Raw genomic sequence first — 144179 nt, 5'->3', positions numbered from 1 at the left:
CACTTGAGTGGGTTGAGTCCCTGATGTGATCTTCCTGTCTGGGTTGGCACCCCCCCTTGGGTTGTGCCGTGGTGGAGATCTTTGTGGACTATACTCGGCCTTGTCTCAGGATGGTAAGTTGGTGGTTGAAGATATCCCTCTAGTGGTGTGGGGGCTGTGCTTTGGCAAAGTGGGTGGGGTTATATCGTTCCTGTTTGGCCCTGTCCGGGGGTATCATCGGATGGGGCCACAGTGTCTCCCATTCCATCCTATCTCAGCCTCCAGTATTTATGCTGCAGTAGTTTATGTGTTGGCGGGCTAGGATCAGTTTGTTATATCTGGAGTACTTCTCCTGTCTTATCCGGTGTCCTGTCTGAATTTAAAGTATGCTCTCTCTAATTCTCTCTTTCTCTTTTTCTTTCTCTCTCTCGGAGGACCTGAGCCCACGGACATGCCTCAGGACTACCTGGCATGATGTGTCCTTGCTGTCCCCAGTCCACCTGGCCGTGCTGCTGCTCCAGTTTCAACTGTTCTGCCTGCGGCTATGGATTCCTGACCTGTTCACCGGACGTGCTACCTGTCCCAGACCTGCTGTTTTCAACTCTCTAGAGATAACAGGAGTGTGTAGAGATACTCTTAATGATCGGCTATGAAAAGCCAACTGACATTTACTCCTGAGGTGTTGACCTGTTGCACCCTCGACGACTACTGTGATTATTATTATTTGACCATGCTGGTCATTTATGAACATTTGAACATCTTGGCCATGTTCTGTTATAATCACCACCCGGCACAGCCAGAAGAGGACTGGCCACCCCTCATAGCCTGGTTCCTCTCTAGGTTTCTTCCTGGGTTTTGGCCTTTCTAGGGAGTTTGTCCTAGCCACCGTGCTTTTACACCTGCATTGCTTGCTGTTTGGTGTTTTAGGCTGGGTTTCTGTGCAGCACTTTGAGATATCAGCTGATGATAGAAGGGCTATATAAATACATTTGATTTGAAATCAAATAAATAAATATGTCTATTCCATGTCAGGTCATCTCTACAGTGTTGTATCCATTAGATGTCAGGGAATCTCTACAGTGGTGTCTATTAAATGTCAGGTCATCTCTAGAGTGATGTGTCTATTAGATGTCAGGTCATCTCTAACAGTGCTGTGCCTATTAAATGTCAGGTCATCTCCACAGTGCTGTGTATATTAGATGTCAGGTCATCTCTACAGTGCTGTGTCTATTAAATGTCAGGTCACATCTACTGTGATGTGTCTATTAAACGTCAGTGCTATGTCTACACCAGGTCAGCTCATCTCAACAATGTTGTGTCTGTTCCATGTCAGGTCATTTCCACAGTGATCTGTCTATTAGATGTCAGATCATCTCTACAGTGATAATTCTATTTGATGTCAGGTCATCTCTACTGTGGTGTCTATACCATGTCAAGTCTTCTCTAATGTTGAGTCTATACCATGTCAGGTCATCTCTACATTGATGTGTCTATTCGAAGTCAGGTCATCTCCACAGTGATGTGTCTATTAGATGTTTGTAATCTCTACTGTGATGTCAGCTCATCTCTACTGTGATGTGTCTATTAGATGTCAAGTCATCTCTACTTTGATGTGTCTATTAGATGTCAAGTCATCTCTACTTTGATGTGTCTATTAGATGTCAGCTCATCTCTACTGTGATGTGTCTATTAGATGTCAAGTCATCTCTACTTTGATGTGTCTATTAGATGTCAAGTCATCTCTACTTTGATGTGTCTATTAGATGTCAGCTCATCTCTACTGTGATGTGTCTATTAGATGTCAGCTCATCTCTACTGTGATGTGTCTATTAGATGTCAGCTCATCTCTACTGTGATGTGTCTATTAGATGTCAGCTCATCTCTACTGTGATGTGTCTATTAGATGTCAGGTCATCTCTACAGTGGTGTGTCTATTAGATGTCAGCTCATCTCTACTGTGATGTGTCTATTAGATGTCAGGTCATCTCTACAGTGGTGTGTCTATTAGATGTCAGCTCATCTCTACTGTGATGTGTCTATTAGATGTCAGCTCATCTCTACTGTGATGTGTCTATTAGATGTCAGCTCATCTCTACTGTGATGTGTCTATTAGATGTCAGGTGATCTCTACAGTGCTGTGTCTATTAGATGCCAGGTCATCTCTAAGGTGATGTCTCTTTTCCATGTCAGGTCATCTCTACAGTGGTGTGTCTATGCAATGTCAGGTCTTCTTCATAGTGTATAGTGGTGTGTTTATGCCATAGTGCTCAGCTCCATAGTGTATAGTGCTTTGTCACTGCCATAGCGGTCAGCTCCTTAGTGTATGGTGTGCCATCCATGCCATGTTTGTGGGCCTGCAGTCTGACACAGCAACCAAAGAGGAGACATGTGTCTTTAATTAAAGCTAAGCTCTGTGTCAGTCTAATTGCTTCAAAAGCTGCAGCCTCTCTCTTATTGTTCTCCGGCCACATCAGACTAACACAAACTGGTTTCCTTTTCTTCTAATTTCTTCAAAACCTACGCTGTCACGCTATGGACCTATCAGCAAGGTTGTTGTTTTTTTGTCTCTACCCCTATCCCCCAGACACACACCCTCTACTGTAATGTGGAGTAGGTCTTCTGGTGACCTCATAGTGGGTTTGATGTGGCAGAGGGTGTCACATTAGTAACCTGAGTCAGCAAATGCAGTTTCTGTCCTTTACTGGTTCTTCACCTTGACTTCACTGTGTTGGTACCCAAACTAAACTATTTGTTATTGTTGGTAAAAACATGATGTACCAGCATGAACCAGCAATCACAAAAGAATCATACATTCTAACATTATGCAATGATACTTTTAATTGTGCAAATTACACCCCACTTCCTCTCTCAGTGTGTGTGTGTGTGTGTGTGTGTGTGTGTGTGTGTGTGTGTGTGTGTGTGTGTGTGTGTGTGTGTGTGTGTGTGTGTGTGTGTCTGTGTCTGTGTCTGTGTCTGTGTCTGTGTCTGTGTCTGTGTGTATGTGCATACATGTGTGTACACTACAACTCCAGAAGTCTATTCTCTTTGATGTCCACAAAGTAGTGCCCTCATGTCCAGCCCCTCTCTGCCAGGAAAACTGGGTCCCCCAGGAGCCCCACTGGCTGCTGAGCGAAAAAGGCTCTTTTTGATGTTCTAAAGAGGGACGATCTCCAATGTAATTTAGCCTTTCATCTGCTCCTTCCTTTGTCTGTGATTCATCCAGACTTTGGCAAAGTTAGCGACCTTTTCACAAGTCCAAAGTAATATCATACAGCTTTAAAAATAAACAGCTCCTGAGTGAGAAGGGAAGAGGGTCCAATAACAATACACCAAAGGACTGGGCATTTGCTAGCTCTCACAATCATCATGTTATCCATCATCAGTAGTATACAGTAACTATTTTTTTTTCATTTAAGTAAATGCTGCAATCAGATCAGAGTAATGTGCATGCATGTGGTATTTGTTGGGTTTTGGTTATTATACACTAATACAAGTTTCAAATCACAAACTATCCACAAATCCACAATTGGGTCTCACTGCTGACACTATGGTGTTAATATTTGTGTCATTCTCAAAACTTTTGTCCACGACTGTAGATCTAACATCTTACTCCAGATAAAATATCTTACTCTAGATCTAACATCTTACTCCAGTGCTAGTGGTACAGGTCTGGAGTAAGATGTTAGAGCTGGAGTAAGATGTTCGTTCTGGAATAAGATCTGGAGTAAGATATTAGTACTGGAGTAAGAGAATAGATCTGGATTAAGATGTTAGATCTGGAGTACGATATTAGATCTGGAGTAAGATGTTAGATCTGGAATAAGAACTAGAGTAAGATATTTGTACTGGAGTAAGATAATAGATCTAACATCTAACATCTTACTCCAGATCTAATATCTTACTCCAGATCTAATATCTTACTCCAGATCTATCCTCTTACTCCAGTACTAATATCTTACTCCAGATCTTATTCCAGAACTAACATCTTACTCCAGATCTAGCATCTTACTCCAGTACTAATATCTTATTCCAGATCTAATATCTTTCTCTAGATCTAACATCTTACTCCAGATCAGACATCTTACTCCAGATCTAGTGTCTTACTCCAGATCTAACATCTTACTCCAGATCTAACATCTTATTCCAGATCTAACATATTACTCCAGATCTAACATCTTACTCCAGATCTAACATTTATATTGTGGAAAAAGGCTAGTGGTACAGGTCTGCTCTGGAGAGTAAGCACTTTTCTAAAGCTACTGAATAGAAACCTGTTTTTCAGGATTCATAAGCGATTCCCGAAGTGACCAGGCACTTCGGCAATCGCTTTACCCTGGTGATTTATGGTCCAGTGCAGTAAGAGTCCTAATAGTAGAGACCATAGGGGAGTTTAAAACTGAGTTTGCCAGGCTGTTTTCTTTAGCACGCAATTGGATTAATGTTTAACAGGCTGGCGTTTGGTTAAAGGGCAGACAGCTTTCCAAGTGGGCAACTCCCCCACCCCCCCCCCCCTCTCTCTCTCTCTCTCTCTCTCTCTCTCTCTCTCTCTCTCTCTCTCTCTCTCTCTCTCTCTCTCTCTCTCACACACACACACATCAGATCAGATCAGATAGAACAAGAGCAAGAGAAAGCAATGTCAAGGGTCACTTTTCCATCTATGATGTATGGACATGGTGTGCCTCAGGCTGTGTGTGACTCAGGCTGTGAGTGACCCCATATCTTTCCAAAGCCACAGGGGGGTGGAGCCAGGGAAGTTTATGGGTATGACAGACAGGGGCATGTTGACCCTTGAGAACATTAGGCTGGTCAATTTTGACTCTCCAAGGGCAGAGTTAAATGGGTTAAAAGAGCCGTAACTCTTCCCATAATCTTAACATTGACACAAATGAAATGAAATCAAAGTTTATTTGTCACGTGCACGGGATTCAGCAGGTGTAAAGAGTACAGTGAAATGCTTGCTTGCAAGCTCTTCCTTAACAATGCAGTAAACTAAGTCATATAAAATAAAAACACACAATAATCTACACTATATACAAGGTGACAGTTAAGGTAAGGCCATGTACACTAAGCAGAGCCTTCAGAAAGTATTGACACCCCTTGACTTTGTCCACATATTGCTGTGTTACAAAGTGGGATTAAAATGGATTTCATTGTAATTTTTTGTCAACGATCTACACAAAATAATCCATCCGTAATGTCAAAGTGGAAGAAAAATACCCATAACATGATGCAGCCACCATCATGCTTGAAAATATGATTAAGTGGTACTCAGTGATGTGTTGTGTAGGATTTGCCCCAAACATAACACTTTGTATTCAGGACCTAAAGTCAATTTCTTAGCCATATTTTTTGCAGTATTAATTTAGTGCCTTATTGCAAACACGATGCATGTTTTGGAGCAAAACAATTCTACACAGACATCTTTCTTTTCACTCTGTCATTCATGTTAGTATTGTGGAGTAACTACAATGTTGTTGATCCATCCTCAGTTATCTCCTGTCACAACCATTAAACTCTGTAACTGTTTTAACATCACCACTGGCCTCATTGTGAAATCACTGAGTGGTTTCCTTCCTCCTTGGCAACTGAGTTAGGAAGGGCGCCCGTATCTTTGTAGTGACTGTGTGTATCAGCCTGGTCTCATAGACTAGACTTAACATTAAATCCGGGACATTCAAATTAATATGATATGTTTGATATCGTTACATGTAACAGATGGTCACTTACCCAAATGTTGCAAGTATGAATCCCATCTCAGACAATTTGTGTATTTTAGCTAATTAGCAACTTTTCAACTACTTACTATGTTTTAGCTACTTGCAACTACTTAGCATGTTAGCTAACCCTTCTCCTAACCCTAACATTAACCCTTTTAGATAACCCTTCCCCTAACCCAAAGGTTGCGAGTTCAATCTCATCACGGATAACTTGAGCATTTTTACTCATTAACCCTTTTAGCCAATCCTAACCTTAACCCTTTGAGCTAATCTTTCCCCTAACCTGAACCATAACATTAACCCTTGAACCTAACTCCTAAACTAAGCTCTAACCTTAACCCTAACCTCTAACCTAGCTAACGTCAGCCAGTAAGCTAACGTCAGCCACCTAGCCACCTAACTAGAATTTGTAACATATCATATATTTTGTAATCTGTGACATATTGTATGTTTTGCAAATTCATAACATATTGTACTCTTTGCAAATTTGTAACATAATATGAATTGTAATTTTAAACATATCATACTAAATGGGTGATGGAAGCCCACAAAATGATACATACCATACGAAACATAGCATACTGTATCATACTAAATGGAGTTTTTCAGATTTACAGAGAATAATACAAAATTCTCTTAGACCAGTTTGGGTATTGATACACCATCCAAAGTATAATTAATAACTGCACCATGCTCAAAGGGATATGCAATGTCTGTTTTTTTTTACCCATCTACAGGCACCTTCCTTTGCGAACCAATGGAAAATCTCCCTGGTTTTTGTGGTTGAATCTGAAACTAAATCTAAATTTTAAATGAATGTGGAAAAAGTCATGGGGTATGAATTAGAGGTCGGCCGATTATGATTTTTCAACGCCGATACCGATACCGATTATTGGAGGACAAAACAAAGCAGATACCAATAATGACAATTACAACAATACTGAATGAACAATGAACACTTTTATTTTAACTTAATATAATACATAAAGAAAATCTATTTAGTCTCAAATAAATAATGAAACGTGTTCAATTTGGTTTAAATAATGCAAAACACATTGTTGGAGAAGAAAGTAAAAATGCAATATGTGCCATGTAAAAAAGCTAAGGTTTAAGTTCCTTGCTCAGAACAACGTTTAAGTTCCTTAATAGCCAACCAAAGGGTGGCTAACTTGAAGAATCTCAAATATAAAATATATTTTGATTTGTTTAACACTTTTTTGGTTACTAAATTATTCCATATGTGCTATTTGATCGTTTTTGATGTCTTCACTATTATTCTACAATGTAGAAAAGAGTCAAAATAAAGAAAAACAATTGAATGAGTAGGTGTCCAAACTTTTAACTGGTACTGTATGTTGGAGACCTCTTGGGTAGAGAGTATGGCTGTTGAAAAGGCCACTTGTAGAAAACCTTACTTCATAACTTGGGGGAAGTCTGTCCGACACCACACTCAGTCAACCGGTTTGATGGTGTGCAGTGCAGGTACAGTTGAAGTCGTAAGATAACATACACCTTAGCCAAAAACATTTAAACTCAGTTTTTCACAATTCCGGACATTTAATCAGAGTAAAAATGTCCTGTCTTGGGTCAGTTAGGATCACCACTTTATTTTAAGAATGTGAAATGTCAGAATAATGGTAGAGAGAATTATTTATTTCAGCTTTTATTTCTTTCATCACATTCTCAGTGGGTCAGAAGTTGACATACTCTCAATTAGTGTTTGGTAGCATTGCCTTTAAATTGTTTAACATGGGTCAAACATTTTGGGTAGCCTTCCACAAGCTTCCCACAATAAGTTGGGGGAATTCTGGCCCATTCCTCCTGACAGAGCTGGTGCAACTGAGTCAAGATTGTATGCCTCCTTGCTCGCACACGCTTTTTCAGTTCTGCCCACAAATTTTCTATACGATTGGGGTCAGGGCTTTGTGACGGCCACTCCAATACCTTGACTTTGTTGTCCTTAAGCCATTTTTCCACAACTTTGTTTGGGGTCATTGTCCATTTGGAAGACCCATTTGCGACCAAGCTTTAACTTCCTGACTGATGTCTTGAGTTGTTGCTTCAATAAATCCACATAACTTTCCTCCTCGTGATGCCATCTATTTTGTGAAGTGCACCAGTCCCTCCTGCAACACCCCCACAACACGATGCTGCCACCCCCATGCTTCACGGTTTGGATGGAGTTCTTCAGTTTGCAAGCCTACCCCTTTTTCCTCCAAACATAACGATGGTCATTATGGCCAAACAGTTTTAATTTAGTTTCATCAGACCAGAGGACATTTCTCCAAAAAGTACGATCATTGTTCCCATGTGCAGTTACAAACCGTCGTCTGGCTATTTAATGGCGGTTTAGGAGTAGTGGCTTCTTCCTTGCTGAGCGGCCTTTCAGGTTATGTCGATATAGGACTCGTTTTACTGTGGATATAGATACTTTTGTACCTGTACCTGTTTCCTCCAGCATCTTCAAAAGGTCCTTTGCTGTTGTTCTGGGATTGATTTGTACTTTTCGCACACAAAGTACGTTCATCTCTAGGAGACAGAACGCGTCTCCATCCTGAGCGCTATGACGGCTGCGTGGTCCCATGGTGTTTATACTTGCATTCTCTTGTTTCTACAAATGAAGCTGGTACCTTCAGGCTTTTGGAAATTGCTCCCAATGATGAACCAGACTTGTGGAGGTCTACAAAAAAAAATGTGGGGTCTTGGCTGATTTCTTTTGATTTTCCCATGATGTCAAGCAAAGAGGCACTGAGTTTGAAGGTATGCCTTGAAATACATCCACAGGTACACCTCCAATTGACTCAAATTATGTCAATTGGCCTATCAGAAGCTTCTAAAGCCATGATATTTTCTGGAATTTTCCAAGCTGTTTAAAGGCACAGTCAACTTAGTGTATGTAAACTTCTGACCCACTGGAATTGTGATACAGTGAATTATAAGTGAAATAATCTGTCTGTAAACAATTGTTGGTAAAATTACTCGTGTCATGCACAAAGTAGATGTCCTAACCGATTTGCCAAAATTATAGTTTGTTAACAGAAAATCTGTGGAGTGGTTGAAAAATGAGTCTTAATGACTCCAACCTAAGTGTATGTAAACTCCCTACTTCAACTCCATATCCTGGTTTGTTCTGTTAGAGAGCAGTGTAAGTAAGATCCTGCTCATACATCATTGGGTTACATTATCCTAATTGCATATGAATTGGCAGCCCAGTTAGGGATTTTTTTTTGTTCAATCTGAACCATATGGGGCTGACATTTTTTGTCAGACTCTCATTGAACAGACCTGCCCTCTTCCTCTGGTTCTTTTGTTCTGGTTCTAGAGGGGGTATCAGGGGACTGCTTATCACACTAACACAGGATACCACAGTGGTGTCATGGTGCAAGACAGGAAGTGACAGTGTGGCACAGGGTTGTTTTCATAGGGAATGAGGATATGTCGTGACATACAGTCCGTAAATACCTCAATGAAAACATCAAGTTTCTACCTCAATGAAAACCGGAATAGACAACACACTTTTGAGTTTGAAGGGGTTATTATTATGAACTGTCAATTGGCAAATTGTTAAATATTTGTTTACTACACAATATCATTAAACAATGAGCTAGTGTGCTATGCATTCAAACAACTGAATTATTGTAGAACTGTGTCATGATTACACTCAACCTTATCTATTTCTGTGTGTGACCTTTGGGATTTAATGACAATAACCAGCTAGCCTTTCTCTCCTGTCTGCTCTGCGTCTCACGTCTACACTACAACATCTTTGCCAACCATTGATGAAGAAGAATTTCTGCTGAAAGAGAGGGCTGGGAAGAGACCCAGGCGTAGTGTAGTAGTGTAGGGTTTTGGTGTATGTACTTTGGGGAGGGGGTGAAGTTCTTTGGTCAGGTCTGAGAAGGAGTTGTGTCGTTCCACCAATTCGGTGCCTTTTGAGAAGTTTATCTTGATTTTTTTTTAAGCGTTTGATTTCACCTAATTTTAACATTCTGTCATAAAGAGCACATGTTCAACTTCTTAAAATACATGTTGTCCCATCTCAAGAGGTTACATAAAAAAAACTATAGTAAGTGCCTATTAAGTGCCAAATAAAGTAACAGGGTTGACGGTTTCTTCTTAAATCAGCCATAAATCCCTATGTGACAGTGGAACAGGGAATGGCAATTGATTGGAAGCTTCACAAATAAAATGACAAATTGTTAAAACGATTCTAACCTTTCTATCTATGGGTAATAGGGTTGACGTGTTATGCTCGACCCGCTCAGTTTTCCACCACAGAATACTAGAAAATGCTCAAAAAGAGTACAACCAGCTCACTGGCATCTACCCTATGATTTCACTATTAGATGTTGACTGTTTTTTTTAAAGATTGTTTTATATACTATATATATATATATATATAAAGGAATAGTTTCACCATATTAAAAGGAGTCTTCAGTTCACGTAACAGGGTTGGCCGTAAAATGAGGGACAGACGTAAATGAATCACTAATCAAATTAAATATTCATATTAAAAATAAGGTTTATTGAATTTATCTATGTTAAAGAGCACTTCATTTAACATTTTACTGCAGTGAGCTAACTCAGGGTCACACAGAGTGTTTCGTGGTAGTCTTAAACGAATCTACTATGACACAAAAGTCTACACCTCACACACACGGATAAGAGTCTAAAACAAAGAAGACACCATGTCAGATAGAGTTGAAATGTATTACATTTTGAGTTTGCATCCCAATATTACACTTTATATACATCACAGAAGACTGCCATTTTTAATTATGAAAACTATTAATACCATTCCACCCATTAGGCCACTAGAGTGAGATTTGGTCATTCGACTGCAGGAAAGAGTTTTAATATAACAGGCTTGAATATAATATTGGTGCACAATTTCTACTTAAAATATCAAAGGGATGCAAAAGGCCCTCATTTCGTGGAACAAAATGGTGCAGTTCACAGGTGCAGTTCCCTCGAGCTTCAGTGGTTTACTGTGAGCACACACAGCTGTGTCTCGTCTAACACCGTGAAAAAGACACACCAGACAAGGCAGCTGCCAAAGTGTGACCCTCTTCACATTTCATCCAACATCTATTCAGTGCAAAGTGTGACCACCACTCTCACCACCCTGCACTGGTTCATACACAGCTGTATTTTACTATGACCGATGTACAATGTTACCAAAGCCCAAAGAAACCCATTACACAGTTGTCTAAAAAACACACAGTTCATGTTGACTTAGCGGTATAAGAGCAGTAGCCTACGTGCTTTCTTCCCCACAGTGCAAAGTCATATCTGTAAAAAGTTCATCAGCTCATAAATCATAGTTAAAAATGTTTGTCTTGTGCCCAAAGAGTAGAGATTGGGGTCAGGCATGGTCATACTAACCCTGACCCTGTTTCCCTGAAGACACCAGGCCCCTGAGGTCAGGTGTTTGACCCCAGCAGAGCCCCTTCAAAAAAGCAGGCTAATGGCCTGTCACTGTCACTGTCACAGCCTGCCATGGGTCCCTATCACACTGGGCAGACTGGGACCACTGGTGCAAGGGCAGGGCGGAGACTGGGGCCTGGGGTCTGAGGGACAGAGCTAGGCCTTATTCACTCCCTTCTAACAATTATTCACCCCTGAAACCCTGGCCTTCTAAACTGTGTATATGAGTGCTTCTACCACAGCCTGTTCACTTCAGAATGTTTACTAGTGCGTGACAACAAATCAAATCAAATCAAAGTTTATTTGTAACATACGCTGAATACAACAGGTGTAGACCTTACAGTGAAATGCTTACTTACAGGCTCTAACCAATAGTGCAAAAAAGGTGTTATGTGAACAATAGGTAAGTAAAGAAATAAAAACAACAGTAAAAAGACAGATTAGATACAGTAGTGAGGCTATAAAAGTAGCAAGGCTACATACAGACACCGGTTAGTCAGGCTGATTGAGGTAGTATGTACATGTAGATATGGTTAAAGTGACTATGCATATATGATGAACAGAGAGTAGCAGTAGCGTAAAAGAGGGGTTGGTGGGTTAGCCAATATGTGGGTTAGCCAATGTGCGGGAGCACTGTTTGGTTGGCTCAATTGAGATAGTATGTACATGAATGTATAGTTAAAGTGACCATGCATATATGATAAACAACAGTGAGTTCTGTAGTTAGTTTTCACATACGGATACAAGAGTTATGTTGTTGAACACACCCTGAACACAGAATGATTTGTGTGGCAACTTTCAATGCACATGCGGAAGTGTGCAGTCACAGAATATTAATACAGGGACTTACAGTATGTAGCTGTGGCACATGCATATAGGGAATTGTGTGTGAATGGACCCTGTGAAGCAGAACAATGGCTCTTCTTCAGCTGGTCATGTGATGAGTGTACCTTGTGTGTGTGTGTGTGTGTGTGTGTGTGTGTGTGTGTGTGTGTGTGTGTGTGTGTGTGTGTGTGTGTGTGTGTGTGTGTGTGTGTGTGTGTGTTTGAGTGGCCCAGTCACATGAGGACAGTTCTAATGAGAAGCCATGCTTCACAATAGGGACCAGAGGCCAGCACTGGGCATGCAGCCCTAACCCCATGCAGACCCAGAGTGGACAACACACTGGACAAAGTCTTCAAGAACGCTCAAGGTCTTCCCTTTATGGGAAAGGCCACGTCTTAACATAATGTGATTAAAGTCACAAGCCTAGTGATGCCTCAAGGTATGGGGAGTCCTGGGAGTGGGACTTCTGAATGCTGGGGCACCTGGGCTTGCAGTTTTGAAAAGCCAATTGGATGGATAGAAGAGGAGAGACGTGTCATGTGACATGCAGCAGAGAGAGGATATTATGTATGCACTTAATGTTCTCCAAGATACAGGATATGAATGTTACACCGGCAGGAATAAGATGAACAATCCTTTTATTCCACAGGTGTCCCTGTGTCATGGAGATATGGGGCACTTAAGTACAGTATTATAGTATCCCTGACTAGACAGAAGACTGGTTATTTATCTTGAGATTGCTTCACAGACAGACAGGCAGACAGACAGCTAGGCAGAGAGGCAGTCAGGCAGACAGGCAGACAGGCAGAAAGCGAGCTAGCCAGACAGCCAGCCAGCCAGCCAGCCAGACAGACAGACAGACAGACAGACAGACAGACAGACAGACAGACAGGTGCGCTATAGATACAGTACCTCAGGGAGGGTTGTACAGTTGTATCAGCATGAGTATCATATCAGAGGTAGAGTCAGACTGGAGGGATTCAGTGTTGCTACACCAGAGCACTGATACTATAGAGCAGAGCAGCAGACACATTCCCTTTAGGAGGCTGCTGGGTCTACTGGCCATAGACGGCCTGTTTAAAGACCCATAATCCCTGGTCCCTTCCGGGGGGCTTCACTCTGCTGGCCACGGCCCAGGACCCAGGTGATACGATACGGGGGGGGGGGGGGGGGTAACAGAGGTTATGTGGGGGTTGGGAGGGGGGACACACAAAGGCTCCCTTTGGAACGAGGCCAGCTGACTGCTCTTGGCATTGCCTGTTGAGTCTTTTGTGCAAAAAGACAGCTTTTGTATTGTTTGCTGTTTTCAAACCTGAAAACTTGCTGCAGTACAATGTATTGGGCCACAATTACATTTTAAATAAATGGAATCACTCAATTGAAGGAGGACTCAGACTTTCCTTACAGTTATTTTCAAAAACAACCATGTTGGCATTTTGTCTTAATTTTCTCCCATGGTAGTAATTAGAGAGGCAGATTAAACGTCTCAGCATGACTCAAGACCAGTCATCTCAGCCCCTTTCACTGCAGTAATTACTAGGCTTCCATTCAAGTTTCATTGAAATGGTTCTTTGGTCACATGATTAGGATTATGAAATCTCTTATCCCATGTGACCCCACAGTCAAGACCACAGCTCTAGGATCCCACAGATAAACAGGTAACTGCCCAAATAAAGGAAACACCAACATAAAGCCTGTTAATAAGGCATTGGACCACCACAAGCCAGAGCACCTTTAATGCACCTTGACATAGATTCTACAGTGTCTGGAACTATATTGAAGGGATGCAACACCATTCATTTGCACACACTGTATATAGACTTTTTTCCTATTATATTATTGACTGTATGTTTGTTTATTCCATGTGTAACTCCGTGTTGTTGTTTGTGTCGCACTGCTTTGCTTTATCTTGACCAGGTCGCAGTTGTAAATGAGAACTTGTTCTCAACTAGCCTACCTGGTTAAATAAAGGTGAAAAAAAAAATAAACAAATAAAACAATTCTTCCACAATAATTTCTATAATTTTGTGTTTTGTTGATGGTGGTGGAAAACTCTGTCTCAGGCGTAGATTCAACATCTCCCAAAAGTGTTCAATTAGGTTGAGATCTGGTGACTGAGGCCATGGTATATGATTTACATCGTTGTCATGCTCATCAAATTATTCAGTGACCACTCGTGCCCTGTGGATAGGGGCATTGTCATCCTGAGCCATGGTAGCCAAAATAATGGCCTTCCCAGCATTTTATACATGACCCTAAGCAGGATGGGATGTCAATTGCTTAATTAACTCAGGAACCACACCTGTGTGGAAGTACCTGCTTTCAATGTACTTTGTATTCCTCTTAACTAAACCCTCATATATGGAGTGATGGTTTATTATACAGCATATTGATGAGCCCCAGAACCTTTACTACTTCTACAAAAAAGGAGGAAAAGTAACAATAAAATAAAAATCAACAAGGCTGTGCTTTGGTGTGGTGTGGGCGAGAAGTGGACAGTTGGTCAGTATGATGCTGGTGTAGTGATAACTCTCTAATGTTTCTAGCGCCAGATGAATTCCCCTGAGCTCTCATCTACTATCCTAGAAACGTGCAGTTCCCCAGAGCACCTGAAACTGATCCTGGTCAGTGCATGATGGTAGATCTGACTGGAGAAGGATGGCTCTCTAGCAATCACACAGCTAATGAAAATCATGTAGAATCCCTCTGGCCAGGGAAATATGTTCAATGGAAAAAGAGTATGTGCTTCAGGCCGTGAGTGATACATTGCTTTCTAACCTTGGGGACTGTTGGGACGACAGCTGGATCAAAATACAGCAATCAATACCACATGCAGCCAAGGAGAAAAGGCATGCAATTGGAGACCCCATAATATCTTAATTTCAAGTCTTAATTTCAAGGACATAACATTGGGTTTGTGAGGGAGAGTGTGTGGGTGTGTATGTGTGTGTGTGTTTGAATGCATATGTGTCAGAAAGACATAAGAGGAGGCAAAGAAAGAGAGAGAGAAAGAGTGAAGAAGAAGATCTATTAAAACCATGTGTTTGGGGCAGTGCCATGTGTGTGGGTGCCAGACAGGCCAGGGGAGAGGTGGCAGAGATGTTGCCAGGCTGTGCGTTGGCACTGGGCTGCTCCAGAGCTCAGCCTGGTTTCAATCAGGGAGAGAAATGACAAGGAATAAACCAATGCGAGGAGAAGAGGAAGGCCTGGCAAGCATTAGTCATGGGGATCTGGAAATAAACGTACATCCCCAGCTGTTTCATAGTGCAATATACAATAGAGCAGGTGCAAGCTAATTAAAAATCCCTGCAGTAAAATCACATCAATATAGAGTAGTAAAGCACGGGCATGTAAATAGCAGAGGCAGAGACACACGGTCAGTAGCAGGGGAGGAGAGGATGAAGGCGGGAGAAGGAGGAGAAGAAGCAGGGTGTGGAGGAGTGGATGAGTAACCTCAGGAGTTTATGGGTCAGTATAACTCAGAGCTGAGTCTCTATCACCAAATGTGTTTTCTGTCATAGTGAATCAACCCCATGAAAAGAGGCAGAATTCACCTTAGTCAAACTTCCATAAACTCTAGCATTACACACAGACAATCAAGCCTACACACAAACCAGCCATCTACAGAGGTACACTCTCACGCACAGGGGCGTGAGTCTGTCAACACAGGCTTTTGGCATCCTGCCAAAGAGAGATGGAGAACAAGAGAAAAGGAGGGAGGGAGAGAGAGTCCCACAGCCCAGTGCTTCTGCAGGTGCTCATGCTTCAGCCCCGGGGGAGGAGCGGAAGAGAGAAGTGGGGGAGGGGGGAGCAGGCTTTGAGGGAGGAGGGTTGACAGAAGCACAAGCTCGGACACAGCAGCTCCGCTCTCCTCCAAACCTCACCTGTTATTCTCCTAAGAAGAAGATGGGTAAATTAGGGCCAGGCCAGCACACATATAATGAGTCCCAAACACTGGTTTAAAACAGGACAGAGAGACCCAGCGCATGCCAGAGCTCAGAGGCTTGACAGTATGAGCCTTTGAGGATAGCGTGACATGAGGATATGTCAACAAAAGGAACGGAACCTTTTAAATATACAGTGTGTTTATATATATATACACAGCTGAAGTCTGAAGTTTAGATACACTTAGGTTGGAGTCATTAAAAATGTTTTTTCAACCACTCTACAAATTTCTTGTTAACAACCTATAGTTTGGCAAGTTGGTTAAGACAACAACTTTGTGCATGACTCAAGTAATTCTTCCAACAATTGTTTACAGACAGATTATTTCACTTATAATTCACTGTATCACAACTCCAGGGGTCAGAAGTTTACATACACTAAGTTGACTGGGCCTTTAAACAGCTTGGAAAATTCCAGAAAATATCATGGCTTTAGAAGCTTCTGATAGGCTAATTGACATAATTTTAGTCAATTGGAGGGGTACCTGTGGATGTATTTCAAGGCATACCTTCAAACTCAGTGCCTCTTTGCTTGACATCATGGGAAAATCAAAAGAAATCAGCCAAGACCTCAAGTAAAATTGTAGACCTCCACAAGTCTGGTTCATCCTTGGGAGTAATTACCAAACGGCTGAAGGTACCATGTTCATCTGTACAAACAATAGTATGCAAGTATAAACACCATGGGACCACACAGCCGTCATACCGCTCAGGAAGGAGACGCGTTCTGTCTCCTAGAGACGAACGTACTTTGTATGCAAAAAGTACAAATCAATCCCAGAACAACAGCAAAGGACCTTGTGAAGATGCTGGAGGAAACAGGTACAGGTACAAAAGTATCTATATCCACAGTAAAACGAGTCCTATATCGACATAACCTGAAAGGCCACTCAGCAAGGAAGAAGCCACTGCTCCAAAACCGCAATAAAAAAGCCAGACTACAGTTTTCAACTGATCATGGGGACAAAGATCGTACTTTTTGGAGAAATGTCCTCTGGTCTGATGAAACAAAATTAGAACTGTTTGGCTGTAATGACCATTGTTATGTTTGGAGGAAAAAGGGGGAGGCTTGCAAGCCGAAGAACTCCATCCTAAAAATGAAGCATGGGGGTGGCAGCATCATGTTGTGGGGGTGGCAGCATCATGTTGTGAGGGTGCTTTGCTGCAGGAGGGACTGGTGCACTTCACAAAATAGATGGCATCATGAGGCGGGAAATTATATGGATATGTTGAAACAACATCTCAAGACATCAGTTAAAGCTTGGTCGCAAATGAGTCTTTCAAATGGACAATGACCCCAAGCATACTTCCAAAGTTGTGGCAAAATGGCTTAAGGACAACAAATTCAAGGTATTGGAGTGGCCATTACAAAGCCCTGACCCCAATCGTATAGAAAATTTGTGGGCAGAACTGAAAAAGCGTGTGTGAGCAAGGAGGCCTACAAACCTGACCTGAAGCTTGTGGAAGGCTACCCGAAATGTTTGACCCATGTTAAACAATTTAAAGGCAATGCTACCAAATACTAATTGAGAGAATGTCAACTTCTGACCCACTGAGAATGTGATGAAAGAAATAGAAGCTGAAATAAATTATTCTCTCTAATATTATTCTGACATTTCACATTCTTAAAATAAAGTGGTGATCCTAACTGACCTAAGACAGGGAATTTTTACTCTGATTAAATGTCCGGAATTGTGGAAAACTTTAAATGTATTTGGCTAAGGTGTATGTAAACTTCCGACTTCAACTGTATATATATATTCAGGAGGTTTAGTTTTAATATTTCATACACATTTCATGGTTTACAATTTAAGATTACTTCATACAGTTAGATTTCTTCAGACATCTTAAAGAACATTGTTAGAAGGCTATTCTTCTCAACTACTGGTCCCAGGGACCCAAAGAACTGAACCTTTTTAAAGACATCCGAAGCATCTTCTGCCCCGATTAACGTTTTCCATAATTATTTCCAAGAAGTGAGAGAAATAAATATTTCAAATAAATCAACATGGACACTTTTGTTGTCTTTCACTTTGATGTTTTATTTGCCTCTAACTTTGTCATTGTGATACTGTACCCTTCCCCCACTCTCTCTCTCTCTCTCTCTCTCTCTCTCTCTCTCTCTCTCTCTCTCTCTCTCTCTCTCGCTCTCTCTAAATTAGCCCTTCCACTAAAAAAGAGAGAAAAAACACATTGGCGGATTGTATTTGCTCAGCAGAATTTAATATGAGTGAGTTGGATGTGCTTTTCTCTAGGGCCAATCCCCTGGAGACACATCCATCTCCCAGAGATGTCCAGGACAAAGGGGAGGCTGGCCCTGCACAGCCTGACTGCAGCTCCAGCAGACAGAGGCCGCCTTGTCTGACAACCCCACAGAGCCGAGTGAGTCAACTCTCTGAGGAGAGGGAGAGAGAGGGGAGGGAGTGGTGGAGGAGGAGAAAGTTGAAAGAAAGAGAGAAAGATAAATCAAGAGCTATAGAGTGATCGAAAGTTTCAAAAAAATATTTAAATAGAAGGGGACATGGTCGACAGAAACAGTAAAAAGATAGAGAGGGTGCTTTAAATACCAAGGAGGGAGGGTAGGTGTAATCGCTAACCACCCTAGACAGCCTTGTCAGATAGTAGCCACAGTGTGAAGACATGTTTATCTGCAGCGCAGAGCTGTGGCAGGCTGGGTCCCTGTTGGATGCCTGCTCTATTTCATTTAAATTCAATTTAAATGGCCTTTATTGGCATGGGAACATATGTTTACATTCCCCAAAGCAAGTGAAATAATCAAACAAAAGTGAGACAAAACAAAAAACATAAAACATTTAGAGTAAACATTGCACTCATGAAGGTTTCAAAAGGATAAAGACATTTCAAATGTTATATTATCAGCTACGTAAAGCTTTTTTAAACAATATGCAGATAGTAGTAGTACAAATAGTAGTAGTACAAATAGTAGTAGTACAAATAGTAGTAGTACAAATAGTAGTAGTACAAATAGTAGTAGGGAAAGACAAGTAAACAGATAAAAATATTGGTTGTATTTCAAATAAATACATCTAATATTTGTCACATGCCTCTTAAACAACAGGTGTAGACTAACAGTGAAATGCTTACTACAGGCCCTTCCCAACAATGCAGAGAGAAACAACAGGTGTAGACTAACAGTGAAATGCTTACTACAGGCCCTTCCCAACAATGCAGAGAGAAACAACAGGTGTAGACTAACAGTGAAATGCTTACTACAGGCCCTTCCCAACAATGCAGAGAGAAACAACAGGTGTAGACTAACAGTGAAATGCTTACTACAGGCCCTTCCCAACAATGCAGAGAGAAACAACAGGTGTAGACTAACAGTGAAATGCTTACTACAGGCCCTTCCCAACAATGCAGAGAGAAACAACAGGTGTAGACTAACAGTGAAATGCTTACTACAGGCCCTTCCCAACAATGCAGAGAGAAACAACAGGTGTAGACTAACAGTGAAATGCTTACTACAGGCCCTTCCCAACAATGCAGAGAGAAACAACAGGTGTAGACTAACAGTGAAATGCTTACTACAGGCCCTTCCCAACAATGCAGAAAAAAAATAGAAAAATAATAGAACGATAATAACACAAATGTTGTTTGTGCTCCACTGGTTGCCCAATTTTTATGGCAAGGTGTCACAAATTTACTGCTGGGATTGCACATTGCGATATTTTGCCTAACAGATATGGGAGTTTATCAATGTTTGATTTGTTTTCAATTTTTTTGTGGGTCTGTGTTTTCTGTGGGAAATATGTGTCTCTAATATGGTCATACCTTTGGCAGGAGGTAAAGAAGTGCAGCTTAGTTTCTACTTCATTTTGTGGGCAATGGGCACTTTTCTTCTCTCAAGAGCCAGGTCTGCCTATGGCGACCTCTCACAATAGCAAAGTTATGCTCACTGAGTCTGTACATAGTCAAGGATTTACTTATATAGAGTCAGTCACAGTAGTCACTTATGATGTTACTGTGAATAATCTGTTTAGGGCCAAATAGCATTCCAGTTTGCTCAGTTTTTGGTTGATTCTTTCCAATGTGTCAAATAGCAATGTTTTTGTTTTCTCATAATTTAGTTGGGTCTAATTGTGTTGCTGTCCTGGGGCTCTGTGTTGTCTTTTTGTGTTTGTGAACAGAGCCCCAGAACCAGCTGGCTGAGGTGGGCTCCTCTCTTGGTTAATCTCTCTGTAGGTGAGGGCTTTGTGCTGAAATGTTTGGGCATCGCTTCCTTTTAGGTGGTTGTAGAATTTAGCAGCTCTTTTCTGGATTTTGATAATTGGCAGTTATAGCCGTTATTCTGCTCTGCATGCATTGTTTGGGGTTTTGTGTTGTACATGAAGGCATAATTTTGCTGAATTTTGCATGCAATATCAATTGGGTGTTTGTCCCATTTTGTGAATTATAGGTTGATGAGCGGACCCCAGAACTCACAACCATAGAAAGCAATGGGTTCTATAACTGATTAAAGTATTTTTAGCCAGATCCTAGTTGAGTTATACATTCCTTTTGATGGCAGAGAAAGCCCTTCTTGCCTTGTCTCTTAGATCGTTCACAGCCTTGTGGAAGTTACCTGCGGGGTACAGGTTTGGGTCGAGGTAGGTACAACTCTTTGTGTGCTCCAAGGCAACAGTGTCTAGAAAGAATTTGTATTTGTTTTCCTGGCAACTGGAACTTTTTTGGAACCCCATTATTTGTGTCTTACTGAGATTTACTGTCAGGCCCCAAGTCTGAAAGAATCTGTACAGGTCTTCTAGGTGCAGATCTTCTAGGTGCTGCTGTAGGTCCGCCCAGATTCTGCAAACAGTAACCATTTGACCTCAGAGCTCTATCTCTCTCTCCACTGCTCTCCACCACCTCAGTCATGACAGGCATAATGTGATATGTTGGATAAAGTGCAATGAACTAGCAAACACAGGCAAATGTATTTTACATACAGAACACAGGCATATGCTGTTCAAGGGTTCCTGTGTGGACTCTGGGGGAGGTGGTATCATGGTGGAGCAGCCCCCAGCTGTAGCACTGGTTAGTTCATTTCCTGAGCCCGCTCCTGGTACTGAAGGAAATGAGCAGAACGCTACACTCACTGGCCCTGACCATGAGGTCACACTACCTCTGCTGCCACAGCAACAAAACCAAGCTCAACCAATCACAGCCAGAGAGAGGGATGCCCAGGCTGCCAAATAGTATCTCAGCAGGGATGAAGTTAGGATGTACACCAGTGTTTATTCAACACCAAAGTCAAAGGCCCAGTGTGTTCAAAACCTGTCATTAAGACAACAGAATACAATGCTGAAACGATTGAGAGCTTGATGAGAGTTTAAAGTGAGAATTACACCAACCGTATTTGGTGTGGCATCACAGTTTGGAAACTAGCTCAAATGTAAAAGAGTCTGTCGTAAAATATTACTGCCAGTGCTGGTTGTCCATGGAGACTCGTATGCCACATTTTGTGTGAGATATTATCTATATCTATGTCATGAGGAATAGTTACTTTATTCAATTTAATGGCACTGTTCCTCCTACTTTATACAGTACATTGTACTACACACAGAACCAGTGAACCTCCTGGGCCGTGGTGTGGCCTGGGTCACATTTAAACTGGATTACCTACAGATACCAATGACCAATCTCATTACACACTTACTCAATTATCTAGTGTTGCAAGGCTATGATTGGGGTCTGGGATATATGGAGGGGTGATGGGGGAAACAAACACGTGTGTGAGGTTAGTGTCTGGGTAGTGTGGATAGAGGAGGTGGAGGGGGTGTAGGGAGGGAGGTGCTGGTGGTGGTGATGTGTCCGGGCCTCACCCTAGCTGGGTTGGGGCCATGCTGCAGGTGCCACCAGAGCTCCAGTACTACGTGTGTCAGTCAGTAAGTGAGTGTGAGGCTCCAGAACAGGTGCAGTAGGTGGTAAGGCTGCAGGCTCCGACATGCCAGGAAACACATTGCTTTTGTGGGCCTTCCTTCCATCAACTCCTCTTTTCCTTGTGTCTCCAAACAGCCCAAGGGAGCAATGGAGAGGTCCAACCTGAATGTGTAATCAGAGCCTTGGCTCAGGAAGAGTACTTTCTTCATTGTGCAAGGAGGCTGAAAAGAGAGAGAGATCGAGAGAGAGAGAAAAGAGGAAGATATGTTGCACGGAGCAGGTTAGACGACAGAGGTGCGTGTGTTCTGTAAAAGGCTGGTGTTTTTGGGAGCAGTAAATGTGTAATCAGACCATGTAATAATAGACAGGCTTCCACCCTAAGGCTGGCTGTAGAACAGTCAGACACACTGCTTCCAGGGAAAAGAATCCCTCTGATACAGTCATTAATGACCCTGAGAATAGTAGAAGTGTGAAGTGAAAAAGAGGTATACGGTGCATTTGTGCGTGCACGGCTGCACGCAGGCACATTAATGCAAGCTAGAGAGAACGTTTCTGGTTTAAAGTTTGCATTCAGAGTGAGTCTTTCAAACCTGCAGACAACCCCTCAGCCCACTGCGTCCCATGATACCAAACCCAGATGTGTTGCTCGTAAGCCAGTTTAAAGCTGAGTATATGACACTGTCAGCCTCTCCTTTCCACACCAAGCTCAGACATACTCATCCCCTCAGGACAAGGCTTACTGTGGTCGCTCACTCTTTCTGTCTCTCTCTCCCCCCTCTCTTTCTTCGTCTTTCCCTCCCTCTCCCCCTCTTCCTATCTCTCTCTCTCTCTCTCTCTCCCTCCCTCCCTCCCTCCTGGTCTCTAAAGTGACAGGTAGAGACAGAGGGCATGGGGGAGCTGGCTCCAGAGAGTCTACCCTTGCCTACCTCAGCAGAGTCAGTATGAAACATTGATTCACTGTGATGTGCTGCCCAGGCCCTGGCTGCAACACGCCACCTAAGTGTAAACAACACTCTAATAAAGACAGCTGTGTCTGAAATGGCACCCTAATCCCTTTTAAGTGCACTACTTTTGGCCAAGGCCCATTGGAATCTGGCATACATTACTACTGTATATAGAGCATAGGGCATAATTTTGGAGGCCCCCAGTGTCTTATTATCTAGTGCAGGCTGGCAGGATACAGGACAGCTATGGTCAAGATGTAGTCAAGGAGCCTTGTAGTCTCAAAAGAAGTGTGTTGCTAAGCCTCAAAGGGCCAATCCACTCACATAACTAACTGATTTGTTAAAAATTGTGATATATCTCAGACAAGCAGTAATCATGAACACTTAAAGTAGCTTGCATGTGATGTGATATCTTCCCCACTGCAACTGCAAGCTTTCCAAGGCCAAGACACATTGTCATTCCACAAGAGATACTATGCCCTGCTTTTTGGCTGTAACGCCAGTATTGCACTAGTGTATACACCCTTGTATTAGATAAGGCCTAACGCTATCCATCGACCTGAGCGAAGGCAACATAAAAAGTTGGGTAATTCTGCCCTCAGCTGGCTGATTTAATCTACTGCAGCCTGTAAATTAAAAAATGTCTATTACAAGATGTACCAAAGTGACTTGAACATAGTTATACAGTGGTGTATTTTACTGAAGTATAACTACTTTAAAGTACTACTTAAGTAGTTGTTTTTGGGGTATCTATAATTTACTTTACTATTTATATTTTTGATTGCTTTTACTTTTACTTCACTACATTCCTAAAGAAATAATGTACTTTTTACTCCTTACATTTTCCCTGACACCCAAAAGTACTCCTTACATTTTGAATGCTTAGCAGGACATGAAAATAGTCCAATTCACGCACTTATCAAGAGAACATACCCGCTCATTCCTACTGCCTCTGATTTGGCGAACTCACTCAACACAAATGCTTCATTTGTAAATTGTTAGTGTTGGAGTGTGCTCCTGTACATTGTATCGTGCCGTCTGGTTTGCCTAATATAAGGAACTTGAAATGATTTATACTTTTACTTTTACTTTTGATACTTAAGTATATTTTTGAAATGACATGTATTGTGATACTTAAGTATATTTAAATTAAAATACTTCTAAATTCTTCTCAAGTAGTATTTTACTGGGTGACTTTCACTTTTACTTGAGTCATTTTCTGTATCTTTACTTTTAATCAAGTATGACAATTGTGTACTTTTTCCACCACTGTAGTTATGTAACATATGACATTGTACAGTGAACAAAGAAACAAGCAACATTTCGGGGGTACAGCAGGTGTCATTTAATATCTGTCACAATGGAACCAGTTACAGGTCAAAATATAGTTAGATGACATGTTTCTGATACGTTCTATATCTCATATTTTTAGACTTTCTAAATGGAGAAGCCAGATAAGACGTCAATATGGAGAAGACAGCTGAGGGGTTAATATGGAGAGGTCAGCTGAGAGGTCAGTATGGAGAGGTCAGCTGAGAAGTGGCAGCTTCCCGGTGACAACAACCATCAGGAGGCTTCTGTGAAGTAGTGCCAGTAGCTGATTAGAGAGACAAAGGTGATTTCAACATATCATACCCCTTGACTTATTCCACATTTTGTTGTGTTACATCCTGAATTCACCTTAGGCAGTGATTACAGCTGTGATTGTTTCAAGATAGATACATGATTTGTTTGTAAATTATGTCTGAGTGTTGGAGCGTGCCCCTGGCTATCAGTAAGAGCTTTGCACACCTGCATTGCACAATATTTGCACATGTTTCTTTAAAAAAATGTCAAGCCTTGTCAAGTTGGTTGTTGATCATTGCTAGACAGCCATTTTCAAGTCTTGCCATAGATTTTCAAGCCTATTTAAGTGAAAACTGTAACTAGGCCACTCAGGAACATTCAATGTCGTCTTGGTAAGCAACTCCAGTGTATATCTGACCTCGATATTTAGGTTATTGCCCTGCTGAAAGGTGAATTTGTCTCCCAGTGTCTGTTGGAAAGCAAACTGAACCAGGTTTTCATCTACGAATTTGCTTGTGCTTAGCTCTATTCTGTTACTTTTTATCCAAACATGACGCTTTGTATTTCTTTGACACATTTTTTGCAGTTTTACTTTAGTGCCTTATTTTACAGCATGCATGTTTTAGAATATTTGTATTCTGTACACGCTTCCTTCTTTTCACTCTGTGATTCATGTTAGTATTGTGGAATAACTACAATGTTGCTGATCCATCCTCAGTTTTCTCCTATCACATCCATTAAACTCTTTAACTGTTTTAAAGTCACCATTGGCATCATGGTAAAATCCCTGAGCTGTTTCCTTCCTCTCCAGCAACTGAGTTAGGAAGGACCCATGGACAGTGGGGAGAACAAGTATTTGATACACTGCCTATTTTGCAGGTTTTCCTACTTACAAAGCATGTAGAAGTCTGCAATTTTTATCATAGGTACACTTCAACTGTGAGAGACAGAATCTAAAACAAAAATCCAGAAAATCACATTGTATGATTTTTAAGTAATTCATTTGCATTTTATTGCATGACATAAGTATTTGATCACCTACCAATCAGTAAGAATTCCGGCTCTCACAGACCTGTTAGTTTTTCTTTAAGAAGCCCTCCTGTTCTCCACTCATTACCTGTATTAACTGCACCTGTTTGAACTCGTTACCTGTATAAAAGACACCTGTCCACACACTCAATCAAACAGACTCCAACCTCTCCACAATGGCCAAGACCAGAGAGCTGTGTAAGGACATCAGGGATAAAATGGTAGACCTGCACAAGGCTGGGAGGGGCTACAGGACAATAGGCAAGCAGCTTGTTGAGAAGGCAACAACTGTTGGCGCAATTATTCGAAAATGGAAGAAGTTGAAGATGACGGTCAATCACCCTCTGTCTGGGGCTCCATGCAAGATCTCACCTCGTGGGGCATCAATGATCATGAGGAAGGTGAGGGATCAGCCCAGAACTACACGGCAGGACCTGGTCAATGACCTGAAGAGAGCTGGGACCACAGTCTCAAAGAAAACCATTAGTAACACACTACGCCGTCATGGATTAAAATCCTGCAGAGCACGCAAGGTCCCCCTGCTCAAGCCAGCGCATGTCCAGGCCTGTCTGAAGTTTGCCAATGACCATCTGGATGATCCAGAGGAGGAATGGGAGAAGGTCATGTGGTCTAAACTCCACTCACCGTGTTAGGAGGAAGAAGAAGGATGAGTACAACCCCAAGAACGCCATCCCAACCGTGAAGCATGGAGGTGGACACGTCATTCTTTTGGGATGCTTTTCTGCAAAGGGGACAGGACGACTGCACCGTATTGAGGGGAGGATGGATGGGGCCATGTATCGTGAGATCTTGGCCAACAACCTCCTTCACTCAGTAAGAGCATTGAAGATGGGTCGTGGCTGGGTCTTCCAGCATGACAACGACCCAAAACACACAGCCAGGGCAACTAAGGAGTGGCTCCATAAGAAGCATCTCAAGGTCCTGAAGTGGCCTAGCCAGTCTCCAGACCTGAACCCAATAGAAAATCTTTAGAGGGAGCTGAAAGTCCGTATTGCCCAGCGACAGCCCCGAAACCTGAAGGATCTGGAGAAGGTCTGTATGGAGGAGTGGGCCAAAATCCCTGCTGCAGTGTGTGCAAACCTGGTCAAGAACTACAGGAAACGTATGATCCCTGTAATTGCAAACAAAGGTTTCTGTACCAAATATTAAGTTCTGCTTTTCTGATGTATCAAATACTTATGTCATGCAATGAAATGCAAATGAATTACTTTAAAATCATACAATGTGATTTTCTGGATTTATGTTTTAGATTCCGTCTCTCACAGTTGAAGTGTACCTATGATAAAAAATTACAGACCTCTACATGCTATGTAAGTAGGAAAACCTGCAAAATCGGCAGTGTCTTAAATACTTGTTCTCCCCACTGTATCTTTGTAGTGATTGCGTATATTGATACACCATCCAAAGTGTAATTAATATCTTCACAATGCTCTAAGGGATATTCAATGTCTATTTATTTAGATTTTTTTACCAATAGGTGCCCTTCTTTTCGAGGCATTGGAAAACCTCCCTGGTCTTTGTGGTTGAATCTGTGTTTGAAATTCACTGCTCAACTGAGGGACCTTACAGATAATCATATGCTGTTGTGTAAAGTACTTAAGTAAAAATACTTGAAAGTGCTACTTACTTACTTACTACACTTTACTATTCATATTTTTTACAACTTTTACTTCAGTACATTCCTGAAAAAACTGATGTACTTATTACTGCATACATTTTCCCTGACACCCAAAAGTACTCGTTACATTTTGAGTGCTTAGCCGGACAGGAAAATGGTCTAATTCACACACTTATCAAGAGAGCCTCCCTGCTCATCCCTACTGCCTCTGATCTGGTGGACTCACTAAACACATGCTTTGTTTGTAAATTATGTCTGAGTGTTGGAGCGTGTCCCTGGCTATCAGTAAAAACAATAAGGAATTTGAAATTATTTATGCCTATACTTTTTATACTTAAGTATATTTTAGCAATTAGATTTACTTTTGATACTAAAGTATATTTAACACCAAATACTTTTATACTTTTACTCAAGTAGTATTTTACTGGGTGACTTTAACATTCACTTGTGTCATTTTCTATTAAGGTATCTTTACTTTTACTCAAGTATGACAATTGGGTACTTTTTCCACCACTGATCATATTTATGGAGTACAGAGATAGTCATTCAATAATCATGCTGTTATTTATCACGGAGTGAGTCCATGCAACTTATTATGTGACTAGTTAAGTAATTTTTTAATTTTTTACTCCTGAACTTATTGAGGCTTGCCATAACAAAGGGTTGAGCACTTATTGACTAAAGACATTTCAGCTTTTTATCTTTAATTCATTTGTAAAAATGTCTAAAAACATAATTTTACTTTGACTTTTTGGGCTATTGTGTGCAGGCCAGTGACACAAAATCTAAATTTACTACATTTCAATTTCAGGCTGTAGTACAACCAAATGTGCAAAAATTAAAGGGGTGTGAGTACTTTCTGAAGGCACTGGATGCTGATACGAATCAGCCTTGGGACATGTTGACACGAGCCAGACAAGACAACAGAGAGAGCAGCATCCCCTGGCCTGACAGACTCATGTCTAGACAGAGAGAAAGGCCCTTCCTATCATTGTTTGTTGGCATTTCACAGAAGGAAAAACAGGAAGTGATCTGTAGTCCGGCCAATAAAAACTGTGAGCCAACACAGCTTCCTGCTTTAGATCACTCCTCAGTAGAGTCTGGCTTTTTCTCGTTTGGTGAAAAGTCTGTCCTCCGTCCTCTCTCCTCCATCCTCGCTCCTCCGTGACCCAGAAACCGATAAGTGGTCAAGTGGTCGAGGAGTGTTAATTTGTTAGTAGGCAAATGGAAGACGGTCCTCCTCGATAGCCTCCTTTCGGCTAGAAATCACAAACGTTTACTACCGCAGAAGAGTTGTAATATCGGTCACACCCCCTTTGAATCAGCTGCATTGCTGGAGGAGAAAAGCGTGCACACGTTAAAAAACAGTAGGCTACTTATCATTTTATCTATAAAATGTCTTGCACAACTAACTTAATTTGCCTTTATTACTTTAAATATTTATTTTGAGATCCACCCCTGTAAACGTTCTTTGCCAGAGGAGAAGGAGCTTCTCATCTCATAGAAGTGCATTTTCGTCCACGTTCACTCTCCTCGCCGCCTCTCCTAGATTGCCTTGACCTTTTTCAAAAGGAGGCGAGAGAGGACGGAGGTGAGAGGATGCAGGCCTTAGGGTATAGGCTAGAGACTGGCAGCCATGACACATTGTCCCTAGTCCTGAATTTAGAGGCAAGATGATGCTGTATCTCTGAGCGACATCTTAATATTCATGAGTTTGGTTCAGCACACACACTGGTATCTTTTTAACCTAATGGATGAATGGGTGAGAGAGAAAGTGGTTGAGCAGGCAATGCCTATGGTATACCATTGGGAGGCAGCACCACATAGCGTAATAAGTACAGGTTAATTTACCAAAAATGGTGATGAGACATCCTGGCATTCACTAAACAGACGCTCACAGCAAAAGGCTCAGGGCTAAGCAACAGAACATTTCAGTACCCCCCTCTTGCCTTTCGCAGCAAAACATTTCAGTACCCCCCTCTTGCCTTTCGCAGCAAAACATTTCAGTACCCCCCTCTTGCCTTTCGCAGCAAAACATTTTAGTGTCTCCAATTTTGACAGCGGAGAGATTTTTTGTTTGTTTTAAAGTTCATTTCCTGCAATTTTAAACATTCTGACATTGGGTGTAAAGAAAATGTTGCAGTTTAAAAGCAAAGTTCTGCAATTCTACACATTTTGCAATGGGGTGAAGAGAAAATGTTGCAATTTTAGAACATATTTTATTCAGAGAATTTTATTGAATAGTTTGGGGTAGGCCTCATCTCTGAGAAATGCTCCTCACTGCCAAATGACAGGTTCCCCTATTTATTTAACTAGGCAAGTCAGTTAAGAACAAATTCTTATTTTCAATGACAGCCTAGGAACAGTGGGTTAACGGCCATCTTCAGGGGCAGAAAGACAGATTTTTACCTTGTCAGCTCAGCGATTCAATCTTGCAACCTTTCAGTTACTTGTCCAACGCTCTAACCACTAGGCTACCTGTCGCCCCTATATTGGGCAGCTGGCAGAATGGGGATCCGATGGCATTCCTTCAGTTGGTGGTGGTGGAGAAGTGGAAGGTCATTGGAAGACTGTTGCTGCAAAACAGCAAGTGGGAGACACAAGGTTTAAGTTGACATATAAATACTCCCCTAGATTCATGCCCATTGGTTGAAGAAAGGGAAAGTGATTATTGTACGAGTAAGCCCATAGGTTAATCAGCAAGTGTGGTGGAATTGCCTTAGTGAGCCATGCTCATAGGCTGAAGTTAAAAGGTGAATGACATTCCGCTTATGCCTGGAGCCGGCCATGATCAAAACATATGACTTATATAAGATATTACAAACATGTTAGAGTCCAGCCTCAAGGCTTCTTCCTCTATATTCTTGTCAAATAAAAATTATTTCCTACCTAACTCTAAATATTAAAATCAGCAAACTGCATGTACACGTCTTAGAAATAACATTAAGCAACAATTATTTTCCGCCAGGAAGGTGGTTGTTTCACTTTAATGTTTGAGTTTGTGACGCTGTAATTACGGGAGAATGTACAGCTGAAACAGGGAGCATTGACATTCCAGAGCCAGATGGATGTCTGACTATAAATCTAGAGCCTCAGTTACCTGGGATGGTTACCTGGGGAGATCCCCCCCCCCCCCCCCCCCGCCCGACCTGCTCCCACCGGCCGGACACTCAGAAAGGGCGAGAGGTTTCCAGATCTGTTCTGGTTCTGACTCCTGCTGATCTAAACGGATCCTCTACGAGCTATGCTGGTTCCATAGTGTCCCTGATCCCACATATGAAGTGACAGATTATAATGGGCAGGTGTTGTGGGAATTGGACACAACGTTTCTTTTAAGTTCCCAATCCGCTTTGGAATTCTCCATCAACACAAAGATTTACAGATTAAGCTTCTGAGAGGTCATACTTAAAGTTAAATTCAAACATTACAGGGGTGAGCTAGTATGCCACTTACAAATGTCAAACAAGCTCATGGCCATCCCTCTCCAAGGTCATATTTTCCCAGTGGTAGTGAAGGGTGAGAAGCAGAGAGCATCATGAAGAACAAGGAACACACCAGGCAGGTCCGAGATACTGTTGTGAAGAAGTTTAAAGCCGGATTTGGATACAAAAAGATTTCCCAAGCTTTAAACATCCCAAGGAGCACTGTGCAAGCGATAATATTGAAATGGAAGGAGTATCAGACCACTGCAAATCTACCAAGACCTGGCCGTCCCTCTAAACTTTCAGCTCATACAAGGAGAAGACTGATCAGAGATGCAGCCAAGAGGCCCATGATCACTCTGGATGAACTGCAGAGAACTACAGCTGAGGTGGGAGACTCTGTCCATAGGACAACAATCAGTCGTGTATTGCACAAATCTGGCCTTTATGGAAGAGTGGCAAGAAGAAAGCCATTTCTTAAAGATATCCATAAAAAGTGTTGTTTAAAGTTTGCCACAAGCCACCTGGGAGACACACCAAACATGTGGAAGAAGGTGCTCTGGTCAGATGAAACCAAAATTGAACTTTTTGGCAAAAATGCAAAACGTTATGTTTGGCGTAAAAACAACACAGCTGAACACACCATCCCCACTGTCAAACATGGTGGTGGCAGCATCATGGTTTGGGCCTGCTTTTCTTCAGCAGGGACAGGGAAGATGGTTAAAATTGATGGGAAGATGGATGGAGCCAAATACAGGACCATTCTGGAAGAAAACCTGATGGAGTCTGCAAAAGACCTGAGACTGGGACAGAGATTTGTCTTCCAACAAGACAATGATCCAAAACATAAAGCAAAATCTACAATGGAATGGTTCAAAAATAAACATATCCAGGTGTTAGAATGGCCAAGTCAAAGTCCAGACCTGAATCCAATCGAGAATCTGTGGAAAGAACTGAAAAGTGCTGTTCACAAATGCTCTCCATCCAACCTCACTGAGCTCGAGCTGTTTTGCAAGGAGGAATGGGAAAAAATTTCAGTCTCTCGATGTGCAAAACTGATAGAGACATACCCCAAGCGACTTACAGCTGTAATCGCAGCAAAGGGTGGCGCTACAAAGTATTAACTTAAGGGGGCTGAATAATTTTTCACGCCCAATTTTTCAGTTTTTGATTTGTTAAAAAAGTTTGAAATATCCAATAAATGTCGTTCCACTTCATGATTGTGTCCCACTTGTTGTTGATTCTTCACAAAAAAATACAGTTTTATATCTTTATGTTTGAAGCCTGAAATGTGGCAAAAGGTCGCAAAGTTCAAGGGGGCCGAATACTTTCGCAAGGCACTGTATATTTACCATGACACACAAAAGTACTCATTACATTTTGAATGCTTAGCCGGACAGGAAAATGGTCTAATTCACTCACTTCAAGAGAACATCCCTGTCATCCCTTCACCTCTGATCTGACGGACTCACTAAAGACATGCTTAGTTTGTAAATTATGTCTGAGTGTTGGAGTGTGCTCCTGACTATCTGTAAATACATTTTAAAAAACAAGAAAATGGTTCTGTTTGGTTTTCTTAGCATAAGGAATTTTAAATGATTTATACTTTTATACTTTTACTAAAGTAGTATTTTACTGGGTGACTGATTCATTTTCTATGAAGGTATCTTCACTTTTACTCAAGTGTGACATTTGGGTACTTTTTGCACGACTGCACATCCATATACACAATAAAATACACATCATTATACACAACAATACACAAAAAACAAAAGACAATCATAAAAAACAGAGACATTCTCAGTAAAACAACCATCTGAAATGCCCTAAAGGCACTAATTCCTAAAATGTTTAAGTGTATTGTAAACCATTCCAAACGTAAGGGGCAAGGAAATTAAAGGCTGATTTCCCTAACTCTCTAGACATTAAAGGAGTCATCCAGAGTAAAACAAAAATGAACTGGTCCTTTTTCATCTTAACAGTAATGTTCGGTAAGTTATAAGTTTGTAAGCCGTCTGTCACAGGCATGGTCCAGAACTGTAAGTAAAGCTTCACTGGGGCCCTTCTCCAACTCCATACTCCAACTCTACATGAGTGGGTGAGTCAACAAGTCTGAGGTGCCAACCACCAAACCCAGAACCACTATGTGTCACTACATCTCTATTAGTGTGAGTGATGCTGTTGGTCCTTTTTTTAAATTAATAGTCAAGGTCAGCAATAGCACGGGTGTAAGGCCCAAGTATATGCCATTACAACTCTACCCAGGCCTCTGACAAATCCTAGTAAAGTAGGCCATGCGGTAAGGCCTGCACTCATATGCCAGCCAATGGACCCCAGATGGAAAAACAAAGCTTGCCTCTTGGATTGATGTAATTTAACTATTCGATGATAAGTAAATCTTGATTGAAATGTTTATAAACATCAAGACGATACTGCTAGCCTGGCTTCATGTTGTAATGAATGTTAGATGCAATATTTAAAGTTTTTTAAATGCCCAGTCTGTTTCCCAGTAATGTTTCCTGTATTCCTTCACTCCCCTGAGAAAGCAGAGATTAAAACATTCCCATTATCTTAAAGGTTTAACAGTATTGACGGGGTTACCTCTCACACGTTGTCAAGGGTCAGGCCTGATTTACTGCTCATGGGTACCCTCGCAATGGCTGCCTGGTATTGTGATGCAATAATGTCCATGGTAATGTAGAATATTCATTCAAATGATGCTAACTGATATAGTCCCAGTCGATATTAGATAGAACGTTGCAGCCCTACACACCAGTGGGGAAAACCAATTGTGGTTACCTACTGTAGGTTTCCCCATTGGCTCACAGCAAAATGTTGACCTTTATCAAACGTAATTTTCTTGTTGTCCGCTTGTTTAAATCAATTACAAAAATATGTTGTAAGGAAATAAAATAAACCATAATTTACACAACCCAAATGTAAAACATACAACTTAATACAACAAGCACATCTAACACTTCAATAAGAACACAAAGGACATCAATTTGGATGAAAGGGGGTAAGACAGCAGAGTTAAGTACCCTATTGGGTTGAGTGCCTCGCCGATGAACTGATCAACGCTGCTAAGGGTTCTTCTAACTCCTACGCCATCAAGAAGAAGGATGAGTTGGAGAGAGTCGCCAAGTCCAACCGTTAAAGTTTGCTTTCTAGAAGAAGAAAAACCAGAATAAATTTGAACTTCATTTGTTAAGGGCGCTGTACTGCAGCGCCAGCTGCAACACCAAAGACTCTGGGTTCGCGCCCAGGCTCTGTCGTAACCGGCCGCGACCGGGAGGTCCGTGGGGCGACGCACAATTGGCCTAGCGTTGTCCGGGTTAGGGAGGGTTTGGCCGGTATGGAAATCCTTGTCTCATTGCGCACCAGCGACTCCTGTGGTGGGACGGGCGCAGTGCGTGCTAACCAAGGTTGCCAGGTGCACAGTGTTTCCTCTGACACATTGGTGCGGCTGTCTTCCAGGTTAGATGGCGCTGTGTAAAGAAGCAGTGCGGCTTGGCTTGGTTGGGTTGTGTATCAGAGGATGCATGACTTTCAACCTTTGTCTCTCCCGAGTTGGAGCGATGAGACAAGATAGTAGCTACTAAAACAATTGGATGCCACGAAATTGGGGTAAAAAAATAAAAAACAAATAAATAAATAAAAAGAAGTCCAACATGTCTAAAGATAATTTTTCAACATTGCCTGCTACCGAGCATTCTGACTACTTAAAAACACTTCATATTGTAAGGCTTCCCTCATGCCCCTTTTCATGACGGTGCCAGCAGCTGCATGAATAAGTGCTACCGACCAGAACGATAAGACCAACAACACAAACAAACAGGCTTTGCAGCTACAAGTAGTGAGTGGAGTTACAAACAGACTATACTAAACAAGTTAAATGTCTAACTTGTGATTAAATGTTTTCCACACACATAGATACCTGTAGGCTACTTGGACACCTGGTCCCCACCAGTGGTAGTCAGTGCCTCAGTGCCAAATACAGATGAAAGTTGCCCTATTTATTTATTTATTTTATATTTATTTATTTAACTAGGCAAGTCAAGAACAAATTATTATTTACAATGACAGCCTAGGAAGAGTGGGTTAACTGCTTTGTTCAAGGGTAGAACAACAGATTTGTACCTTTTCAGCTCATTCGATCTAGCAACCTTCTGGTTACTGGCCCAACACTCTAACCACAAGGCTAACTGCCACCCCCCTTTAAGATTAGGGAGGACGCACATTTTTTTTAATGAGCAGGCCTTATTTCTATTACAGCATATTGGATGACTGTGATTCATATTCCATTCACCCAGCTGAATGTAACATCGATAGGTTTAGAATTTTCCTTCTCGCCATCATGAGGTTGCTACAAAGTGACAGACATTGACACATTCAATAAGGCCTTGCACACTCTTGCCTGCATCTAGCTGACCTACAGTAGGGTGCAATCATTAGTCCAACAGTTGCAAATTCAGGTATGTTTATCCCTGTTTCGTTCCGTTTGCTTACATTTAAGAAACATTTTCAACAGAATTGGTGGAATGAATACACCCCTGATCACATGCAAACAATTCACTTTCATAGCAGACCCATACAAACAGCCTGATCCCTTTGATTATTGTTTAAATCCTTCCAGCATCCACACGCTCTCCTCCTCTTACCTTTCCCTTCGCTTGTGGACTTCAGTGCACAACATATCAGCTATCTGTGACCAGGCGAAAAATCCTTCCCTAGCATAGCCGGGGGACATAGTGGTTCTGAGGGTACCGCAGCACCCCCTGAAAAACAAGAATTATTTAAAAAATACAAGATTTTTTCTTTCTCACAAAAGTAGTGCACTGGGTCTTTAATAGTCCTGTATTAGCAGACTGATATAGCCAGGGACTTGCTTCCATTCAGCCACAAGAGGATTAATGAGGTCGGGCACTGATGTTGGCCTAGTTCACAGTCAACGTTTTAATTCATACCAAAGGTGTTCGATGGGGTTCAATGAATCAATCAATCAAATGTACTTATAAAGCCCTTCTTACATCAGCTGACACAAAGTGCTGTACAGAAACCCAGCCTAAAACCCCAAATAGCAAGAAATGCAGGTATAGAAGCACGGTGGCTAGGAAAAACTCCCTAGAAAGGCCAGAACCTAGGAAGAAACCTAGAGAGGAACCAGGCTATGAGGGGTGGCCAGTCCTCCTCCGGCTGTGCCGGGTGGAGATTATAACAGAACATGGCCAAGATGTTCAAATGTTCATAGATGACCAGCCGGATCAAATAATAATAATCACAGTGGTTGTAGAGGGTGCAACTGATCAGCACCTCAGGAGTAAATGTCAGTTAGCTTGTCATAGCTGATCATTCAGAGTATCTCTACCGCTCCTGTTGTCTCTAGACAGTTCAAAACAGCAGGTCTGGGACAGGCAGCATGTCCGGTGAACAGGTCAGGTTCCATAGCTGCAGCAGAACAGTTGAAACTGGAGCAGCAGCACAGCCAGGTGGACTGGGGACAGCATGGAGTCATCAGGCCAGGTAGCCTACGAGAGAGAGAGAGAGAGAGAAAGAAAGAAAGACAGAAAGAAAGAAAAAAAGAAAGAAAGAATGAAAGAAAGAAAGAAAGAAAGAAAGATAGATTAAGGTCAGGGCTCTGTGCAACCCGGTCAAGTTCTTCCACACCGATCTTGACAAATAATTTATGTATTAACCTCGCTTTGTGCATGAGGGCATTGTCATGCTGAAACAGGAAAGGGCCTTCCCCAAACTCTTGCCACAAGGTAGACGCACAGACTCGTCTGGAACGTCATTGCTATATGCTGTAGTGTTAAGATTTCTTTTCACTGGTTCCTAGCCCCAAACCATGAAAAACAGTCCCAGATCATTCCTCCTCCACCAAACTTTACAGTTGGCACTATGCATTCGGGCAGATAGTGCTCTCCTTGCATCTGCCAAAGCCAGATTCGCCCGCCGAAATGCTAGATGGTGAAGCATGATTCATTACTCCAGCGAACTCGTTTCCACTGCTCCAGAGTCCAATGGCGGCGAGATTTACTCACTCCAGCCGATGCTTGGCATTGCGCATGGTGATCTTAAGTTTTTGTGTGGCTGCTCGGCCATGGAAACTCATTTCATGAAGCTTCAGACGAACAGTTCTTGTAGTGATGTTGTTTCCAGAGGCAGTTTGGAACACGATAGGGATTGTTGTAACTGAGGACAGATGATTTTTACACGCTACATGCTTCACCACTTGGTGGTCCCGTTCTGTGAGCTTGTGTGGCCTACCACCTACGCCGTTGTTATTCCTAGACGTTTCCTCTTCACAATAACAGCACTTACAGATGACCGGGGCATCTCTAGCATGGCAGAAATTTTACGAACTGACTTGTTGGAAAGGTGGCATCTTATGACGGTGCCACATTGAAAGTCACTGAGCTCTTCAGTCCATTCTATTGCCAATGTTTGTCTATGGAGATCACATGGCTGTTTGTTCGATTTTATACACCTATCAGCAATGGGCGTGGCTGAAAAAGCCGAATGCACTAATTTGAAGGAGTGTTCACATACTTTTGTATATATAGTGTATACGTGTCAGGGAACGTCTTTCAACCCTCACTATGAATTGCCATCACCATGGCCTTGATTCCCATATCAGCGCCATGAGTTCACTGATAAGCGTAGCATGTGCGATAGCAAGCCCATATGTCCGTCCTTACAGTAAAACCCCTGAAACACATCCTCAGGCCTGTAATAAGGTGTGCCCCACACTGTCCACTCCATACACACTCAATATATAGCCCCTCTAAGCTGTAAAACACTGTATAGCCACTGTATAGCCCTGTAAGCTGTGGCCATGGAGGTGGCTCACTGTTTCACCATAGGCCCTGTACTGTGGGTCTGTGGAAGCCCCTCGAATGTGTCAGAAACACCCTCTGGCCCTGGCAAGTCAGTCACACACCAGCCAAGCCCTCCACAGCAGCAGGGTGTAAATCCAACAGCTATAACAATGGGGGGAGTGTGAGGGCCAAGCAGAGACACACTCAGGCCTGAGACCCCCCACCCTAATAACCCCTTCCAGCTGTACTGCAGGCCTCCTCATGTAGAGGATGACGAGCCTACCACCAGGGACCGTGTCCACACCCTGGAGTCAGGGAGCTGACCTCATGGACACGCTGGAGGTTGGGTGAGTTAGTCACAGCAGCAGTGCCCCTGAGTCAGTCCACCAGCACACTACACCCATTCAGTACCTGAGAATGTATGGTAACCCACCCTGCTCTCTGCTCCCTGCCCTGGTATTTACACACACAGACACGTACATCTACTCACTACGCTCTTAGAAAAAATGGTTCCAAAAGGGTTATTCGGCTGTCCCCATAGCATAACTATTTTTGGTTCCTGATAGAACTATTTTGGGTTCCATGTATACTGAACAAAATATGAACGCAACATGTAAAGTGTTGGTTCCATGTTTCATGAGCTGAAATAAAAGATCCCTGAAATTTTGGGAACAAATTTTCTCACATCCCTGTTAGTGATCATTCCTCCTTTGCCAAGATAATCCATCCTCCTGACTGTCACGCCCTGACCTTAGAGATCCTTTTATGTCTCTATTTTGGTTTGGTCAGGGCGTGAGTTGGGGTGGGCATTCTATGTTTTTGTGTTCTATGTTTACTATTTCTGTGTGTTTGGCCGGGTGTGGTTCCCAATCAGAGGCAGCTGTCTATCGTTGTCTCTGATTGAGAACCATACTTAGGTAGCCTTTTCCCACCTGTGTCTCGTGGGTAGTTATTTTCTGTTTTGTGTCTTTCTGCACCAGACAGAACTGTTTCGGGTTTCGTTGAAAGATGAACACGTACCACGCTGCACCTTGGTCCTCCACTCCTTCCAACAGCCGTTGCACTGACAGGTGTGGCATATCAAGAAGCTTATTAAACAGCAGGACCATTTCACACGTGCACCTTGTGCTGGGGACAATAAAAGGCCTGTTTTGTGTGCAGTTTTGTGCAGTTTTGTCACACAACACAATGCCAAAGATGTCTCAAGTTTTGAGGGAGCATGCAATTGGCATGCATACTGGAGGAATGCCGACCAGAGCTGAATTTAATATTTATTTATCTACCATAAGCCACCTCCAACGTTTTTTTTTTTAATTTGGCAGTACGTCCAACCAACCTCACAACCACAGACCATGTGTCACCACTCCAGCCCAGAACCTCCACAACCAGCTAAGACCAGCCAGCCACCCAGACACCTGATGAAACTGTGGGTTTGCACAACCAAAGTATCTCTGCACAAATTGTCAGAAACGGTCTCAGGAAAGCTCATCTGCGTGCTCTTCACAGATGTATACCGGTTTCAACTGTACCGGGCAGACGGCATCATGTGAGATCCTGAGGCCCATTGTCGTGCTATTCATCTGCATCCATCACCTCATGTTTCAGCATGATAATGCATGTCACAAGGATCTGTACACAATTCCTGCAAGCTGAAAATGTCCCAGTTCTTCCATGGCCTGAATAGTCACCAGACCCAATGTCACCCATTGAGTAAGATTGGGATGCTCTGGATCAATGTGTACGACAGTGTGTTCCAGTTCGAGACAATATCCAACAACTTCGCACAGTCATTGAAGAGGAATGGGACAACATTCCACAGGCCACAATCAACAGCCTGATCCCCTCTATTTTTTATTTATGTTTATTTTATTTATTTATTTAACCTTTATTTAACCAGGTAGGCAAGTTGAGAACAAGTTCTCATTTACAATTGCGACCTGGCCAAGATAAAGCAAAGCAATTTGACACATACAACAACACAGAGTTACACATGGAGTAAAACAAACATACAGTCAATAATACAGTATAAACAAGTCTATATACGATGTGAGCAAATGAGGTGAGATAAGGGAGGTAAAGGCGAAAAGAAAAAAAAGGCCATGGTGGCAAAGTAAATACAATATAGCAAGTAAAACACTGGAATGGTAGATTTGCAGTGGAAGAATGTGCAAAGTAGAAATAAAAATAATGGGGTGCAAAGGAGCAAAATAAATAAATAAAATAAATACAGTAGGGAAAGAGGTGGTTGTTTGGGCTAAATTATAGGTGGGCTATGTACAGGTGCAGTAATCTGTGAGCTGCTCTGACAGTTGGTGCTTAAAGCTAGTGAGGGAGATAAGTGTTTCCAGTTTCAGAGATTTTTGTAGTTTGTTCCAGTCATTGGCAGCAGAGAACTGGAAGGAGAGACGGCCAAAGAAAGAATTGGTTTTGGGGGTGACCAGAGAGATATACCTGCTGGAGCGCGTGCTACAGGTGGGTGATGCTATGGTGAGCTAAGATAAGCTAAGATAAGGGGGGACTTTACCTAGCAGGGTCTTGTAGATGACATGGAGCCAGTGGGTTTGGCGACGAGTATGAAGCGAGGGCCAGCCAATGAGAGTGTACAGGTCGCAATGGTGGGTAGTATATGGGGCTTTGGTGACAAAACGGATTGCACTGTGATAGACTGCATCCAATTTGTTGAGTAGGATATTGGAGGCTATTTTGTAAATGACATCGCCGAAGTTGAGGATTGGTAGGATGGTCAGTTTTACAAGGGTATGTTTGGCAGCATGAGTGAAGGATGCTTTGTTGCGAAATAGGAAGCCAAATCTAGATTTAACTTTGGATTGGAGATGTTTGATGTGGGTCTGGAAGGAGAGTTTACAGTCTAACCAGACACCTAGGTATTTGTAGTTGTCCATGTATTCTAAGTCAGAGCCGTCCAGAGTAGTGATGTTGGACAGGCGGGCAGGTGCAGGCAGCGATCGGTTGAAGTGCATGCATTTAGTTTTACTTGTATTTAAGAGCAATTGGAGGCCACGGAAGGAGAGTTGTATAGCATTGAAGCTTGCCTGGAGGGTTGTTAACACTGTGTCCAAAGAAGGGCCAGAAGTATACAGAATGGTGTCGTCTGCGTATAGGTGGATCAGAGACTCACCAGCAGCAAGAGCGACATCATTGATGTATACAGAGAAGAGAGTCGGTCCAAGAATTGAACCCTGTGGCACCCCCATAGAGACTGCCAGAGGTCCGGACAGCAGACCCTCCGATTTGACACACTGAACTCTATCAGAGAAGTAGTTGGTGAACCAGGCGAGGCAATCATTTGAGAAACCAAGGCTGTCGAGTCTGCCGATGAGGATGTGGTGATTGACAGAGTCGAAAGCCTTGGCCAGATTAATGAATACGGCTGCACAGTAATGGTACTTATCGATGGCAGTTAAGATATCGTTTAGGACCTTGAGCGTGGTTGAGGTGCACCCATGACCAGCTCTGAAACCAGATTGCATAGCAGAGAAGGTATGGTGAGATTCAAAATGGTCTGTAATCTGTTTGTTGACTTGGCTTTCGAAGACCTTAGAAAGGCAGGGTAGGATAGATATAGGTCTGTAGCAGTTTGGGTCAAGAGGGGGATGACTGCAGCTGCTTTCCAATCTTTGGGAATCTCAGACGACACGAAAGAGAGGTTGAACAGGCTAGTAATAGGGGTGGCAACAATTTCGGCAGATCATTTTAAAAAGAAAGGGTCCAGATTGTATTGCCCGGCTGAATTGTAGGGGTCCAGATTTTGCAGCTCTTTCAGAACATCAGCTGACTGAATTTGGGAGAAGGAGAAATGGGGAAGGCTTGGGCGAGTTGCTGTGGGGGGTGCAGTGCTGTTGACCGGGGTAGGAGTAGCCAGGTGGAAAGCATGGCCAGCCGTAGAAAAATGCTTATTGAAATTCTCAATTATAGTGGATTTATCAGTGGTGACAGTGTTTCCTATCTTCAGTGCAGTGGGCAGCTGGGAGGAGGTGTTCTTATTCTCCATGGACTTTACAGTGTCCCAGAACTTTTTTGAGTTAGTGTTGCAGGAAGCAAATCTCTGCTTGAAAAAGCTAGTTTTGGCTTTTCTAACTGCCTGTGTATAATGGTTTCTAGCTTCCCTGAACAGCTGCATGTCACAGGGGCTGTTCGATACTAATGCAGAACGCCATAGGATGTTTTTGTGTTGGTTAAGGGCAGTCAGGTCTGGGGAGAACCAAGGGCTATATCTGTTCCTGGTTCTAAATTTCTTGAATGGGGCATACTTATTTAAGATGGATTAGGAAGGCATTTAAAAAAAATAACCAGGCATCCTCTACTGACGGGATGAGATCAATATCCTTCCAGGATACCCCGGCCAGGTCGATTAGAAAGGCCTGCTCGCTGAAGTGTTTCAGGGAGAGTTTGAGAGGGTCGGGAGGGTCAACGTAGCAGATGTGTTGTTACCTACCCTTAACACCTGGGGGCGGCCTGTAAGGAAGTCCAGGATCCAGTTGAAGAGGGAGGTGTTTAGTCCCAAGGTCCAATTCTTAGTGATGAGCTTTGAGGGCACTATGGTGTTGAACGCTAAGCTGTAGTCAATGAATGGCATTCTCACATAGGTGTTCCATTTATCCAGGTGGGAAAGGGCAGTGTGGAGTGCAATAGAGAAGACATCATCTGTGGATATTTTGGGGCGGTATACAAAATTGCAGTGGGTCTAGTGTTTCTGGGATAATGGTGTTGATTTAGGCAGGTTACCTTGGTGTTCTTGGGCACAGGGACTGTGGTGGTCTGCTTGAAACATTGACTCAGTCAGGGACAGGTTGAAATGTCAGTGAAGACATTTGCAAGTTGGTCAGTGCAAGCTCGGAGTACACGTCCTGGTAATCCGTTTGTCCCTGCAGCCTTGTGAATGTTGACCTCCTTAAAGGTCTTACTCACATCGGCTACGGAGAGTGTGATCACACAGTCATCCGGAACAGCTGATGCTCTCATGCATGCTTCAGTGTTGCTTGCCTCATAGCGAGCATAGAATTTCTTTATCTCATCTGGTAGGTTTGTGTCACTGGGCAGCTCGCGGCTGTGCTTCCCTTTGTAATCCGTAATAGTTTGCAAGCCTTGCCACACCTGACGAGCGTTGGAGCCGGTGTAATAGGATTCAATCTTAGTCCTGTATTGACGCATTGCCTGTTTGATGGTTTGTCGGAGGGCATAGCGGATTACTGTTTCACTCCTTGAAAGTAGCAGCTCTACCCTTTAGCTCAGTGCAGATGTTACTTGTAATCCATGGCTTCTGGTTTGGGTATGTATGAACGGTCACTGTGGGGACAACATCATCGATGCACTTATTGATGAAGCCAGTGACTGATGTCGTATACTCCTCAATGCCATCGGATGAATCCCGGAATATATTCCTGTCTGGGCTAGCAAACAGTCCTGTAGCTTAGCATCTGCGTCATCTGGCCACTTGCGTACTGAGCGAGTCACTGGGGCGGCAGGGTAGCCTAGTGGTTAGAGCGTTGGACTAGTAACCGGAAGGTTGCGAGTTCAAACCCCCGAGCTGACAAGGTACAAATCTGTCGTTCTGCCCCTGAACAGGCAGTTAACCCACTGTTCCCAGGCCGTCATTGAAAATAAGAATTTGTTCTTAACTGACTTGCCTGGTTAAATAAAGGTAAAATAAAAAAATAAAAAAAATAAAAAACTTCTTACTTTAGGTTTTGCTTGTAAGCAGGAATCAGGAGGATACAATTATGGTCAGATTTGCTAAATGGATGGTGAGGGAGAGCATTGTACGTGTCTCTGTGTGTGGAGTAAATGTGGTCAAGAGTTGTTAACCCTCTGGTTGCACATTTTACATGCTGGTAGAAATTATGCAAAATGGATTTAAGTTTCCCTGCATTGAAGTCCCCGGCCACTAGGAGCGCCGCCTCTGGATAAGCATTTTCTTGTTTGCTTATGGCCTTCTCCAGCTCGTTGAGTGCCGTCTTAGTGCCAAGATCGGTTTGTGGTGGTAAATAGACAGCTATGAAAAATATAGATGAAAACTATCTTGGTAAATAGTGTGGTCTACAGCTTATCATGAGATAATCTACCTCAGGCGAGCAAAACCTTGAGACTTCCTTAATATTAGTTTTCATGCACCAGCTATTATTTACAAATAGACACAGACCGCCACCTTCTTGTCTTACCGGAGGCAGCTGTTCTAGCTTGCCGATGGACCGAAAATGCCTCCAGCTGTATGTTATCCATGTTGTCGTTAAGCCACGACTCTGTGAAACATAAGATATTACCGTTTTTAATGTCCCATTGGTAGGATAGACATGATCGGCGCTCATCCCTTTTGTTATCCAATGATTGCACGTTGGCTAATAGGACTGATGGTAGAGGAGGATTACTCACTCGCCGCCAGATCCTATGTCCCCGATATCGCTGTCTCTTCTTCATGCGAACAGAGGGATTTGGGCCTTGCCGGGTGTCTGAAGGAAATAATTTGCATCATTTGCATCCGACTCGTTAAAGAAAAAATCTTTGTCCAGTACGAGGGGAGTAATCATTGTCCTGTTAGAAGCTCTTTTCAGTCATAAGAGATGGTGTCAGAAACATGTACAAAATAAGTTACAAATTACACAAAAAAACACACACAATAACACAATTGGTTAGGAGCCCATAAAACGCTAAAATTATGTGCTTGAGGTCAGAGACAGCAAAGGTTTTCAGCAGGCATCCAAAATCCTTGTTGTCCTGAATTCAGCCTGAGGTCAACTGGCCATGATGTCAGGGTAAGGATATAATGAGAGTGAAATCTGAAGTCACACTTTCACTAAGGTTCTGACAGACAAATGACGCCTAATGATTTGCTCTTGAAATACGTCAGCCTTCCCTGGCTTTCTCTTCCAGGAGATATGATGTGGGCTCTGTGCTGTTGTTCTAGACAAAGCCAGATCTGATTAGTAGAGAGAGAGAGAGAGAGAGAGAGAGAGAGAGAGGAGTGTTGCCTTAGCTCTGGTGTCCGTCCCCCCTGCCAAAGCAAACTCTGCTGGACGAAAGAGAAAGATGAGTGGACTTTGCGAGTGGCCAGCTGGCCCTGGTTAAAAGCTGATCATGAGCAAATAGGTCATTGTATCTCTTGGGGGGCTAGATCTTTACGAGTGAATGGAAACTAACCTCTGCCTCCGATCTGTTGTTGGAGAGCGGCGGGCGACCAGCAACCAGCGGTTGGTCTGTTTGAAAGGATCTGTAAGGAGGAAGGAAGAGTTAGGGAGACAAGAGCCGGGTTGTCTAGCGAGAGCTGATTATGCGGCTGGTTTCTTGGATGCAATGTTTGTGTTAGAACCTGTTGCGGTGGAGGTGTTATTGGATGTTTACTGTTTGAATTACATCATGAGAGTAGACTGTTGCTTCAATGTTTCCTACGGCAAACCTCTCAATGTGTCTGTCATTCATGTTTATAACAAGCCTTATAATGTACTATGTGAAGGTGTTAAACATGTCTAGGCCAGATGATGACAATTTCTCCTCCCTCTCCTAGGCTTGTTTTCCACATCTTCCTAATCTGCAAGGAAACAAACATACAGGTTGACAAACACAGCCTAAGCATTTTTACCTTCTCAACCCACACCTAACATTAAACACCTACACACACACTTAATTTTTTATTTTACCCTTATTTAACTAGGCAAGTCAGTTAAGAACAAATTCTTATTTTCAATGACGGCCTCGGAACAGTGGGTTAACTGCCTGTTCAGGTGCAGAACGACAGATTTGTACCTTGTCAGCTCGGGGATTTGAACTTGCAATCTTCCGGTTACTAGACCAAGCTCTAACCACTAGGCTACCCTGCCGCCACACTGTAATGTGGACTGCAACCATTACCGTTCATTTCAAACTCACAGTTAATACTTCCTGGTTCTGAAGCACTTACACAATTTTAGAAGAAAGCCTATTGAAATAATACATCTTCAAATATAAGGAACTAGAACATAAAAGTAGTAAAAAGCCCCAAATTAGGTAGGAATCAACATGGTGGCGATAAAAACACAGCAAATAGATGACATAGAAGGCACAGTATGTGGTTATGTGCGGTATATTGTAATCGAAGGTGGGGTTTGTGTTTTTGTGTTTAGAAAGGTGTGGAGTTAAGTGAGTGAAAAAGGCAAATGGTTGCAAATGCCAGAGTGCATGTGTGTCTGCGAGCAAGAGTTGTAATAGAGAGAGCTTTTAATTTTGTGAAGATATGGGATATGCATGTTAAAATCTAAAGTTTTTTTTACAGATAGCCAGGGATAACCAACACTCAGGCATAATTTACAAATGAAGCATTTGTGTTTAGTGAGTCTGCCAGATCAGAGGCAGTAGGGATGACCAATGTTCTCTTGATAAGTACGTGAATTTGACAATTTTCCTGTCCTGCTAAGCATTCAAAATGTAACAAGTACTTTTGGGTGTCAGGGAAAATCAAGTTGTATTTGTCAAATATGCCGAATACAACAGGCATACTGTGAAATGCTTACTTACAAGCCCTTAACCAACAATGCAATTTTAAGAAACATAAGAGTTAAGAAAATATTTACCAAATAAACTAAAGTAAAAAAAAAACACATATATCTATAACAATAACAAAGCTATATACAGGGGGTACCGGTACTGAGTCAATGTGTGGGTGTACAGGCTAGTCGAGGTAATTGAGGTAATATGTACATGTAGGTAGGGGTAAAGTGACTATGCATAGATAATAAACAGCACGTAGCAGCAGCATAAAAGAAGGGGGGGTCAATGCAAATAGTCCGGGTAGCTATTTAATTAACTGTTCAGCAGTCTTATTGCTTGGGGGTAAAAGCTGTTAAGGAGTCTTTTGGACCTAGACTTGCCACTCCGGTACCACTTGCCGTGCGGTAGAACAGTCTATGACTAGGGTGGCTGAGGTCTTTGACAACGCCTGGTATGGAGGTCCTGGATGGCAGGAAGCTTGGCCCCGGTGATGTACTGGGCCGTACGCACTACCCTCTGCAGCGCCTTGCGGTCGGATGCAGAGCAGCTGCCATACCAAGCAGTGATGCAAACAGTCAGCATGATCTCGATGATGCAGCTGTATAACTTTTTGAGGATCTGAGGACCCATGTGTAACGCCCTGACCATAGGGAGCTTTTTATTCTCTATGTTGGTTAGGTCGGGGTGTGACTAGGGTGGGACATTTGGTGATTATATTTCTATGTTGGCCTTTCTATGTTGGCCGGAGCCGCCATTGAGGATGACTCCACGGTCCGGAGTCCCCGGCCATGATCCACGGTCCGGAGCCTCCGGCGACGATCCAAGGTCCGGTTCCTCCGGCGACGATCCCGCACCAGAGCTGCGATTGAGGATGACGTATCCACAAGCGGAGTGGGTACTTCACCCCGCATCAGAGCCACCCCCAACGGTAGATGCCCACCCGGATCCTCCCCTATTGAGTCAGGTTTTGCGGTCGGAGTCCCCACCTTTTGGAGGGGGTTCTGTCACGCCCTGACCATAGAGAGCTTTTTATTCTCTATGTTGGTTAGGTCGGGGTGTGACTAGGGTGGGACATCTAGGTGATTATATTTCTATGTTGGCCTGGTATGGTTCCTGTTACGGACGTGGTTCCTGCACAGGAACCACATCAGCGGAAATTTCAGAGCGCCACCTATAGTACTCGATAAATCTCAAACTTTCATTAAAACACACACGCAAGATACTCAGTTAAAGCTACACTCATTGTGAATCTAGCCAACATGTAAGATTTGTAAAATGCTTTTCGGCGAAAGCATGAGAAGCTATTATCTGATAGCATGCACCCCCCAAAATACCTGAACGAGACCTAAACAAAAGATTTTGCGGTAGCCGGCGCTACACAAAACGCAGAAATAAAATATAAAACATTCATTACCTTTGACGAGCTTCTTTGTTGGCACTCTATACTCTATATGTCCCATAAACATCACAATTGGGTCTTTTTCCCGATTAAATCCGTCATTGTATCCCCAAAATGTCATTTTATGAAGGCCGGTCTGATCCAGGAAAAATCACCTTTTCAAGACGCAACGTCACTTTTTAAAATTAAAAACGTTGCCTATAAACTTTTACAAATCACTTCAAACTACTTTTGTAAACCAACTTTAGGTATTAATAAACGTTAATAATCGATCAAATTGATCACGGGGCGATCTGTATTCGATAGCAGCAAGTCTTGAAATCATCGTCCATTTTTTCACTTTCATAGCTTCCTCCGGTGCGCCCCAAGACAGGAAGTGCCTACACGTCATCCCACCAAGGATAAATCTATAATGAAATGCCAGCACTGGCGGCATCGTGTGGAAGCTGTATGCATTGTAATGGGAACCTCATCTATTTTCTATCGCCTTAGACAATACATTGACTGGCGGATGAATCTTTTTTTTGTGTTTTTGGTGACCAGTTTTCCCAGGGATTTTTACTCCTAAACACGTTCTGTTATAGCCACAGACACGATTTAACCAGTTTTAGAGAATTCATAGTGTTTTCTATACACACATACGTATCATATGCATATACTATATTCCTGGCATGAGTAGCAGGACGTTGAAATGTTGTGCGATTTTTTACAAAAAGCTGCGAAAATTCGCATCATCCGTAACAGGCTTAGGTCGGGGTGTGACTAGGGTGGGACATCTAGGTGATTACATTTCTATGTTGGCCTGGTATGGTTCCCAATCAGAGACAGCTGTTTATCATTGTCTCTGATTGGGGATCATATTTAGGCAGCCATTTCCCCTTTGTGCTTTGTGGGATCTTAACTATGTACAGTTGCCTGTGAGCACTATAGCACCTTCACGTTTTTGTTTTGCAGGTATTGTTTTCTTTGAGTTTCACTTCAAAATAAAGAGGATGGAACCATACCACGCTGCATCTTGGTCCACTTATTACGAACAGCGTGACACCATGCCAAATCTTTTCAGTCTCCTGAGGGGGAATAGGCATTATCGTGCCTTCTTCATGACTGTCTTGATGTGTTTGGACCATGATAGTTTGATGGTGATGTGGACACCAAGGAACTTGAAGCTCTCGACCAGCTTCACTACAGCCCTGTCGATGTGACTGGGGGCGTGCTCCGCCCTCATTTTCCTGTAGTCCACGATCAGCTCCTTTGTCTTACTCACGTTGAGGGAGAGGTTGTTGTCCTGGCACCACACTGCCAGGTCTCTGATCTCCTGCCTTAGGCTGTCTCATCATCGTTGATGATCAGACCTACAACCGTCGTGTCATCAGCAAACTTAATGATGGTGTTGGAGACGTGTTTGGTCATACAGTCGTGGATAAACTGGGAGTACAGGAGGGGACTGAGCATGCATCCCTGAGGAGCACTCGTGATAAGGATCAGCGTTGCAGATGTGTTGCTGCCTACCCTTACCACCTGGTAACAGAAAAACCCAGCCATTTTTCCATTCAAAGAGAGGAGTCACAAAAAACACAAATAGTGATAAAATGAATCACTAACCATTGATGATATTCATCAGATGACACTCATAGGACTTCATGTTACACAATACATGTATCTTTTGTTCGGTAAAGTTCATATTTATATCCAAAAATCTCATTTTACATTGGCGTGTTATGTTCAGCAGTTCCAAAACATGCAGTGATATTGCAGAGAGCCACATGAATTCACAGAAATACTCATTATAAATGTTGATGAAAATTCAAGTGTTATGCATGGAACTTTAGATACACTTCTCCTTAATGCAACTGCTGTGTCAGATTTTTTTTTAATTTTACAGAAAAAGCATAATCTGAGAACGGCGCTCAGAGCCCAAACCAGCCAAAAGAAATATCCGCCATTTTGCGCAGTCAACATTAGTCATAAATAGCATTATAAATATTCACTTACCTTTGATAATCTTCATCAGAATGCACTCCCGGGAATCACAGTTCCACCATAAATGCTTGTTTTGTTTCGATAATGTCCATCATTTATGTCTATTTATGTCCAAATAGCTTCTTTTGTTAGGGCATTTGGTAAACAAATCCAAAAGCGCGTTCTGGTCCAGTCGGACAAAAAGTTCAACAAGTTATATTACAGGTCGAAGAAACTTGTCAAACTAAGTATAGAATCAATCTTTAGAATGTTTTTATCATAATAGTTCAATAATGTTCCAACCGGAGAATTCCATTGTCTGTAGAAATGCAATGGATCGAGAGATACCTCTCATGTGAAATTTGCGTGACTGAGAACGAGGCTGCTGCCAGACCCCTTAGTCAAACAGCTCTCATCCGGCCCCCCTTCACAGTAGAAGCCTGAAACAACGTTATAAAGACGGTTGACATCTAGTGGAAGCCTTAGGAAGTGCAAAATAACCCATATTCCAATGTGAATTCAATAGGGGCTGAGTTTAAAAACTACAAACCTCAGATTTCCCACTTCCTGTTTCGATTTTTTCCCAGGTTTTTGCCTGCCATATGAGTTCCGTTAGACTCACAGACATCATTCAAACAGTTTTAGAAACTTCAGAGTGTTTCTATCCAATACTAATAATAATATGCATATTTTTGCATCTGGGACTGAGTAGGAGGCAGTTCACTCAGGGCACGCTATTCATCCAAATGTGGAAATGCTGCCCCCTATCCCAAAGATTAAGTAGTACTTTAAAATAGTTTTACTTAAATACTTTACACCACTGGTGTGATGTCATTGAGAAGAGAAATGATAGGTGATTTACTTTTGGATTATAGCAATCTGCTATCGGCTATGGAGCATAGGGGGCTGTTGTCCTGATGCACATGCTGCTGTGACATGCCGCTTTAAGCATTTATACTTAGCCTGTTATTCTTGAAAAAGTATATTCAATTAAACTTGTTTGTAAGTCAATTTCCTTTTTTCTTTTAGTCATTTATTCACTGTAGGACTGCATACTGACATCCTGCACTCTGCACTTGGAGACCTTTTGCAAGGCTGTCTTCCTACATCTCCCTTGGCTAGTTTGGGTCCGTTATTAGGCTACACACTGTCTGAAGCAAGTGTATTAATCTAGGAGTGATAGTGCCTGTTGACAAAGATTTGGTAAGCATGAGTGTTTATGGGAACTAAACAATATAGAATGCCAGGCAGAGGAAGCTATATGTGTAACGAACGTCGTAGGTGGAAGAAGGTGAGGACCAAGGCGCAGCGTCGTACGTGTTCAAAAGTATTTTAATAGAACACTGGAAAAAAAAACAACAACGTGAACAAACGAAACCGAAACAGTTCTGTCTGGGGCAGACACAGAGACAGAAAACAACTACCCACACCCCTAGTGGGAAAACAGGCTGCCTACGTATGGTTCTCAATCAGAAACAACGATAACCATCTGCCTCTGATTGGGAACCATACCAGGCCTAAACATAGAAACACAACACCTAGACATACAACATAGAATACCCACCCACATCACACCTTGACCAAACAAAAAATAGAAACATACAAAGCAATCTACGGTCAGGGCGTGACAATATGACTGAAATCATAGATAGCTTCATCTTTGTTTACTGAATGATAATACATAAATCACTGTTGATGACAACATAATGACATGCTGTAACCATGTTACCTCTTTAACAGAAACGCTACTGGTATGAACATCATTCCCTTGAAAATGAACAAATGTGTACACAAGGACTCGTTTATACTTTGCCAAATCCCGTATCAATCCCCAGTAGAGTTTTAGTGAGTAGCACTGTTTTCTGATCATGACCATAAGCAGGGAGACATACTGTATACACAAAACAGATGCTCTCCAGGAGTGACAGTGAGCTGAAAAATATTAAATCATCTTTGGTGCTTTCCATACAAGGAACATAAACAAACGTGGAAATATTGTGTGTTACGAGACCTTTTCTGGCCCAATATCTGGTGTGTGTCGTTGTAATAATGTGAATAAAAACAACTGATAGCCTATCTGAAAGTTGCCTGTCCTCAGTGAGAGTAGGTCTGAGTCCATGACCTTGACTGTCTGACATGGAGCTGGGGTCTCCAGCGGCCATCAGGAACCCCACTTTGAGCTGCAGCAGTGGACCCTCTAAGAGAGACCCACCATGTATCAAAAGCACCGAATGTCCAGTCTTAAGGAGTTATCTTTAACGGTAGCTAAGTCATACTGAACATCTCAAGACAATGCACATGACTAGGGCCTGTAGCCAACATACAGTTCATGTCTTAACTCTAGCGAGTTAAACAGCTAACAGGGGATGTTGTACTTTGTAAACAGTATTGTGAACGACACAATATGAGCTACCTCATATACACCTGACTTTGGTGTCTGCTGGTCATTGGCACCACTGCTAGAGGTCTCCACGGGTCACTGCACTGTCTTTCGGGCAGGGAAAACTCAAGATGTTAAGCACCTTGCTTAACAGCTCTCTGAAGTGGTCAAGGGCTATTGGATAGGCAGATAATGCGTTGACATTGGCCATTAACTGGAATTATTGGTATTGAATGATGTCCAGTGCACAACTATGGAAATGATATTCCAGAAATGAAGCAATGTGCCCAGCATGTTGTTATGTTTATGTTTGACTGAGATCACATCTAAATGCTACATCAGTTAAGTTAAGGGCTTCATTCTTGAGATGCCCTAGTGTGCAGCCTACTAATTGATCAATAGCTTGTATGTTGAATTGCATACAAATGTAAAAATCTATTTGATATTTCAGAATCAGTTACAATGAGTATGTAGGCCGACCATAATCAACAGTTGAATTGAAATTGAAAATAGCACGTTTTTCTAAAATGAAAATGTGATACATTTTTTTTACTATTAATTTGTCGTTAAAATAAACGTATAAATGAAAAGAAAAAGCGGAAAGAACATTTCGTTCAACGGAATTTCAAGGTTATTGCGAATACGCTACCTATTGCGCAACCAAATGAGAGGACCAGCGGAACGATTAGAGGATATCTCAATTCAAATCCTCCCTCCGTTCGCTACTTGTGATTGGATGGCGTACACCAGGCTGGGCGTACATGTCATTCAAGAGGAATGGGTGCAGCTAATGTCTATGCCTGTAATGTCAATTTGGGTCTCAGATTGCATCCCAATGTTTCGGTGTAAGGGCATCCTCACTCCTCTCCAAACGCAGAAGACTTACACTATGTGGTTGTCGTAGGACGCAGCTATTATTTTACTTGAAACAACAATGAAAGTGCACCTACCTACAGTAGGCATTGAATCATATTTTCTGAGGATAGCCCATTGCCAGTAAAAGACAAGCCAGCCTACTGGAGAGACCAAACCAGGAGCATCCGTGCACTTTTCCGTGCACTTTCCGAGGTAGCCTATTCTCGGGCAGCATGCTGCCTAGGCTATTGTAAATGCACTGACAGCGCAGGCACCAACAATTTTTCGCATTCCATTTTAACCGTAACGTTCTAACTTCTGGAATTACATCTAACGGAGCTCGCGGATTTAATTTGGCGATTTACTTGACAGAAGGAAATGGTTTGCTTAGACCTACATTTTTAACATAGGCTACCGATCTTGGGCTCATCATCATATTTGAAATATGTTCAGGAAGTGTTTGGTCGAGTTCTTGAAATTTTCAATTCTGGTGCGTGTGTTGGTGTCTCATGAATGTACGCCATGTGATCTCCGGACGTGTCCCCCCCCGAAAGCCTGCGAGAGCGGTCGGACTCTGGCCAGTGACCCGTGCGGATGCTGCGATCAGTGTACCCGGATGGAGTGGGAGCCATGCGCCGGCCAGGACTGGGCACTGGGCTACTGCGCCTTGGGACTAACCTGCGCGGCTGTCAACCAAACGGGAGCTGTAACGCTCCCTGATATAGGAGTTTGTAAAGGTGGGTAGCCTATGTCTAAAATAAGACTTCACGTATGAATAAAATAGGCTCAATTTAATGTTGGTCTTGTTTCCCATTCTGAAATGTAAGCATGACCTGGAATGGCACAAACATCTTTATTCTATAGTAGGCTAAAGGGACAATTCCATGATAACGGAATTACGCAGAGATTTTTCAGCAAGTAGACATTGTGCATAGAGGTGTATGGTTTGTTAAACTTCTTTGTCAATGGTTTTTGTTTGGCATACATTTTACAGTGAAAATTCAGAGCCTCATCATAATTTAGTTATTGTGGAATTGCCCTCAGGCTACTAGGTAATTATTTCTCATTGATTGAATCCAGGCTGTATCCCAACCGGCGGTGATTGGGAGTCCCATAGGGCGGCGCACAATTTGACCAGCATCGTCCGTGTTTGGTCGGTGTAGGCCGTCATTGTAAATAAGAATTTGTTCTTAACTGACTTGCCTAGTTAAATAAAGGTTACATTTAAAAATGGGAAAAAAATACAAAATTGATAGAAGAATGGGAGGTCATTGAGGTTTCAGCAACATGGTTATTCATTAAACATCACTCTCAGCTCTGGGCAGAAAAGTCTCCATAGTAAGTAATTATTCTAATTTAGCTTGAGCACACCACAGTGGCCAGCTAGTTCATGATTCCATTGACTGTGCTGGACATTGTCTCTAAGCTCACTGGTTGAAGCAGGTCTACAGGTTTAAGTAGCTCTTGACTGCCAACAGAGGACCCCATGTTAGACTGTTCATTTCCCCCCTTGAAACCTCAGCTTTCTTCTCTTGCAGGCATGACAATAGGTTTGGCAACAAACCTTTGCACCATGCCTCCACGTCAGTATTACTTAAGTTCAGGCTTCCCTGCCAGGGCCCAATTTGAACCTCTTAAAAGTAAATGACTATTTTCATTTGTCTGATGTAAAAAGCATGGGCAGCCTAATAATGGGAAATGTGTATCTGTGCGTGTACACTTTACTCTGTCTTCATTTGATCCTGAAACAGGTTAGCTGTCCTTGGAGAAAGTGCTTTGCTGTAATGTGGTTGCACAATCAATGGGCTTGTGATGTGCCTCTGAGGGCTTCCTTGGGGTCAAGGAAAAATGGCAAAAGACTCACCAGCAGGTTTTCATTGGCAGATTTATCTGAATGACCTTACCATGAATCCCACTGTGGTCTCCCTGCCTTCCCTCCTATCAGATCCATGTCCTATACCAGTCTTTTACTGACAGTTTATTAAGCTGTTGTACACAATATATCCCTGTCTCCCAGGAAAATTATATTCCAGAGGATGGCTCTCTAAATCCTTTAGGGCTTCAAGGGTAGCGATCCATGACCTGTGTGTGTGTGTGTGTGTGTGTGTGTGTGTGTGTGTGTTTGAGTGTGTGTGCGCGCGTGTGTATGTAGCATTCTAAAAGGCAGAACAGGAGTTGCCCTCTGAGAGAACTGGGCATGGGTCATGGTCAGGATCACATCAAGCACCAGCCAGTGCCTCACCTGGACTCTGTCCAGACTGAAACAAAGTGATTGCATGGGACTGACATTACCAGAGGTGAGGAAAAACAGTCCCACGTTGGGGCCGGATCTTCATGATCCTGCCCTCCATCATCACTCGGAGGGGTCTAGTGGTCCTGGGTCTCCAGGGTGTCCCAGGAGACAGTGTCCCTGATTACAGGTTATGCTGGTGTAACGGATGTGAAATGGCTAGCTAGTTAGCGGTGGTGCACACTGGTAGCGTTTCAATCGGTGACGTCACTCGCTCTGAGACCTTGAAGTAGTTGTTCCCCTTGCTCTGCAAGGTCCGCGGCTTTTGTGGAGTGATGGGTAACGATGCTTCGTGGGTGACTGTTGTTGATGTGTGCAGAGGGTCCCTGGTTCGCGCCCGGGTCGGGGCAAGGGGACGGACGTAAAGTTATACTGTTACATTGATGCTGTTGACCCGGATCACTGGTTGCTGCGGAAAAGGATGAGGTCAAAAGGGGGGTGAGTGAAACCGATGTGAAATGGCTAGCTAGTTAGAGGTGGTGCGCACTGGTAGCGTTTCAATCGGTGACGTCACTCGCTCTGAGACCTTGAAGTAGTGGTTCCCCTTCCTCTGCAAGGGCCGCAGCTTTTGTGGAGCGATGGGTAACAATGCTTCATGGGTGACTGTTGTCTGCAGGCCTTAATCCCCCTCCATACCCATAGCTACCCCCTCTGTCAAATTAACAGCTTTGAACGTCTCTAAATGATGAATGCACTAATTGTAAGTCGTTCCAGTTAAGAGCGTCTGCTAAATTACTAAAATGTCTAATGTAAAAGTTAATGGTTTCCATGATTGAGTCGTGCCTCTGGTCCTCGGGGCTGCGGGACCCAGCACATGCAGAGCCCCCCCGGTGGGGTCGGCTGGGTGAGGGTAAATCAACACCTCCCTGTGTGTTCGCAGAGTGCCAGGCTGATCTGGGATTTCCCTCCCAAGCCGGGGGTAGGGTCTTAAAGTGATTAGGGTCGCAATCAGGAGTAGGGGGTAAATGTTTCCAGTCTCTGACCCCTGCTTCTCTCTCCGCTCCTCTGCTCTAAGCCTTGTTGTTCTGGGTGGTCAATATGGAAGGGCAGAGTGCGAATTGTCATTAGGCCTATACTATTTTAGCCTGAATTTAGTGATGTGTCTTGCTGAGAAATTGACCTTTTTTGTAAAAAGAAAAGTCTGGAAACCTGAAAGGGGCTGAAATACGGAACGTAAATACAGCTGTGTCCGTCCCAAGCTCATCGGCGTGGAAAACTGTAAGGCACCGTTGAAACAATGTTGTAAGTTCGCTAGCAGGCGGAGAAGAGAGATGAATGCGATTAAAAGAACCTGAACCAACTGTCACTTATTCAAACCATGACAGAGAGGTGGAAGTGTTCGTTTCATTTGGAAAAATATTTAATTTTCATATTTACCACTGTATCAGTACACAATTGCATTTTTCTAAATAGGAGAATGGTTCAATTAGAGACCCCCTACCCCCAAAGTTGGACTTTCGTTGCATTTATGGGATCTCATGTCTGATTTGGGGGTTCTGTGTTCCCCCCGTAATTCGCACACTATGGAAGGGTGATGGAGGTCGAAGAAGGTAGACCATGTCTTCAGGTGAGATCTGTAGTAGACAAACATGTGTACAGTCAGTGAGAAAATAGCTGATGCACATGATATTGAACAGAATGCTAAATATCCAGTAAGTGTATGCTTATGAGGACTTTTATACTATGTGTATACTGTACATCAAGTGCAGCCAGTTAAAGTGGTTGTGTATTGTTATGACAGCTGTGATTAGGGAAAGTTGCCTGTGAATCCAAACACGTAACTAATTTAATCCCCAAAGGGTTTTTCACCACTTGAGTGATATCGATGTTTGGCCCAGGGTGTTTTTATTTTGTCTGTCTCACTGTGTTAGTGCCACCTCTTCCCTCTCCAGAGCACTTAACAATACCACCTCACAGAATGTCTGTCCTCAAGCGCAAAAACTGGACTCTGCGTCCTGTCCAGTCCACCACTCCTTCTAATCCTGTCCACTTCCCTCTTCCTCCAGCATTATCTAATGTTTCAAAGACTTCCTTTTGAGCTTGCTATCAGCCAAAGAGCCTCAGAGGTCAACTTTCCCATCGCAGCTCTGGATGCCAAGACAAGCAGTCTCCATGGCTGAGAGGACTTCCCCAGAGACGCAACAGTGATCCAGGCCAGCTGAGTGGGGTCATATCACAGCCAGAGAGTCAACCTAATCATTAATTAACTATAGTAATTAGAGGTTCACCCCCCCTAACCCCCCTTCACCCCACAGACACACTCAGACACCCACCTTCAATGACTGCTATTTAAAAATACCCTCCCAGGCACAGAAAGGCCCAGAGATGGAACAAATGTTGAGGTGGGGATCATTTTAAGGTAACAGGAAATAAGAGGGAGAGTTTTGGCGTGGCAGGGGAGCTCCGTTTGAAAAGCCTGCCTGCCCCTCTACTCTACCCAATGTCCTGGCTGGTTTAACTCACAGGGACCATGACTGTCTGCCACCCAATATTCACCTCTCTCTCTTTCAACTCTGGAAATAATCACTTATAGAGTCTCCAGAATTAGCACACCAGAGAGAGATGTGGGTTTGTATAGGTGACCATTATAGGCTACATACAGAGCACTTCTCAAGCACCACTTCTGAAAGGAATGACTTAATGTGCTGTACGATAATAGAAGTTCATCCCTGCTTTCCCTTTGTTTGGTATTAATAAATGAACAACGTACATTTTCTTAAGTATTTTCATTATCGCCAGCCTAGATGTCCATTCATATACCATCATTTTTAATCATCATTGTCTCCCGGCCCCTAGCAGAGTATGAAAGCAAGGCTTCCCCTTCTGAGAGGAAAGAAGTACACCTTTACTCAACGATTACCACTCTATAGTGTTTTACCAGTTTATTTAGCCCAGCTCCTGTAATACATTCTGATGGGAACACTACTACTCATACTTCTAAATGTGTCTGTGAGAGAAGCCAGAGTATTTTGATAAGCAGTAATCAAGTCTCTACTCTGTTGATTGAGGCCTGGAAGACAAGCTGTTGAAGGGAGAGGAGAGGAGCGGTGTGTTGTGTTCTGTTTGAGCCTGTTTATGAGCACGACCACCCTGTGGGATCCCTGAGGAGCAGAGAGGCAGCTGGCATGGTGGGTCCCCTGTCTCCCCTCCATCCTCCACCCCCCATTGTCATTAGATGTGTTTGTTTGTGTTGAGTTTAGCCTGGAGGAGCTAGCTACAGTATCTCAGAGGTAGGGGTAGGGATGGTTGGCTGGGCATGGGACAAATACATAAGGTAAATGGCAGTAGCAAGGCAATGCATGGCAGGAACAGAACAGAGATGTCTGCTCTGGATCGCTTTAATGATGCTTCTCTTCTCCCCTACCCCCCCTTTCCTCTCCTATCCCCCCCTCTCCAGCCCCTCCCTTCTTCTTTATTTTCCTTTAATATCTCATCTCCTCCTTTCCACAGTTCTGCCTCACAGTCCGGAGGCTGGGTTGGAGGATGAGCGCTGCCCCCTGCAGACAGGCTGTGACAGGGCCGGGGCCATGTGTGTGTGTGACGCCCGTCACTCCTGCCTGGGCTCCTTCAGCTACCCTGACATGGAATCCTGCATGAGGGCCAGCAAGACGGGTGAGTTTCCCACAGATAGCCGTCAGGAGCAAAAAATACAATCCATTGAACATTGCTAATCCATACCAGATGTTGTACGCTGGTGACTAATGCATGTCATAGTGATGATACATGCTCAGTCTGAAGGTGGCCCCAGCATGGATCTGTGTGGTGCCATTGTCAGTGACACATGATGACGGACTATGTCCTGTCCCCTCTTCTCTTTCTTTTAGAAGGCCGTAGACATGAGCACCAGGAGAGGCAAAGGGAGAAGTTTGTGGGACCCTCCGACCCAGCCTGCATGTTTTCTGGGTGCAACCTGACAGCACAGGGCTGTGTGTGTGAATCGCAGAGCTGCCACTATCACTCCTCCTACATCAACCGCAGCCAGTGCCAGGAAGCCGCAGGTAACCTAGAACTAACCTAAAACTAACCTAGAACTAACCTAAAACTAACCTAAAACTAACCAACAACTGCTCAAGTCATGTTGCACAAAGGGGGCTGATGCAGTGGCTGATGCAATGACTGATACAGTGGCTGATACAGTGATACACAAAATGCAGATTCAAGAGCAGAGCTGACCTTATTTATCCTACAAAATCCCTGTCTTTTACACTATCTCTATTTGAGTTGAGCTCAGCTTATTAAGCATATGTACCCTATGTACCCTAATATATCAAATCTATAATCAAATCAAATATATCAAATATATAGCTTGAGTTATACCTGACTCATGTCTAGGTTGAAAAAATACAGTTTAAGACAAAGTAATAATTCCATGCTGGGCGTTCAAAAATAAGCACATTCACGGTGCCAGCACTGTTGCTGATTATACAGGATTAGCATTGATAATGTGACCAGTGGTCGGGAATTCAAGTAATAAAGTGTCTGTAGATCATTTGAAAAACGTTTCAATAAGTAGATTTACAGTAAAACAGTTACGATGTGTGTTTGCTGAGTAGTTAGCTGAAATTCATTACGATGGTGTTTATTCTCCACTTTGATGGAAAACTTTCTGTACTGCTAACATTCACTTCCAGTCTGGCACTGGTCCAATGAATTTGTTTATTTTCTAACACTTCTGCATGGAATGATTACATTGTCTTAACCTTCTCTTCAACCTAGACCCTTACAGTACAGCGAGTCAGCACAACCTGTGAGAAATCACAGAGGTGTAGTAGACAATCAGTCAGTCTATTCCAAAGTCCTTTCCATGTCAACACCGAGAGTCACTTTAACTATACATTCATGTACATACTACCTCAATTGGCCCGACCAACCAGTGCTCCCGCACATTGGCTAACCGGGCTATCTGCATTGTGTCCCACCACCCGCCAACCCCTCTTTTTACACTACTGCTACTCTCTGTTCATCATATATGCATAATCACTTAGACCATATCTACATGTACATACTACCTCAATAAGCCTGACTAACCGGTGTCTGTATATAGCCATGCTACTCTTATTTTCAAATGTCTATTTACTGTTGTTTTATTTCTTTACACACACACACACACACACACACACACACACACACACACACACACACCTTTTTCGCACGGTTGGTTAGAGCCTGTAAGTAAGCATTTCACTGTAAGTGACAAATAAACTTTGATTTGATTTGAGAGAGAGTAGCAGAGAGAGGTTCTATTATAAGGAGAATAATATACTGTGGACCTATGAGGTGATCTACGTACACAGTGTTCAGGCTGTAAAGTGTAACAGTATAGTGTGTTGGCTGAATTCTCAGCCTGTGTCTAGGGTTAAAGCACAGAATGAGGAGGAAGATAGACCTCCACAGAGCTCAGGAACCAGAGTGACAATTATGAGTTGTTTGTTTAAATGTGCCTCATAGAGGGGCTAAGGGTAAGTACCCATGTAGCTGCCTCTCTGACTGGCACTTCTAAGTTAATTGTTATTGAGGTGGGTTCTATTTCACCCCTTTGACAGAACTGTGTGAGAGTTGCATAAAACCAACATGGCAGCTCTCTGTATGTATAAAGAACATTGGTCTCACTGAGAAAGTGCCAGTGAGTGAACTCACAGATTCTCTCCTGCTGTGTTAGTGGGAAGATCTCATCATCCGCTTCATAATACTGCGTAACCATGTTGTGCCAAAAAGCTAGACTCACGTCAGTTTACTAAGGACATTTGTTGAGTTTAGGAGGCCCAATTCAAGACAAGTGACTCGATCCACAACTAAGACATTTGTTTTAGCTTTGTTTGTGCTTTCATCCCTTTTTTTCTTTGATAGTTCAGTCGGGAAATGTGTACCATTCCTGATAATGAAAGGTCTGAGAGTATTGTAGGATGTGCCATTTAGCAGACGTTTTATCCAAGGCGACTTACAGTCATGCATGAAAAAATGTTTTACATATGAGTGGTCCCGGGAATCAAACCCACCGTCCTAACATTACAAGAACCATGCTCTACCAACTGAGCTAGAGAGGACCACAAAATGTGTAATCTTCAGTTATATGATCTGCAAACAAGATCTACAAACAAACAGGGTTGTTACAGAGCATGTACAGTCCCTTGGCTGTGTATTTGGATACTTGTACTGAGCTGTTTGTTCTGTAAATTCCTCTAGCAGCGTGGAAAAGTACACATACTGTATTATTGAGAGACAGTGTCATTGCCCTCTCCTGGGTCCTTATGAATAATATACAAGTCCTCTGCTGCATTTCTCAACTTCCAGTTGTCTAGAGCAGCCAAGAGAGGACGACAGCGTGAAATCACAACACTGAAAACAGTAAACAACATTTTTCTGCAGCTCATGTGTTGTCGCTTCTCCACACACCCTTCAAACGGCCATGCATTAAGTAAGGAGGGTGTGTGTGTGTTCAGGGCAGTGATAATTAACTTGTTTTGTCTGACTGGCTTGGCCGAGATCTTGCTGTCTGTCGTCAGTGCTTCCGTTATGATGAGTAACCCTGAGTGCAGTGCTCCTGAGAGGTCATGGAGCTACCCATCTGATCAAGTAATGATTTAGGTCTGGGTCAATATGTCCCTTAGCTTGTGATGTCTACACATACGGAAAGCTCTGCTTTCACTGCATGAGAGTTACAGTGAATCCAATCTTCACATGCAGTTGAAGATGAAAGCGGACCTTGTTGCCAGTACTTGAAGCACTTTTTCAGCCATCCATTTGAACATAACATCCTCTGCCTCTGCTTGGGGCTTGTACATTCATTCACACATGGTAGTGGTTTGGGACTGGCTCTTAATGCTCGCTCTGACTCAGAGATTAGAGTAGCCTTCTGAGGCCAGCCAACTGTCCTGGCTTGTGTTCCTGTTTACTGTTTGTTCGAAGACTTGGGGCACAAACCTCGTTTGCAGCTTCACCGTCTGCAGCGCCTGATCACCAACAGCCATCTCTTAGTATCGCTAAGGGCTCTCTATATATGTACTGTCAGTATACTGACGCACGTCGTTGGACTTCAGACAGGGGTCAATGTCATGTTGGGTGCTGGGAGGTGACATGAACACAGGCACACTGTGTTGCTGATGAGGAAGTATTAGACTGAATCTCTGAGGATTGATCAAATTAGTGGAAGAGGAGGAAGAGGTCAGGCCAGGGAGCCAGCTAGGGGAAGCCATTTTGACAAGTTATTTGTGTCAAGTGCAGGAAATGGTCTGGGGCCTGTATTTAGTTCTCCGGCCCTGTGTGTACATTTATGGCTTTGATTAATTATACGCCTTTGAGCTGCTGGGCACAAGGAGTTTCCCCATGTGGCCTTCAGAAGAGGAGCTTGTTCTGTAATACTTTGATTGATGTTGCTGATATGACCTGATGTTGTAATGGCCCTGCGGAGAGCGGCTCTGGGAAAACAGAATGCAGATTTAAGCCTGTGGGTTGTTACACAGCTATTGTATGTCATATTACATCGATGTACTTTAAATGTGACTGGTCCTCATGGCTAACCTCAGAAGGTTATAATGGGTGAAATGGGGCAGTATTAATGTTTAGTATAAGTGTATACTTTTTAAAAGAACATTACAAGGGAGGAAATGGAGTTGAGGTGGGTCAGACACTGGAGCCGTGCCCACCATGATGCCATGGTGCAAACAGACCTCGCCACCACAGAGTTGGCCCACCAGTAGTACCACACTCCCTCCCGCCCGTCTCCTTCCCCTGAAGCATCATTAGTTCTGCTTGGCTGCAGCCTCTTTGTGGCATCACTATTACTCGCCAGTCCAGACCGCCAGTAGCTGGCAGGGGTGCTAGACGTCTCTGTGTTTGTGTGTCATCTGCAGAGGCTATGGCCTCTGTCATGCCCAGCGAGCCTGCTCATGTCCCAGTGTGTGTGTGTGTGTGTGTCTCTTGGCAGTGATTTCAGAGGGGAAACAAAACACAGTTTATCTGTTGGCTCAGACAAAGAACTTCCCGCTAGGCAAAGTGGGATCGCTGTCTCAGCCTGTTGTCCTTTCACTGCTCCCAGTCACCCAGCTGATAGCTCTAGGCAAAGTGGGATCGCTGTCTCAGCCTGTTGTCCTCTCACTGCTCCCAGTCACCCAGCTGATAGCTCTGCTTACCAGGCACCACAACTTTTCCCAAGCCCTGCCCCAACCCAAGCCCCAGCCCCTGCTGGGGTCTCAGATCCACTCCTGCCCTCCAGCCCCTGCCCCAGCTCTCCAGCTCTAGCCAGGCCGCCAGCCTCTTCTTTTTCTGTTTGTCTGTGAGAAAACATGAGCAGATAACCAACAATGTTACATCACCCAACTGCCTCAACTACCACAAACTGGGCAGCTGCAGAGCGTAGCACCGTACTCCCCTGGACTGACTGGGCAGCTGCAGAGCGTAGCACCGTACTCCCCTGGACTGACTGGGCAGCTGCAGAGCGTAGCCCCGTACTCCCCTGGACTGACTGGGCAGCTGCAGAGCGTATCCCCGTACTCCCCTGGACTGACTGGGCAGCTGCAGAGCATAGCACCGTACTCCCCTGGACTGACTGGGCAGCTGCAGAGCGTATCCCCGTACTCCCCTGGACTGACTGGGCAGCTGCAGAGCGTAGCACCGTACTCCCCTGGACTGACTGGGCAGCTGCAGAGCGTAGCACCGTACTCCCCTGGACTGACTGGGCAGCTGCAGAGCGTAGCACCGTACTCCCCTGGACTGACTGGGCAGCTGCAGAGCGTAGCACCGTACTCCCCTGGACTGACTGGGCAGCTGCAGAGCGTAGCCCCGTACTCCCCTGGACTGACTGGGCAGCTGCAGAGCGTATCCCCGTACTCCCCTGGACTGACTGGGCAGCTGCAGAGCGTATCCCCGTACTCCCCTGGACTGACTGGGCAGCTGCAGAACGTATCCCCGTACTCCCCTGGACTGACTGGGCAGCTGCAGAGCGTATCCCCGTACTCCCCTGGACTGACTGGGCAGCTGCAGAACGTATCCCCGTACTCCCCTGGACTGACTGGGCAGCTGCAGAGCGTAGCCCCGTACTCCCCTGGACTGACTTTTATGTGTACAGCCCAATTCATATTTAATGTTCAGTTACTTCTAAGGCAGATCCAGAGACCTTTAACTAATTTTGAAGGTTCCCTCATGGCCAATTTGTTACTGTTCTATTCAACTTGGACCATACTTGTGCCATCCTTTCACTCCCATGCATTTTGTGCCAGCTCTGTAGTAGACAATTGTCCATAGAAAAGTATTCTCTGCAACATTGTTCAGCCCATTCAGCATGATAAAAGCTCAGCCTCTACTTTCACTCTCCCTGGCCCAATCTCATCTGACAATACGAAGAAGGCTGTGTTGAGCTACTCTGAGCAGAGAACACTCGACCCGTGATCATGGGATACCAGGATCACGTTTTTCATCCTCAAATATTTAGCCTGAGCGTGAGAGAGCGAGGAGCTGTGAAGTGTGTGTGTGTGTGTGTGTGTGTGTGTGTGTGTGTGTGTGTGTGGAATGTGAGCTGCTGCAGCTCTCTCTCCTGACACACTGCCCTAACCAGAGTGTGATGATCACACGTCTATGTTTCCCTCTCCTGTGACCCTGTGCCTTTTGCCCTGAACCACCTCCCAGACTTAGTTCTTTAAAATAGAGAACAATACAGACATTCGTAGCCTCAACCGCCAGTGGGCAAGCGGCCAGTCCTCCACAGCTTACGTGAGAGATGAGCCTGATGGGTCCCTTTGCGGACAAACTGTATAAAACCAGAGGATGTACCAGAGGCCCATGTAGGGCCGCTGTACTAAGACAGCTTTGTTCTCCGCTGACTTGCTTCCAAAGTCAGTCACTGAACAAAACTCACATTGTGCACTTGTACCATGACTAAACTCAGGCTGTCAACACAGCCTCCTCTGCCTACCAGAGCTGCTTCAGTCAGATGAATACTGTGCTCCTTGTGCTCTGTGTAGAAAAAAACTCATTTACATAGAGGTGTTTTCCTTTCCCGAATGGGCTTCTCGGAGATGCCAGAAATATGCATTGTTTACAATAGCCCATTCTGTGGTAATAAACCAATTTCTAAATCCTACCTCAAGCCCAACTTCAGGGTGCGTGTGGGTGTGTGTGCGCATGTGTACATGTTTGTGTGTGTATTAAGGCTTTCCCTAAGGGGTGGCTAGGTTTTCCATACTATCTCACCACCACAACGAGAGAACATTTTGACCATTCTACAAACTGAATTTATTAAGCAATTAGGTCTTTGTGTTCTTGTTTGCGTAAGCTGGAGAATAGCCACCATTGTAATACAGAGATTGCTTTTGTGACCACTGACTAGCTAATTACCCCATTGGTGCTTCGAGTTAGAACACAAACAGAATGTGCTGAAATCCATCCTCTACTGAGTTTACCATACTGTTTCCATGCTCTGTGTCTGCCCTATTATGTTCAGAAATGGCTACAATATCATTCATTTGAATGACAATAGAGTGTCTGGCAGCTGGTTTTTCCCAGCGTACTCCAGTCCACCCATTGTTAGACATGAGTAGGCAATCTGTTTTCTTTGACTGGGGCACACAGAAAGTCTTATTCAATGCAAACATTGCACAACATTTTATTCATGGCCACATCACTCTGTTAGACAGCAGCACGCTCTGTGTTACTGCTATTTGATATAAAACCTCTGACATCAGCCTGTAACTGAAGTTTATTTAACTCAAATGCAGGAATTAGGACAAACACCGTTAATAAATGGGTCGTTTCTTGCCCTAATTCAGGGGAATTTCCCCCCTTCTCTCTGACACTATTCAGTAACAGAGTTGATCAATACAAGCTTTGTGCCTGCCCCGACTGTTCACAGGTTCCTAGAGCAAACAGTACAGTGCAGATACCTCATGCCCATGCACTATTTATTCAGGGAAGAAAAACTCCAACACTTCCTTCATCCTCAATTTCATCTGTCAGATATCTCCCCCAAAAATGACTCTCCTGCTCAAGTCACAACTTAACTTTTACGGTTCAGGCAAACTTCAAACGACTGCATAGGTGGAAGATTAACATGCCGGGTGAGCATTGGGTCGCACCGATGTGTTCAACCATTGAGGGTTTGACTATTGAAAGTAATACTGCAATCATCGCTGTATGTGGAGTTGAACTGTCTGTCTGTGGAGCAGAACCTGGGCTCCAGTCCCTCTGTTTGCCATTTCAGTTTCCCATCTGGTAGGAACAGCCTCAGGGATCCTCTTTCAGGCCCTCAAATGTCAGGGATGAGACACATCCTCTGCTAGAGTCGTGTTGCACCAGGGAACGCCAAAAGTCTGGGAAGGACATCAACAAACTAGCTTCTGAAAGAGCCACAAACCCCAAGCCTTGTTACACAATTTCATTCTATTTCATTCTCTTTCCACCAAAACCATAACGCATGCAAAGATTGTAAAGTATTCTTCCCATACGCAATCATAGCCATTACATTTCTCTCTCTTATTAGGCAATTACTTATTTATTAGCTTCATGGCATTTCCTTTCCTAAAGGCCCAAGGGAAGACATTAAGTAGAAACGTAATTACCAATTTTCTCCACTGTCATCAATCATACACTGCTTTATTCCTCCCTTCCTCACACTCTCTCCCAGTCCTTCGTAACAGCCACAGATCGTACCTGGTATCCTACAAACAGGAGATCTGTGAAATTATTTAGCCATTGACAATTACAGTGCCTTCAGAGAGTATTCATACCCATTGACTTATTTCACATTTTGTTGTGTTACAGCCTGAATTCAAAATCGATTAAATAACCATCTGCTTTAGGTTATTGTCCTGTTGAAAAGTGAATTAATCTCCCAGTGTCTGGTGGAAAGCAGACTGAACCAAGTTTTTCTCTAGGATTTTGCCTGTGCTTAGCTTCATTGCCTTTCTTTTTTATCCTGAAAAACTCCCCAGTCCTTAACGATTACACGCATACCCATAACATAATGCAGCCACCACTGTGCTTGAAAATATGGAGAGTCTTACTCAGTTATGTGTTGTATTGGATTTTCCCCAAACATAACACTTTGTATTCATTACTAGAATTTAATTTAATTTTTTGTACTATTACTTTAATGCATTGTTGCAAACAGGACGCATTGTTTGGAATATTTTAATTCACTACAGGCTTCTTCTTTTCACTGTCAATTAAGTCAGTATTGTGGTGTAACTACAATGTTGTTGCTCCATCATCAGTTTCCTCCTATCACAACCCTTCAATTCTGTAACTGTTTTAAAGTCACTATTGACCTCATGGTGAAATCCCTGAGCTGTTTCATTCCTCTCTGGCAACTGAGTTAGGAAGGACGCCTGTATCTTTGTAGTGACTGGGTGTATTGATACACCATCAAAAGTGTAATTAATGGTAATTAATACATTTTTACCCATCCACCAATAAGTGCCCATGTTGGCAAGGTATTGGAAAACCTCCCTGGTCTTTGTGGTTGAATCTGTGTTTGAAATTCACTGTTTGACTGAGGGACCTTACAGATAATTGTATGTGTGGGAAACAGAGACGAAGTAGTCATTAAAAAAATCATGTTAAACACTATTATTGCACACAGAGTGAGTTCATGCAACTTATTATGTGACTTGTCAAGATCATTTTTACTCCTGAACTTATTTAGGCTTGCCATAACAAAGGGGTTGAATACTTATTGACTCGAGACATTTCAGCTTTTCATTTTGAATTAATTTGTACAAATTTCAAAAAACATTATTCCATTTTGACATTATGGGGTATTGTGTGTAGGCCAATGACACAAAATACACAAAATACAATTTAAATACATTTTAAATTCAGGCTGTAACTCAACAAAACTTTGAAAAGGCAAGGGGTGTGAATACTTTCGGAAGGCACTGTATAGGACAGGACATGAGTTTGCAGCACCCAATCCCTCGACTCTGTATGCATAACAGTGACACGGTTGAACCAAAATAAGCAATGGTTAAGGATTGGGTAAACCAAGCTTCGTAAGGTAGCTACTGTCCTTCTACAATATGAGACAGAGGGGCACTCCACTTTTCTTTTCCTGAAAGTGTCCAAAGTACACCCCTGTGCCACCTGCACTCCCTAACCAGAGTATGAAGACCATTATGTTGTCTCTGGCATATCGATAGACAAACGCTTCCTGGAATGCTAAGTGTAGTGTGATTTAAAAAATAAGGCTCAGGGTAGGATAAAAAAGTCTGAGTAAAACATGGCCTTGTATTAATGGCTGGTGAGATGGAGAGCCTATTTGGATAGAGTGTTGGATCCAGTGGGTGGGCAGGCAGGGATCAGGAAAGGTCTTAGACAGGATGTGCTGAGAGGTTTGTCGTGTCTAGAGACGAGCATAGCTCTCACTCTCCATCCTAACAGGATGCTGTAAAGCTGTCACGGAGTGAAGGGGATCTGATGACTGCAACATGAGCAACACTGTTCCACTAACACTGTATGCAGGCCAGGGAGCCCCACTCCTCTCCCCCCTTTTCCCCTGCCACCTAGCAAACAGTGTGGGCACTGTTGTAGCCTGGAGCCGGGTTGAAGGTGGTGCTACAGCATGCCTTACAGAGGCTTGTTATTGTATGTGACTGACTGTGTGTGTGTGTGTGTGTGTGTGTGTGTGTGTGTGTGTGTGTGTGTGTGTGTGTGTGTGTGTGTGTGTGTGTGTGTGTGTGTGTGTGTGTGTGTGTGTGTGTGTGTGTGTGTGTGTGTATTTCAGAGGAGCTGAAGTGTGCCGCGACCACATGTCCTGCTCTGCCGGTACCTTCCTGTCCTGAGGGCTCGGTTCTGACCAAGAGCTACACTCCCCCTGCTGGCTGCTGCCCCACTGTGCCCCCCCAGTGCACCTGTGACCTCCGCGCGTGCCACAAGCCCCAGTGCCCCTCCGGCCAGAAGACTGTACCACTCAGTCAGGCCACCGGAAAGCCAGAAGACTGCTGTGACATGTTCGAGTGCCAGAAAGGTAACGTATATAACCATAGCAAGCCATGAATTTGATGAGAGAAGTGGTGCTTGTGTGAAATTTAACTCCACAATTTTTCTCCACAGTTCTGTGATGAAAAGGAGAGTCACGAAATAGATGGTCATTTGTTGTCCAAATACATTTTTATGGGGTGTAGCCGCAAATAATCTCAACGCCACAAAGCATATTAAACATAATGGATCTCATTGTGCATATTGGCATATTGAGAGAGAGAGAGAGAGAGAGAGAGAGAGAGAGAGAGAGAGAGAGAGAGAGAGAGAGAGAGAGAGAGAGAGAGAGAGAGAGAGAGAGAGAGAGAGAGAGAGAGAGAGAGAGAGAGAGAGAGAGAGAGAGAGAGAGAGAGAGAGAGAGAGAGAGAGAGAGAGAGAGAGAGAGAGAGAGAGAGAGAGAGAGAGAGAGAGACTCTGAGTTCCCAGCAGATATTTGCTGTTTTACCAACAGAATCAATTGTGTAGTGTCAAAGAGTTCCTGCTTGGTCACATATCCAAAAGGTTCAACAGTTAATTGATGGGAATGCTTTTTATGTGCTCCAGTCTTCCAGGGGGAGTGTAGTCGAGTCAGGCAGGCCGGCAGGGGCTGAATGGCGGCTGCAGAGGCTAGGGGATCAGTGTTTTGATAACAAGTGTCTGCTGCTCTTTGGGTCTGAACTGGACGCCCTTTGTGCCTCCCCTACTGGCAGTAAGCTCTGCATGACTGCGTCCATATTAGAAATCACACAGAGAGGGATTGAGGATGAAGATATGGCACATACCCCCCTAGTATCCCCCAAGACCTCTCCAGAAGGTCTTTGGGGATATGTGTTGGGTGCAGTGGTGACTTTAGCATGTAAATATTGGTGGGGCAAATTCAAATATGCATGCCAGTAAAGCCACCTCACAACACAGCACTAAACAATACATTAATTGCACTATAACGGTGACAAACGGTTCCCACAAACTATTAGGGCCTATATAAAGCTGTTCCAACAGCAGAGCTTTCTTTTCAGCATCATGGAGTGAATCCTTACCACTGCTACACCTGATTATCAGCGGAGCCTTGTCTGGCAGCGAAACAGTTCATTCAGCCTCACTTAATGCCTTTAAAAAAGATGATATGGCTGACTTGCTTAAACAAATGTGATTTCTACTAACAATTGAGATGTACAAACTATTGCTTAAGGGAATGATGAGCGGATGAGAGGCAATCTGTAATTTCGATTAAGACATTAATGCTTGAGCTAAGACGTACGTAGTCAATATAACTATTTGTTCAGCACTTTTGAAATGTACAGCGACATAATTCAGAACATGGGCCATTCTTACAGTATTCTTATACCCTACTATTATACAGTATTCAATACCCTACTCAATAAATTGGATGCAGTCTATCACAGTGCCATCCGTTTTGTCACCAAAGCCCCATATACTACTCACCACTGCGACCTGGACGCTCTAGTTGGCTGGCCCTTGCTTCATACTCGTCACCAAACCCACTGGCTCCAGGTCATCTACAAGACCCTGCTGGTCACCATAGCAGCACCCACCTGTAGCATGCGCTCCAGCAGTTATATCTCTCTGGTCACCCCCGAAACCAATTCTTCCTTTGGCCGCCTCTCCTTCCAGTTCTCTGCTGCCAATGACTGGAACGAACTACAAAAATCTTTGAAACTGGAAACACTTATCTCCCTAGCTTTAAGCACCAGCTCAGAGCAGCTCACAGCTCACAGCTACCATTCCAGTGTTTTACTTGCTATATTGTATTTACTTCGCCACCATGGCCTTTTTTTTGCCTTTACCTCTCTTATCTCACCTCATTTGCTCACATTGTATATAGACTTATTTTTTCTACTGTGTTACAACTCAAGGGCAGAACACTGACTGTATGTTTGTTTTACTCCATGTGTAACTCTGTGTTGTTGTATGTGTCGAACTGCTTTGCGTTATCTTGGCCAGGTCGCAATTGTAAATGAGAACTTGTTCTCAACTTGCCTACCTGGTTAAAAAAAGGTTAAATTAAAAAATATATAAAAAAATCTCCTTGTACACCAAGTCAGAACCATAGGATAAATAAAGGGGGCATATAAGCAGACAATGAAAGCTTTTACAATAATCATGTATGACATTTCTCTAACACAGGCTGTAGGCTACATGTACACCACCAAGTTATCAAATCAAATGTTATTTGTCACATACACATGGTTAGCAGATGTTAATGTGAGTGTAGCGAAATGCTTAGTACAGTATGATAAGTTGTCAGGGAGAAAGAGACCAAAGTATTAGAGTGAGGCACATGGCCTACTAACATCTTACTACACAACATACACTTAGTATTAATTTCTTAGCTACAGTATACATATCTCCCTTGCATATTACATCATTTATGCAGTAGCATACAATACATTTTTGGAATCACCTTGGTGTGCTGTCTTCACTTGAACAGTATGGTGGTGCGGCGGTCTTTCTTGTGGGCAAATTTTGTCATCAAACTTTGTCATCAAAGTCTGACATTCTCTGGATTTATGGTGCTTTCAAGACTGGGAACTCTGAAAAAAACAGGTTGAATCAGGACGTCAATGATCTTCAGGTCAGAGCTCTAAAAAGAGGCCAGAGATCCCGCCATGGAATTCTGAGTTGGATGACCGTTCAAAACGTATTTTCCCAGTCTGAGCTAATTTTTTTCACAGTTCCCACTGGTTTTGAACATGGCAGAAGTCATGCTGGATTGATAGCATGCCCAATGTATTCAACCTTTGGTGTTGCATGTGAATGTTTATCCTTTTAAGCTTGGAAAAGAGACCCTTAAACCCAGACTTGGACCACACACCCTCTCCACTGAATATCAGGCTAGTGATTGCTTTGCAATGCTTGCAGTTAGCCAATTTGCAATTTGCACTTGTTGTGTAATGGTTATGTCCAATGGCCGATGAGCACCGATATATTTTGTCTATAATTTCTCTTCATATGACAAGGCTTGAAAATTATTTTCCAGTAGATTGTCAACTTGATTCTTTACGATGACTGCTTTTCTAGCTTGCTAGCTAAGATTTTGAAAGTATGATGTTGACATGATCAGTCCAATCAAAGCAATGGTAGATATAACGTGATTTGACGTAATTTTACCTGTGGCCAATGACCTTAAGCCTTCTTGGAATAGCACTTCTAATGTAAATCTATGGCAGCACCCAAGGGGCTTAAATTTTCGAGCTCTACCCAGTAGATTTTGTGGTGACGTAATGTCCCCATGAGTGACAGAACACTGAGCCAATCATGATGCAACTAGAGAACATTACCAACTATGTTCTGTATTTTCCGCTGGCTGCCCCACCACCTCAAAAAGCACTGAGCTAACCTGAAATGGTTTTTATGTGGCTTTATTAACTAAATTATTTATTTTTACATGGTTTGCAAACTGATATGTGGCATGTATTAATGCCAAAATAACATACAAAACAGGCAACAACAACAAAACAATCATTTTTTGTTTTGTTATTTTTTGCTAAACAGGTGGGGCTCAAAATGAATGACTGTTCGCTAATGGTTGGGTCACTGACAAACACTAAAGCCCATCCACAAAACATATTAAATTATAATCCGATTCATTAATCACAAAGTTTGGGATTCCTAGAGTATTTTGAAATGGAACACATAATAGTACCCAACTTTCAGTGACCTAAGGCATTAAACAAATGTTTTTACAGTCCTGAGGTTGGCTTTTGGTGGGTATTTGGTCAGGGTCAGTGTACAGAGTACTATGACAATGGGTCTGACCTGTGTGTTTTGGCCATGTTTGACAAGACGTTTCCAGCTCTGGCTGAAGAATGGGTCTGGGTGGCTGGGCAGGAGCTGTCATGGCCTTCCTGACCTGATGTCATCTGATGTTACAGATGGTTCCAAACGACCGTGTTAACAGCAGCCTACTGTTTATCAGCCCTTCGACGAGCAAACAGTATGGACTTCATCGCATGTAGCATTTAGGTTTAACCACAACTTGATGTAGACTAGTATGGTACTTGCTTTCCAAGAACATTAAAGCTGTGAACTTGAATCAAGCTCTACAACCACACAAAGTGTCTGGCAATTTTAATCAAGAATGCATGGTAGAAGTCTTGATGTGCATTATATGGGAGGAAATTGGATTCACCAGAATTAATATGCTGAGACCTTTCTGCTCCATTGAGAAAATTCCCTCAGATTTTTTGTTTATAATTTGGTTTTACATTTTTGTTTGCTGGAAGAGACGGTCACACCATGTTGAATGTAATGAATGTTTTAGGGTGGGCCAAAGTCAGGGTTTCATGCAGGGGCGCAACTTTGGTTTTAGAAGTGAATCCAGTCTGATATTTTTTTACATTTTGAATCCAGTCGGATAAAAGCATGAATGGAATTTAGTGTTCCATCCTCCAGTTTGTTTTAGAGATGACCATTAACAAATACTGTGGAAATCACGTGAACATCCTGCCTTTTGACTTCCTATTTTTTCCATGCATTTACATTTGTCTGGCAAAGTGCTTATTGTATTTTCTCGCAGGCAGGCAGGCAGGCAGGCAGGCAGGCAGGCAGGCAGGCAGGCAGGCAGGCAGGCAGGCAGGCAGGCAGGCAGGCAGGCAGGCAGGCAGGCAGGCAGGCAGGCAGGCAGGGAGGGAGGGAGGGAGGGAGGGAGGGAGGGAGGGAGGGAGGGAGGGAGGGAGGGAGGGAGGGAGGGAGGGAGGGAGGGAGGGAGGGAGGGAGGGAGAGAATCCCTGCTTTACTTTCAACTCAGTTGGCCCACCTGCTTTGTATTAAAGTGCAGGGCTGGTCCAGGGGGCAAGGAGAGGGGTCAGAGCAGTGCTCTACCAGGGTATGGTATACAGATGGAAACCTTAGTGGGGCTAGCTACATCTGTTAGCATCTGGGCAGTTATTTACCCCTCCTTCTCCTCCATGGCATATCAAACCATGACTTGTTTACATAATCACTCTCCTGCAGTAGCTAAATCATCATAGTTTTGATGAGAAGTTAATGTGGTCTTTCAAGACCCTGAGTCATAGGCATTGTCAGTGAAAGTGTCAAAGACAAATGGCTGTGGTAATCACTGAGTTAGTTTGTCAACATCCCCTCTTGTTTATTTGGCAATAATACAGAATCCATTTGAATGAAATTATGGAAATGATGGAACTTTAATAAACTAAATAGAGAATGGGCTTGTCCTTCACCGCTCGCACGCACACACACACACAAACACACACACACACACACACACACACACACACACACACACACACACACACACACACACACACACAATCTCCCGGAGTGTTCCAGGAGTATCGCGTGCAGTGAGTGGACAGTTGTGTCTGCGAGGCGGCTGCTCGGGGCTTGTTATGAGTCTCTAATGATCCGTACGGTAGTCATTGTTCTATGGGTCGGCGTTTGGAGACAGACAGCTGAGGTTTCCGGTACTTACGCTGGCTTTACTGGGCCTGTCTGCTGTCTGCATCCCAGCTCTCCAGACCACACTGTACCAGCACAGTCTGCTGCTGTTTTCTTTTACCCAGTGCTGGGATGAGCTGAGCTGAGCTATGCCGCGAGTGCTGTCTCCACCAAGACTTCACAAATCTCTGCTGAATTCCACCTAATGGAGCTGGCTTCATTGTCTAATACTGTTGGAGCCCAGTGCACAGGGCTCTCGGCCCAAGTGCCTAGCTCCACACGACTTTACCACAACACACTGCTCTTCCATCCACAGCTAGCTACACTGTAATTATTGCTTCTGAGTTAATACACGGATACAGAAGCAACAAACTCATTCTGTCCCGGGGTGGATAATGTATTTTATACATACCAAATGGGATGGTTTAAGCATGGTATGTTCATTTATTTTATTTATTTATTTAACCCTTATCTTACCAGGTAAGTTGACTGAGAACACATTCTCATTTACAGCAACGACTTTGGGAATAGTTACTGGGGGGGGGGATGAATGAACCAGCCGTTAGTGTATGTTAGCCATCAAGAGCCCTACATATCGTTCAGGTTGACAGCATCTGTTTCCTCTTCCACTTTCCCAGTTTCTCCCAAGTGTGTCCACAACGGGAAGGAGTTTTCAGAGGAGGAGGTGTACCGTATGGACACGTGCTGGCTCTGCCAGTGCCGAGGAGGGATATCCTTCTGCTCCAAAGCAGAATGTGCGGAACTCGACTGTGAGAACTTCTACATCCCGGAGGGAGAATGCTGCCCAGTATGCATAGGTATGTAACAGTATAACTTTCGACCGTCCCCTCGCCCATACCCGGGCGTGAACCAGGGACCCTCTGCACACATCAACAACAGTCACCCTCGAAGCATCGTTACCCATCGCTCCACAAAAGCCGCGGCCCTTGCAGAGCAAGGGGAACTACTACTTCAAGGTCTCAGAGCAAGTGACGTCATCGATTTGAAACGCTATTTAGCGTGCACCGCTAACTAAACTAGCCGTTTCACATCCGTTACAGGTACACACATCAAAAGTTAAACAACAGTATCTATAACAGATATAGATGTTTTATAGATAAGTGAGGTTTTGTATGACACGACTAGATTTGTGGAGGTGAGCTGACACAGTCAGGGAGGCCGTTTGTGATTAGTGTTGATTGTGGCCAGACTGGCAGGGGGGGCACTAGGGAGGCAGGGGGGCAGCCGTATCGAGCACATAAGGCTTTAGTCCACTCTCCCAGGGCACCCAACACGCCATACAATGGCCTTACCTTAATCGCTTCCGTTTACGTCCAGCTCGACTCGAGTCATTAACATGCTTCACATACAAGGACCGGTCAAAAGAATTAGCAATGTCTAGGAAGTCAGGAACATAAACCTCCTTTGAGTGACTGCTTTGGCTTCATTATATCTGGTAGCCTTAATGGAGGTTGACATGTTTGTACCTGATCTCCTCACTAAAACACATGTCCTCAGAGGCAGGTAAAAACACTGGTACCTGCGGTTGGAGCTGTTGAAAGGGTTTGGGCAGCGCATGTGGACAACAAATGACTGTCTTGTGAAGTACACTGTCTGGTGAAGTACACTGAGCAAAAAAATAAACGCAATGTAACAATTTCAAAGATTTCACTGAGTTACAGTTCATATAACGAAATCAGTCCATTTAAATAAATAAATTAGGCCCTAATCTATGGAGTTCACATAACTGGAAATACAGAAATGCATCTGTTGGTCACAGATACCTTCAATAAAAGTATGGGGGTGGAACAGAAAACCAGTCAGTAACTGGTGACCATATTTTGCCTTATGCAGCGTGACAGATCTCCTTCGCATAGAGTTGATCAGACTGGTGTGGCCTGTGGAATGTTGTGGAATGTTGTCCCACTCCTCTTCAGTGGCTGTGCGAAGTTGCTGGATATTGGAGGGAACTGAAACACGCTGTCGTACATTTTTAGCTTCCAGGAATTGTGTACAGATCCTTGCGACATGGGCTGTGCATTATCATGCTGAAACATGATGTGATGGCGGGGGATGAATGGCACTACAATGGGCCTCAGGATCTCATCACGGTATCTCTGTGCATTCAAATTGCCAAAATGCAAATGATAAAATGCAATTGTGTTCATTGTCCGTAGCTTATGTCTGCCCATACCATAACCCCACCGCCACCATGGGGAACTCTGTTCACAACGTTGACATCAGCAAACCGCTCTCTCACACAACACCATACACGCTGTCTGCCATCTGCCTGGTACAGTTGAAATCGGGATTCATCCAGGAAGAGCACACTTCTCCAGCTTGCCAGTGGCCATCGAAGGTAGGCATTTGCTCTCTGAAGTCGGTTACGACGTCGAGCTGCAGTCAGGTCAAGACCCTGGTGAGGACGACGAGCATGCAATTGAGCTTCACTGAGACTGTTTCTGTGCAGAAATTCTTCAGTTGTGAAAACCCACAGTTTCATCAGCTGTCTCAGACGATCCAGCAGGGGAAGAAGCCGGATATGGAGGTCCTGGGCTGGGGTGGCTACACGTGGTTTGCGGTTGCGAGGCCGATTGTACTTACAAATTCTAAAACGTTGTTGAAGACAGCTTATGGTAGAGAAATTAACATTCAATTATCTGGCAACAGCTCTGGTGGACATTCCTGCAGTTAGCATGCCAATTGCACGCTCTTTCAAAACTTGAGACATCTGTGACATTTAGTGTTGTGTGACAAAACTGCACATTTTAGAGTGGCCTTTTAGTGTCCCCAGCACAAGGTGCACCTGTGTAACGATCATGCTGTTTAATCAGTTTCTTGATATGCCACAACTGTCAGGTGGATGGATTACCTTGGCAAAGAAGAAATGTTTACTAACAGGGATTTAAACAAATGTAAATGTTTGATCTTTTATATCAGCTCATGAAACAACACTTTACAAGTTGCATTTATGTTTTTGTTCAGTGTATAATGGTGATGGTGGTAGCCAGATTTGTCTGCCTGTGTTTTTGTAATTGATCAGACACATGAGAGGGAGGGAGACAGGGAGGTTATTGGAGGTCAGTGTCAGAAGTACACCTGGAATGTTCAGCCCCTGAGATGGTGGGGAATGCTTTCATCTTGTACCCCTGCTTGGCCAAAGCTCCAGTCATTGAGGAGGCTATAGTCAGAGTTATTGTGGTAAGCTGGGGGTGGCACCTGGTTCATGGTCGTTATTAAGAGGAACCTCCAGTTCTGTACCTGATATCTGTCTCATTTACAAGGCACAGCTGCATACCTGTTCTAATCCTTTTCGTAGGCTGGTCAAGTCACCTAAAACCCTAAAAGTGCTTGAAGGCTTGTGTGTGAGTGCAATACAATGTGTATTTTTAGGCTCACCATTGATAGTGTGAGAGATGGATAGAAAGAGAAAGAAAGGGATCGATAGAGGGATAGATGGAGAGGAAAGCAGAAATGCTTCATATTCGTGGTAATCACACCCAGACGGAGGAATCACAGCAGCCAAATCTCTGCTGGAATCAAAATTGGCAAATAGGACGTTGGCCTTAGGGATACCCCCCTTCTTCACCACACACACACACTGCTGCTGTGGTAATGGCCTGCCTCTGTTACCAATAAACAGTTGAACAAAAAACAATGATGGTTATTTAAACTCTTAAGTCATCAGAACAGGTTCCCAGAATTCTAAGCACAATGTGTTTTCTGGGTTGTTTCTTAAACAATTGGCTTTATTATGTTGCTGTTCCTAGACTTCAAACAAATGGGCAAAACCGCATGTTATGCATGAAATGCTCTTGAATGGGATTTCTTGCTTTGGAGTGAAATTTTTGACGGTGAACCCTGAACTGGTCTTTGGCCTTCGGGGGCACTGGTGAAACTGGATCTGTGTGACATGCACATGGCTGAGGGTAACTCCTCTTAAAGGGAATGACTGGACACTGCAGAGACAGGAAATTAGATATGTCTGTCTTGCTTTTAATGAACTAATCTCGCTCCAATATGAAATTATCCGATACCATGCTCTTCCATCTAGCTCGAATTACATACATTATACATTAGACCTACACTATATGTACATTAGATCCCTGTACAGTTTCTTTACATCCTCTCTGACTCCTTAAAGAGCTTTGGAGTGTTCCTCCACCGGTCTTGGTGGCGGCCAGTTTCTCCTGGTCCCTCCAGCAATATCCTGCTTCTCACACCTCTGATTCCACCCAGTACTTTGTTAACTCAATTACATGGATATGTACATACAATGAGTATACAAAACATTAAGAACACCTGCTCATTTAATGACAGACTGACCAGGTGAATCCAGGTAAAAGCTATGGTCCCTTATGAATGTCACTTGTTAAATCCACTTCAATCCGTGTAGATGAAGGAGGAGACAGGTTAAAGAAGGATTTTTAAACCTTGGGACAATTGAGACATGGATTGTGTATATGTGCCATTCAGAGGGTGAATGGGCAAGACTATATTTAAGTGCCTATTAACGGGGTATGGCAGTAGGTGCCAGGTGCACCGGTTTGTGTCAAGAACTGCAACTCTGCTGGGTTTTTCATGCTCAATGCTTTCAACACTTTGGAGAGTCCATGCCCAGACGAATTGAGGCTGCAAAACAATCCTACAGTTGTGTGTCATACACCAAAGAGCACAGTATAGTTCCCACACTTCTCTCCTTCTGATCCCAGCCTCTATCTATTTCTCCCTCTCTGTGTGTCCAGATGTGGAGCTCCTGTCTATGGACAGCACGGAGGCCAGCTGCTGGGTGAACAACAAGCTGCGTGGCCACGAGGAGCAGTGGAAGGAGGATGACTGCACCTTCTGTCAGTGTGTGGATGGAGACCCTCACTGTACCGCCATGGCCTGCAAACAGAGCTGTCAGAACCCAGTCAAGATCCCAGGAGAATGCTGCCCCTTCTGCGAGGGTACGGAGAGAGAGCGAGACACACACACACAAACAGTCGCACACACACAAACAGTCGCACACACACACACACCTGCTTCATAAATGTATGATCATATTGTACCTAATCACATACAGCATTGAAGTAGTTGGAGATTTAAGTTTGAAAATAGCAAGGAACAAGTCCAATTTGAGCATGTTCTAGACATACCCCTTATTGTCAAAAGCAACCAATGTCCTCATAAGGAAATATCTGACGTCACACTTCTCCAGAAGCTTAATATTACATGTGCAAGCAATTGACATACCATAGGTTTTAATGGTAGATTGAATGTTCCTTTCATCTAGCCTAATAGGGCAGTAAAGGCTGTATAATATAATGTATACTCAGTTTTTAATCTAATAACATTTTTGAAAGCACCACAACGTCAATGCTTCTGATGTTTAAGGATCAGGGGCACCATAAATTGTATCTGTCATTCCATTGAGCTCTACAGCTAAACTGCTGTCATAAACAACTTACAACTCGGCAGATGATTTTCAGGAAAAACACCCCCATTAATGCAACCCCCTCAAATGTCAATGTAGCTATATCAGATGTGCAACAAATCAATGTACAGTACGTCCGCCAATTGACGTCTTCATCTGTAAATGGAACAATTCCTACTTCGTTGGCCCAAGCTACAATTCAGTTCTGTTTTACAATACAGTCACTTTGAGCTTAGAACCTGACTGGTGGAACAGAACTGTGGGATAGTCTCTCCCCCTGCAGCTATGTAGAGGCCATGTTGGTGGCTCGTTAAAGGGGAGGCCGCACAGCATTCTTCCACTGCAGGCTCCTTTGTTATTTTTTATTGGTCCAGACTGCAAAATGAGACCCACCTCCATGAGGTGCAGCTTAGACTGAGGGCTTAAGGCTGCTTAATTGGAGTGGATCACTGTTTTTTTGTGAGCATAATTAGTTACAGCTTGTTTGGTGCTCCTCCCACTGAACGTGGCAAGATAATGGGCTCCCACCCAAACCCCACCTTAACATCCCCTGGTTGTGGCTCGTACATGTGTGACCCAGGCCAGCAGAACACCTCATCGCTGACCGGCTCCAGTGAGGATGAGGCCCTGACCAGGGCCAGAAGCCCTCTGGGTCTGTCCAGTGCCAGCCTCTGACACACCAGACTCCCACATAGGGCCTCCTCTGTTAGGGGAGAGAACCAAGGCAAGGCGTGCTCCTGCACTCCAGGTCATTTAGACAACATGTGAGGTGCTCCTTCATCAGAGCCCTTTGATAGAGAGCACCTACAGTATCTTCTGTAATGGGCCTGCGTTTATCTCTTATCACAGCACTCTCTGATGGGAGCAACGTGAACACTGAACTATTTCTGTTGGCATGGAGATAGATGTGTAACATTGCGTGTGTCTAAATGTATGTTTCTTTACTCTGAACTCTCAATAAAGCCTCATTTCAGAATAGTATGACATGTCTGTGAGTGTTATAGGCTTCATAGTGTCAAGTATAGTATGGCATGTCATAGAGAGTTCTAGCAGCATCATATGAAGGTTATAACCTACTGTTCTATCTCACAGAGCCTTCGTATGAGACAGTGAGCCCCATGCTGTGTCCTCGTCTGGAAAACTGCTCTCGATCAGGGAAAGACTGTCCCTACGGCTTCCAGCAGGACAACAACGGCTGCCTGCTCTGCCAGTGCCTCAACCGTGAGTGGATGTAAAGGGTTAAACCCGGATACGGAAACACACACACACACACACTGTAAACACACACACACACCGTAAACACACACACACTGTAAACACACACACACACACTGTAAACTCACACAATAGCGTAAACATACACACACTGTAAACACACACATACCGTAAACACACACACACTGTAAACACACATACACTGTAAACACACACATACCTTAAACACACACAAACACTGTAAACACCCACACTGTAAACACACACATACCGTAAACACACACAAACACTGTAAACACACATACACACTGTAAACACACACACACACTGTAAACACACACATACCGTAAACACACACATATTGTAAACACACATATACTGTAAATACACACATACTGTAAACACACACATACTGTAACTTGCTTAAAATGACGATTCCCTGGCACATTATCTCCATAACACAGAAATAAGCAAACACACTAAGAAATATCTGGGGTGGGGCGGCAGGGTAGCCTAGTGGTTGGAGCGTTGGACTAGTAACCGGAAGGTAGCAAGTTCAAATCCCCGAGCTGACAAGGTACAAATCTGTCGTTCTGCCTCTGAACAGGCAGTTAACCGACTGTTCCTAGGCCGTCATTGAAAATAAGAATTTGTTCTTAACTGACTTGCCTAGTTAAATAAAGGTAAAATAAAAATAAATCAGTCGCACCTCATGTGTTTCCATGGCTGTGTAGTATTTTGCCGTTTTAAGTTGTAGGAATTCTCAAATGAAAAACCCTAATGCAAACTAACATGGTGTTGATGGTAAGATGACCTCCATGTGAACTGTTTCAGATGAATCCTGCCCTGACCTGGGGGCATATTGCTCCCTGCAATGCCCCATGGGATACGAGAAGGATAACTTTGGCTGCGAGGTGTGTGAGTGCAGCTCTCCAATGCCCAAGTGCAGACCCCTGACCTGCAGCAAGACCTGTCCCTACGGATATGTGTAAGTCCTCTGGATGGTCTCCACATCTTCAAGTTAAGCACTGCTCATTATTCACCCCTTAGTTTCCACTCTGATCAAAGGCTGTTACAGCCCCATTGGTTATGACTGAAGGCCAAAGCCTGAAGTAATGGTGATTTGTCTGGTTTATTATTGACATGGGCCCTAACATACAATCCGGCCTCTCGTTAGCTGGAAAAACACTCTATGTTTGTACTATGTAGGTATAAATAGGGCTCCTCCTCTCATTGTTTGTTTTGTTCAGTCGTGTATTTTGTAATGATGTAGACTTCAACTGTGTAAACACTTTTATTTTTTGATTTTGGTTATTTGACAAGTGCGCTACTACTCACACTGTGAAATCTTTGGCTCCAGCAATGGAACACAAGCGTGTCTTGGCTGACAGGACTATCAGACTCTGTAAAAACATGACTGTAGATCAGTGTGTACAGACAACATCATCATTCTCCAGGTGGAGTAGTTGGCAGGGTGCAGATACAGGTCTCAGTGGGCAGAGAGGAAGTATACTGTTACACACCTGGCAGCCTCACCTTCTCCCCACCTGCTCAGATCTAAGGGGTCAATCAGGGCCAATCAGGGGCCAATCTGTGTCTCTGTGTGACCAGTGCAGTGTCCGGTGCTTCAGCCCCTCTACCCCTCCCCCCACACTCTCATTTCATAAACCATCTTTGCGTCTCAAAACAACGATCAAAAACACATCCGCACAAAAGCGGTCTCTATGAAGTGTATACAGTGGGATTCTTCTGGTATCTGAACCATGCTCTCTGGAGCCTCTGCTCAAGATGGGCCTGATAAGTCTGCACAGGATGCCAGCAGAGAGTCCCCCCGAGGGGGAAGAGGAGCAGGAAGCATTCATAAGCACCAGTTCAGGGCCGGCTTCAGAAGTCTGAATCCTCGATGAGCCAAACAATGCATCAATCTTCTAGCAGAGTGGTGCTCCTATAATGGACTAGTGAGAAGATACAAAGAGGTGGCACAGAGACGGCTTTGTATAAATTGGCTGCATTTATAACCTCTACAGAGAACTCAACTATATCATTTTTTGCCTCAAACACTATCCTTGCTATGTATGAACAGTCCAGTTCTCTTATCTCCATAGGGTAGAGGGGGACATCATGTAAGCAGTGAGCAGTGGGCTGTCAGAGTGGGTGAGAGCCCTAAAGGTGTGTTTACATTTACATTTGGCATAGTTGAACGCCTTCGAGCAGGACACAAAGGGGGACTTAAAGCGTTTCCCCTCCTCAATGGATCTAAATCATCATCGGACCTGATAGGAAATGCACGGAATTCTCCTGTTGCCCAGCACGCTGGAATTTGTGCAGAGCCAGCAGTCCCAGCCCCAGAGCCCAGCGCTGTGCACAAAATTCCACACACCACCTTTAAACAAAGCCCAGTTACCAAGATGGCCAGACTCTCTGTCTCTGTGTTTGTACACTGAGGCCCCAGCCAGCTCAAAGCTCAGCCTGGCCTCTCCATACTGTCATTACTGCTGAATCAGTAGAGATGTGACCACTGCTAGTGGCAGGGCTCTGTCTCTGACTGCCTCTGGGGGCTGTAGTAGAGCGGGTCGAGAGCTTCAAGTTCCTCGGTGTCCACATCACTAAGGATCTTTCATGGTCCAAACACACCAACACAGTGGTGAAGTGGGCACGACAACACCACTCAGAGGCTGAAAATATTTGTCCTAGGTCAAGATCTTCAAAAAGTTGCACCATTGGAAGCATCTTGACTGGCTGCATCACTGCTTGGTCTGGTAACTGTTTGGCATCTGACTGCAAGGCGCTACAGAGGGTAGTGCTTATGGCCAAGTACATCACTGGGGCCGGACTCACTGCCATCCAGGACCTCTATACCAGGCGGTGTCAGATGAAGGCTCTAAAAATTGTAAAAGACTCCAGCCACCCAAGTCATGGACTGTTCTGCTACCGCACAGCAAGCTCCAACAGGAGCCTGAACAGCTTCTACCCAAGCCATAAGACTGCTAAATAGTTAATTAGTTAACAAAATAACAGTGGTGTAAAAAGTGCTCAACTGTCATACTTCAGTAAAAGTAAATATTATATATCAAATTCCTTATATTAAGCAAAGCAGAAGTCACAATTTTCTTGTTTTAAAATGTATAGACAGCCAAGGACAGACTCCAACACTATTTGCAAACAAAGCATTTGTGTTTAGTGAGTCCGTCACATCAGAGGCAGTAGGGATGACAACATATAATATTGATGCATGAATTGGACAATGGGGAAACCTAGTCAGTTGCACAACTGAAATGTATCTACTGCATTTAATCCAACCCCTCTGAATCAGAGAGGTGCGGGGGGCTGCCATAATCAACATCCACGGCGCCTGGGGGAACAGTGGGTTGCTTTGCTCAGGGGAAGAACGACAGATTCTTAGCTTGTCAGCTCAGGGATTCGATCTAGCAACCCTTCGGTTAGTGGCCCAACGCTCTAACCACTAGGATACCTGCCGCCCCATATTGCTGTCCTGCCTGAACATTAGAAATGTAACGAGTACATTTGGGAGTCAGGGGGAATGGATGGGAGTAAAAAGTACATATCTTCTTTAGGAATGTAGTGGAGTAAAAGTTGTCAAAAATATAGATAGTAAAGTACAGATATCCCAAAAATTTACTTAAGTATTACTTCAGAGTATTTTTACTTAGTTACTTTACATCACTGCCCAATAGCTACCGGAATATGTGCATTGACCCTGCTTGCACTAACTTTTTTGATTCATCACACACGTTGCAGCTACTGTTTACCATCTGTCACTTTATTCCTAGTTATATGTATATATCTACCTTAATTACCTCGCACCCCTGCTCATCGACTCGATACTGGTACCATGTGTATATAGCCAAGTTATCGCTCCTCATTGTGTATCTATTATTACGTGTTTTACTTTTCTATTATTTCTCTATTTGCTTTCTCTCTGCATTGTTGGGATGTAAGCATTTCACTGTTAGTCTACACCTGTTGTTTACGAAGCGTGTGATGAATAACATTTGATTTGGGTTCATTTCCTGTTTTATTTATGTGGCCTACAGAGACTAATCGTGTAATTAATCCAACCTAACGGAATCCATGTTTAATTGAAAAGGGCCTTATGGGTTACAGATTCCAGAAAAAGAGAGTATGGGAGACACACAGAGAACGAGACAGAGAGACTGGAGTTGTAATAGATGAACCCATCTGGATTGGGCATTTCTCAACCTGCTGCTCGTCTATGTTTTATGACCTCTATATTTGGATCCAACTAGGTCACATGCTCTGTGTCCATTCCTAACTCATCTATGGTTTGTTTTCTCTCTGCGTGTATCTTCCTTAGCTTTTGGCCATTCAGTGGGGGTTTAGTTTATTTCAGAAGCCGCGTAGATCGTCTCTCAAACTCTTCTGGGTTTGTTTTTTCTGTGTCATCCCTGTGTCTACTCTGTTTACAAATCTGTTTGTCATCAAATCAACTCGTAGTTAGCTCGTAGTTAATGGAGAGCAGGGCCCTTCAGTCTCCTTAATCAACCTGGCTGCATTAATATCATCTGGCCCTGCTCTGGACCTCGCATGTCAGCCAAAGGCTTTGGTAGCAATACAGTAGCCATCTGAATAGGTTGAATCAAATGGAAAGCATCTGAATTTGCTTTAAACCCAGTGCCCTAGACTCTAGCATTGGTATGGTGTGTGTGCCGTGCACCATGGGGCTCTCACGTGTTCCAGGGTGCTGCTTTTATCAGGCCTCTTCAAAGCCAGCTAATATAGCAGGGGGAAAACAGAACCATATGTCTATTATACCAGACCTGACCATCTGGTTCCACGGCAGTACTCCACCAGACCAATCACAAGATCACTGGCTATTGAGCTTTCATTCAAATATGAGTTTAATATGCCCCATTTGAGATGTAAAATGGCATTCTTATTGTTCCCTCCCTCATTACATATCTGATAGACATATGTGTGCTCTATCTATCCCACAGGAGGAATAAGCACGGCTGTGAGATGTGTCGCTGTATCAAGTGTCCCCCCTTCACCTGTGACAAGAACTGCAGCGATGGCTACCGGCAGAACAGGAAGGGCTGCTCCATCTGCATGTGCAAAGGTATGGTGCTCATCTGTCTGTCTGTCTCATCTGGTCCGCATCAATATTCATCCCTCTGGGTCAGTTCAATAACAGTGTGTGTGTGTGTGTGTGCGCGAACGAGCGTGTGTGTACACATGTTTGTGTGACCGCGTGTGTGTTGATGTGACCGTGTGTGTGTTGACTTTCTATCACTATGTAGCAGATTTGATTTGCTGGAACCATTAGCTGATCTGCTGTGAAGCCTGTCATGAAAGGATGTTTTGACTCTTGTGTTTTATTTAGCTACCGCTGAGGCCTGTGTGTGCATGTCGGATTAGATTCACCAACCACGCAAGTTAAAAAAAGTTTGGCCGGCTTATTTATACTTTTTTATGCGTTTATTTAATTTTTCCAGTAATATTATAAATATTTTAGCTTGGAATGTATTTGGGGGTTCTTACTCAGCAAGATGGCGGTGCAGTGGCAACCCATCATGTTTATCTTATTTTGAGACTGTTAGATCAGTTACTCAGTGGACTGTTAAAATATTTGTGGATAGGAAACTTTTTTGTGAAGTGTACCTTTTTCCCTTTGTATAACAGTGTGTTGAGAGAGAAGAGACACAAACATCTGCCCTGGATGTGGAAACATGATGTGATTCACTGAAATACTACGTTCTATCAAAACCACTGTTCTCCCCAGACTTAACAGCCACACTGGGTTTATATCCCACTTGGGGGACAGTTATTGGCAGATGTGGGGTTTTATAACCTCAACCTATCTCTCAACAGAAACAGAGGACCTAGGTTTTGGGTCAGATCCCAAAAACTTCAGGGAAATTATTAAACTTTATTTATTTGTGTTGTAACTGTAAATGGATTATTGTGAAATAAAGAGACTTTAAAAGGAAGAGCACATAATGGTGTTTGGTGAAGGTGGAGCTGAGAGGAACCAGGGATGGTTAGCAGAGCTTTCTCGTTAGCCTCTAATGGACCCAAGACAATAACATTGGATACTATCCATTGTAAATAATTATTCTTAATGACATTTCCACTTTGGTTTCACTCCTGCGTTTCCCATGCCCTGAAACATCCCTGTTGATGGTTTCTCACAGGTTCAAGTCACCAGTCTCCCTCCCTTCCTAACGTCTGTCTGTGTTCATGTTTTTTTTCCAGAGAGTGACCACCTGCCAAGCACCACTGCCCCCGCCCCCATGCCCAGCTACTGCCTGACCTCCAACAGGCACCGCTACGAGGAGGGCGAGAGCTGGCACGACGGCTGCCGAGACTGCTACTGCCTTGCTGGGAGAGAGATGTGTGTGCTCATATCCTGCTCTGTGCCCAGTTGTCCCAACCCCGTGGTCAGGCCTGACCAGTGCTGTCCCACTTGTGAAGGTACGTCTTGTCTGGAGCCGGCTGGTCTATCAACACACACACACGTCTGGCAGTTCACAGTCCCATAGGAGCTCACACCCTAGAGCCCAGTCCACTTACTGCCCCATCAGTCAGGTCTCAGGCTCCATGAACACTCACACTTTGTGTTTGTGTAAGGAGCAACACACACTGATACACAGTTACACACCCACGCCTTTTCATCCACACCCCTCAGAGTCACTGGGGATATTTATAGGGAGGTGACTCAGTGAACTGTTCAGATATTTAAAAGTGAAAGAATGTCTACAACTTTCAGTAACTCAACTACAACTTTCAGACTAACTCCTTACAGATATCAACCCTATTGCAGTCAATTGTTTTATATGTACTGTTGTACTGGACTAGAGGAAAGTATGTCCGAACACAAATTGTTGTGTAACTACCGAGCTTAGTTCTAGTGAGATGTTAACCTTATTCTTAGTAGTCTTTCATGTGTTTTCGTGTTACTGTTATCTGCCTCTCATAACCTGTGTGTTGTCTGTCCAGATGAGTCAGGCAGTGGTCAGCCAGAGGGCATGGACCTGGTAGTGTGTCGAGCCCCTGGGGGGAAACTCTATGTGGAGGGAGAGACCTGGAACCTGGACGAGTGTACACGCTGCACCTGTAGGAAGGGCCGCGTCCTGTGCGACACTGAAGTGTGTCCCCCTGCAGTGTGTCAGGCCCCAACCAGGAACAAGGACACCTGTTGCCATGTCTGCCCAGGTACAGTACCTTACATCCCCCGCATCTGTCATAGGCTGCTTTACTAGGAAACCTCTAGTGCTAAGCCATTTTCTTCTCTGTAAATGTAGAACTCTATCATCGTACTAGCCTTGACAAGAGCAATTTCAGATAATATCAAAAGCACTTACATCCAGGAATGACTCCAGAAGCGATGTCAGTTTGTGATCAGTATAGAGTGGGATAAATTTGATCTGCAGCCATTATCAGCAGCATGTGGTGGTGGATTGAGGGTCTTGCCTTGTCTTGGTGCATGTTGCAATCTGTCCCACAGTTTAATGTCAGTACACACAGGCTAATAAAGAAACCAGACCAAACCGGCTGGCTTTACATGGGGATATATCCTCCAGAGAGGAACACATGGGTACAAGCCTGTCTGTTTCCACTAGTCGTACATAAGAACAGTTTTTTTCATGGCAATGTGATATGACTAGGAAAAACTCTAGGCCCTAGTTATAGCTTATAACTAGTTTCTCCTGGTCAGGTCTAGGGTTGCAAAATTCCAGGCACTTTCAATAAATTCCCTGGTTTTCCAGAAATCCCATTTGGAAGATTACAGAATCAAGAGGGAAAATCCAGAATCCCCCAACCAGGATTTCTTTAAAACCAGGCAATTTATTAAAGGTTCCCAGAATTTCGCAACCCTATTCAGGTCATGTGACCTCACCAGCTGCTGAGAAGAATAGAGTTGGACCAAGTAGGCCACTGTCCCCCCACCACCATCTCCCCCACCCCTCACTCCTCCCCCACCACCACCGCCCTCCACCCCTCACTCCTCCCCCCCGCCCCTCACTCCTCCCCCTCCACCCGTCCCATCACCACCTTCCCCCACCACCACCTCCCCCCACCCCTCACTCCTCCCTCCAGCCCCCAAGCAAGAGCCTCACAAATCAGAAATGCATGACAGCCCCTGAAACCCACAGAGCCTCCTTGGGAATGTTCGGCTAGTTGCGTTATCACCACATCTCCCACCACAAAATCTGATTGTAAGAGGCAGCCCTTTGATATATGTATGGTTCTGTCTCTGAAGAATGTGGGAATAACACACATTTCAATGACAGGCCCCTTGATGTATGTGTACATCGTGGAAGAGTAAGAATGGCGCTGGAATGGATAGCTGCCGTTTTACAGGCTATTTTGAGTGGGATTTTTTTGTATAATGTTTACACCATCATTATCTATGACCGTAAAGAGCTTCTGGACATCAGAAAAATGATCACTAATGTTGATTTGGATGAAGATTTCGAAGTTGGCGGCGCTGAACATACTGCTCACCACGGACCAGCCCCCAGTCCCAAAGACTTGGAAGAGAACGAGACCATAGTATTTTCCAAGAGAGTTTTTATTAATATTTTTGGTAGCAGTTTATTAACCACTACCAACCGATGCTGGCACTAAGACGGCACTCAACGAGCTGTATAGGGCCATAAGCAAATACTAATCCCAAGTCGGTACTCCTAGTGGTTGGTGATTTTAATGCAGGAAAACTGAAATAAATAAGGTGGCGCCGGAGAAGAAGGCTGACGTTTTACGTGTCCCCAAACAATTGTGTTTTTTTGTTTGTTTCTTTGCGTTGTTTGTAACTTATTTTGTACATAATGTTGCCGTTCCCGTCTCTTATGACCGGAAATAACTTCTGGACATTAGAACTGAGATTACTCACCACGATCTAGCAGAATCCTTTTTTTTCCTTTAACGAGTCTGACGAGCTCGACGTGAATGTTATACTGCTCTCCTGGGAAAAGGCCCAGATCCCTGTGATTTGCGTGAAGAGAAGGCGGAGAAAAAGGGGCAAAGGGCAGGCTGCCTTCTGCGAATTCATAGGCGGTCGAATAAACCCCCCACGGCGGACAATGTATTTTTGTAAATAACAGCTGGTGGACCATATCTAAGGAAGTCTCGAGCTATTGCTCACCTGAGGTAGAGTATCTCATGATAAGCTGTAGACCACACTATTTACATAGAGAGTTTTCATCTGTATTGTTCAGAGCTGTTTACATACCAGTACAGACTGAGGCTGGCACTAAGACCGCATTGAATGAGCTGTATTCCGCCATAAGAAAACAAGGAAATGCTCACCCAGGGGCGGCGCTCCTAGTAGCTGGGGACTTTAATGCAGGGAAACTTAAATACGGTTTACCTCATTTCTATCAGCACGTTAAATGTGCAACTAGAGGGAAATAAACTCTGGACCACCTATACTCCACATACAGAGATGCATACAAAGCTCTCCCTCGCCCTCCATTTGGCAAATCTAACCATAATTCTAACCTCCTGATTCCTGCTTATAAGCAAAAATTAAAGCAGGAAGCACCAGTGACTTGATCAATACAAACGTGGTCAGATGCAGGAGATGCTAAACTCCAGGACTGGAATATATTCCGGGATTCCTCCAATGGCATTGAGGAGTACACCACATCAGTCATTGGCTTCATCAATAAGTGCATCGATGACGTCGTCCCCGCAGTGACGTATGTACAGTGGGGCAAAAAAGTATTTAGTCAGCCACCAATTGTGCAAGTTCTCCCACTTTAAAAGATGAGAGAGGCCTGTAATTTTCATCATAGGTACACTTCAACTATGACAGACAAAATGAGAAAAAAATCCAGAAAATCACATTGTAGGATTTTTAATGAATTTATTTGCAAATTATGGTGGAAAATAAGTATTTGGTTACCTACAAGAGGCTCCTCTGTCCTCCACTCGTTACCTGTATTAATGGCACCTGTTTGAACCTGTTATCAGTATAAAAGACACCTGTCCACAACCTCAAACAGTCACACTCCAAACTCCACTATGGCCAAGACCAAAGAGCTGTCAAAGGACACCAGAAACAAAATTGTAGACCTGCACCAGGCTGGGAAGACTGAATCTGCAATAGGTAAGCAGCTTGGTTTGAAGAAATCAACTGTGGGAGCAATTATTAGGAAATGGAAGACATACAAGACCACTGTTCATCTCCCTCGATCTGGGGCTCCACGCAAGATCTCACCCCGTGGGGTCAAAATGTTTACAAGAACAGTGAGCAAAAATCCCAGAACCACGCGGGGGGACCTAGTGAATGACCTGCAGAGAGCTGGGACCAAAGTAACAAAGCCTACCATCAGTAACACACTACGCCGCCATGGACTCAAATCCTGCAGTGCCAGACGTGTCCCCCTGCTTAAGCCAGTACATGTCCAGGCCCGTCTGAAGTTTGCTAGAGAGCATTTGGATGATCCAGAAGAAGATTTGGAGAATGTCATATGGTCAGATGAAACCAAAATATAACTTTTTGGTAAAAACTCAACTCGTCGTGTTTGGAGGACAAAGAATGCTGAGTTGCATCCAAAGAACACCAGTCTGCAGATCTCTACCCCATAGAACATTTTTGGAGGGAGTTAAAAATCCGTACAGGCTGTCTCATCGTCGCATTGACCCTTTCTGCACAAACTTTTTTGACACATCACATAGGCTGCTGCTACTGTTTATTATCTATCTTGTTGCCTAGTCACTTTATTCCTAGTTATACGTACATATCTACCTCAATTACCTCATACCCCTGCACATCGACACGGTACTGGAACCTCTGGTATATAGCCAAGTTATCGTTCCTCATTGTGTATCTATTATTACGTGTTTTACTTTTCTATAATTTCTCTTTTTTCTTTCTCTCTGCATTGTTAGGAAGGGCCTGTAAGTAAGCATTTCACTGTTAGTCTACACCTGTTGTTTACGAAGCATGTGATGAATAACATTTGATTTGATTTACATTATTGTTGAGATGTGTACAGTCTAGCTAAGCTTTTGTCACAGACAGGCCATTGATCTATGGGCCTATGAGACACAGAGATAAGCCTGAGAGTTAACTGACACAGCTCAGCACAGCAGCCATGTCTTCCCTAGTCCCTAGTCATCAGCTAGCTTCCTGCTAGAATTTACTATACAGTAAAACCATCTTATTGCAAACACGGGTGAACAGTCCTAATAACCACTCTGGATTAACATGTTATACTGCCTTGGTGTGCCTCTCTCTCCATCCTTCCGTCCACAGAGGACAAGCGGGGTCCCCAGCTCCCAGGGAGCACCAGTCAGCAGGAGTACTGTATCTCCAGCGAGGGAGATGTGCTTTTGGCTGGGGACACCTGGAAGGCCAATGCCTGCACCAGCTGCACCTGCAACAATGGAACCATTCAGTGTTTCTCCCAGCGCTGCCCGCCTGCCAACTGCAGGGTGCCCGTCCTGCGCAAGGGCCAGTGCTGCCCTCACTGTCTGGGTAAGTGAATGTGTATGTGTGAGAGTGAGTCTGTCCATGGAACTAAACTCCTGGGAATGTCTAGATGGGTGAGAGCACACTGCCTTGTTAGCCTCTCTAATGATGTCCACTGTAATTCTAGTGTGTAGTATATTTGTGTCTTGTGAAAAATCCCATATTAAGTATGCATTAAAACAAGTTATTCCTTTGGGACAAGGTACAGCTTGTTATTGAGAACATTATTATTCACAGTGTAACTTGTAGGAAGGGAGGAACAGTTTTCAAACTTTTTCGGTTAGCTAGAATAAAGCAAGCGTGTGTGAGTCGCGTTCTGGGGGCCTGTTTCGCTGGCACTGCTTGGGCAAACACCGTTACTCACAGCAACATTCCATGTGACACAACTCACTCAGAGTGAAAACATTCCCCAAGCATCCGCACATTCACACGTGTTTCCTGTCTCCGGCTGAGCCGACCCGCCACTCTCAATGCCGGCACAGGAAGGCAAAGCTCCATGTCAGCTTTTCCTATAGAGGAAAACCTCGGCACAGGCATGCATTGTTCCCTCTGATTTGTAACCGTTTCATCTCAGCTTTGTTTTGGTTATTTGCTCAGTGGAAAACAGCACTTTTACATAAGACTCTTGACAAAAGGAGGTCATGGAAGCTTAGGGAACACATCCCGTAAACACACCTTATCTACAGACACTCCACCCAACCATAACCTTCTGTTACATTGATCTGGGATATGGGATTTGTTTTCAGCTCAAGTGTGTTTGACATTACGTACGTGGGTTGCTTTGTGACTTATTTGTGATTTTCCTCTTTGGTTTACAGAAATGACAACAACGTCTGTTCCAATGATGGTGTCGACCAAGGCCCCCAAGACCAGGGTTACTACCACAGTGGACAATACAGTCTGGATCACCACTGTCCCTTTGCCCCCTATCATTGCTGCTACAGGTACTGTCTGTCTGTCCATCTCTCTTTCTCTCTTGCTCACCTTCTCTCTTTCACTATTTCTCTCTTTCACTCACTCACTCACTCCTCCTATGGCCCACAGAGATGGTTAAATGATAGGTTACTGATAGGTAACAACTGCTTCAGACCTGTGACTTGGTATCATTGTCCATACTTTCCCAGCCAGCCTGTTGATGATGTTTACATTGTTGTGGGGCAATGGGAATGCTTTGATAAATTAGATAAATGCACACTGACACACATTCATCTGGAGACTGTATCTAACGTATTGGCCAGGGAAAACTGCCAAACACTAAGGAAGGACATGAGCTGCTTTTTCATTTAATTTGATTAGAAGGGGAATAATGTAATGGAAATATTGGCCTGTGTGACAGCAGTATGTGTTGTCCAGTCTGTGGGGGAGAGCTGATATTGATTTTCCCTGCAGATGGTAACAACCTGGGAGAGAACATCCCCAGTCAAACTGAGATGGCTCTCATCTACCAATCAGCTGCCTGGATACTGGCCGGTCTCCTCCTGGCCATCGTCATCTTCCTCATTGTGGCAGTCCTCATTAACAAGAAGAAAAAGTGGGTGCAGATGTCGTGCTACAGCGCCCCCAAGAAGGTGAGAGGCATTGTGGGTAAAGCCGCTCATTAGGCCCAGTACTGTACGTACAGCTTGCGGAAAAAGACTATTCACAAATTAATTGCAACCCAGCACCGAAATGCCTCATGATTCTGCCCGATATGTTGGTATGGGGTTGCTGCCCAAACTCAGACCACTATGGTGCTAAATCATAGCACCATAGCGGGGCGGGTGGGCCGTTGTTTTAGGATCTAATCTGTGGGTGGGTCGTGGGTTTTCCTTGATCTTCCAGCTCCTGCTACAATTCATGTTCAGGGTGTCATAAAGTAGGGATTAATGTATTTTTCCAGCACTTAATTCTGATGGAGCACTTTGAACTGTGTCATGTTTATCATAAAATGTGATCGTTTTACAACACCCCCATGAAATGAGATTAGAGCAGCACAGAAAATCGTAATTCGTCACATGGTTTCCGAAAAAGTCTCTCCCGTCCTAACTAGACATGATAACACAAAGCAGTAGGATTCAATCAATGTAGCTGACAAGACCTGTTGTGTGAAAATAAAGTAATAGATATTTACATGTTTTCCTTTCCTCCTTTCCTAGACTGTGATCCTGAAGAAGCATGCGAATAAGAACTCGGTGGTGTACATGGAACCTTCAAAGGAGAACAAGTTCCAGAGCGTGAAGAATGACTGTGGCATCAACTTCTCCCCAGAGATGAGCTCACCATGTGGGGAGAGGATGCTCATCCCCCGGGCCAAGCTGAGTACGGGCCAGGGCAGGGGACAGCGCTAGACCCCCCTCCCCCTAAACACCAACCCCCGTTCACCAGACCCCCAAACTCCACTCTGCCCAAAGGGCTACCAAGCACCACCTCTTCTCTCTTTTCTCACATTTTCATGGTGATCGATCCACAACAATGCAATGCAACTGTCTGTTGCTTTATCATACTACAGTGAGGAGAGACTGGGGAGGCAGGAGGATGTGGCCATTATGGGACTTTGCCATACAGTTCACCACAGACAGAGTGACAGTCAGCCAGAGAGGCTACTAGTCAGCCAGAGGCTACTAGTCAGCCAGAGAGGCTGCTAGTCAGACAGAGAGGCTGCTAGTCAGACAGAGAGACTACTAGTCAGACAGAGAGGCTACTAGTCAGCCGGAGAGAGCTCTGAAATGTGAACATGATCATCATCACTTCTCACCTCCTCTGGAACTAGAACATGAAACTAATAGGAGGAATATAACAGCTTCAGGACAGGGGTTTGGGTTCTAGTCGAGAGTCTCTAGTTTGCTGTTTTCTATGTGCCGCAGCACAGCAATCAATTCATCAACAATTGTTTTAGTGATGCCAATTTAGCCGGTCTTCCAGTTGTAATCAAAATTGGATGGGAGGGTAAGTCAACTATCAGATGAATGGCTAGTTCCATGACTCGCTCCTCTCCCCAGTCAATGACTTTGAGCAGCATCAGAACCCAGCAGACTATGGCCCAGAAAAATAAAGAAACCCAAACTCCTGCTTTAGAACGTGTGGTTTCCATCTTAGTTTTTTTTTTAAATATATTTCTATGTGTAATAGTTGTAGTGTTTTTCTTGGTCAAGCCTCGTTTTTGTTATGGAAGTTTCCATGGTGGCAAGATTAAAACATTGTAAATGCCAGACTAAACATTCCCCATCAATGCAAAGGAATGAAACTCTTCTATTCCCACTTACTGTAGTGGTTTCTGTCTGCCTCAAAGGTGATGACCAAAATCATTCCATTCTGAAAACAACCAACCACCCTGGGGAGAGGGAAAACAGTGTGAATGTATTCTGCCTCAGCTGTGAAGCCAGTGTGTCTGTCTGTAATACATTAAGGTTCTTCACCCTTCTGTACTCAACAACTCCCTTTAGAAGGAATCATCCCATTGGCTGGACTTCATCTACAAATGGGAATGGACTTCAAGATTAGGTGGATTAATACTAATCCAGAGTGTTATTTTATAGCTTGCAGATAAGAGGACTCGTTACAGGAAACTACAGAAGCAGTTCCAGACATTCTGGAGTTACTCATGAGGAATGTCAACATACAATAAGCCTCACTTATATAACTTCATTTACAGCTGTGCGTAAACATGAGCTACTGTTTCCAGAGAATGTTAACATACATTAGTAGCCTTTATCTTATAGCCTTAATGTTTTTCATATTTCATTGTTTCTCCTGTAATGACTTGTGCCATGTATTCCATGCCAAGGTCACCTGACTGAAGGTCTCCCCATTCCCACCAGTTTATAACGTATTACAATGAACAGGGGCAAGGGTCTCAAGGAGACTCTGCTATGAAATGCAAATAATGGTACATTCCAACAGCGCATGTTCATAAAATGTAGCACTTTTGTTAGGATCCAGTGTTTTAAAAAGCTGTGGGTGAGATTCCTGGTGGGATAAAGGCCTAATCAAGGATTTGATGGGCATATTTAGCACATGGAGGTGATGAATCACTCAAGTAAACATAATGGTGCAGCAAATTCTAGGCTTATTTAACAATCTGATCAACCTAGTGAAATGGATGTGCTTCAGAGCATTACAAAACAGACTGGGGTTTATTAGGAAATCTTTGGATCTGATTTCATAGTTACATTGCCAGTCTCTCGATACAAAGACCATTGTGATGCCAAAACTGTGTGGAGACATATACAGATATCTACTGAAGAGTTTCAAAAGTAATTCAGTAGATTTGGGTCTGTTTGATTCACAACCATGTGGTTTAAATTAAGGGAAGAGGAGACTTTTAAAAGTTGTTTGTTTTTCCTATGTGTAAAAAAAGGTAGATAAAAAGTAGGACAGAAGTGTACCTTATTTATTTTTTCACATAGCTTTATTTATTAATACTAAAGTATAGTTTGAGTTAATGACATGTTTTTGGCAAATGAACTTGGTAGCCAAAGCTGCTGTACATTTGAGATATTGTAAGCCATTTACCATTTCCATCTGCTTTGTTTTTCAAGCCTATTTATTTTACTGTTGCAAACTGTAAATACATGTTTCTTTGCTGTTGAACTGTAACATTTATACTTATTTTGAAAAACAAAATGTGTGAACAAAAATTACCTTTACGTTTAACATTTGGGAATTTCATTGCTTGTGACATTTTCATGGTGACATCATGTTTGCAATGAAAAGTGCGACGGAGCTGGCTAATGCGCCGTGCTTTTAAAAAGACTGGAAATCCCAACAAATAAAATAAATATCAACTTAGCAACAGTTGGGTTCAAAAGAGGTAACATATCATAGCATGGTTAGATGTGACATCTGTTCCTTTATCTACTCTTGCCCGGTGCTGCCAAAGGGGATCTGCTTCCTGGGCTCCCAAGTGGCGCAGCGGTCTGAGGAGAGGTGTCACTAGTCCTTGGTTCAAATCCAGGCTGTATCACATCTGGCTGTGATTGGGAGTCCCATAGGGCGGCGCACAATTGGCCCAGCGTTGTCCGGGTTTGCCAGTCATTGTAAATAAGAATTTGTTCTTAACTGACTTGTCTTGTTAAATAAAGGTTAAATAAAAAAATATTCTCTCACTTAGTTTCCCAAAGGTTTTAAAGTTTCCTTTCTCTTAAGCATAGTTGCTCTACTCTCCTTATCTGTGTTGTGTTAGCGAATGGGGAAGACCGGGGATGTGTATTTGGTGTTTCTCACAGCCCACAGGACTATACGGATGAGGCGTGAGTGGGGAATGCAGCGGCCAGATCTCAGTTTCACACTCGGTGCTTCAGAAAACCAGACAGAAAACCAGAAAGGTTTTGAACCAGAAAGGCTTGAACAGACAATCTGAAGAATTCCGTTTGACTTGTCTGTCACCGTTTGCTCACAAAGCTCAACATGAGGAAGTGAAGATTGGTCCGAAAACACAAGAAATCAACCATTTAAGGAGCTTTTTCTCAAAGATTAGCTTCTTACAGTTATAACGGGTAAGCCAATTATTAGTGTGGTCACAATGGCTTTTTGATACCATCAGAGGTCACATTCAACAGGAGCATTTTGTGAAATTCAGAGTACTAGTCAAACACCCCATAGATCTCTCAGTAAAATAATATCCACAGTCCATAGCCAATTATCAAGTTTCTCAGCTAAATCCAAGGTTTGAGCTACTTTCTTTTATGAACACATTCATTGTTTTCGCAGACTGGGGCATTCTCAAAGAAGAGAACCACAAACTGAGGGAAAATGTGATTTATTGCCATTATTAATCATGTCACTTAAAAAATATGGAATTGGACATTATTTTCGAAACATTATCTGCAATCCAAAAAAACTTCCGCTTCAGAATGTATATGAGCTGTTCCATTAAGGCAGGTACAGTAAGGTTAGAAACTGTCTTGGTCTTGTGGTAGGGAGTAACACAATGCTGTGAGCTTCAGGGTAACAGCTGATTGTACCTGGATTACATTTCAACACTTACTTTTGAATTTGGGTTCACTCTGAAAAGGAAAGTCACAGAATAAAGCTGTCAACTTCTTCAAACAGATACTGTTTCACAAAATTGAAAAGCACAGGAAGCCCGTTGTGCTGGGAGCAGCTTGGAGCTTGTCCTGGGCAGAAACATCTTCGGTTTCACAGAAGAATCTTGTAGTAATCATCCTTGTAGCTGTACAAAACCACCACAGCAACCCTGCAAAGACAACACACTCATCAAGTCAAAAACTTGATACTTAATGTATGTCCAAAACAACCCCACCGTGTGTCCACTAGCAGACTGTTGATGTTTCTATATGCAAACACTTGCTATGACCATCAAAAACAGACAATAACCTATCTGTTTTATTGTGTAAGTCTACCACACCAGATAAAGTCTGTTTAGCTGTTTAACAGGCCAGTTCATTGTGTAAAAACAGCCTAATTGGACTATTTCTATTCATTGTCACCTTGATCATTATTGGCCCTAGCTTTCCATTCTTTTACAGGGCATTTCAGATGACCTGGGGGGGGGCAGCTAGTCTGTTTTGAAGTACATGAAATAGTGGCTGTAGCTGTAAGACTGGGGCAGCTCAATGACTGTGGGGCCCCATGGGTAGTTTACAGGCACAGTGCAGCCAAGTGACTGTTGACTACTGTGGCCTTTGGCCCACTCATCTTGTCTTCTCTGTGCCCTAGTTCCAGCCAAAACAAACACAAAAACACCCACTGTGAATATCTCCATTGTTAGCGAGCCCAAATGATGTTGTCAGTAAACACTTTTCCCTTAACGGTGAATGAGTACACACAGGAAATTAAAACCAACTGCTCTGGACAGTCTACGAAGAGCCCAGATGGAACCAGAGAAAGAGGCTCTAGCTTTCTCCCATTCATGAAAGAGAACATCCGTCAAATCCTACATGTTCCTTGTTCTGAAAATCCAAATGAAGCTAGGCAGTGCAAAAAAAATAGAATTTAGCCAAGTCTTTGAGCAGGGCTATAGAAGGTGAGGCTGATATTAGCCCAGGCTCCTGTAGACAGCTTGCAGTGGGGCTTTAGCCCTGCCTGTGACCTGGCCTATGGCCCAGGACTCTAGGTGTCACTCACAGTGGAAACAACCAGACAGCAGACAGACAAACAGTCCAAATCTTTCCCCCAGATTCCAAATGGAAATCTGATAATCTGAGGAGTTGTTTTAGAGACTACAGTTATCTCTGACCTGATAATCTGAGGAGTTGTTTTAGACTATAGTTATCTCTGACCTGATCTGTTTGAAGAGTTGACTGACATCCACCTACCTGGGGTATGGGCTGGGGTTTTCTGGTGTTTGCTGGTCACAAAAGGAAGTCTGGTTTTTAAAGGGCCTTTAATGGTCTCTACCGTTTTCCTCAGGTTTCATGATTTTTAATAAAAAGGCGAGTTGGGCCTGAGTCATGCCCTGGGAGCACACAGGGGCGAGGCGATGGAGTATACTGCCCTGCTCTCTCACACTGGCTGGGCTCGCCTGCCCTGAGACACCCATACGCTGTTCAAAACAGCCCAGTAACCACAGGTACAACTACGCACCTTTTCATGATTTTGAAGCGGTGGATCTCCTCGCAGATGGACTTGAGGTAGCGCTGCTTGGGGAGACGCGACAGCAGATGTTTAACGCTGATATTGAACGACTCATCTCCATCAAACTACAGACAGAGAGACAGAGAGACAGAGAGAGAGAGAGAGAGAGAGAGAGAGAGAGAGAGAGAGAGAGAGAGAGAGAGAGAGAGAGAGAGAGAGAGAGAGAGAGAGAGAGAGAGAGAGAGAGAGAGAGAGAGACAGAGAGAGAGAGAGACAGAGAGAGAGAGAGAGAAAGAGAGAGACAGAGAAAGAGAGACAGAGAGAGAGAGAGAGAGACAGAGACAGAGACAGAGAAAGAGAAAGAGAAAGAGAAAGAGAAAGAGAGAGAAAGAGAGAGAAAGAGAGAGAGAGAGAGAGACAGAGACAGAGACAGAGAGAGAAAGACAGAGACAGAGACAGAGAGAGAAAGAGAAAGAGAAGAGAGAGAGAGCGACAGAGAGAGATCAGACATTCAACATAGCCACTATGATCAAACAAACACGGTTGTTATTGTATTTGTCGTTACCGTGTCGGAGACTCCACCATCTGCAGTTAATGGGGGGAAATATAAAAGATAGATCTGCGGGTTGTGGATTTTACACATTGTATATTTTTGCCTGTTGAGACTGGAGGTTCTGTAAAGCTGCTAGGATAGTTTAGAGTCTCAGGCCCTCAATGCTCTGTGGGGTAATTAGTGTGATGGGGGGTTTCCTGTGGGTCTGGGCATGCACACTGTGTATTGTAAGTTGTTTTCTCTGACACTCAATCACAAAGCCATGTATGATGTGAGAGTGGAACTGTATAAGGTTGCCATTCATTCTATGCTTTGTCTGCTAATATAAGCTTGTGTTTGGAGCATTTTTTAAAATCTTTAACACCATATCATTTACATTCTCTGTTTTTTATGAAAGCTAGGGGTTTCTGCTTCGTTTGGCAGGCGCTGCAGCCAGGAATTTGGAAAATGAGTGTTCACACCTTGTCCCAGCTGATAGTTGGGTAAATCTGTGGTGTTTACTCCCCTCCCCAGACAAGGCTAAGGAAGGAGTCAGGACTCCCAAATGTTTCCTCTCCGCAGGCCTGACCCCCCTTCCTTCCCTCCCCTACTCCATCCTGCCAAGATGTAGTTTATTGGTTGTGCAGATGGAGGTCATGATAAGCAGAGCTGGGTACAGACCTCCAAAGACAGGAAGTTGATGAGGGTTTCCTTCGGCAGGTCCACCTGGGACGGAACAACAAAGGGAGGTGCGTTAGACTCCACTAACACAACGGCTGTTACTGTATCTCACCATGTAATCTCAGACCACACTGTACATAGCATGCTGTCCTTTTCCTTAGGAAGTACATGTAACCTCAGCCACAGCACTCAAATATTAGCTATAAATATTCAAGACACATTCCAGAATGGCACAAAACAGAAGGTTCAGTTCCCTCAGCTCAAGGTCATGAAGATCATTTGCCCACTGTGCTGTAGCAATTTAGTCAGAGCAGAACATAGACTTTGTTCATTATTCTTCACTTATGGTGCTCTCACCACCACTGAGTGTACTACTGTAACTCATTCATGGTGCTCTCACCACCACTGAGTGTACTACTGTAACTCATTCATGGTGCTCTCACCACCACTGAGTGTACTACTGTAACTCATTCATGGTGCTCTCACCACCACTGAGTGTACTACTGTAACTCATTCATGGTGCTCTCACCACCACTGAGTGTACTACTGTAACTCATTCATGGTGCTCTCACCACCACTGAGTGTACTACTGTAACTCATTCATGGTGCTCTCACCACCACTGAGTGTACTACTGTAACTCATTCATGGTGCTCTCACCACCACTGAGTGTACTACTGTAACTCATTCATGGTGCTCTCACCACCACTGAGTGTACTACTGTAACTCATTCATGGTGCTCTCACCACCACTGAGTGTACTACTGTAACTCATTCATGGTGCTCTCACCACCACTGAGTGTACTACTGTAACTCATTCATGGTGCTCTCACCACCACTGAGTGTACTACTGTAACTCATTCATGGTGCTCTCACCACCACTGAGTGTACTACTGTAACTCATTCATGGTGCTCTCACCACCACTGAGTGTACTACTGTAACTCATTCATGGTGCTCTCACCACCACTGAGTGTACTACTGTAACTCATTCATGGTGCTCTCACCACCACTGAGTGTACTACTGTAACTCATTCATGGTGCTCTCACCACCACTGAGTGTACTACTGTAACTCATTCATGGTGCTCTCACCACCACTGAGTGTACTACTGTAACTCATTCATGGTGCTCTCACCACCACTGAGTGTACTACTGTAACTCATTCATGGTGCTCTCACCACCACTGAGTGTACTACTGTAACTCATTCATGGTGCTCTCACCACCACTGAGTGTACTACTGTAACTCATTCATGGTGCTCTCACCACCACTGAGTGTACTACTGTAACTCATTCATGGTGCTCTCACCACCACTGAGTGTACTACTGTAACTCATTCATGGTGCTCTCACCACCACTGAGTGTACTACTGTAACTCATTCATGGTGCTCTCACCACCACTGAGTGTACTACTGTAACTCATTCATGGTGCTCTCACCACCACTGAGTGTACTACTGTAACTCATTCATGGTGCTCTCACCACCACTGAGTGTACTACTGTAACTCATTCATGGTGCTCTCACCACCACTGAGTGCACTACTGTAACTCATTCATGGTGCTCTCACCACCACTGAGTGTACTACTGTAACTCATTCATGGTGCTCTCACCACCACTGAGTGTACTACTGTAACTCATTCATGGTGCTCTCACCACCACTGAGTGTACTACTGTAACTCATTCATGGTGCTCTCACCACCACTGAGTGTACTACTGTAACTCATTCATGGTGCTCTCACCACCACTGAGTGTACTACTGTAACTCATTCATGGTGCTCTCACCACCACTGAGTGTACTACTGTAACTCATTCATGGTGCTCTCACCACCACTGAGTGCACTACTGTAACTCATTCATGGTGCTCTCACCACCACTGAGTGCACTACTGTAACTCATTCACGGTGCTCTCACCCCCACTGAGTGCACTACTGTAAAATGTCCTTTGCAGGAAATCATAGAACTGTCAGTGCTGATTTTCCATCTATGCCTTAAAATCTTGGTTAAATTGCCTTTTTCTTTAGTTAGGGGTATTACCTATGACAGACGGGTAGCATTACTGCTGATGTAACCTGGAAACAGACTTCTAGCTCTGAGTAAATACATACCGGCATCAAGGTGAATATGTCTGTTATGCTTCAATACCTCACGCTCCAGCATCTAACCCTCTGATGTGAACCAGACACAAACATATGGAATGACAAATGTATTTGGACTATGTCATATCAGTAAATAATACACTGTATAATTTACTCTGTGAATATCTCCTTTCAAATAGACTACGAAACCACAAATAAACAAAATATGCTAGCAATTTAGCTCCAAATGACATGCTCTCTCCTTCCGTTTTCTGTTTTGGAGCAACTGGAATCACTTTGTAGCCATCTCCCTCCAGGAGAGCTCTGGTAACCCCTCTGCATGCAGAGAAAAACAGAGTGGAGAACCACTAGTCCAACTGATCAGCTAACCTCTGTCCTCGTTTCACACACAGATCTATTTCATACATGGATTCAACAGATAAGGTGTAGAGGTGGGAAAACAGAAAATGACTTACAGCCAGAACTTCGATGTCATTGCTCTTGCTCTGTAAATTGCTACCTAGATTCTGCAATCTGGTTTGTATCTGAAAAAAGAGAGAGAGAGAGAGAAAGAGAAAGAGAGAGAGAGACAGAGAGACAGAGAGAGAGAGAGAGAGAGAGAGGGGAAAAGGAGTAATTGCTCCCATGAACACAATGAAACTGGGAAACAAAAGCCACTTCATCCTCACATGCAATCCGTCTCTACGCGAGCCAATGGGGTTTAAGCCTGGGCTGGCGGCGTGTAAAAGGAGGCGCGTTGTCTGACTGTGACGAACGCTACAGTGAGACAGAGCTGGGAACCACAGCCAGAGAGGGAGAGAGAGGGCGAGGTTGTCCCGGTCTCGTGATCGGCTGCATGACTGGGCTTGGCTCGGTCCGTCTGTCTGTTGTGTATGTCTTTCTGTCTGTTATAGCCTACTCCAGGAGAGGTGTGAGTGACAGATGTGATTGATTGACAGACCTGGGTCTCGTAGCGTCGTCTGGTGCTAGAGGACACCTTCTCCGGGGTGAGGAGGTTCACATTCATGTTACTAGAGGCACTGCTCCCGTGCTGCTCTGATGATCCTGTCAGATCACACCACACACACACACACACACACACACACCTAATGAGACCATGGCAATATGTCAGAGCTGTTACAGCCTTCTCCCACCACCACCCACAGACACCAGTCGACTGAGAAGCCATCATTGTTAGCCAGACTAATAAGTCCAGTGTGTTGTATTAAGGTTTATATCTACTGTACATCTGAGCCAGAGGTGAGAAATGTAACACTACCACTAATCACTTTGTAGTTCACATATTCACCATCACTCTTTGATTATCCATTTAACAAAGCTCTGCCACCATGTAGGGACTTAAACCCAGAACAAAGTAGGTTCATAGGAAACCAGAGGACCATAATTACTGCTCTGCTCTCTCTCAAAGGTAATGGGGTCATCCTTGGACACAGGGTCAAGAGGCTGTTCAACTGTACCTGAGGTACTGAGGAGTGATCCCTTGGAATTCTGAAGAGAGACAGTCTCAGAGATTTCCCTGTTGGAGGAGAGACAAACAACATCGCTGTGTCAGTCTCTTTCCCCAACTTCACTGGAAGTGTGGAACAGAGTTTGTGCGTGGGCTAGTAAACCGTGTTGTCACCTGACATTTCTCTCCTCATAGAATTTGGTCCGACATTTCTGAACAATGTGATCCACAAGGTCAGACTCTGGAATCCTCTTCTCTGACTGCCTTTCCTTCTCAAAGGACTTGACCTGGGGAGACACAGTGGATAGGGAGGGGAATCAGACCTGCTTCCAGCACACACGTTCACTCAAAATTCTCAGATTTTGGGGAATTCATATCAATACCATATACACAGAGTATACCAAACATTAGGAACACCTTCCTAATATAGTTTCACCACCCTGTTTGCCCTCAGAGCTTTGAACATCTGGACAAGCTTTATATAAATGAATAGTTATTATTATTACCTTGATGTAGTTCCCCTCCTTGTCTGAGACCAGGGCCATGCAGGTGATGCCAGCCTGTCTGCAGTGCTCCAGCAGAGTCTCCTGGGACTGAACACAACACAGTCAGATCCAGGGGGGAAGAAAACACTGCTTTGTAATAGCCAAGTGAAAATATGGTATATACTGCCCCCAAGATGATGATGTCACCAAATGGCTCCAGATCCTGCAACCTATTTCTAGACCCAGATGAACATTTACAGTTACTACTACTAAATGTGGATTGACCAACTGTATGGTTTTGGTGAATTGTAACCTGCATGTACTTACAATAGAGCAGGGTTCCCAAACTGGTGGCCTGCGGGCAGAATTGGGCCAGCGGAAGGTTTTATTTGTCCCTCCAAATATTCTAACCAAAATCCTCCCCCCCTTCCCCAAAAGTTGCATTTTCATTGTTGGACATAAAAAATAAAAAAAAAAACAGGAAATCAGCTCCAAGTGATTTTAATTTGGAAAAAAAAAAAGTATTTCCACACATAATAGATAGATTGTATACAAATATGATCATATACAAATGTAATCAAGGTTTAAAATGATTATGTTTTAGTCAAATATTACATCTATTTGGGTTTCTTGCTGTCAATTTGCAGTCTACAAATTAGTAATTATGTTCCAGCCCCCCAACCATCCCCTCAAGAAAGAAAATTTGCCTTCAGCTGAATCTAGTTGATGATCCCAGCTATAGGGGTTGTGGTAACAGTGAGATAGAGTTCAGTGGTTACAGTGAGCAAGTGGACCCCTTCAACACTATACAGTGAATTAGTTTGAGGATAAGCTCTCCTTCAGCTCCATGTTTCTCCTGTAATATGACAGTGGGGTTATGGGAAAGTTAGTTTGTGGCGTATTTATCAAAGTGGGCTGTCTGTTTAAGAGTAAGAGTTGTAAGCAGTTCTGGTGGTTTAGTGGTGTGCTGAAAGCTGGGTTCAGGCAGGCTTCAGTGGCTTTCCTGTGACTCATCAGTTCCTGCAAACGGAGAGTGTGCGAGCAAACGGAGAGTGTGCGCTGTACGTGTTGGACAATACGGCAGGAATGTAATAATAAAAGCAGAAAACGCCCCCATTTAACACTGAGATCAGAGCAAGTGATGTGGTGGGAGAGAGAGAGAGAGCAGGGGTGGCAGAGATACCACTGGGCCACGGCAGCATAAAGCCAGGAAAATTAAATGCGTGCTGGGGGAACGCTTCACTTGTGCCTCATAAATTCCTCCAGAGTGGCGGAGAACCAAGTTTAGCTTGGAACGGAGAGCAACTCTGCCCATTGCACACACCTGGTCCTGTCCGGGTAGTGCACTCACCCGTGGCTGTGTGTGAGCAGCAGAGCTGATTTATCCTAATCAAATACAGACAGACAGGTTTCAACTGGCAGGCAATGCTGAGTCAGAACAGAGCAGCAGACGGACTCTGCCGAGGAACAATCCCTGTACTGTATATCATCTCTCTGCTCTGCTCTCCAGCGGTCTCTCTCCCCACCAGCTTCCTCACAGCAGCTCTCTCACTGAGACCGCCGAGGCTATAGCTCTGCCACTGTGGATGCCTGAGGGTAGACCAGCTTTCGGCCATATGCCTCCCAGCTGACCTCAGGGTTCACCATATTTGGCTAGAAAAACTAAAAGAAAGGAACCATCTCCAGACCATGATGATCATTTACTGGAGATTTGTCCAGAAAAAGCAGTGGATGTGAAAGGTGTTAGGAGGGGAGCATCTCAGCACTTAAACTCTGAATACTGGATGTTGTCTCTCACCCTCCCCCCAGCTGGCTGGCTGGTCCATAAGGCAGGCATCCCTAACAACTTGGAGTGACATGTTGTTCCTCTCCAGCAAAGCAGCGTGAGCTCAGACAAAGCAAAGCTTTTAATTGCTGCTTGGGGCTCAGGGGGATGGAGTTGGGCAATCAGTGACGTTACAGAGAGTCACCGAGACAGAAACAGAAGAGATCAAATGAAAAGTAGAGAAGAGAGGGGGGACACTGGAGTGGGTGGAAGGAATGATGGAGAGAACAAGGGAGAAAAGGGTGAGGTAAAGAGAGGAAAAGAGGATAAAAGAAGAGAACAAGAGGGGAAGTTTCAACGTAAGAGAGAGAGGAGAGCTGTCAGCTGCACGCTAACGCCAGGTTATGGGGGCCAGGCAGAGAGAGACACACAGCAGTAGTGACATACAGCTCCTGGCCTGAGATCAGGCTGTCACATAAACATGAAGAATGGGACGAGGCATGGCACCAGAACAGCAGTCACACTACACCACCCACATGCAACAGGATGACAACAAGTACACTGGAACACATTGAAACTCTTCTCAGGATAAAGTTGGTCAACAGACTTCAACTACAAACTGAAAATAAAAACTGCGTAGAAAACTCTATACAGTAACAGAGATGTATTTCATCGTATTTCTTAAACGTGCTACACTAACAGGCTTATACAAGTAACCTCAAAATGGATCCCATTCCCCTGAGTGTTTACAGGCCCAGACACTGTCAAGGTAAATAACTCGGGCAGTTTGGACCCCCTGTCCATGTTGGGTAGAAGAGAATAGAGGTGTTGCCCCCTGTTGGTTAGATATTGTCACAGCAGAAGGTGCTACAGGCTGCTCATCACTTACCTGTGACACATCATAGACGATGTCAGCAGAGACCCCTGCTGTCCACAGCTTCTGGATCACATTGATGGCCCTGCCCATGGAGGTGTGGCCTACAGGCACCACCAGCACATCACACAAACTGATAGAGGGCTAGGAGGCAGGGAGTTAGGGTTAAACACACACACAGAGCTCCACACAAATTCAGTTGATTTGATTACAGAGGGTTCGGGGGTAAACCCATCAACTGTCATTCTACAGTATAGAAATATACAGTAGAGCCTTTCCCAAAACAGCTACATTTTAGAGGCAGGATAATAACATATGATTTTAACGGAGGCTGAAAGTAATAAGCCATCCTCAAATATGACCTTCTGTGTCTGTGGGTCATTATCACTGATGAAGTGTTCTCACCGGCTCCTCCATGTTGGCCAGGGCAGCACAGACCTTGTCCAGAGCCACACTGGCCCCTACTGCCGAGGGGACAGGAGCAGAGGACGCTGGACCACGGAACTCAAGGATCTACAGGAAGAGAACCAGAAACCCTGACAGTTCAACACTTCCAAGGACCTAAGTTGGGACACAATCTGTTGGCGGCATGGGTAGGGTGGGGGCATTACCAGGTGGTCGTATCTCCCTCCTGCAGCCACGATGTCTGGCACTGTGCGTCTGCGTTTCTTGATGAAGGCCACAAACTGGAAGATGACCCCACAATGATGCTGCACTTTATATACCAGACCCAGATTGACCACTACCTAAAAGACACACACGAGAGAGAATCAATCGATCAATCACTCACTCACTCAACAGCAAAACACATTTCAATACCATTCTCTCCATGCACTTCATACACATGTGGTAACAATCAAGATGGAGGGTGAGAGGGAGTAGCAGTACCTGCAGCTTGACGCCCAGTCTCCTGAGCAGACCAGTGAGCTCCTCCAGGTCTCTGAGGCCCTGCTTGGCCAGCTGGGTTACGGCAGTCTTCTGTTTGGTCAGAGAGGTGATGAGGGGGACCAGGTCCCGAAGGTCTCCCTTTTGCTCTATGTATTTATACAGCGTCTGCAACTGGCAGGGAAAGACAGACAACATCAGACACAGATCTGAACAGAGAGAAAATACAGTATCTGTAGCTGAGAGCAAGGCAATGTTCAAGAAAAGCTGACCAGTATCTTCCCTCTGAGCAGAGTCACAGTGGACACACTGATGATTTCACCAGACATGTCATGCAACAGTAGATACTTACACTGTTGTTGGACAGAGAGAGGTTACAGAACTTGGCCTCCACCTCTCGCCTGGTCAGCTTTTCACTCTATGAACAGAGACAGGATACCATTTTATAGTTCCACTGGTAGAACAAATATGTTACGGACAAAACTTGCATGGTGTATGTTTAATTTGCACGAGTGCGGTGGGCGGAGTCCTAACCATGGCTTCACAAAGGATACTGGAGGCGTGGCTCAGCTTGTCCTCTGGGACTCCGCTGTGTAGCAGGATGGCCTTTAGCAGACTGGTGTGGTTCAGGTAGATGTGGTAGTTCCTCTCCTAACACAACACACACAATACACCATTACACCACACAACACCACACAACTAATACACCTGAGCACAAATACAATCCTCATCCATAAACCACTACTGTAGGAGGACCGTTCATCCCTAAACCACTACTGTAGGAGGACCGTTCATCCCTAAACCACTACTGTAGGAGGACTTCTCATCCCTAAACCACTACTGTAGGAGGACTTCTCATCCCTAAACCACTACTGTAGGAGGACTTCTCATCCCTAAACCACTACTGTAGGAGGACTTCTCATCCCTAAACCAATACTGTAGAAGGTCTTCTCATCCCTAAACCACTACTGTAGGAGGACTTCTCATCCCTAAACCACTACTGTAGGAGGACTGTTCATCCCTAAATCCCTACTGTAGGAGGACTTCTCATCCCTAAACCACTACTGTAGGAGGACTTCTCATCCCTAAACCGATACTGTAGGAGGACTTCTCATCCCTAAACCACTACTGTAGGAGGACTTCTCATCCCTAAACCACTACTGTAGGAGGACTTATCATCCCTAAAACACTACTGTAGGAGGACTTCTCATCCCTAAACCACTACTGTAGGACTTCTCATCCCTAAATCACTACTGTAGGAGGACTTCTCATCCCTAAACCACTACTGTAGGAGGACTTCTCATCTCTAAACCACTACTGTAGGAGGACTGCTCAGTGAAATGGCCACAGAGGCTGGCTGCTGCTCTCTCATTCAGTGACTCACACATTCTTAACAGCTTCCTCACACAGAGAGAGGGAATATACAGTAAATGGTGCAATCAGGGAGAGGGCCTTTTAGAGTGGGCCTGGAGCCACGGGGGTCCTCTTGCTGTAACAGGGCTGGGGGGGGACTGGGCTCATGCTGAGTGAACTGGGCCTACTGTACCAGGGTTTTTTCTGGATCAAAATGGAGCTTAGGTGGTGAGCGTGGCAGGGGTTGCGGTCGGCCTGGATGAATTTTAGAGAACATTTTAGAGGCCCCCACCTTGACGTTGTAGAGACATTTTTGCTTTTATAAGCCAATTTCCTGCAATTCTACACATTTTTCCATGCAACAGAGAAGAAATGTTGCGGTTTTAAAACAAATTTAGTGTGATTTTACATATTCTGCCATGGAGCTGAGAGAAGATTTTAACATTTTAAAGCTCATTTCTGCTAATGCTGTGTTCTAACTATACTGGTAAATTATTTTTTTGAATTTAATTCTCCCTGACTGTCTAGATTATATTTAGGTGATTGTTAGTTTTCAAAGATTCTATTCTTAAAAAATACATAGGTAATTTATCTTTTCTACATTCTTTATATATCTGGTTTTAGTCGTTTACACTGAAAGTGTTTTTCCCACCCAAGAATTTTAATGGCAGAAAAATCCCTGTGTAGTATCCAGGGAGTGAACAGGCCTGTGACCTGAACTAGACTGTGACAGGGGTAGTACCACGGTGAAAGGAGTGAGTCAGACAGGAAGTGGTCCAGTACTCGTACCTGGAGGACACTGAACTCCTGGATAATCTCTGAGATGGTGAAGATGGTCTCAGCGTCAGGCAGCAGGCTGTTGGTGACAGGGACAATGACATCAAAGGAACACTCCAGCAGCTCCCTGGGGTGAGCCCTGTCTGGCTTCCTGGGCCGGAACACACGCTCAATGCTCCACCTGCGCACACACACACCCCGTTACATTATGCTGGATATAAACACATGCTCGGATGACATGCAAAGACTGAACATGCATAGACTCAAGAATTCAGTGATTGACTCCTATGAGATTTACCTCTTGAAATGGGTAATATTATTTCTGGCCACAAATCTTGCGAATGCCATCTGGAATGGAGACAAAAGAGAGACTCTATAAACAGTGCATGCAAGACTACAATAAATCCCTATGTGGAAACAGACAGTTAGTCCCTAGGATGTTCCAGGGTTGTCCTGAGGTTATCCTGGCTCTAGTCCACTCTGATTGCGTCACAGTGTAGTACTTCCTGCTTCTTGATGCTCACCCGGAGGTCGTAGGGCAGGGTGACCAGCATACCGCTGTGGTCCATCAAGCAGGCCAGCTCACTGCCCTCATACAACTTCCTATTCCTGGGGAGCAGCAGGGGGGTCTGGAGACGCACAGCCCCTGGACAGACAGCCACAGAAACACTATGTTTAATGTATGTTACTAAGTTTAATGTACATAAAAATAGAACCTCAAACACAATATGGAAGTTCAAATTTAACCAGTGTGCCCGCCAGCCATGTACAGTATCTACTTTGCATAATATATATATATATATATTTGACCTGGACAAAGCAGATAATATATAAACTGAATAAACAAGTCAAATAAAGAATTGCAACTGTATAACATGTATATATAACCAAACATCTGCCTAGAATTATAGTCACTAGAGACAACAGTATATATGGGAGCAGATGTTTAAGTCAAGGCCCCCAGTGGGATCTTTATAACAGCGAGTTAGAGTGGAATGGGTCAAGTCGTTTGCACAAGAGAGTAAACATGACTTCAGCTCTTAAAATGGGACAAAAAAGTCCGGACTCACCGTGTTTCTTGAAGATCCTGGTAATTGTTTCGTACACATACTGTTGCAATTTAGCACTGTTGAAATTAAAACTACCCTGCAGCAAAACAAAACAAACGTAGTCTGTTATGAATCAAAAGGCATCGATTAAAACTTAAACAATCCCAACATTATGTGGAACAGATGACGGGAGAACTGCAACGGAACACAGGACCAGCATCATTACTGTGTCTACAGTGACACCTACAGGAGGAGATGGGTAGCTCTTCCCACTTTGGACCATTCTGTTCTGAGCATTCAAGACAAATTCTCCAATACTTGTCTGTCACAAACAGTGGTTTGAGACGCTATGAAACGGCAGAAAGAATAATCATACCCAAGCTTTAACGTCTGGTTGGCTTTGTGTTGTGTTTGTGTGGCTAGGTCAGGTTTGAGGGGTCTGGTCTGGTGTCGGTGTGTTGGCCAGAGCAGTTGCCTAGTACCTTGTGGAGGTCGATATCGTAGGTGTAGTCCATGACGGGGGAGGTGTTCTGGGAGAAGAGCTGATTGACCATAGTGCGGTAGGCCTTGCCATTGACGTTAGCCATGGTGTGCTGCAGGACCTCGTGGAGCTCTGACTCCTCCATCTGGGGCGGGGGCAGCAGATCACTCTTCAAGAGCTCCTGGGCCGTGGGACGCAGGGCCGGGTCATGGTTCAACAGCCAGCCAATCACCTTCCTCTGAGATAAGACACAGGGCTAAGGATCAGTCAATCGGCCCATACCGTGTAACGTCACTCAGTTTGGTTTCATTAAACTTCCTATCGTCAGACTATGTGAACTACTTCTACTTTATACATAGCTTCACAAAAACTCACAGAGCTAAGAGTATAACTTGTGTAACATGAATAGAATATGTCCTTAGTCACCTGCATTCCACTCTTACACTCAGGGAAGTCTTCAGGGAAGTGGATGTCCTCCTGCAGAGTGGAATGACAGAGTGACGGTGATGAAAGATGATTGAGACCCCCCCCCCCCCCCCCGTTTCCCTTTGCTGGACAGACTCACCATGCGCAGCTGGCTCAGGACTGAGATGCGTTCAGATCCGGTGGTCATGGGCCGGTAGGACATCTCAAACAGGATGATACCCAAGCTAAACAGATCCACTTTCTGAGGAGAAACTGAGGTTGAACCCTCTCCCCTTTTACATCAGGTTCATACAGTCCATTCAGAATGATATATTTCCTAGTGAGAATACAGTAACACCATTGGGAAAACCTTGAACTGCCTAAAATGACGGAGGACATTAGTCTGTGCTCCACCCAGGAGTCAAGGGCCTTAAAAAGTAATTATAAGATAGTATAATTCTTTTGAGACTTCTTTTGAGATCTTTTATGAATGATTGTACTGAGACAATACCTCCTTATTTTGTTCTTCTGAATTGACTTTGGTGCTTGTTCCATTCATACTGTATTTCTTACCTGGTTGTAAGTGGCTTTAGTATTTCCTTGCACCTCTGGACTGACATACAAGGCAGTACCAACCATACCAGTCATATTCCCTGTTCAGAAATAACAAGGTACAAAATATGAGCTTAGCAGAGTCACAAAGTCTGAAACACTTGGGGCAGTTTGACGTGGAAGGAGGTTGCTTCTCAGTACCTGTTGGGTCCGATTTGAGAATCAGAACAGAGCCACTCTCCTCAATATCCAGTTTACCTGCTGCAGCCTATGAGGAGATTAAATGTACAGTCAAAACCACTTATTTGCTGATTCTTGACTGACTTGGGCTTGCAGAGAGGGCAATAACACGTTACAATTCTGACATTAAGACAAAAAAAACCAAAAAATTCATCAACTTGATACAGCGTCAAAATTCCACTTATAGACCTCAACATGAACTTCAAGGTATCAGTTAATTCATCTCTATCACCAGGAGACAGCGAAGCTGAGGACATTAAGGCCTACCACATTAGCAGGATGGTCTGTGGCCAGGCCAAAGTCTCCAATTTTCACATGGTCCTGAGAGTCCAAGAAAATGTTGACAGGCTTGAGGTCTCGATGAATCATCCCCTGTTGGAAGGGTGATGGGGAGGTGATCAATTAGTGCTAATTGGAACCGTGGCTAGAAGCATGTCATGCGCGTAATCATGGTTGTTCTGAGCCGTGCTGTGACAGCTTGGCTTCTTGGTGTAGAGGTAGGAAGGAACATGTATGCCAGAACATTTGAGCGTTTGAAAAAATGAGAAGAGGATCCTTTAAAACACAGTTTTGCATCAAACACATTTCAAAACACTTCATACAGCACAAATTATATCCCATATCAATGTCCACCATGAACCTAGCAAATCCTTTCTTTGACATTGGGATCTGAAGATTTAGCAGATACTTGGAGTGGAACAACATTATCAGAAGCAGTGACTGTCCTGGACTTCCTACTTCTTACCTGAATGTGACAGGACAGTACCCTCTCTCGCTCCACTCTTCTCCAACTCTATGATCTCAACATTATATCTCTGTTCCACACCCTGAAGCAGACACTGAACCCTAAAGTGCACTCTGATTAGGGGAGATGGGGCTTTACAGACAGACCTGTTCGTGGATGTAGGCCAGGCCATCCAGGATCTCCCTGAAGAACCTCCACAGGCGACTGTTGTCCTGATGGAGGCCCTGGTCAATGGTGTCCCGCAAAGTGCTTTTTTCACAGTATTCCATCTGGAGGGAGGCGAGAACACAGGTTAGATCAGGGTTCTCAAAGTGGGTCAGGGTGTCCACGGTCAGATCAAATTTTTTTAAATACATACATACATACATACATACATACACATATATAAGTTGTGTTCTGATTATGAGGGGTCCCTGATTAATTTTGTGTCACAGCCCAAAAAGTTTGAGAACCCCTAGGTTAGATGTCAGACATAAAACAGTACCCTCTAGTATGGTATTAGTTAAGTGCTAGAGAACTGAGCCTTACCTGGATGTAAAGGTAATGTGCTATGAGCTGTGGCCTCTCCGAGTCTGTGCTATCTGTCGTGTCACCCCCCACTCTCTTGCTTGGCTCCTCCTAAGGAATGGAGATTACATTGAATGTAATTGGTGAAATTGTACACACTAGTAACACACACTATGGCAATAATGTGAACACTAACCTGAGATATGCTGCCATTCCCATTGTCAAAAATGATGTCACTCTCTGAGTCACTGTTTGATGGGCTAGACGCAAACAAAAGAGATAACAAGAAGGGCATTTTATTTCAGTATATCAATTGCACAGGGCACTGCATCAGATGTACCCTTAGAGGAACTCACAGGAACGAGGCACAGAAGACATCCTCTTCATCATCATCGTCCTCATCGCTGGTCTCGTGGCCACTACACTTGGCGCTAGAGGACCTTTCGATGGAGGTGCTCCACTCCACCGAGCTGGCTAGGGCGGGGGGAGGGGCGTTGTCCTCCACGTTGTCAAGAATGCTGAAGCCCAGCTCGTTGAGTCGCAGAGAGGGGGCTCGGACCTGGGGCAGTTTCTCCGCTGTGCTCTTGGGCTCGGAGCTGTCTGAGCTCAGGACCCCCGTGGAGGGGGTCTCGTGCCTCTCGATCCAGGCGTTGTAGTAGCGGACGATGTTCTCATGGTTGAGGCGCGACAGCAGCGTCACCTCACCTTTGATCCTACGGAACTGCTTACTGGCTGGGTTCACCTGGATACGCTTCACAGCATAGTAACAGCCATCCAATTTGTTCTGGACCTGCACACAAAGAGAGCGGTATGGACAGAGAGAAAGAGAAACAAAGATGGGGGGGGGGAACAAGCGAATACAACCATTATGTGAACAATAACCATGGACTAAAAGAAAAGGCTATGAAAGCTACTGTCAGCTATGCTACAGTGCCTTGCGAAAGTATTCGGCCCCCTTGAACTTTGCCACATTTCAGGCTTCAAAAATAAAGATATAAAACTGTATTTTTTTGTGAAGAATCAACAACAAGTGGGACACAATCATGAAGTGGAACGACATTTATTGGATATTTAAAACCTTTTTAACAAATCAAAAACTGAAAAATTGGGCGTGCAAAATTATTCAGCCCCTTTACTTTCAGTGCAGCAAACTCTCTCCACAAGTTCAGTGAGGATCTCTGAATGATCCAATGTTGACCTAAATGACTAATGATGATAAATACAATCCACCTGTGTGTAATCAAGTCTCCGTATAAATGTACCTGCACTGTGATAGTCTCAGAGGTCCGTTAAAAGCGCAGAGAGCATCATGAAGAACAAGGAACACACCAGGCAGGTCCGAGATACTGTTGTGAAGAAGTTTAAAGCCGGATTTGGATACAAAAAGATTTCCCAAGCTTTAAACATCCCAAGGAGCACTGTGCAAGCGATAATATTGAAATGGAAGGAGTATCAGACCACTGCAAATCTACCAAGACCTGGCCGTCCCTCTAAACGTTCAGCTCATACAAGGAGAAGACTGATCAGAGATGCAACCAAGAGGCCCATGATCACTCTGGATGAACTGCAGAGATCTACAGCTGACGTGGGAGACTCTGTCCATAGGACAACAATCAGTCGTAAATTGCACAAATCTGGCCTTTATGGAAGAGTGGCAAGAAGAAAGCCATTTCTTGAAGATATCCATAAAAAGTGTTGTTTAAAGTTTGCCACAAGCCACCTGGGAGACACACCAAACAAGTGGAAGAAGGTGCTCTGGTCAGATGAAACCAACATTGAACTTTTTGGCAACAATGCAAAACGTTATGTTTGGCGTAAAAGCAACACAGCTGAACAGACCATCCCCACTGTCAAACATGGTGGTGGCAGCATCATGGTTTGGGCCTGCTTTTCTTCAGCAGGGACAGGGAAGATGGTTAAAATTGATGGGAAGATGGATGGAGCCAAATACAGGACAATTCTGGAAGAAAACCTGATGGAGTCTGCAAAAGACCTGAGACTGGGACGGAGATTTGTCTTCCAACAAGACAATGATCCAAAACAAAAAGCAAAATCTACAATGGAATGGTTCAAAAATAAACATATCCAGGTGTTAGAATGGCCAAGTCAAAGTCCAGACCTGAATCCAATCGAGAATCTGTGGAAAGAACTGAAAACTGCTGTTCACAAATGCTCTCCATCCAACCTCACTGAGCTCGAGCTGTTTTGCAAGGAGGAATGGGAAAAAATGTCAGTCTCTCGATGTGCAAAACTGATAGAGACATACCCCAAGCGACTTACAGCTGTAATCGCAGCAAAAGGTGGCGCTACAAAGTATTAACTTAAGGGGGCTGAATAATTTTGCACGCCCAATTTTTCAGTTTTTGATTTGTTAAAAAAGTTTGAAATATCCAATAAATGTCGTTCCACTTCATGATTGTGTCCCACTTGTTGTTGATTCTTCACAAAAAAATACAGTTTTATATCTTTATGTTTGAAGCCTGAAATGTGGCAAAAGGTCGCAAAGTTCAAGGGGGCCGAATACTTTCGCAAGGCACTGTATATTAAACATGGTTTACCTTGATAACGGCACCAAAAGCTCCTTTCCCCAGCAGCTGTAACTCTTCAAACTCATTGAAGTAGCGTGAGAACTGCCTCTGCAGCCCAGTGCTGAACGGAGCATTGAGGATGTGACTGTGAGGGATGACCGACGACGCAAAGTCATCCCCATTGTCTGGGAGAGGACAGAATACACCAGTCAGGACTCTATATGGTGAATCAGAAGTCTGAACTCTTAGTGTGTGACTTTAACACTGAAAATATCTAGTGGCTCTGTTCTGAACTTTGTAAAGAGAAGTTGTCACCTTCTGGACTAGCATCCTGGCACTGTAGAGGGGTCTTTGGAAGTGGAGGGTTGAGGAAGGGGTGGTCCAAGAGCTGCTGGGTGTTCCAGCGGTCAGCATCATCCAGGCACACACACCTACCACACACACAAACAGTGAACGTTGCATTACGCATGGAAACTTCCAATAGAGCTAACATTCATGTAGGGGATTCCTGGCAAGGCCCATTGTGGCCATCAACATCTGGTCCACACGGTGTTACTCTGCATCCACACTACACTAACACTGGTACCAAAACACAGAGGACGAACTCTGACAACCAACCGCTGATTAACACATTGTCCATGATAGGAGGACAATAGGCCAAAAGGCACAGGAAAGTGAAATACATCATATTGAACCTGTATGTGCAGTGTGCCTGGTTTCTATCACAAGAATAATAAAGCTGACATGTTTCCTAAATCATTTAGCTAGATATACCAAAAAACATGTGCTAATGAGTCATAATCTGTAAAACACATTTTAATTTAACCACAGAAAAATACAAGTTTTAATTGACTGCCACCATAAAAAAGTGAGAAGGTCCAGGCATGGAAGAAGTGGCTGAGACTAGGCTGTCTAGCTGTCACTGAGACTAGCTGTCTGGCCAAACTGAGTTGATGGTTATTGTCAGGCAGGCGTACCTGTTAAGGAAGTCCTGGAAGTCAGCTGGCAGGCTGGTGGGCACAGACACAGGGTACTCCCTGACCTCCTTCCCCTGGCTCAGTGCCAGCAGCATAAGCCCCAGGCTCCATACGTCCCCTTTCTTCCCAGCCTTGGTGGGAAGCATGTCCTCACAGAAGTGCACGCGGGCCTGCTGAAAGATGTCCTCATTGCAGAGGTCACCCAGTCTCTTGGAGAGGCTGTAGTCTGTGAGACGCACATTGCCCTGGTGGTCCAGCAGCACACTAGAGGCGCCCAGCTGTTTGTGGACAACAGAGTTGGAGTGGAGGTAGTCGAGGGCAGCCAGGAGCTGGGTGGTGAGCAGGCGGAGGCGCTCTAGGGGGATGGCGGTCTGGCTGGCCAGGCTCTGGCTCAGACTGCTGCTGACCCCAACATACTCCACCAGCAGGTCCACCACCAGGCAGTCATCCCTCTCACTGGAGCTCAGGGCCTGGTAGTGCACCAGGTTAGGGTGCTCCAGCTTCAGGAGGGAGTTCAGCTCACTCTCTGCTCCATGGATCTATAAAGACATGGACAGAGGGTATTACTTAGTGTGTAGGCATCTGTGTTACAATATCTTGAAATCTATGACTATAGCATCTGAAGTCAGGAAGGATCTCAGCAAGGAATTACTCACCTGCTTTTTACAATTGTCAATCTTCCCGTTTTCCTCGCTGGTGAAGAACTTGCCAATCTTCTTGTTCCAGCGTAGGATCCACTCGTATACTACAGCAAACTCTCCGTTGGTCGCATCGAATGCATTATAAACATTACGGCCAAGCCTCTCACTCTCCCCTGCCAGAGACACAGACACATAGCATACTGAGGCGCATAACTCAACACAGACAGTACAGTAAACTACAATACAAAACAACATAATGAGAGAGATTTACAGGAAATTATCATCTCTTACCCAGGCACTTCCCTCTATGCACTACGATGTCCCCCAGGGTACTGTTGCTGAAATGAAGCACTTCCTGTGAACGTTGGTTATCCTCGCTGTATGTGTCCCGTCTGGTGACAACAAAAACAACATGCAAAGTTAGCTCCGTGTAGTTCAGGGACAGAGCTATATCTTAGGAATGTATGTTGCTGGTCCGTGCCTGTGGCGGGTGTTCGAGTTGGTTCGTCTCCGGTGGTTGGCCCCTTTTCTGGGTTCAGTGAGCTCAGGTGGAGGTCCAGGGGAACAAGGTGAGCTGCCCAATACAGAACAACTTTCTATGGCAGGCTGGTCCAAACTGTCAAAGCGCTCCTGGGCAATCACAAAGCCAGAATCTGTTTACATTTCATGCTCTGTTTTGTATGGAGGTTTATTTTTAATATGTAGGTCAAGTCAAGCATGATTTTAATTAATTTGGTTTCAAACAATATTATATTAATTGATGATCAGTATCCTAAAAACCTAAAGTCTGTCACTTTTCCAAAGAGGGATAAGAAGTATTGGTTCTAAAAAAGTGAGTTGGCTAAATGTAAACATTTGAAGATTATGAAGGCACCTGTTTGGCCATTTCTTTCCTCTTCTTCTCCTCTCGTTTCTCCTCCTCTCTTCTTTGGATTTCAGCCATGATCTCAAATTTCTGTAGAGGTGAAAGGGTTTAAAGATATAGTACATTTGTGTGTGTGTGTGTGTGTGTGTGTGTGTGTGTGTGTGTGTGTGTGTGTGTGTGTGTGTGTGTCCTCCTCACCGTCTGCTCCTCCTGCCTGCGGCGTTGATCCAGTCGCTTTTGCTCCTCCAGGGCTAGCCTCTCCTGCTGCAGCCGCTGGTTCTTCAGCATCTCCTCATGGAAGGAGCTGGACGGACGCTTGTTGTGTTCACTCAGAAACCCCTGAACATGGTCGGCCAGCTCATAGATCATCACCTGGGGGAAGAGAGGGGGAGGTAATGGAGAAAATATGTCATTTTGAGACTTACACAATGACGTGACCAAAGAAAAATTATAATTGTAGTGTCTAAGGGTTCAGTGGAGATGTTGGTCATCTGTCTGCCGGCCTGTAAAAGACTATCTCACCTCCCCACATCGCTCTGCAGCCAGTTTAGTGAGCTCTGTCTGGAGGTTCTGGAGGTTGTCATTGGAGAGACCTTTGGCATTCTTTAAGTCAAGCTCTGGAGGCCTGTCTCCCAAACAAACAAAGGAATGAATGCTTAAAAACATATACCATTTAGTTCCAGACAGATTAAATGATTAGGCGATTGTATCAAACCGAAAAACACGTTGAACTACAAATCAGGCACAGTATTCCTAATGCCAGAGGTGGCAGCTGTTATTTATATTTCATCAGACAGCAACAGCTGGCCTGACTACACGTGGCCCCAGTGGTGTATACTAGGAAATATTATCTAACATTATACATCTGAATCTAGGGCAAGATATACTGTATGACATGCATTCCATCGATGGATTGATCTAATGATACTCACACATCTGGGTACGTTGGTGGGATTTTGACCTGCAAGTCCACTGTCACATAACTTTCCTTCCCATTGCTTAGTCCGTTAGGACGCAGGCACAGGTATACCTCGGGTGGCCTTTTGATCTGAATGAGGAGAAAGCAGAACACAGAAGGACACAAATATAGGAATTATTGTTGGTGTAATCAACACTACGTCGCATTAGCAAGTCAGCAATCAGGAACTCTATTCATCAAACAATTGTGTTGAAAGTAGGCCTACCTTCCATGGACGGTTATTCCGCAGATCCTGAAAATCATCTCCAAAAATGGATGCAAGCGCTTCTAGTTCGTTTTCCTGTTGAACAGAATAGTCGTCGGTTCCACTCCCAGCTGCAGAAGTCTGATGACAACTCATCCTACTAGCTGAGCTACATGGACACTCATGTCTCGCGCATACACCCGTCTTAATATCGAGGCGAATTAGTTACAACCTATTGTAACACTCGTCTTTTGTTACTTAGTAACATTACAATATCAACCTTGGATAAAGTTACGCGATCAATAATGTATCTGATTTCAAAACGTTGAACTTCCAGCATTGACAGCACCACGGAATCACAACATAGTCGCAACGCTGGTGCATGGCAGGCGTCATACGTGCCGTCGCAGATGTAACGTCATTACGTAACATTTCCAAAACATAACTGTAGATGGCAGTAATGCACATCTCTAAAGAAAAATGAAATAAAACATTAAATGGAAGTTATGCAATTCATCACACATCTGTTCACCTGACTTCTTTATTATCAACCACAATTTGCAACCACAATTTGTTGTGTAATTAGGCCAATAATTCCTGTCTCAAGTGACTCAATACTCTGGATGATGGTGATGAGGAGAACGAGCGGCTAAGTAGGGAAAACAGGCCAAAATAAAAAACAAATATTCTGGTTAAAATATTTTTATAACAGATATTCAATGGTATAAGTTATTGGTGTAAAAGGCTCTGGGTGTGATAAGAGAGTTCAAAGAGATGCCTATGCTCAGAACAAGCTGTGTGACATTGAGTTGTGTGAGATTCTGAAAATGATCTTTCAGATAACATCCGTGTCAGTTTAACTGTTAACTCCCATCACTCATTGGCTGGCAGAAGAACATAATTACACTGCAATGGAATTCTAAACCATAGCATCCAACACCTATCTATCTGTGGACATAGAGAGAAAGTAACACCTATAAATAGGCAGGCCTAACATCCAGTGGGACAGCCTAGAGGGAAAAAAATGCTCTCATATAATCCAGCTTTGGATATAAACTATCAGAGTCCAAAGACAACCATCTGCTACAGTGTCCCCTGTCTGTTCTACCTGCCTTACAAGTTCAAATATACCTGACAACATCAGATGGACGACTGCCATTGATAATGCACTGTACCAATAGAGCTCCGTTCAGTAATATGGGTAAAACGTGTTATAGAAAATAATAATTTGGATCATTCAATAGGTGATTGATTTTCTCAATACATTTGAAAAGGTGAAACTTGAAAGACTGTATTTCCTCATAAGGTACATTGAGAAAAAATAAAGGCTGTTGAAGGGGGTGGGACGAATAAGGATCTCAGTTTGCAAACTCAACAAGGGGGGACCCCACTGGATGGACATTAACGACACCTGTTACACACCATGACCCTAAAAGGAGAGAGCAGGACCAATCAGGGCTCAGCACGGTGGACGCAGACCAGTCAGACCGCCAGCTCGGAAGAAGGACGAGACGTCATAACCCTCAGCTGTTCACCACATTTAGGGGCTCAGCTCACATTCCAGCAGCAGCCTGGCCCACTGACATATACAGTGTTTTACTGACTGGACCAAAGCCTCTCTTTTTCATCTCCTTAACAAGGCCCACAAGTCTACTATTTCCGCTCTTACCTAGTGAGTGTCAACGAAAACACTGTGACACATCTGCTCAATGTTTTTCGAGAGAGTTGTATGATGTACAATTTCAGTAAATGTCTTAATCACTTTTCAGATTTCTCACAAACCCTGTCCTTTAAAACAACAACACCATCAATCTAAATGTACAATGACCAATGCACCTTTTTGTGTGATTTCAGAAATCATGACTGATCAGAACCTTGATTCAGAATTCTTTAGTGTCAAATGGATGCACTGAACTTGCTATAATTAAACTATTCTGTCTGTTAAAAAAAATAGAATTTAAATGAAAGCTTTACCTACAGAAAAGTATTTAAATAAAGAAGACCATTGTAATTGCATTTTAATGTTCTGACACCTTTGTAACACCCAGACATCTTAATAAAACAAAACATTCCCTTTTCAATTCTCATCTCTAAAGCATATCAGTCTGGCATTTCTCAGGAAGCATCTCACCATTTTTGAGGAGTTCCATCTCAACCAATCGCATAATTTGACTTGTAGGTCGTTTTCCTTTTTTCTAGCAGCTCTTATTTGGAATTGTGTGAACTCCGGGCTCCACCCCTGGTCCCCAGACCCCACTCTTATTTAAGGGGGTCCTCTCACCCTCCTCCTTTGTCCCAGTGGAAGCATCAGTCTTGCGCTACAACTTGGTGAGTGCATATTTCTGTATATTACTACTTATTTCTATGGAAAACATGAGACTTTGTGGGGACTAAGTGTCCACATTTGAGTTATTTGAGTACATCTTAACCTGGCGCTGACCAGACAGAGCTGGTCTCTGACATTGGATGATATAGTGTTTTCTACCTGGATGGGTTGTTTGTAGCTTTATTGAAGCATGAACTAGAAATACACTTCAAACTGAAGTAACTGCTTATTGGAATGGATTCATGCTATCTCTCCAAAATAATACAAGACATTCAGCTATTCAGAAATAAATGATTTATCATCAGGTGTTGGTGGGGAGGGTGCCGGCAAATACAGTGTAATAACTTAGTATAATAACAGTTACCGATAGATACACTGACCAACGCTGGTTTGGTCAGGAACATTGAGACAGAACTAAATTGTGTCTAATGAATGAAGCCATTATAGGCAGATGGAGCAAGGAGCCATGCTGTAAACAGAGGTGCTACAATGTGCCGACAGCTGCTCTCTGGGTTGGCTCCAACTCTCCCATGTCTGAAATAGTTCCAGATAGGGATCCATGGAGGTCAATGTGGCACTTGGTGTAGCTGTGCATGGAGCAGCCAGGGGGTGGAGCTTAAAATAGATAGCTGGTCTTGCTTCCTGCTTCCACTGATATGCCCCTTTTTGGAGCAGCCCTATAATGTCCCAGGAACAATCATGACAGCTGATACATAGTATCAGTGACTTCACAACATGTTTGGGACAAAAATAACATGGGATACATTGTAGATAGCTGATATTTGAAATACAAGGAATTGATAACATTTTCAAAATAGTTATAAGACAAGTTGTACGAATTTGACTACAGTAGTAAAATAAATATATTATTCCAAAAGACAAAAAAAATGCTGTATTTCGGATGCGAACATTTTTCATGTCAGTACAGTAATAAATCTGTGGTTGTGAACAAACCAATTAGGATAGGCTTGCTTGAAATTCTTTCAATGATGGGGAGGGGGGGGGGGGGGGGGGGTTGCAGCTGTTCCCACCACTCAGTCTCACCCCTGTGTCTCTCTGTCACACACAGACCATCCCAGTAAAGCCTAACCATGTGTGACGATGACGAGACTACCGCCCTTGTGTGCGACAATGGCTCTGGCTTGGTCAAGGCTGGATTTGCCGGAGATGACGCTCCCCGTGCAGTCTTCCCTTCTATTGTTGGAAGGCCCCGTCACCAGGTACTGTACCATAATGTAACTGGGGCGGGTATAGATTGTGTCATTGTACGGACACACATTTATAGGGGGAAACTGTCAAAAAGGGTGCATTATGTTAGTATGCACTCTGTCATCTAGGCTACAGTGATGATTGTGTCACTCCTAACCTCTCTTCTTTCTCATCCAGGGTGTGATGGTGGGCATGGGTCAGAAGGACAGCTATGTAGGTGATGAGGCTCAGAGCAAGAGGGGTATCCTGACTCTGAAGTACCCCATAGAGCATGGCATCATCACTAACTGGGACGATATGGAGAAGGTGGGTCCTAAATTACTACACACTTCTTACAACATCTTGCTGAGTTTGGGCATTGACTTTGGCACAAGACTAGAGTGCCAAGAGAGCAAGATAAACACATGCAGCATAATAACATAATAAACAGGGAACTCTTTCGTATCCTTGCAGATCTGGCACCACACCTTCTACAATGAGCTGCGTGTGGCCCCTGAGGAGCACCCCACCCTGCTGACAGAGGCTCCCCTAAACCCAAAAGCCAACAGAGAGAAGATGACACAGGTACTTTTAACTCCATTATTCCCCCCACTTTATTTCAGATCTACGTCTTCTGTTAGAGCATAACAGTCCAGCAAACTTCTGAAATGTCTCTCTTATTCTTGTGTTTTAGATCATGTTCGAGACCTTCAATGTTCCTGCTATGTATGTGGCCATCCAGGCTGTCCTGTCCTTGTACGCCTCCGGTCGTACCACCGGTCAGTATTCCAGGACACTGCCTTTTATATGTACCAATGTCAACCATGGATAGTTGCTATATTACTGATACAATATGTAGGTCGCTTCCACACATTAGTGGTCAACATAACAACAGGAGACAGCTCAAATCAAGGTGATGCACACATATAACAATAGTGTTGAGTAAGTGAGCTGTTTACTTGTCAGAGATAGCTAGATTAATTGTTCCTCTGTTGTCAAGGACATGTTAATCCCTGTTTGGCAGGGTGTGTGGCACACCTGTAGCCATTGATGTCAGCGGCATTGTTTGTTTATGATGTGACAAATGCTTGGAGTGATTCCCATATAACAGCCGACCATTCCTGTCAGTCATTCCTGTCAGTCATGTCTGACTGACTAGCGTGCCTTGTCTGCTCCCTATAGGCATTGTGCTGGACTCTGGTGATGGTGTGACCCACAACGTCCCCATCTATGAGGGTTATGCTCTTCCCCACGCCATCATGCGCCTGGATCTGGCTGGCCGCGATCTGACTGACTACCTGATGAAGATCCTGACAGAGCGTGGCTACTCTTTCGTGACCACCGGTAAGGAGAGCTAACTTCTGTCAATGACGTTATCCCTCATGTTTTATATTATTGTAATTTATGTGTGTTTAGAGCAATCTCTTGCTGTGCAGTTCTGTAAATGTTCTCCCTCTCATCATTGAAACGTGCCCCCCTTAGCTGAGCGTGAGATTGTGCGTGACATCAAGGAGAAGCTATGCTATGTGGCTCTGGACTTTGAGAATGAGATGGCCACCGCTGCCTCCTCCTCCTCCCTGGAGAAGAGCTACGAGCTTCCTGACGGTCAGGTCATTACCATTGGTAATGAGCGTTTCCGTTGCCCAGAAACCCTCTTCCAGCCTTCCTTCATTGGTAAGTCATACCTACAGTATGCATTATGCATTATGGTTACAATACAATGTGATATTACAATTAATGTTTTTGTGTTGCCGTGTCAATTAATGGACTTCTGTAATATCTTCTACCAGGTATGGAGTCTGCTGGTATCCATGAGACCGCCTACAACAGCATCATGAAGTGTGACATTGACATCCGTAAGGACCTGTATGCCAATAATGTGCTGTCTGGTGGTACCACCATGTACCCTGGTATTGCTGACCGTATGCAGAAGGAGATCACAGCCCTGGCCCCCAGCACCATGAAGATCAAGGTGAGGGACAATCCCGCCATGTTAACCTTCATGAAGTTAACCTTCAAGTTAATTGTCATGTTCCGATTTACAGTGGGTCTACGTGAAACTAAGCAATTCCCTGTACTCTGTTTATCTTCTAGATCATCGCTCCCCCCGAGCGTAAGTACTCTGTCTGGATCGGTGGCTCCATCCTGGCTTCCTTGTCCACCTTCCAGGCCATGTGGATCAGCAAGCAGGAGTACGATGAGGCAGGCCCCTCCATTGTCCACAGGAAGTGCTTCTAAACAATCAACCCCCCCCCCCCCCCCTTCACCCATACATTCATACTGTGTTGTTTACTGTATATACATGTACTGTTGTAATAAAAATAGATCCTTTTAAGTACATTTGTTCTTAACTGTTTTCGGCATTGTTATAGGCCTATCAAGATGCCATACGCCAACTTTAATCAATGTATCTATTAATCTATATATCTATCTGAAATGTGCATAGAAATATTGAATTTTGAAAAAGTAAATACGATTTTTTGTATTCATATTTTCCTTTGACTGATTGATTGCATTTAGTAGACTATTTTTTAAGATACATACAGTGGGGCAAAAACGTATTTAGTCAGCCACCAATTGTGCAAGTTCTCCCACTTAAAAAGATGAGAGAGGCCTGTAATTTTCATCATAGGTACACTTCAACTATGACAGACAAAATTAGAAAAAGAAATCCAGAAAATCACATTGTAGGATTTTTTATTAATTTATTTGCAAATTATGGTGGAAAATAAGTATTTGGTCAATAACAAAAGTTTATCTCAATACCCCTATTGCTAGCCTGTTCAACCTCTCTTTCGTATCATCTGAGATTCCCAAAGATTGGAAAGCTGCCTCGGCCATGCCCCTCTTCAAAGGGGGAGACACTCTAGACCAAAAATGCTACAGACCTATATCTATTCTACCCTGCCTTTCTAAGGTCTTCGAAAGCCAAGTTAACAAACAGATTACCGACCATTTCAAATCCCACCGTACCTTTTCCGCTATGCAATCTGGTTTCAGAGCTGGTCATGGGTGCACCTCAGCCACGCTCAAGGTCCTAAACGACATCATAACCACCATCGATAAGAGACATTACTGTGCAGCCGTATTCATCAACCTGGCTAAGGCTTTTGATTCTGTCAATCACCACATTCTTACTGGCAGACTCAACAGCCTTGGTTTCTCAAATGATTGCCTCGCCTGGTTCACCAACTATTTCTCTTGATAGAGTTGAGTGTGTCAAATCGGAGGGCCTGTTGTCCGGACCTCTGGCTGTCTCTATGGGGGTGCCACAGGGTTCAATTCTCGGGCCGACTCTCTTCTCTGTACACATCAATGATGTCGCTCTTGCTGCTGGTGATTCTTTGATCCACCTTTACGCAGACAACACCATTCTGTATACCTCTGGCCCCTCTTTGGACACTGTGTTAACTAACCTCCAGATGAGCTTCACTGCCATACAACTCTCCTTCCATGGCCTCCAATTGCTCTTAAATGCAAGTAAAACTAAATGCATGCTCTTCAATCCATCGCTGCCCGCACCTGCCCGCCCTTCCAGCATCACTTCTCTGGACGGTTCTGTTATTTATTTATCTTGCTCCTTTGCACCCCAGTATCTCTACTTGCACATTCATCTTCTGCACATTATACCATTCAAGTGTTTAATTGCTATATTGTAATTACTTTGCCACCACAGCCTATTTATTGCCTTACCTCTCTTATCCTACCTCATTTGCACATGCTGTATATAAATTTTTCTACTGTATTATTGATTGTATGTTTGTTTATTCCATGTGTAACTGTGTTGTTGTATGTGTCGAACTGCTTTGCTTTATCTTGGCCAGGTCGCAGTTGTAAATGAGAACTTGTTCTCAACTAGCCTACCTGGTTAAATAAAGGTGAAAAAATTTAAAAAAAATACCTGGTAATGCTGGATCACAGAAATACCCCGTCACAAGGAACAGACAGCAGCCCTGCAATGGTGTTCATGGGAAGAGGTACAAAGACACTACTTATAATGAGTGAAAATCTTCTGAGACCAGGTGTAACTGTCAGCTGGAGAAGTTCAAAGAAAGACAGCAGAAACAGGCAAAGTACTACGACACCTCTGCTAAGGACCTCACAGAGCTGCAATGAGATGACAGGGGGAGAGCTCAGCCACTCACAGGACAGAAACAGTGGTGGCAGAGGGCCACAGTAGTCAGACCTGTGGAGCAAAGGTCCTATGAGGTGAAGACAGAACCAGGACAATTCTTCAGGAGGAACAGGCGACACCTGAGGAAGAGCGGAGAAATAGAGGAGGATTTCCCCACTGTTGAGGAGCCTGGCACATAGCCAGTAAACAGAGCACCAGCTGACGCCCAGCAGGGTGCTGAACACAACCTGGAGGTGAACGCTGCACATCAACAAGAAGATCCAAACATCTCAGGTCAAGCACCTCCTGATGTAATCAACACTCCCCACACAAGGTCTTGTATAGGTCTTCTGATGGCCCTACACCTGAATAATGAATGGACAGTCAGACAGTAAACAAACATTCAGTTCACATGTAAGTTTATTGCAGACATGGACTACAAGCCAAAGTTAGATGGAGTCTGCCCTTGTAAAAAAAAAAGAACATGTAGCAATATTGGTGTTACCCATATTGATGTTACACAGGAAACGGAAGCCAGTGGTTACTTACTATAGTAATGTGCTGGTTGACAACATGCCTAGTAAAGTTTGCTTATATATCTTTGTCTGTCTTGACTACAACGCAAAGCATATTGAAACAGACAGCAGGAAGGGGCAGAATAGAGGAGGCTATTGTTACAAGATTACGGGTGAGTAAGACTTTAAATGTGATAGGAAATAATCAGACGGGAAAGTGTGATTATTGCCAGGAAACAGAGACAGTGGAGCATGTATTTTTACAGTAGCTTGTGGGTGCTTTATATGCACCACAGTCAGTTATGATTGCATGTCAACTTATATTTACTAAATAATTATTAACATATGTCTACTGTATGATGTTTTAATAGAAAAGGGGCTGAGTTAGGATTTCGTTTCTCAGTCTCTGGCCCACACTCCAGTCCATTAGGTCGCGGTAATGCACCATAATGTTGGATGCCAACAGCCGATAAACCCCAACGAAGAAGAAAAATAACATTGTGTGGGTCTTAATATTTTGAACCCACTCTAGCCAATCAGAGCGGAACATGTTGAAACGCTTTTGCCGTTTAAAAGATGTGCGGAAAAAATATTTCAGGGAAACGTAGTCTGCAAGCAATATAGCTAGCTAAGGAATATCAGATTATATAAAAACAAGAGAATAGCTATGTATTCAGGTAAATGCTAGAATACAGATTTAGGCATACGGTAATATACATTAGTTATGGTTAGCTAGCTATGAGAATTGTTAACGTTAGATGATATCGAACGTGGGCTAGTCACACGAGAATGATCGCGCCTAGCTGGGTCGATTTTGCTGGGACTGGATAATTGGCAGTGACTCGGCGGTTGCTTTTAGGTCGACCTAGCTAGTTGTAAGTTACGTGTAGAATGATTTGGTATGTCAAGTTAGCGAGATTGTTTTGAATGAGAAGGGCATACGCAAAGAATTGTTGGCGATTTAAAAGGAAGGAGACGTGCGGGCGTGGGTTACGATAGCTCAATTAGCTGTTATACTGACGCGTTAGATTCAAGAGGGATAATAGTAGCTAAGCATTGACCTGCAAGTTGGCTAAGTTGGTACAGTATGTGTTGAAAGTTTAAGAAGGCACAGTGAAAGTAATTTGTAAAGTTAAAGATGAAGGTAATGGAAAGAAATGTGATGCGCCTGGCTATTGTGCAACACCTTCGTACTGCTTATGGGATAAAGACTAAGAATTGGAACAAAAACAAAGCAGGCACCAGCTGCAAGTTGACAGCTAACAACAAGGTAACTAAGTCTATTTTTGTTTAGCTTACAAGCTAGATAAACACTCAAATGCTTAACGTTACTCTTAGACAGAATTGTCCAAATTTGGTTGTAAAACTGCCTGAATGAGTCAGTTGGTGGGCTAAGTAGCTAACGTTAGCTAGCTAAAATTCCATGTTTGCAAACCGAGAAACATTGTTACGGAAGTGGTTTGTTTTTGTAACAGATTAGTGTAATTTAGGCAGCAGGTTAGGATAATTAACGTCTCAGGTTATGACAATGGTAACGAAGTGGTGTGAAAAGAGTCCTTTTGAGAACCATTCTGGCTGACTAGCTAATTTGCATTCAGTCTGAGCACTTTTGTTAGCCTGTCATTGTAATTCACGTTCATTGTTGGATTAGTCTGTCCGTCTGAATTGTGTTGGGGGTTCATAACTAGCTAGTTAAGTGCATCAAGATGGCCACCATTCTTCCTGTACCCAAGAAGGCAAAGATAACTGAACTAAATGACTACATCCCCATAGCACTCACTTCTGTCATCATGAAGTGCATTGAGAGACTCGTCAAGGATCATATCACCTCCATCTTATTGGCCACCCTAGACCCACCTCCGTTTGCATACCACAGGTCCACAGACAATGCAATCGCCATCACACTGCCTTATCCTATCTGGACAAGAGGAATACCTCTGTAAGAATGCTGTTCATTGACTAGAGCTCAGCATTTAACACCATAGTACCCTCCAAAAGCATTATCAAGCTGGAGGCCCTGGGTCTCAACCCCGCCCTGTGCAATTGGGTCCTGGACTTTCTGAAGGGCTTACCCCAGGGGGTGAAGGTAGGAAACATCTCTACTTCACTGGGGCCCAACAAGGGTGCGTGCTAAGCCGCCTCCTGTACTCCAGTTCACCCACAACTGCGTGGCCATGCACGCCTACAAACTCAATGATCAGGTTTGCAGACAACACAACAGTAGTGGGCTTGATTACCAACAACGACGAGACAGCCTACAGGGAGGAAGTGAGGGCATTCGGAGTGTGGTTTTTGGAGAAAACAACTCACTCAATGTCAACAAAACAAAGGAAATGATCGTGGACTATCCACATCGAAGGGACAGCAGGGGAGAAGGTGGAAAGCTTCAAGTTTCTTCGTGTACACGTCACAGACAAACTGAAATGGTCCACCCACACGGTGGGTGGAAGAAATGTGGCTTTTCACCCAAAACCCTGACATACTTTTACAGATGCACAATCAAGAGCATCCTGTCAGGCTTTATCACAGCCTGGTACGGCAACTGCACCACCCTCAACCGCAAGGCTCTCCAGAGGGTGGTGTGGTCTGCACAACGCATCACCGGCGGCAAACTACCTGCCCTCCATGACACTTACAGCACTCCAATGTCACAAGAAGGCCAAAAAGATCTTCAAGGACAACAACCACCCGAGCCACTGCCTGTTCACATCATCATCCATAAAGCGAGGTCAGTATAGAGGCATCAAAGCTGGGACCGAGAAGCTGTTTTTCAGTCTCTATCTCAAGGCCATCAGACTGCTAAACAGCAATCACTAACTCCGAGAGGCTGCTGCCTACATTGAGACCCAATCACTGGCCACTTTAAATTAGTCATTAGTGACTTTAAACAATGCCACTTTAAATAATGCCTCTTTAATAATGTTTACATATCTTACATTACTCATCACATGTATATACTGTATTCTATACCATCTACTGCACCTTGCCTATGCCGCTCAGCAATCGCTCATCCATGTATGTATATGTACATATTCTCATTCACCCCTTTAGATTTATGTGTATTAGGTAGTTGTTGTGAATTTGTTAGATTACTTGTTAGATATTACTGCTGTCGGAACTAGAAGTACAAGCATTTCACTACACTCACATTAACATCTGCTAACAATGTGTATGTGACCAATAAAATTTGATTTGAAGTGAATTGTTGCGAATGATTCAAATGATTGACAATAGTAGACACATTTGGCATACATAATAGTGCACTGGACTGTTTAATTGGGCTTGGTGATGAGACGGTAGTACAAGGCACATGCTTGCTTTTAGGCAGTTAGCCTAATTTGATTTCAGGCAATTGGTTTGGTCCATTAAACTTGTACTTTCCTTGGGCCAGGTGAAAATTACTGGCAGAAAATGTACCAAGTAAAAGGCACAGGGCTGTCATTATACTGTAGTAGGCTATAGGCTGTTGTTTTTCAAAAGCACAGCTAGGCACCTATTTTCCAGTCTCCCTCTAAAATACTTAGCGGAATGTTTGACGCTTGGCAGCCACAACATAGCGCTAGCTTGTATTTGATCAGGTGATGAGTTACTAACTACTTCCTTGGGTAGGGGAATGCCAAACTGTTGTAAAACAGCTTTCAGGGCCTTCTGTTAAATGGGGACAAATCCCGTGTAAAAACTTGTGCCCTTTCAGACATTTCCGTGGCGGGAAGTTGGATGGGATACCAAGTCGAAGCTTATTAGTGAGCTTAGGCCTATGTAGGATAATTTAACCAGCTACCATGCAAAGCCTTCCTTATTGAAATCAAACATGAACTTGTTTTATCATGTTTTCCAGGTGAAAGTGTTTGGTGTACCGCTGGAGAGCCTTCTGCAGTACAATGTGGAGAATGCGAATATACCATGGTAAGATAAACACCTGTCTTAGCTAGAACTTCAACTTTCTAACAACAAATTTTGTCGTCCTTCATTTGTGCGTGTTAGGCCAACATTCTCTGTCCTTTGTTTTTGGTCTAATGTTTCTCCCATCCCCTTGCTCTCCAGCTTTCTCATAGATGCATGTGCAAGTCTGCTGGAGCATGTGGATACAGAGGGCTTGTTCAGAAAGTCTGGCTCTGTTGTTCGTCTGAAAGCACTCCGGGTGAGTGATGGCTGGAGATTGACCCTGCTGGAGTTGACCTTGCTATGAATAGGAAGGCTCTGGCTGCTGGAATAGTTAAACACAAGGCCGGATTGTTTTTTTTCTGTGCAGGTGAAGTTGGATAAGGGTGAGAGGTGCCTGTCCACTGCCCTGCCATGTGATGTGGCTTGCTTGGTCAAGCAGTTCTTTAGGGAGCTGCCAGATCCCGTTATGCCTACAGAGCTGCATGATGCCTTCCTCAAGGCCCAGCAGCTGCCCACAGAGGAGGACAGGACCTATGCCACCCTGCTCCTGTCCTGTGTACTGCCTGACCGGAACATGAGCATTCTACGTTACTTTTTTGGCTTCCTCAACAAAGTCTCTCAAAGGTATGATTTCACAAGTTTGTCTCATTAAATAGTAGCATTTCACACTGTACCATTTTGGACTTGGTCAATCATTTTTTCTCAATCTGGTTTTGCTTTTTCTCTCAGGAGTGGTGTGAATAAGATGGACAGCAGTAACCTGTCTGTGATCCTGGCTCCCAACCTCTTACACGCTGGAGACGGGGCAGACAAGATGAACGCCAGCACAGAGAAACGCCTCAAGCAACAGGCAGCTGTGGTCCACTGCCTTATAGAACACGCTTCAGACTTCGGTAGCAGTTCAAGCCTTGTTATTGTGGTGTCATCAATCAACTGGTGATTGAAAATTAAAAGGGAATGTTCATAGCAAACCGTGTCTCTGTGTGGTAGGTGTGGTACCTCAGTTCATCATGGAGAAGATTCCAGCCATGCTGGGCTGTGAGGCAGATGTTCTGTTCCCTACGCTTGAGCGACTAGAGGACTTGGACACAAATTCAGGGGCCAAGAGGAGATGCAGGCGCAGTCTAGGGGGTAAGATACCCTGGAAGAACATTGCTCGTAGAATTTGTATTTTTTCCAGCATTGGGTCGTCTTTGAAATTATATTAAACGATCCAATGTTATAGGCTTATTCTTCCTCCTCTGTAAATCTCCATTGAATTTCAAGATATGGAATGGTTTTTGCATTGCAGATATGGTCAATGGAGCTCTGAATAAGTTAAAAACAAATAGAACACCCACAAATACTCCCCAGTCAGACAGATATGGTAGGTACCGAGGTCATGTTTCGCCTCCTGCCGTCGAATGAGAGCATCAATGCCCCGTAGCTCTGACGCATTCATTTAATTCAGCCTGCAACAGGGAATCAGCTGCTTGTCTTTCACAGAAATGCAACTCTTAATTTAAATTTGTTTTCAGATGTTTTTTTTCATTTGCGCTTATGTAGTGAATGCGTAGTAACACTGTCTTGTCATTTTTTTCCCCCGCTATTACATTACTGATTTGATGGCTGCCCAAATTGTCTTGCCTACTCTGTCTGTGTGCTTGTTTTTGGCTTTAATTTTCTTAATCGACGCAAATCAAGAATTTTAGCGAATTATTTCAGCTGTTCTGAATATTTATCTGTGGGAGACTATGACCTAATAATGAATTCATTCTTGTGATTTTCTTTTTTTTTACCCCACCAGTCTTTTCCTCTGCAACTCCTGTGATAATTACTCCCAGCTCCAAGAGAGAAATTCCTTTGGAATCTGGTCATAGTTATGGATTCTCCAACAAGAAACGGCGATCCATCAAAAATAACCTTGGTGTAGAATTATTTCCTAATTCTCTGTTCGGTGGAAGCTCCACTCCTGGACCAGGTAACTCCACAAGGACTCACAGCTGTATTTAATCAAAGTTTTTATTTTTTACTAAAAAGTATTCATGTGCATTGAGTTTGTTGCTCCTGTTTTTCAGGATACCTTGACCCAAGTGCCTCAAAATCCCTCGACTCCTCCCATAATGCTTTGGCCTTAGTTGGGAGGTCCAGCGGGCAGTCTGCCAGCTCTGCAAGGAGAAAGAGCAAACGACTGAGTCGCCGACATTTTGTCGACAGGTACATACGTCATGTGGTTTATCAAAGGCTATTTCCTGATCCTATGTGGAATTGAAAATGTATTGCTCAAGCAGATGACAACTTATGTCTAAGCTGATAACGATCTCAAACACACCAACTTTTTCATGGCACACTTCTCTCTGTTGCATCGGAGGAGAGGCCTTCTTATTAAATGTTTATATTGTATAATATTTATAACTTGACAATGGTTGAAACAGTATGTTCTTGTCTGTTTTTCAGAGTAGAGTCGGGGAAGGCTGGTTGCTTCTCTCCCAAGGTCACCAAGAAAGAAAATGTTCGCAAGTCCCTGCGCCTTCGTTTCAGCCTGGGCAAGAGCAGCAGAGATCCTGTAAGTGCAGATACCCATGTATGACCTCACACTGATTATCTGCCCCTCAAATGGGAGGAAAAGACTGCTCTCAATCCCAGTCTTGACGATGACCCCCCCCCCCCTCCCCTTAGCAAATTGACTAATTGTATTAATCAGAATAAATCATCTACATTTATGCTTGGGGTGCAATTGTAAGGTACAATTTTGCACAGTAGCACTTATTTCTAATCTTTTTAGTTTCTTTTTTTTTGGCTGTTGATTTTATAACAGTTTGGGCAAATGTTTACTTTCAGTAATGCATGCTCAGTTAATAAATTGACTGGAGACCATTTTGAGGTTGTGAGCTTCTACTTGACGTAAATCAAACGTTCTTGTTTTCAAGGCGAGAATTCCGTTATTTCTGCATGACTGTTCTGTAACATTTAATGGAATGTTTATACTGATAAACTAGTGAACCAAGATGTTTATATTCTCAATTCTAGGATCTGAAATATTTAATATAAGTGAAATCTAACATTTTAAGACTTTAAAAACATTTAATATTAACCAAATATTATATTTACCTAAACTGAACTGTAACTTGGTTTATGCATGGGTCACTTTATAATGGCATACTGATGTATATTTGCAATTTAATAAAACAATATTGACCAACACTAATTTCCTATGGCATACTGATGAATATTTGCAATTTAATAAAACAATATTGACCAACACTAATTTCCTCTGAGTAACTTTTTACCATACACCGAAGACCCTTAAATTATGATGCATCAGATTTTCAAAACAACTTTATTTGTCACATGTGCTGAATACAACAAGTCTTTACTGTGAAATGCTTACTTACAAGCCCTTAACCAACAGTGCAGTTCAAGAAGAGTTAAGAAAATATTTCACATAACTTAACAAGGTTTTAGTGTAAGGCAACATTATATGATTGACTAAAAAGTACATGACTCCATCCCAACAATGTCATTTCTTATTCCATGCTGGCGATTCAGAGAGAGGGTTCAGAGTTCATTGGTTGGCGACTTGCCACTCCAGAGAGCACCACCAGTTTTTGCTTCAAAGACACCAAATTTAGCCCTACTGTTTTGCGAAACAAGAGTGCCTCAAAGGGTGAGTTGCTTTTTTAAAACCTACTAACATTATTTATAATGTACTTTCATAATTTGTGCTAAAGTAATGCATGAAATGGATCAGTGTTTGTTGTCCCTTGTGGGAAGTGATGTCTGCTAATGCCCACTGCTCCACAGGCTCCAAGTTTTACAGTAAGTCAGAGGACAACCTGCTAACCCCCCAGTGTGACGGCAGTGCCCTCCGGACGTCTTGGAGTGGGGAGACCCCTGACGAGGGCCATGTCTTCAGCGGAGGCTCCTTCACCGACACCCCCATTAACATGTGTCTGAAGAACAACTACTACTCTGAGCCTGCCATCGTGGTGGCCAAGCCCCCCATGGTGGCCAGCTTCCCCAAGAAGCTGTGCTGTGCCTCCAGAGCTGAGAGCCTCGAGAGTGAGTGCTCATTCAGCCGGACTCTGACCAGGCCCACCCTGCTCAAGATCAAAAGAGCCTTCACTGAGTCCGGCAGCGACCTACAGGGAGTACTGAGGGATGACGGTGCCCCCTCTGAAGGGGGCAAGGCAACACAGCCTGAGAACACTCAAACCGATTCAACAGATTCAACTCCTTCTGAATCTTCTACACTCAAAGGTGTGTCACCAAACAAAGAGCGTTCTGGCATGCCAACTCCTTGGAGGCATCTGGCTGATGACCACAACATCACATTTGGTCAGATTGAGTTTGTTCCTCTGTCTCCCTTGTATATAGATAGTGCCCTGTTTGAAGTGGGAGGATGTGGCAGTCTGTCAGAGAAGGCCTGTGACTGGTCACTGTGTGCTGGTGACAGGTCTATAGCTGGAGAGGCAGATACTGTGGCTGAGCAAGTGAACTGCAGCAAGCTGATCGATGCCCTGGACATCCAGAGCCCTGCTCACTTCACACGCAGCATTGCTGCTGGGGTCCAGTCCACTCCATACAGAGCTTCAGGGCCGGAGTACTTTCAGGAGCTCAAGACCCCTCTTCCCCCTCTGGGTACAGTGCCTGTAATGGTACATGTTGAGGCTGTGGCATCCCCAGAACCCAGTGCCCACCCCCAGAGGCAGGAACAGCAGCCGTTGGAGCTGCCTTCCCCAGGCATCCTGGAGACCTGCAGGCTAAGGGTGGTAGACCACATCCAGCGCTTCAATAAGCTCACCCTGTGTTCACCCAAATCACAGGCCAAAGCAGTCAGGTCCCCCCTCAAGTTCCAGCGTACTCCTGTGCGCCAGTCTATCCGCAGGATCAACTCCTTGCTGGGGGGCAGGTGGCCTGTACCGGCTGGTATCACCTCCTCCAGCCAGGTAACCACCATCCCTGTGGGAGAGGCTGTCAGCCTGGAGAGTGGCCTGTCTGCTGGGGCTCAGCGCCAGCCAAACGATCAGGGAGGCCCCACACTTGACAAGGTCCGCTCCACAAAAACCTGCTCTCCTCCAGTCCCACCCAAGAAGCCAGCCAGCATCGCCGGCAAACCCAGGAATTACACTCTAAGCGACGTGACCAACAAGGTACAACTGAAGACCAAAGGTGTGACACCTGTTGACCCAGGAGGTGAAGGTGAGAGGTCTGTGGTACAGCAGGTGGCTGAGAAGGATGTGTATTACTACAGAGGCTCCCCCAGGAACCTCCTCAACGAGGGCAGATTGCTGTCAGCCACCAAGCCCATAGACCTTTAGTCTAGTAGAACTCACCCTTCACTATGCAGGTCTCCCTATCTGGATATATACTGTCTCATTTATATAGCTTCAAAACATTCCCTCAATTTTTGTGTCTTCAGTTGTTTTCAGGGATTTAATTTATTTTGCTTCTTAGATGCTGTTCTTTGAGTGCTTGGGGTGACTGATCTGTTGCATTGCCTTACTAGTTTACTCTGTTGGTAAAATAGTTTTGCACATGCATATCAGTGTAAAGGAATGTTTATTTTTTGAAGGTGTTTGTAGTCTGTTAGACTAGTGTGAAAGGCAATTGCTGAACGGTTGGGTGTATGGCTTGAAGGTGTTGGAGTTAAAGGACAAAACCACTTTATAACCAGTTATTATGCTGTTCGTATATGCCCCACCATAAGATCTGAAACGAATTTGTCTGTCATACTGCACGATTCCTAGTTTTTGTCATTTAAGCTTCTGCACTGCCCTCATCTACAGTATACTGCAATTCCCAGGTTGCGTTTCACCTACCAGGATGCAATACTCCGTCCAGTCGACAGTTAGCTTTACAAGCTTCATCTGAGTGCATTTCATATTATAATGCTTGCATGTATATCATGCTGAATATATGTTCATCCCACTGTCACCAATCAACTGCATTACACTCAAATAATAGAATTTAGATGCTAACGAATGCTAAGCATAAGTTACTGTATCTGAGGGTTAGCTAGCATTCTAGCTAGCCTGACTGTTACATCCGAAATAGGTTTTTGCAACAATAACAGCTGAGTTTAATCTTAGCTACTGTCTTAAACAACATCCAAACAACATGTAGGCCTGTTAGAACACATGTATTATGACATTTACAGGCAAATCACTGGATGGAATCCTAGTCTCTCATTTAAGCCTGTATATTTTGTGCTGACATTAGCAATGTTAGCTAAGTAGCTAACCCTGTTCCATTGGAAGTAGTGTGCTCAACAATAGCTGCCAAATATAGCCTTAGCAACCATCCAACAATATTAGGCCTATTGGAACTAATGAGAATATAGTATATTTGGAGCTGCAACTTTGTTGGTGGTGGGAGTGGTTTTGCGAAATGGAATCATGGCGATTTGAGCCTTGAACAACAAACACATGGATGTAAACTAGCTATACATATCTATAGGTTTTTGAGCGTCTATTTATTTACAGATGTTATTAGACGAAGACAACCGAGCAACATATGATCAGAACTAGATGGGTTATATCGATAGCTGAAAATGACTGTCCATTTATTTTATTAGTCATTTCAGGGATCCTACTTGAAAAAATAATCTGGTTTTGCGCATCACTAAACAGTCAATATACATGAAATCATGAAGTTACACAAACTGTGTAAGACTTCATAACAACCCAGATGTTAGAAGTGGCAAATTTGCCCGTTAAGGTTTTATTTTTGCTTTTCTTAATTTTTTCATTGCGGTCCTAATTTGGTAAAGGTCTACGAAACTGTTTCCCTACTTTTATTTTCTAGAATTACTATGTTCATTTGCTTTGGATTAAACATGTGAACTGACCAAGACACCTTCGGGGGGAATTTATGAATAAAACTTGTCAAGCCGTATTTATTTAAAGCACCTCTGCATTGCAGTCTGACCATTTCAAAACTTGTCATTTTTGTTAAATACACTGCTCAAAAAAATAAAGGGAACACTTAAACACAATGTAACTCCAAGTCAATCACACTTCTGTGAAATCGAACTGTCCACTTAGGAAGCAACACCGATTGACAGTAAATTTCACATGCTGTTGTGCAAATGGAATAGACAACAGGTGGAAATTATAGGCAATTAGCAAGACACCCCCAATAAAGGAGTGGTTCTGCAGGTGGTGACCACAGACCACTTCTCAGTTCCTATGCTTCCTGGCAGATGTTTTGGTCACTTTTGAATGCTGGCGGTGCTTTCACTCTAGTGGTAGCATGAGACAGAGTCTACAACCCACACAAGTGGCTCAGGTAGTGCAGCTCATCCAGGATGGCACATCAATGCGAGCTGTGGCAAGAAGCTTTGCTGTGTCTGTCAGCGTAGTGTCCTGAGCATGGAGGCGCTACCAGGAGACAGGCCAGTACATCAGGAGACGTGGAGGCCGTAGGAGGGCAACAACCCAGCAGCAGGACCGCTACCTCCGCCTTTGTGCAAGGAGGAGCACTGCCAGAGCCCTGCAAAATGACCTCCAGCAGGCCACAAATGTGCATGTGTCTGCTCAAACGGTCAGAAACAGACTCCATGATGGCCCGACGTCCACAGGCTGGGGTTGTGCTTTACAGCCCAACACCGTGCAGGACGTTTGGCATTTGCCAGAGAACACCAAGTTTGGCAAATTCGCCACTGGCACCCTGTGCTCTTCACAGATGAAAGCAGGTTCACACTTTGCACATGTGGCAGTCTGGAGACGCTGTGGAGAACGTTCTGCTGCCTGCAACATCCTCCAGCATGACCGGTTTGGCAGTGGGTTAGTCATGGTGTGGGGTGGCATTTCTTTGGGGGGCCGCACAGCCCTCCATGTGCTCGCCAGAGGTAGCCTGACTGCCATTAGGTACCGAGATGAGATCCTCAGACCCCTTGTGAGACCATATGCTGGTGCGGTTGGCCCTGGGTTCCTCCTAAAGCAAGACAATGCTAGACCTCATGTGGCTGGAGTGTGTCAGCAGTTCCTGCAAGAGGAAGGCATTGATGCTATGGACTGGCCCGCCCGTTCCCCAGACCTGAATCCAATTGAGCACATCTGGGACATCATGTCTCGCTCCATCCACCAACGCCACAGACTGTCCAGGAGTTGGCGGATGCTTTAGTCCAGGTCTGGGAGGAGATCCCTCAGGAGACCATCCGCCACCTCATCAGGAGCATGCCCAGGCGTTGTAGGAAGGTCATACAGGCACGTGGAGGCCACACCACACACTACTGAGCCTCATTTTGACTTGTTTTAAGGACATTACATCAAAGTTGGATCTGCCCGTAGTGTGGTTTTCCACTTTAATTTTGAGTGTGACTCCAAATCCAGACCTCCATGGGTTGATAGATTTGATTTCCATTGATAATTTTTGTGTGATTTTTGTCAGCGCATTCAACTATGTAAAGAAAAAAGTATTTAGTAAGAATATTTCATTCATTCAGATTTAGGATGTGTTATTTTAGTGTTCCCTTTATTTTTTTGAGCAGTGTAGAAAAATATGTTTTTCTTAACTTGGGAACAATTCATAATACTGTGTGCACACATGCTGTTTAGGACATATCATATAGGGCATTCCCAAACTGGCAGATTTTAAAAGACGGATTTAAAGAAAACAGTAAATCCATTCCACGTGATTAGAAGTTTTGGAAATCTGTTCCAAACTATTCCCATGCATAATAGAGAGATGTGATCATGTAAATAATGAAAGGTTTGACATGATTGTTTTAGTCAAATGTTATAACTGTTTGGCCACCTGACCATCCTTCATGAAGAAATTGTCCAGAGGCTGAATCGAGCCAATCACCTCTGGTAATTGCAACTTCTTCCAGAAGGGGGTGTACTAAAATCACTTGTTGGGGCAGCTCGAATGTATACTGAACAAAAATATAAATGCAACATGCAATATATATTTTTTAATGTTCATATAAGGAAATTGGTCAATTGAAATAAATGAATTAGACCCTAATCTATCGATCTCACATTACTGGGAATACAGATATGCATCTGTTGGTCAGGATACCTTTAAATGCTGTTTAATCAGCTTCTTCATATGCCACACCTGTCAGGTGGATGGATTATCTGGCAAAGGAGACATAATCACTAACGGATGTAAACAAAATTGACAAAAGCTTTTTGTGCATATGGAACATTTCTGGGATCTTTTTATTTCAGCTCATGACACATGGGACCAAGACTTTTCATGTTGCGTTTTATATTTTTGTTCAGTATACATTTTGGAGTATATAAAACTGGTGGAACAACAATTTGGACCACAATATGTTATGAAAGTGACTATGTGGTGGCATCAGGTGATCATTCCAGACATTTGATAATGCCATTGGTAAAACATCTGTTCATTTGGCAGTTCTGCATTGGTTATCCCTGCTATATTGCTATGTGCACATGTAGAAAAAAATTCCCTGGTGCTAGAACTGAGTAAACATTAACAATATAATGCAAAACCCAAGCTGCATAGTGCAGTAGAAAATCAAACCCAATGACCAGTCCCTATCATAGCGTATTGCTTTCTAAATAGACATATAGACAAAGAAAACAATTGGAGCATTGACCCTTACCCTAAGGTAGAATGAACATTACTGAGCGATAGACGGTGAAGAGCTGCGAGAGACGCATTGCCGTCTCTAGTTTGTTAGCCATCATAAATTGCTTATAAAAAAAGAGAGTATATTCAAGTTCATAAGATTTAAACAAAACTAGACATCTGTTTTGTGACAAAACTGCACGTTTTATTTAGTGGCCTTTTATTGTTCCAAGCACAAGGTGCACCTGTGTAACGATCATGCTGTTTAATCAGCTTCTTGATATGCCACACCTGTCAGGTGGCTGGATTATCTTGGCAAATGAGAAATGCTCACTAACAGGGATGTAAACAAATTTGTGCACAAAATTAGAGAGAAATGTGATTTTTGTGCATATTTCTGGGATCTTTTATTTCAGCTCATGAAACATGGGACCAACACTTTACATGTTGTGTTTATATTTTTGTTCAGTGTAGCAGCACTACTGTATTTCATATGAGATTTGGCTGTGATTTATGTGACTGCTTAATCCAGCAGATGGTGCCCTGTCTGTCTTTTTGAGAATGTCTGTGCCACAGGCTGACACTATTCTCACCTACAAGGGAAAGAGAAGCTTGTGAAGGCATATCACTATTGATCCATAGGAATGTAACGGAATTTGGATAACAAAATTTGATCAACATGATATCACTATTCCTCTCAGTTGAATCAAAAGCGTGTCTGATAACCTCAGGCAAATGACCTTACCACTGCACACCTTTAGCACTGGTCATGGAATATTCATGAGGACATCAATAAATAAACTATAGTTGTTATTGAGGTGTTTAGACCTCAAACATTATAGACAGAGGGGAGGGGATATGTGGATATGATTGAATACTGCGCAATGGTCACTATCTGGAATAAAAATCCTGGATAAAGTGCACATGTAGTGCATACGATGTCCCTAACGACCCACTACACACATCAGCTATGTGGTCTGTTATCCTATTAAAAATATACATTTGTAGATTGTTTTATTATTTGAGACTAATTTGGGTTAAAAGGGGAGACAATTTTTCACTAGTTTAGATTATCAGTAGGCTATCAAGCCATGATGGCGTGTTAAATCTGAAAATAATAATTGCACACAATGCATCCTGACGAGGTCTTGTCAACTAATTGAATTGATTCAGCAATAGGAATACCATCGCATTGCTGGCACGTCAATTAATTGCTTTCACACCACATTCACCACAGTCCTGTGCACAATCGTAATGTGCGCTGCATGTCTTTTTGTTTGAAAGCCCTTTATATTATCATGGCTTTGCATTATGTTGACGTTGCTGCGAATATTGGCCGCCAACCATGTGTTGCGCAGATGGGGCCAGTAGACCTACAAATAATGCACTACTCTGACGAGCAACAGAGTGGAAATACTCAGGATTACGGTTATAACTGCAAACATGGCCTAATCAACAAATCCACTTCTTTCAGAACTCAACATATCCTGTGCAGACCTTCAGCATAGGCGCTGTGCCAGTCATTTGGCACACGGGTGTGGATATATATGCCTCAGGAAAAACGCCTGACTACCGAATATGAAGTAAAGTTGCCTAAAATAATCAAAGGTGTAGATTACTGTGACTGGTTTATCCGATAGAAAAACATATTTGTTTTATTTTTATATTCTAAGATGCATAGCTAGCAGTTTATTTGCCAAGGTGAAGTATGGATCGTTCCTGTCCTCAACAACGTGTAGGCTATAAACTATAGGCCTACTAAAGTTTAAACATAACACATATTGACGCACTGTCTTTGCCCCATAATCATTAAAAGGACTGTTTATGAAACGGTCTTAAAAGGTGTAAATGGACGGGAATCAAGTGAGACAAAGGAGTCTATAGGCGGAAATGTCAGGAATAAAATGAGACTTGTCTTATGTTTTCATTTCGAAACAATCCATTTTTGCCATGGGGTGTGTCGGGCTTTTCTCTAATAGATATTCAAACTCATTTCTCAGCATTTCTTTACAGCACACATGACAGTTTCCAACGCACTAAGCAAGAGCTAAAAAAATC

At 43.8% G+C, this 144179-nt stretch overlaps 4 protein-coding genes across 12 annotated transcripts; 3 read left to right on the top strand and 1 right to left on the bottom strand.

Moving 5' to 3' along the window:
• The first annotated feature begins 52181 nt into the window (after nucleotides 1-52181).
• On the top strand, nucleotides 52182-97096 carry LOC110497959 (cysteine-rich motor neuron 1 protein). Of its 4 annotated transcripts, none has more exons than XM_036954905.2 (15): nucleotides 52182-53001; nucleotides 58005-58166; nucleotides 58379-58552; nucleotides 68266-68508; nucleotides 74555-74734; nucleotides 78662-78865; nucleotides 80425-80553; nucleotides 81382-81535; nucleotides 85524-85645; nucleotides 86782-87000; nucleotides 87526-87741; nucleotides 91793-92014; nucleotides 92827-92952; nucleotides 93398-93576; nucleotides 94144-97096. In XM_036954905.2, the coding sequence occupies exons 1-15, from the start codon at nucleotides 52710-52712 to the stop codon at nucleotides 94333-94335; spliced, it is 2814 nt and encodes a 937-aa protein (XP_036810800.2). In that variant the 5' UTR covers nucleotides 52182-52709; the 3' UTR covers nucleotides 94336-97096. The 4 variants fall into 4 exon arrangements, with proteins under 4 accessions (XP_036810800.2, XP_036810801.2, XP_090067494.1 ...); XM_036954906.2 differs by having other exon boundaries at nucleotides 52214-53001; nucleotides 58382-58552; XM_090211368.1 differs by having other exon boundaries at nucleotides 52870-57682; nucleotides 58382-58552.
• A 633-nt stretch (nucleotides 97097-97729) lies between these two features.
• eif2ak4 (eukaryotic translation initiation factor 2 alpha kinase 4) lies at nucleotides 97730-120992 on the bottom strand. The gene is made up of 39 exons (XM_036954904.2): nucleotides 120587-120992; nucleotides 120335-120450; nucleotides 119925-120027; nucleotides 119601-119774; nucleotides 119412-119492; nucleotides 119019-119167; nucleotides 118829-118929; nucleotides 118553-118710; nucleotides 117897-118435; nucleotides 117235-117350; nucleotides 116950-117104; nucleotides 114748-115181; nucleotides 114588-114651; nucleotides 114413-114502; nucleotides 114031-114153; nucleotides 113407-113511; nucleotides 113101-113167; nucleotides 112921-113000; nucleotides 112508-112609; nucleotides 112369-112419; nucleotides 111944-112180; nucleotides 111483-111558; nucleotides 110937-111058; nucleotides 110711-110760; nucleotides 110425-110593; nucleotides 108817-108933; nucleotides 108635-108700; nucleotides 108286-108456; nucleotides 108009-108143; nucleotides 107803-107910; nucleotides 107413-107541; nucleotides 104780-104866; nucleotides 104448-104560; nucleotides 104284-104342; nucleotides 103767-103870; nucleotides 103282-103350; nucleotides 100737-100781; nucleotides 99533-99648; nucleotides 97730-98183 (listed from the first exon to the last, which is right to left on the bottom strand). The coding sequence occupies exons 1-39, from the start codon at nucleotides 120719-120721 to the stop codon at nucleotides 98126-98128; spliced, it is 4974 nt and encodes a 1657-aa protein (XP_036810799.1). The 5' UTR covers nucleotides 120722-120992; the 3' UTR covers nucleotides 97730-98125.
• Nucleotides 120993-122048: 1056 nt separating this feature from the next.
• LOC110498364 (actin, alpha cardiac muscle-like) lies at nucleotides 122049-126414 on the top strand. Its single transcript, XM_036954903.2, has 10 exons — nucleotides 122049-122237; nucleotides 122765-122893; nucleotides 123961-124111; nucleotides 124278-124406; nucleotides 124554-124664; nucleotides 124774-124858; nucleotides 125262-125423; nucleotides 125562-125753; nucleotides 125870-126051; nucleotides 126174-126414. The coding sequence occupies exons 3-10, from the start codon at nucleotides 123983-123985 to the stop codon at nucleotides 126315-126317; spliced, it is 1134 nt and encodes a 377-aa protein (XP_036810798.1). The 5' UTR covers nucleotides 122049-122237; nucleotides 122765-122893; nucleotides 123961-123982; the 3' UTR covers nucleotides 126318-126414.
• Nucleotides 126415-128717: 2303 nt separating this feature from the next.
• LOC110497957 (rho GTPase-activating protein 11A) lies at nucleotides 128718-139574 on the top strand. 6 transcript variants are annotated; one of them, XM_090211366.1, is made up of 13 exons: nucleotides 129247-129978; nucleotides 131200-131436; nucleotides 132547-132614; nucleotides 132753-132849; nucleotides 132961-133217; nucleotides 133323-133486; nucleotides 133584-133724; nucleotides 133885-133959; nucleotides 134380-134553; nucleotides 134651-134789; nucleotides 135030-135138; nucleotides 136122-136239; nucleotides 136377-139574. In XM_090211366.1, exons 5-13 carry the CDS (start codon nucleotides 133060-133062, stop codon nucleotides 137891-137893), a joined length of 2595 nt encoding a protein of 864 aa, XP_090067492.1. In that variant the 5' UTR covers nucleotides 129247-129978; nucleotides 131200-131436; nucleotides 132547-132614; nucleotides 132753-132849; nucleotides 132961-133059; the 3' UTR covers nucleotides 137894-139574. The 6 variants fall into 6 exon arrangements, with proteins under 6 accessions (XP_090067490.1, XP_090067491.1, XP_021430117.3 ...); XM_090211364.1 differs by lacking the exons at nucleotides 129247-129978; nucleotides 131200-131436 and adding an exon at nucleotides 128718-128881; XM_021574442.3 differs by lacking the exon at nucleotides 131200-131436 and having other exon boundaries at nucleotides 129173-129978.
• Nucleotides 139575-144179: the final 4605 nt, after the last annotated feature.

This window comes from Oncorhynchus mykiss, chromosome 19 (genome assembly GCF_057628025.1).
Source record: "Oncorhynchus mykiss isolate SJ-2025 chromosome 19, ASM5762802v1, whole genome shotgun sequence".
Classification (NCBI taxonomy): domain Eukaryota; kingdom Metazoa; phylum Chordata; class Actinopteri; order Salmoniformes; family Salmonidae; genus Oncorhynchus; species Oncorhynchus mykiss.
This window is presented reverse-complemented; position numbering and strand designations above follow the sequence as displayed.

Bases quoted from the DNA above. Each gene is read 5' to 3' on its own strand.
- LOC110497959 (XM_036954905.2), top strand. From the start codon at position 52,710: ATGTTCAGGAAGTGTTTGGTCGAGTTCTTGAAATTTTCAATTCTGGTG. The intron at 58,553-68,265 runs GTAACCTAGAAC...TGTGTATTTCAG, and splicing joins CCAGTGCCAGGAAGCCGCAG to AGGAGCTGAAGTGTGCCGCG. The intron at 74,735-78,661 runs GTATGTAACAGT...CTGTGTGTCCAG, and splicing joins ATGCTGCCCAGTATGCATAG to ATGTGGAGCTCCTGTCTATG.
- eif2ak4 (XM_036954904.2), bottom strand. From the start codon at position 120,721: ATGAGTTGTCATCAGACTTCTGCAGCTGGGAGTGGAACCGACGACTAT. The intron at 119,168-119,411 runs GTGCCTTCATAA...GTGATTGCCCAG, and splicing joins GGAAAGAAATGGCCAAACAG to GAGCGCTTTGACAGTTTGGA. The intron at 110,594-110,710 runs GTAAATCTCATA...GTGTGTGCGCAG, and splicing joins AATATTACCCATTTCAAGAG to GTGGAGCATTGAGCGTGTGT.
- LOC110498364 (XM_036954903.2), top strand. From the start codon at position 123,983: ATGTGTGACGATGACGAGACTACCGCCCTTGTGTGCGACAATGGCTCT. The intron at 124,859-125,261 runs GTCAGTATTCCA...TGCTCCCTATAG, and splicing joins CGCCTCCGGTCGTACCACCG to GCATTGTGCTGGACTCTGGT. The intron at 125,424-125,561 runs GTAAGGAGAGCT...TGCCCCCCTTAG, and splicing joins CTACTCTTTCGTGACCACCG to CTGAGCGTGAGATTGTGCGT.
- LOC110497957 (XM_090211364.1), top strand. From the start codon at position 128,750: ATGTGCTGGTTGACAACATGCCTAGTAAAGTTTGCTTATATATCTTTG. The intron at 133,725-133,884 runs GTAAGATACCCT...TTTGCATTGCAG, and splicing joins ATGCAGGCGCAGTCTAGGGG to ATATGGTCAATGGAGCTCTG. The intron at 134,790-135,029 runs GTACATACGTCA...TCTGTTTTTCAG, and splicing joins CGCCGACATTTTGTCGACAG to AGTAGAGTCGGGGAAGGCTG.